This window comes from Amblyomma maculatum, chromosome 1, assembly GCF_055883805.1.
Source record: "Amblyomma maculatum isolate TAMU_Amacu chromosome 1, ASM5588380v1, whole genome shotgun sequence".
Lineage (NCBI taxonomy): Eukaryota > Metazoa > Arthropoda > Arachnida > Ixodida > Ixodidae > Amblyomma > Amblyomma maculatum.
In genome coordinates this window covers 400,189,874-400,313,357 of record NC_139344.1, presented here as the reverse complement: position 1 = coordinate 400,313,357, position 123,484 = coordinate 400,189,874, and the positions used below count along the sequence as shown (strand labels likewise).

General features: G+C 44.6%; 3 protein-coding genes across 3 annotated transcripts; all 3 read right to left on the bottom strand.

Moving 5' to 3' along the window:
- Positions 1-9,290: 9,290 nt before the first annotated feature.
- LOC146208685 (disintegrin and metalloproteinase domain-containing protein 10-like) lies at positions 9,291-50,570 on the bottom strand. The gene is made up of 9 exons (XM_084579128.1): positions 50,331-50,570; positions 38,383-38,575; positions 36,185-36,366; positions 34,627-34,804; positions 32,468-32,627; positions 26,629-26,727; positions 24,848-25,038; positions 14,358-14,563; positions 9,291-13,865 (listed from the first exon to the last, which is right to left on the bottom strand). The coding sequence occupies exons 1-9, from the start codon at positions 50,568-50,570 to the stop codon at positions 13,701-13,703; spliced, it is 1,614 nt and encodes a 537-aa protein (XP_084435254.1). The 3' UTR covers positions 9,291-13,700.
- A 2,664-nt stretch (positions 50,571-53,234) lies between these two features.
- Positions 53,235-64,247, bottom strand: LOC146208684 (disintegrin and metalloproteinase domain-containing protein 10-like). The gene is made up of 4 exons (XM_084579116.1): positions 64,163-64,247; positions 62,158-62,308; positions 56,210-56,328; positions 53,235-53,524 (listed from the first exon to the last, which is right to left on the bottom strand). The coding sequence occupies exons 1-4, from the start codon at positions 64,245-64,247 to the stop codon at positions 53,235-53,237; spliced, it is 645 nt and encodes a 214-aa protein (XP_084435242.1).
- Positions 64,248-67,844: 3,597 nt separating this feature from the next.
- On the bottom strand, positions 67,845-109,608 carry LOC146208683 (uncharacterized). Its single transcript, XM_084579104.1, has 5 exons — positions 109,507-109,608; positions 95,851-96,002; positions 91,324-91,394; positions 72,344-72,430; positions 67,845-67,963 (listed from the first exon to the last, which is right to left on the bottom strand). The coding sequence occupies exons 1-5, from the start codon at positions 109,606-109,608 to the stop codon at positions 67,845-67,847; spliced, it is 531 nt and encodes a 176-aa protein (XP_084435230.1).
- Between the last annotated feature and the right edge of the window lie 13,876 nt (positions 109,609-123,484).

Here is a 123,484-nt window from a genome sequence, read left to right as displayed (position 1 = left end):
AATTTTCGAAGGAATTACTGACTACAACATTAGATCGCATCACGATTAGCCTTACTACACTCACGGAGTGTAAACGCCCTCCCCATATCACTGCGACTAAGATATTCAAGAGCCAGCTGTATCCACGCCGTCCCAGCAAGCTACCTAAATCATCCACCCAACTAAATTCTTGCCTCCCCCCAGCTACGCTTACCTTCACTTGCAATCCAGTATCTCACATTTAGCGACAATTATATATATATTCTTTAATTAGATGTTCTGTCAAAGCTCCTTGATTATAAATAGAAAGCCTATAGATCGCGTATCCTGACCGATTCTGCAGGATTATTGCCTCCTAACGTTAACTATATATGGTTCAGTACAACAATTTTCTGCGTATTTCTCATTTTTAGTTAGTCTCCACGTTTCTGCCCCATAGATGTGTACCCGTGACACAAACTTGTTACATAACCTCATGTGAGGTACTGGTACCATTCTAATTAAGATCTGAAATTTGTGTGCAAAAACGCTGTACCCAATATGATTCATATAGCTAGTTTCGTTTTGTAATCACATCCGCGGCCGCTACCAGTGCTAAGTAAGTGATTGTTATTTTCATTTAGGAGTGCGTGATTAATTGCTAAACTCTTTGGCCAAATGCTGTTCTGGTAAAGAGCATGTTTCCAGTGGTGGTCACTGAGTAAATTGTATATGTGTGCGTACATTCTACTCGGATCCCACTCAGCGGTGGCATAGAGGTAGAACATCTGCCTCTTATGCAAAAGGACCGTGGTTCGAACCGTTGTGCAACGCTAGTCTCCACCGGATTTAAAAGAAAAGTAGACAAATATCTGTGCGTCGATGGAATTGAATATCCAGGTTTAGGGTGCGACCTGAAGCCGGTGAAGACCTCCGGGAACACACTCCTTCACCACACTAGTGTTCGTCCTCTCTGATATAGTAATTGGCTGCCCTTTCATAGGAATACTCTAATAAATCTTTTGCCGTTCGTCCCTAGCGGAACAGGGTTCTTTGTTGTGAATAAGCGTAAATCTGGTGACAAGAATAATTGCATACCAATAAGGAAATAGTGGTAGGTATTGTAATTACCTAACCAAACAGTACAAACTTCAAGTTGTTTAGGCCTACGTACCTACATGTAGTCATGATGTCCAGGCAGTCAAAACTTTCTATGAAGATGTAGAATGATGAATGACAAGAGTAAAAAAGATAGCCTACTGTATTAATGGGCAACTTAGATGCTGTTAGAAAAAGCAAGCTGGAGTCCAGAACGTAATAACTCAATAAAATCATGAGTACTTTTGTCTTCAGCAAGCAAACAACTGAAAGTGGGCTGGGAAAACCCTCGCAGAAAGACTAAAATAAAATTGACCCATACTGGGTCCTAACATGGTATTGTACATTGCTAATCGTAAAGGTGTGATGCAATTACAACCGGGCTGCAATGTCTCGAACAGGTCTAAATTTGTATGGCAAGCGACACATGTTAGTAAAGAAACCCATCAACATAATGGCTATAAGAAAGAAGGTAGGGAGATTCAGGAACTCGCAACAGAATTAATATTCAGATTTAACCAAGGACCTCGACTGTAGTTTTGAAGCAACCAACGGTAACCTCTGAGATATTATTACTAATTGTGCGGTAGAAGCAGGCGGTAGGACAGTTAGAGAGGATATCGCCAAGTTACTTAAGGGGACGAAAGATTAGATAACGAAACGCAAAACATGAAAGCTTCTAATCTAATAGAGCAGAACTAGCCGGGCTATAAAAGAAAATCAATAGCTCTAAAATGGCCTATATAAGGAAGTATAATATGTACAAAGTTAAGCATCTTCTAAAGCAAGTTCGTATCCTTGAAGCAACGAAGTGGAAATCAGGCATATCCAAAAAGCAAATGTAAGCATACGGGACCAATGCGGAGAAATCCAATACTAGAATGAACAATATAGCCAAAGTAGCCAGGGAGTTTATGGTGACCTATATCCAGCCGGTTTAGTCAAGGCGATCATAACTGTCAGGATATCGTCGTACTTTTTTTTGTGTGTTTTTTTATCCCCGTTGTCTCGCACTAGCCTTTTTATGCGCCAATAAAAATTTCAGTTTTGCAGAGCAATCAGAGGCTTTGCAATAACGAAGAGCGAGGTTAAGAAAGCATTAGAAGCTATGAAAAAGCGGGAAAGCACCTGGAGAGTATCAGATAACTACAGATTTGTTGACGGAAGCTGGGGACATCTTGCTAGACAGACTGGCAACACTGTATATGCAATGCTTCATGACATCAACGGTGCCGGATTTTCGGAAGAACGCTAAAATCTTATTCCATAAGAAAGGGAACGCTGTGGAGTTGAAGAATTACAGACCATTGAGCTAACTCGTTACGTACAAGGTTTTCACTAATGAGGCTGAAACGTGCAGGCTAATGAAAAGGTATCTACTTAAGTTTAGGATAACGCAGAGAGCTGTGGGCGAACAAAATAATGGGTGCAGCGTTCATACGTACGAAGCCACCAGAATGGATGAGAGAAATAACTTCAGTTAATGATGGTCTGGTGGGAATCAAGCGCAAATGAGCATGGGCAGGACATCCATTATGAAGAGAGGATGACTGATGGTTGGTAAGTGTAATAAATATGATTAACATGGAAGGCACGCATAGGAGACTGCGGCGCAGATAATTTGTTTGGTGGAGGAGACTAAGACCTTCGCAGGGGTAAAGTAGATTCAACAAGTGCTGGACTGGGTTAATTCGAGGAGAATTGGAGAGGTCTTCGCCGTGCAGCGGGTATAACCTGGATAATTATGAGTGCTTGCTATGATGCATGTTGTGGCTACTGCCGACGTATGTTGATATTTATAGCGCTGAAGAAACACCACAGGAAGAAAGACACAAAAGGAAGCTTCTGTCCTTTTGCGTCTTTCTTCCTGTGGTGTTTCTTCAGCGCTACAAAAATCAAGATCATGTACCAACTAACCCGTCAAAAAGTCCTGCTTCTGACGTATGCGACACCTGATATATTCGTCACCTGCTTTATCCATAATGATCACAGGAATTTCAGTATAGTATGGTGTATTTCTAAAATCTCCCTCCTCCAGGAATCACGTGGTTTGTAATATCAAAAGGTTTTGGCCCCAGACAGCACTCGTGGTGCACTTCCAAACCTCCATGCTGCCTATACAGCGCTAGCCGTGCGCATATCAACTCATGTCATAGACTTCAGCCTAATCTTCCACATTTGCGCTTCCAAAGGCGTCGTGAGGCACAAACCAGCTTTAAGACCGGAACCAGTGAAGCCAATGCTGCAGCGAGAGAAACAAAACGTCAATCATAAAGTACCTGTGCCGGAGCGCTCGCTTCAAGAATAAATCAACTACGGGAAGTTTGACTACCAGCGGTTTTTGACCCTGCAGCGAATGGGCGGAAATAAAAGTTGAAGCCAGCTTAAATATCCGAATATAATAAAATCGACCTTTCCAACTGCTTAGAGGGGCCATGAGAGGGTCGTTCAATGTATTGCCTTTTTATACTTCTGTGAATTACATACAGGTCTATGATCTTACTCTCAAAGTTTAGATGCCTAGCTCGCAGTGCATATTACAAAAAACGCGATAGAAATCTGAATCGGAAAACTTCTCCCACCGAGAGCGACCGCCATTTAGAAATGCTTGTGTGACGTCAGAAGAGAATACGCGGTGAAACGTCGTCTGCAGTGCAGGCTGTAATATTAAATGACACGTCTCTTTAACTTTTGTGGGCGATTGACAGAGGATTCGTCCCTCATGCAGAAGTGCTTGATGAAGATGTTACCCACAAAGCGATATAAAGTGAAAAAATTTTCTTCAGCATAGGGCATGGTCACAGTCAGTGGTCTGCACGATTACGCCATTAGGTTCCTTAGCTTATCGACGCCTGATTTTTCGCATTAGTGCCTTACACCGGCGACGACGCCAGCCCGATCAACTGTCGCCTATCACCGTAATGCGAGGTTATCGGCCCCGCGACGCCGACAGAACTAATCAGCGGACGGTCGCCCGATCTGTTTTCGCCGGATCGGAGGCCGAGTGAGAACTTGACACCCGCTATGACTAACGGCTCGACCAGCTGCGCTTCTCTGTAGCTTAACCGAGTTTAAAAACAATACGTACACTCTATGTTCCCCCTCTTCATCAGCCAATACCTTCGCCAGAAATCTTAGTCGGGGCCGAACTGCCAGCCCGTTCTGCGCCGAGTAGGTCTAGCGCCTGTACGCTGGGTTCAGGTCTAGAGTTTCGGCAATTACAGAGCACGCATTCAGGAGCTTTAGTAGTTGCATGTGGCCATTGAATGTATTTCTGGCAGTATTGACCCCAAATCGACAACTGCTTACAAGCCAAAGCGCGTGCGCATTAAGCGGGAAGCGTCAATGCGACCTGGCGAGCGTAGCCGGCAGCTGTCGGCGTTGCTTGGGTACCCGGGGCAGGAAGGGGACGTAGGATCAACGGCGCATCTTACAGCGCAATTTGTGTTGTGAGCAAATAAATGTGTAACTGGTGTGTAAAAAAGTGGATAGTTTTGGAATTGTTAGCTCAGCTCACATATTATGATCTGCGAACGAGCAGCATACATCATTACAAAAGCTATGTAAACAAACACGCTGGGAGCGCAGTTGCAGTCAGCGAATCGGCGTGTTCCTGTGGGCGTTTGGGGCTCGCACACTAAATAATAAATTGAGTATATTTACGTTCAAGTATTCTCAAGTCATTTGTTTGACAAGCACTAGAAAAACACAACGTATGTTAGGGTCGGGAGTCAGTCGCGCGCAAAGCTGCAGGGGAAGCGAGGCGGAGATGGCGGGGGATGGGAGACTTTGTTCGGTGCGGGCAGTGAAGCGGATTCTAATCGCGTTGGGTTTTTTACCATGACGGGACTGATGCGGCGGCGGCGGCGCATGCTTTCCTGCGCTGGTCGTGGCCAGACTGAACCTAGGTTAACAAAAATGCTTTACCAGCCGAAAATAATTAGGTTTGGCTACACGCGCATATAACAGCAAGTCAAGAGGTATATCGCTTCGTTCGAAAGTTCTGTCTTCTCCTGCAATCTCACAAGGCATGCTTTCGCCTCAGCGTATGCTTGTTTGCCTTTTCCTCTTAGTTCTTGGATCGAAAGAGTGACGGGTAACAGCTCCGCCATAAGCAACACAAGGCTAGCCCTCTCCTATTGTGACTTTATTGTATGTGGAAGTGCTATTTGGTAAAACAAGCTCACTCTCATGGCGTAAGAATATTATGCTTCTGATTGTATGCTTAAATAATACAGCATGAGCCCTTCCATTTCGGTCCCCTCGACAATGTCTAGATGAAGCCAAAACCAAGTCCGAGGATCACTAAGGTCACATATTATAGGGAAGGCTCTCAAAGAAAAAAGAATATGCGCATAAAATACTTTGGCTGTAGAAAAAAAAGTTCTTAGTGGGCAACATCCAGGGCATGCATGCAAGAGTGCAACCCACACCGCGAATAACAGACAACATAGGGATGATATCTTGTTTTGACGTCAGCGGCCAATGGTTGCCATAAGAGAAAGCTGCTTTCCCTCTTAACAATAAAAATTCATTTTAAAGCTATCTACTCCACCGAATGAGCTCAAATTTCGAATATTTAAATTTACCGCGTGTGGAAGAAATACAAAATATCCGAAGAGCTCTGCAGACTACGCTACATTTTACCTTTTAAATTCATGTTTTTAATCTGTAACTCCTTGTTTTGCGCCCAGCCAAGTTACTGTGGGCTCATGTGGGGTTAAACACAAAGAAAGAAACATAAATAAAATTTATTACCTGCAGAAAAAAGCTCTCCACCATGTTGGCAATCGTTATAATGAGGACTGAATACATAAAAACCAATAATAATGCATTTTTGTCTCCATGTACATTTAAAACTCGCTCCAACAAGGAGCATGCATTAAGGGATGTAGAAGCATGAGTAGTGCCATTCTCTTGAATTAAACATGGCTTGATAGCATTTATAATCGCCTTTTGAGACTATTAAATGAATTTATGCATAAGGAAATTGATCCACTAAAAGCAACGAAGGCTAATATGAAGATTAACTTCATCGGCCAATGTTGCACCGTATCGCTCTGTCCGCCATCTTCATGAATAAAGCCCGGCATCTGTAATATGACTATTTTGCCACAAATTCCTGCTTTTCTGGTTGCCATTTGAACGTCCTGCTATCCTTCCACATTTCTCGTTGTGAATATGTTTTATTGCTATCACTTCAGTCTCTGATAATGTTCTACGCATGATTTTGTTATATTCTTTACTTTCAAATGAAACTTGAAGCTTTATCTACTTTCTGCATGAGTACCTGCAAGTGATTCACAAAATGGTTTTTATTTTTGCTGCTGCTGTAGAGCCGTTGTGAATCACTGCTTTGTAAAGGGGGAGGGGACCGAGTAAAGCATGCCTCACAGCAGCTTTCACAGCAGCTCAAATGCTAGTATCGTGACCCCTTAAGCGTCGTCCCATTCGTTGCCACATAAGAGATACTAATGGTACAATAAAATTGACTATAGAGGATGCATTATGACTCGTTACCATTATGCGGCAAAGCTTGCAGGTTGCTCAATGTTTATTCGTATGCGTACACAAAAAGAAGCAAGACTCTCACTTAACCAAATAGTATAGACTACCTTACATTTAAGCCCAAAGCAACGGCTTGCCCGTACAACACGTCTGCATTTAAACGCTGTAATGTTATTGGTATCTTAGTATCGGCGTTTTTACAGATGTAGCAATGAAACTATTTCTAATTTATGCAAGAAATGCAACCAATCTCGGAGTAGTTTTTACATTATTTTCGCTGCTTGGGAAACTGCAGTTTGCGTCTTACATTATATGGTGTTATGCTTGAGTGATTACAGTTCACATGTTCTTAAAGTGATCTCAAGGGCATTAATATTTAAGAAGAAAGTGCAAAAGTTTTGCAGGCCAGAGAGTTTGAAAATGCCCACTTTGTGCAATTATGCGCTTGGTTCTCAGACGCCAAAGTATATGTAAACTAAATCTTAAAATATCCCAAGAAAATAAACTAGACTACTACTTTTGCGAAGTTTATTTGTGAAGTTAATAAGAATTAAATTATTAATGCACCGTTCTCCTCTAAAGAAAACCATACAGAATATTAATGCAATTGGTTACGAAATTCTAAACTGATGAGTTGCGGCAACTTCATGAAAAGTGAAACTTGAGGAAATCAATCTTAATATTTCGTCCTGCGTTTGAAATTTTGACTGTCTCATTTGCTCGTGCTTTTAGCTTGAATTCAATTGTCTGCAATACGATGACAAATCAATCGGGCTCTGTTGCTCTCGCATTTAAGACGCGTTCGAAGAGTCAGAAACGCCCTTCACTCGCAATTTCCGATTATGCATGTAACAAGAATCGGCACATTTAAAGCGCGTACATCATACCCCTTTAACACCAAATTTGATGGTAGAGATAAAGAGGTGAAGGTAGCGGGACAAATTAACTGAGGTATCGAAGAGTTTTACAGAACTATACATTTTTTGTTACGTGACTTTCTAATTTTATTTGCTTTGCTATTGCTCCATGCCTTCGTTCCAGTTGACATCGGTCTAGCGAAGAGTTGAACATGCAGGCGCTGGAATAGGTGTTTTGCCATTTTGCATGCGCAAACTTGAATTACAAATTCTATCACATTCAACGAGAGGCACGTGAGCTACGCACAACCATGGAAACACCGGGATGACTCCCTGATTGGCAGGTGCGAATTCGTACTTGCGAACAGGCAAGCCTCCCGGGTTCCAACTGAATCGCATGCCAACCTTTTCGCCTAACGACCATTTGCAAGCCCCGTGATGAGCCTCAAGGCAGCGTCATACTTGAAGGAAGCATTGGCAAGAGACGTGTCTAAATCTCACCAACCTTGAGACATCGCATCTCCAGTGACGTGAGAACAGAATGGCTTCGCCCCACGGCATAATTAGAGCCGATGATCAGCCCATTCCCTGATTGCACCTCTTGGGCCACCGTCAAGTGCCACCTCCGGATTGATAACTCGAGCGGCAAAAGTTTCCCTGGGTGTATTAGCGGGAGCGCTACCGCTTGCATAAAGAGACCGCCACGAGCATCCGTTCAGTACATGCCGTGCCGCTTGTATGGAGAGGAGGCGACGCAATTTCCCCAGCCGCCACTGTGCGATAACAGTAGAATATGGATAGTAGCCATCCGCCCCTGAGCCGCTTTTTGTTGTGTGCAGTTGCCTGTAAAGTGTATAAAGACGCCTTTTGTTCATTTAGTCGACGTTCGTACGAACTTATCGCTACCTCCAATGAAGCAGGCAGCTCTCGATCATGAAATGGGTGCCAAGCGCCACGAGCGCTACGAGCAAAACACCTTGACACATCATACTGTACTATCATAAACAGCGCAATATAAAACTTTACAATGATATACACAATTTGAGATTCCCCTCACTGAAACCCTTTCAACCATGTATGATTGAAGTATTAGTGTAAACCTCGAATTTTAATCACACCTAATTAGCGGCAATTACTGCAGAAATGCAAATAAAGCAGTTCCATTGTACTTGATATAAGCTATCCAAATATTTATCATTTGAGATCTTCATGCTATAGCATAAAAGTCTTTTTACAACAATTATATAACTATTATAAGTAATTTAAGCTGCAACTAGACTAGAGCAATTATACTCTACATAAGTAATCCAAAAATATGAGTTGATGCTGTAGTGTGAAGAAAATGTTTATTGACAGCTAAAAAAAGGTAATTATTTACCTGTAACTTGTCTAGTACCGTTACACTCAATATACTAAAATATATGTCTTGATTCTTTACCGTGGGTTCATTTAAAATCAGACTTCTTGTGCTTATCGCGCATAATTGCTCAAGCGGACAGTTAATTATTTGGTTATGTCAACATAGCATACTGTAACAAGCGAGAGAGGTCGCTAGCCAGGCTAAGTGCCCATTTGACCTTTGATCTTGGCTGCTCTTGAAGGTCAGTTGGACACACCGAAACAGGCAGTTTTTTGCCTGAAATAATTAAGCTATTTCTGTGAACAGTTAGGTGTGTTTTTGAGAATGAATAGGGAAAAATAGAAACTGGTCGGGGGAAGATATGTAGATCTACTCATTTTTACCGAGAAGTTATCTTGAAAACATTTTTGTCAAGAAGTATTCAAGATTTTTCGATAGGTGCAGGTGGAATGACAGACTATATTAACGCCTATAGGAAAGCGCGTCATAACAAAAGCAGTAAACACCAGCCTGGCTTATAGAAAAAAAAACTGCAACAGGAACCTGACAACATAAATGTGCCTAAAAGCTGACAACTTTATTAAATGAAATATTCTATTCAAGAACTTTTTGTAAAAACAAGCACATGGTAATAGCATAAGAGCTTAACAATATACGCGTTATCAACTCAGAGTTCTATCTACGCATAGTGGTGGAACTACGCATAGCAATCATGGAAGGCAAAACAAAAGATGCACATAACCGGCGTTGACTACCCCAAGCATACGTGCAGCATTGCGGCTGCCAGGTCGCCGGTGCCATGACCGGCGCAAAGCCTCGACACCGCGGCGAAGCAGCCGACCACCCTCGAAACGACAGCAGCTGACGGCGTGCGGAGGATCGTGCAGCCAGCCAGCAATTCCTTCTTTTCTTTCTATGCCGGCTCGATCCACCCCTGCCTGCTCACTGGAGCTGCTAAGTAAGTAAGTAAGTGTGAGGTCCTGATCCCTTTTGACTCAGGGCAGGCGTTTACCAACGCCACAGGGGAAACGGATATTTAAAGGAAAAGAGTAAATCATCACAACATTGCATCACGGTGCACTACATGTGAGTCTTTCGTGGCACTATTGCACTATAAAGGCACCGTCGGTGGAGCAGCCTCATGAAGCCTCCCGAATCCAATCTGGTAGCCACGTTTAGGCGAAGAGTCAACTCAAGTCACAGCTTCTTTCAATGAGAGTCGCAAAATTAGCCAGGCCCAGCCGTTGTGGCTGCTGCCGGCGTGATTGCAGGGTCATTGTCCCCTGCTTTGTCCATGGTAGCACAAAACCTTGGCACTGCGCTGTAGCCGCTGTTGTCGTGCTGTTCCCACGTGGTTCAGTGCTGCTCTGGCAGGGCGGGACCCATTCCAGGTTTCCCTGCTGATATTTTGGCGTGCCAGCTGCCGTTCCCAACGCTGAAGCCGTGCCATCGTGGCCTCGGCGTGTGCTGCTCGGGCCTCGTCGGTCTCGCCTGTCAACGATAAGCATTCGGCCAGGGTGCGTGACTGTGGGCCCGCAGGAACAACTGGACACTGTTGTAGGATGTGTAGGAGGGTCTCTTCCGGTACACCACATTGTCGACACATCGGGTCTACGCCGAACAGCTCGTGACGGCGTTGATTTGTGAGCAAACTGAAACAGAAGGGCGCGCTGCCTCTGTCACCTCGGCAATATGGTGGCGGGGATGGTTCAAGTTTATGTCGCCAGCTCCTGTTACCGTGCGCCATACCATTGTTTCGGCGTCTCTAATTTCTTTAAAGGCCACCTTGCGCCACTCGGCTTCTGACTTAGTCTCGTGTTTTGAGTTTCGGTTGTATTTAGTGTTTAGGGACGTGTATTTCCGCATCCAATCTATCTTCGTGTTCTTGTACCTTAGATATAAGTACATTCTGCGACTGCAGTTTGTGTTTGCCATGAATTCGAGTAGACCAGCGTACTGTAGTTTGAACCTTTTTTGCACTACTAGTAGAGGGCGCTAAAGTCGCACCAAGCAAACGATCCGACTCTGGCAGAACGGTTGCTAACGGCTCACGGAACGACGGCTCTCCAAAAGACCCGCTGCTCACGCTTCTTTACGGCTCACTGAGTGGCAGCTCTCCAAAAGAGCCGCCGCTCATTCTTGCTTTTTTGAAAGAGGGGCTCAAAGCACAGCCGAAGGCGATGGCATGCGAGATGATGTTTGCGAAGCGTGCAGGAGTGATCTCTGAGGCCATATGAGAGGGCAGTTGCTTTCTCGCGTCGCTAATAAATGGCGCCGAAGTCACACGGAGAAGATTGGGCTCCTAGGAACTGTTCGTCAAGAATCAAATTACTGAACCAGAGAGCCGGCTCACCAAAATACCCACCGTTCACGTTTAATAAAGCGCTCTCACTCCCTCTTTTGAGAGCCGCTCAATATATGCGGCTGGTTCCTTCCAGGCCACATTACAGGCATTGGGGGTGTTGTCTGAACCATACTAAAGAAACAATGACGTCATCCAGGTGCACAAGACAAATCTGCAACTTGAAGCCTATGAGTATGGTATCCATCATCCGTTGGAAAGAAGCTGAGGCAAATGACAGGCAAAATGGGAACACTTAAATTCATATAGGCCGCCCGGATTAGCAAAGGCGGTTTTTCGCAGTCTCTTTCGTCTACTTGTATTTGCCAATAGCTGCTCTTCAAATCAATAGATGAAAATTATTTAGCAAGTAGCAATCTGTCCCTTGAATCATTGATGCACGGCAAAAGATAAAACGTGTTTTTTGTCACGTTGTTCAATTTCCGATAGTCAACACAGAATCGGGGAGTGCGGCATTTCTTCATTACAATGACGACTGGCGAAGACAACAAACTTTAGAAAAGTTGCACAACACCGCTATCAAGCTTCACTTAACTTGCATTTGTATCACTTCTCGTTTTTTGTGGTCGTTATCTGCTTTCTTATAGGGGTCGTACCTGATGCAATGTTCCGTTATGGGCGTTTGACGAATGTTCGAGGAAGAATAAAAGTAGTGTTTGAAATTCTAGAAACAGTTGCTAGAAGGCCATCATTTCTTCTTGGATAAGTAGCAATTAATGTTGGAGTCACAAAGCAGTGGTTAGCGAGTTTCGACTACCCCGTATACAACACAGACCGAATCGTCAGTACCAGGGTCAGTGAAACCAATATCAGTTCCTGAAAACAAGCGCTGGTGCTCAGTGCAAGCATTGGTAACAAGGAGTGGAGGCCGGTCATTGTGAAGCAACAGTAAGCTGCGAGCTACGCAGATGCCTTGGCTAGCACGATATAATGGTTCGCCTTTACTATAGCGTCGCCGGCACGGAAGTTGTGACAGGTACCTTCAAACAGAACACTCCTTTGTGGCGGCAGAGAGACGCCCTCGATGAAAACATGAAGTTCGGCATTGCGAGGACTGATACTGTCGGTATCTCAGTCTGTCCCATTGTGAACATGAGTCTATTTTGGAGGTCGATCCTGCACCGTACGTTTGCAGAAAGTCAGTGACTAATATAAGATCACGGCAGCGGTCACTCGAAAGGATGCAATGAACGACGAACCTGCATCTGTTAATCTGAACGTGAGCCGTGTACAAACCCTTTGAGGTAAGATGACCGCGGGTAGTTCGAAGGTTCCCACCTAGCCAAGGTGTAAGCGCTTTTCTTAAAGCTGTCGCAATGTGGCCACTCTAAATCAAATAGTCAGCACTCGTGTCCACTATAGAACTGACTGCAGTACAGTACGACCGGTTAAAATAACAGGGCCGGATGTCAAAAGACTGTTGGATTCCCTAGGCAATGGTAGAAGACGTTCTCGGCGGGATCGAAGCGTCTTCAATTCAGCGGCGATAAGCGGCGTCGCCCCCTAAGGTGGGTGGTTTCAGTTTTCCCGACGAGGTCTAGGCGAGCCACCCTGTTCCTTTCGCGAATAACCGTAAGTGTACTGCGAAACGAGGGTGACGGGGAGCGGTACTGACGCTGAGAACAAGATAAATGCTTCTTAGCCAGATAATCAATAACTCCGGGTCGTTGGCCAAACCGGCTTGGATTCGAGTCTATGCGGAATCCATGAAGATTCAGTCGTTGATACAAACAATCACGCTAGGGATGGTGCGGTTATCCGCAGTCAACACAGAGTGTACGGTGGTCAGGCATTCGCCACAAGATGTCTGAGTTGGAGAAGGTAACAGTCGTCGAAATACTGCACTGCTTGCAAAGAGGGTAACGGGACTGTCGATGGCGCGAGAATAAGCGGCAGCAAAGGTTCTTGTTGCTTGTTTTATATTTCTTTGTCATTTGATCATTTCACTGAATCGCTCATCTTCGAAATCTGGAGGCAGCCGAAAAGTTGCGTTGCTTTCCGCATGGAATGTATACACATACAGCCAATATAGAGACAGTATTAGATGCGCATAATGAAACGACACATTTATGTTAAAATTTAGAATATACGGCGTGACAAAGGAGACAAACAAATATAGCTGGAAGTTTGCTACACAGAACAGTAGAGGTCGGGTATTCACTGTTAAAAAGTAAAAAACAAAGGGTCAGACGGTGCCCACATATGCATAACAGTGACATAAGGGCCACAAAAAAAGGTCGTTACAATCCCATACTACTACGAGTTTTGTCAGCAATAATCATGTATTTGGCTAGTATGAAAAATCTACGTTGTCTTTCAAATATTTAGTGCGCGGGAAGCAAGGGACATTTGTACCCGTTGATAGGAAACGCTAAGAAGTATTGTCTTCATTGAGTCTGCTATAACGTCGAAATGTAACCCACTCAGCCACCCTAAGCCCTCGCTCCTGTATTCCTCCTCATTTGCTGCGTATCGCCCTATCGACGTCACATGTCAAACACAACGTCACAGTCTCAAGTTTGATGTGTCTCAGTCCAGCTGCAACACTGCCTCAAGGTTAGATGCGGAGCCACCGCTTGGGCGAAGGGACGTAGTCTGCAATTTTCCGATGTGGCCTCAAGTGTGGATTGCTGCTGGGAGTGTGGACGGCGCACAGGCGGATGAATAGAGCCGTCAAACCACTCCAGGCTACCACGGCCGCAAGGGTCAAGTACCAGTAGTGCTGCAAGGACCAGGTGCATAGTAAGCCATTTGGCACCGTTCGAAATCTTAAACGAGGTGGTGGCAACTTATTTTACGTAACATCTTACTGCTTTCACACGGTACTAATCAATAGCTTTGCTAGGCTAGCATTGACGTCAATGTCATGTTGCAATGCCTATTTAAAGTCAAGAAATAGGCACGCTAAGGCGTCTGCAAGAGAAGGACAACAGTTGTGTGCCGGACTTCTAAAAAAATGATACGAAAATTTATACACCAAAAAAAACTTGAGATTCGTTTTGATAGGCGCAAGAAGGAAGCGTTTACGAACTAAAAACGCTGATGACATTTTGAATTGCACGGTTGTGGCATTTTCTTCCACAGCGGTAGCGACTGCCTTAAAGTGCAGGCTTACCAGAGAAGACCAGTCCTGTAAAGCGATGCTGCTTTTCATAGACAGGCGCTCTTTACTCCGTGCAAACCGCAACAGCCGGAATAGATAAGCAATGCTCACCACGAGCGCGTTGCGTAGTCCCTTTGCACCAAACACGATCGAGTGGAGGCGGGCCAGTGGCCCCTCGGCGTCGATCAGGCGGCAGCGCTGGAAAACGTCGCAGTAACCTCGCAGGTCGTCACATGGGGCCCCGGGTTCCATCTTCTTATTGCAGAAGTCTTTCATTTTATCGAAGTGGCAGGCCTCCATGCACTCACTGTTCGGAGCTGCGCACAAGGTTGAGAAGACCGTCGGCTACAGATTACAGTGCAAGTTTACATTCATACGGCAAGAACTGCTTATAAGACTTACTTTAACCGGCCGAGCCAGCCGAGCTGGCAAGTCGCTTCGCTTCCTAGGCGGCGCTGCATACATCTTCAGTTTCCCTAGCCCTCGCCACCGATCATACGTTTTTTGCAACGTGGTATGTTTTTCGATTATTTGTAAATTGCTCACTGCTAAGCACAAAGGCATAGTCCGTATGCTTTGATAGGTGAGATATTTCAGCAGTTTCTGGATTTCACTACATGGCGATTTCTGGCATCCATTTTCTGGCATGCAGTGAATGGGCACGTACTTATCCCACCGTTTTTTTTTTAAACAAGTAGACAGACCACAACACATCCCACCTCATAGTGTGTACTACATCATGTCCTTTCTACAGTCATAATTTACTATACTTCCGCTGCGATCACTTGGAGCATGGGTCTGCTTGCCAAAGCAGCAAACATAAATCTGCCTAACAGGTGGTTTCAAAGGGACTCCCACTGTTTGTATTCCCATGCTCTCAAATTTATTCTGCAACGAAAAGCATAATCAGCCCAACAACGCAAGTGATAGACTTCGCTAAATGAGAGGACATGAACGTAACGTTAATTGATTGGATAGCACTATAAGTGGTTATTTTATGTAATCCTTAAAACCCTCTTTTCTCATGGTTAGATCCTCTTTCAAGTTGGGCCATGTAGATCCCGGTTCATGCAGATGAATTTACATAACTATTTTAGTTCGAAAAAGCATTACGTGGTTTGTTTACAGGCTTTTAATACTCTAAAGTTATTGGGGCGTTGAGCAACACCATAACAGAGTACAATAGAAATTGACCCACCTTGGGTTCTTTAACGTTCCCTGACGTTGCGTAGTGCACTGTTTGCCTCCGGGAAAATCGGCCGTAACGGACGCTATTAAACATACGTTCTTATATTTAGGAAAACTGAGCTTTAGCCACTCGGCCAACACGACGAGGCGAAGGACATTTTTTTGCAAATATATATTGAGTTCTTACACGGGAAGCTTTGCGTCACTAAATTCGAACAGCAATAAATGAGGTTAAAAGCTAATTAAAGGGTCTATATGGTACCCACTATCACTTGAAATAGTTAGTATGCAAAAGGTGGTATTCAATAATTTTAAAAACAATATTTATTTACTTCTTTTTTAAGCATACTGGAGGCAGCAACGGTGTCGATGCAGAAAAGGGGTTACATTTTGTTAAATAACAGTTCAGCAAACATATTTTCATTGGACAATTCAAGAATAAATATAGTCAAACAAATCCGCTGATGTGTTGGGAGAAGAAATTATGATTTCTGGTAATTATTGGGTGTGGCGAATTTTTGGCGTACTACTTTGGAGGGATTCAGTCTAATGGATCTCTGAAGGGCGGCAAAAGTATATGTTTCACATGAGGAACCACTTTTATTGTTCTAGAGCGTTATTATATCAGCCTAGAGATCTAATGGCTTTCTTTAAGGGGTTAGCGGACTCAGTATGTTAGTGAAGAAAGATGCTGCACAGTATCAGAAGCAATAGATCTTCTAGAAAGACGTTGCATGCGGTAGGTAACCGTACTTAAATCGTTTAGCCACGCGAAAGCGCGTATTTAGTTTTGTTGGGTCATGATTTCGATTTCTCAGCTCGTTGGTGCGTCTGGCGACAACACTATACTTAGGCTAAGCAGTGATCGATGTCAAGAGTATCCCATCTGTTCGCACCTTAGAAGGACTTTGATGAGGACGACGACGTGCACTGCACGGTGCGAGAGTGCGTTGCAGTTAAAAACGAGCGTGAACGGACCGATGATAGCATGATGCTGTCGTGCAGGGGCATGCTAAGCTGATCGGGGCACCCACCCAAATGTTCCGATAGTTGAGATTTTATTTTCGTGTTTTATTACCAAAGTGCAGACTTCGAAAAGAGTGAAAGAGAGGCGTAAATGTGTGTTAAATTGTGTTTATTGTAGTAAAAACGGGCCTGTAAACAGATCGGCTGTGTTTTGTTTTGCCATTGTAGTTATTAGGGAAGCAGTGACGATGCCGTATGTTATGGAACATCTACCTTTATTAGTTACCTTTTTTTTTATTGTGAATGCGTCTCCTAAAGAAGACCTTGATGTATGGTGCCCAAGTTAACAGAAGCAACATGTATATATATATATATATATATATATATATATATATATATATATATATATATATATATATATATATATATATATATATATATATATATATATACACACATACACATGTCGCCCAGCATATATTGCCCAGCTTTAACGAAACTTCACGAATGTTCCACCTAACAAAATCCAATGGCCCGTGCCACTCGGCACCAGATGCTCCCGTTAACGGCACAAAAAAAAAAAAAACGCCGGCGTTTCCAACGTTCACAGCTTTCGATGCCAGTCCAGAACAAAGGACTCTAACCTCTTTAGCTTGGCCAGTCAAATAGTATAGCGGCCCTAAAACGCGGTAACGGGTATTCTTACTCGCAGACTCTTCGGTGTTAGTTCTTCCCGTTTAAACTCGAAATCGAAATCCTGTTTAGGCTGGAACGCAACTACGTTTGAAGTAACTGAGTGAACTTGAGGTATCTTTGTGACAATGTCTTGATGACTTTTGTACTGTAGTAGTTAAAGTGATCATTTGGTCGTTGAACGTTCGTCTTCTTAGACATTGTATGAAGCGAAACACAGTCAGTGGCCAAGTCGGAAGACGCTCTATACCTTTAAGAACCGTATTGGGGTGTCTTGTGTATTCAGCTGGGCAAGACATTGTCGCCTCGTATATTCGCAGCACGTTACATAACGTACGTGCGTATATGGCTGGCGTAGGCGCTTGCAGTCGGTTCATAGCAGCTGGTGTCGGTTGAATGACAGTGAAAGGAAGCGTCGAGAGTGGGTCAAATTGATTCTCGCGTTGATGAGATTCTACTCAAAGTCAACAGGCAGAAATGGGCATGTGAAAAACACGCAGAACGAAGCGAGGATATACGATGGTCGCTAAGGGTATGAAATTGATATGGAACAGAAAGTGAAACAGTGTGTGGCAGACAATTAGTTGGATGGAGGAGGTTAAGGCGTTTGCAGGAGCCAAGGGAATGCAGCTAGCGCAGAACTAAGGTAATTTGAAAAGCATGAAAGAGACCTTCGCCCTGTAATGGGTATATTCCAGCTGATAATGATGAGTCTAACGGCTGGCAAGATAATACGTACTTTGCCTTGGTTACAATAGTGGCATTGTGCCTATGCGCTTCTTTACCATGCTCGGCCATCGCACCCGTGAGTCTAATCAAGAAGTGCAGATTGAAGCTGGTAACACAGACCAAACTGTCATTAAAGGCATGCGCAACCATTCCTTATGAGTAGGGAATCAGCGAGGCACTGTCTCGAGCGTTTTCTAAATAAGAATTGCGCATTGCTCGCATTCCGAACAGCAAGTTCCGAAACCGGATCATGTACCTTAAAGACAGTTTGACGTTTCATGATACGCAGGCGTCATATACAAGAACTAATGGGATAATTGATCTAACTGTAAATTTACGAAACATGAAATGTTTTCAATACAGCTGCAGTGCTACAGTAACTATTAAACACGCTGCGAACGTTACTGCTGAACGTGCGGACTAAAATACTAACAAAATTGACTAGAAGAACGCCACTGTTGTAGCCAAGGTATGGAATGTTATCATCTCTGCGGCTGCTGGATTGACTAATCTTTTAATCGGCACCAGCAACTATGAAGAAGTAAGTGACTAACCAGCCATTTAGGCCCGATCGCTACGTCATGTGTTGCTTATATAATTTCGAAAATTTCACGTTGGGCTCTCTGAAGAACGAACCTGTGGGCGATTCTCAAGTGGCTGTGAAAAGCCAAAGCCATTAGGGGAAACCCAGTCGGAAGTTTGTGCGCTGCAAAGCGCATGGGCAGCATACTTATTTTCTGCTCTGATAACTTCTACGTTTTCACTTGTGGAAAATTCACTCTCGGAATATGATATCTAGGAGGTCTTACATTGTGCTCGCTGAAACATGTACCGTGAATGCATTGATTACTGCGGTAATTACTATCGCCGAATTCATTGAAGCGTTTAATTTTCAAAAAACCTTCATTTTTGGTTTCCAATAACCTTCACAGCAGTGCTCCCACCGAGTTTCTCTAAGTTAGCTTTTTAAATGTTCGAAGAACAAGTACAGCCGCCCTGATGTTTACCAATATAGCGCGAGCGTCGACCGAAATGCTGGTCAGCGCCTTATAACGGCGATAAGCGTGCAACAAGCTGAGAGTTCGCGCACGCGCACGACGGCTGAGCGTCGTCTGCTGCGCTGCGCCGAGAAAAAGGACGCACGCCCTGCCACAGTATCAGTTCGCAAAATCCCGCCAACCCATAGAGCGCATGCGCATAATTATTATGTGAGACTGCATGAGACGTGATTTCTTTCTCTTTTTTTTTTGCCTATTACGGGATACCAGCCTGGCGATGCAAAGTTATGATAAGAAAAAATAAAAGGAAAGAAATATAGTGGCACATTGAAACTATTGCCTAGATCGCGATAAACAGGCTTCCAACCAGATCTTTAATCAGTCTTGCAGTGTCTCGACGGTATAAAAAGGCACCGCAGCTTTCAAACGCCCTCTTCGGCGGAGAATGCCTTAACGTGTGCCACTGGAACAACGCCATCGCGTCATCGCATTTGCGGCAAGTCTCAAAATGAAATTGCTAATAGCGTTGGAGTCACTCAGGCTACCGTAAGCAGAATAGTTCAGGCTTATCGCGACGAAGGGCGCATTCGTGACGCTCCTCGACATTTGAAGCGCAAGACAACCGAAAAAGAGGGCCATATGTCATTGTTGCTGCGGCTTGTGTAGCGCCCTTCATGGCTGCTGGCCAATTGGAACAGGTTGCTGGAGTGGACGTGAGTGACAATTTGGTGCGTGTCCGACTTCGAGAAGCAGGTCTTCGCAATCGAGTTGCTGCCCAGAAGCCAGAGCTTTGGGCGACTAACAAGGAGAAAAGGCTACAGTTTGCACGCGACCATATTGAATGGACCGTGGAGGACTGGGAAAATATTGTCTTCACAGACGAGTCCACGGTTTGCACAAATAGGAACCAGCAACAGAAAGTTTACCGGCCAGACCTCATGAGGTTAGTGATTTATCATTGTTCATTTTTTTTTTTTGGCTATGTTTGGCTTACATCCACGAAAGTATATGGCATTTTCTTCACGGGGTGACATGTAATTATCAACGCCAGCTGTCACTGTTCAAGAAATAGATGATGCAGCACAGGCGGGTAAAATAGTTCCTAAATGGAATAGAAAAGAACATCTGGAACAACTAGGCATCATGACGTTGTCTTGGCGTCCCCAGGGAGCGGACCTCAATATAATTGAAAATGTTTGGGGTATTCTCAAGTCCAACCTGTCTAAAATGAGACTGCATAATGCATCACAGACGACTTGTGGGAAGACGTGAAGAGTGAATGGGATGTCCTCAAAGGGTCTTCTCATAAATGCTGTGCTGCTTAGTTGTACACGGACAGAGGAACTGGACAAACGCTGAGGTTAAGCGCAATGTTGGATGCGCGTGAGGGGGGGGGGGGGGGTTGAGTGCGATTCATACCGGGCTTAGGTAAGGTGTTTATTTTTCCCATTTTGATTTTCATGGTTTCATTCCTTAGTTGTTCTTGCTGTTACAGTACACTGTTATGATTTATGTGTATTCACGATCCTCAGATTACATCGCAAAAATGAATTGCGCTTAACCTCAGCGTTTGTCCAATTCCTTTGTCCGTGTACAGCTAAGCAGCGCAGCATTTATAAGATGTTCCAACTAGCCCAGTCTCAAGCACTTCTTAGCCCTCAAGGATAACGTGGACCTTGTAAGCGCAATTATCGACTCCCTGCCTAGGCGCATCGGGCTGTTGCTCAGTCCGAAGGAGAATTTCACTGTTATTAACTAGTATGATATGTGAGAGCCTTGAGTCAAGGCCTTGTTTCAGTTATAAAATGCACTTAGCAAATGAAGGTTATTTGTTGAAAATACGCAGAAGTATTCAACTTCCACGGATGCATGCAGTTATGCTTTACTAACCCCTTCTCTCCTAAAAAAACATGGAGAGATTTCGAGGCAAAAAACGTGCTTATTCACCCCCCCCCCCCCCCCAAGGTGGGGGGGGGGGGGGCGCAACCATTCGTGGCTCCGTGTCGTTGCTCTTCAAGTAGTTCAGGAGTGAGCGAGTAAATCTTGCTGAATTAAGACAAGTGGACCTTGGTCCAGAGCCACAAAACCGAAAAACGATAACTCGAAAGGAGGCATTCTCCGCGGAAGGTCACGTTTGAAAGCTGCGGTGGAATTTTTCTACCGTCTAGACACTGAAATACCGATTACACTGCTGGTCGGTGCCTCTTTTATTGTGATCTAGGCAATCGTTTCCATCTACTTACGCGTTTTCTTCTTTTTATTTTTTCTTACCTTCGCTCTGCTTCGCCAGCGCGGCCAACGTGTTAGGCAAAAAAGAGGCTGCATCACGTCTCAGTCACATTTTATTCAAGCGCATGCGCTCTACTGCATGCCCGACGTGTTTCTGCGAAGTGGTATTGTGGCAGGGAGTGTATCCTCATGATGGGAACAGCGTAGTAGACAACGCGCTTTCTTCCTGCGCGCGCGCGAACTCTTGCTGTGTTGCACGCTTGTCGCCGTTATAAGGCTCTGACCAGCAGTTTGGTCCCCGACGCTCGCTATATAATATTAAAAATCAGGGCGGCTGTGCACTAGACGGCAAGATCTTACGCGAATTTAGACGCATCATAGCCAAAGTTGCTTTTGCGCCATAAACCTCCACGTAGCTAACTTACACGAATTTGGACTTGCGAAGTTTTTATTATTTTTATCTTCGACTCTACAGCATCATTTTCGTACTAACATTATTAACTTTTAACACATGAAAACTGAGCACTGTTCACACCATTCCATTAGTTTTCTTTGAGCCCACTTTTTTGCAAACACAGTGTGTGCAAATTACAAGCGAGAAATCGTGCTGTACGATGTTTAATTTCTCTTTGCACATGTACTTAGCTTACATGATTGAAAAAAATATCAAATTTGATTATTCAAGGTAAAATTGAAAACATAAGATTTACTCCCAAAACCGTAATTTCATGAAGACGTTCCCTGCGTTCTCACAGAATAATGAATTGCATCACTCATTAGTTATGAAGCAGAAAATGAAAAAAAAAATACAACGAAGAAAATCAGAAGGAGACACACTCGCATTGATGATGTTCAAGGTAATCAAATAAACAATAAGACGTGCATTGAGCATACGATGTAGAGCAGAAATAACACATCTTTAAGAAAAAGAGAGACTTAGCATTGTCGAGAAGACTAGAACATTCCAAATAATAGTTTGGCCATCAATGTCCAGGACGTGGGTAACTTTTGGTTATAGAAGAAAATATTTGCCCAGTAGTAAATTTAACAAATACTAAAAGTTTCAGCTTCTATTGAGTGGGAGTGACGCTTATGATGTCTCGATGGTGAATGTGATTATATGAAGGTAGCGTATCCCTATTTAGCAAATCTGACCTCATTTGAAATTTTTTTGAAAAGATGTATAGCTGTGTGCGTGATTAATACGGCGTGGCGAAGTTCGCGTTGAGAATTCGATGGCGGAAGCTAAACGCTTTTAAGACATTGTATCTACAAGGCATCGTGTGGCACCTTTCCTCAAACTCGCGTGAGAGTGTAGAAAATTTATCTTCTTCCGACTGACTGAAATGATCGATAAAACGATGCTGTAAACTTGTAAGCCTATAGTGCTCACCGCTTTCTCACCTTTCGGGCACATTTCTTTTTGCCTGCAGCAGCACATTCCCTTTATTTTTAACCAGATTAAGCGAAGAATGCATTGCCTTCCAATTGAAGGAATTATTTCCCCCGCTAACATGTATCGAGCTTTTTTGTTTCCTTAAGCAAACATTTCTCCATTTGATTTTTTTTTTATGCCCAACTCCGAACCTCCGCGTATTCAAATAGTGGGGACAAAGAATGATGATCGCAAGTTTATTGCAATTAAGAAAAACATTTTTATGCTTTCTGTGCATTCAAAAAATAAAAGCATTCACGTTACACCTCCTTGTGCACGGTCGATGTAAGATTAAAAAGTGCGGTATAGAAGGAATGACGTTTTCTAGGACGGCTTACATAGGTTGATACTCCGCACTATAGCCTTGGAAGCAATCCTTGGAGAAGCAGAATTTCTTTAATTGAATTTTGTTTTCGTTCACCTTGTTGATTGTCAGAAAGTCCTAAAGGGCTCTTGTGATCAAGCGATAATAGTGTTAAAAAGGATAGAAGAAACTTATTTGATGTAATGAAGTCAAGAATATAGCGATGATTTGGAACCTGCGTTTACGTTGGTTACTGGTTGTTTGCTGAAGGCTCCCTGTTGAAGGCGCTGCTATATTAGTCTGCACTTCTAATTTGGGAATCCACACAACCCGGGCCAACTGGATTCTCTTTCAGACATGCTACACCTAAACAGACATGTTCTCTCGGTATATTTAATGAGGTGTTTTATGCATTATGCCTAGTTGTGTTTCACCTCACCTCAATTCGTAGATTATGACTTTGTGCTCAGTAGTGTAATACGGCCCCCAAATAAATCCCGAGTGATCAAAGGAATAACAAACTGTATTCACGACAACTAAAATCGCAAGGAGAGTCTGCAAGCGAGACCCACTGAAGCTGTCAACTCTTAACTTTAAAATTCGAGTGCAAGTGTCCGGCAGAGTTTTCTCTTTTTCATTTTTCCGTCAGCTGTAACTCCGGCGAAGAAGGCTAATCATACACATCGTAGTGAGAACCAGTACTGGAGGAATGCGAAAGCATTTTAATCAATAATTTTCTAATCACTAAATTCCTTATCGCTAATATTTTTATTATTTTTGTCCACACTATTCTTCTTAGGCCAATTTTCTTGTCACTGATTTTCTTATGACTAATTTTTTATTGGTAATTTTTTTATTACTAACTACATGATGTCCTTGTCACTCATTTCCATTTCACTAATTTACCTATCCATATATATTCTGATCACTAAGTTTCTAATCAGTAAATCATTTCACTAATCATTAATAACTTGTGATGCTCTCATTACATGTATTTCCATTTTCAAGAATTATCTTATCAAAGTACTTTCCAGCAACACATTTTGTTTTCAATTTTTGCTACCAGATTTAGGCCTCGAGTCTTGAACACACAACATAGCCTAGCTATTAGTGCTTATTTCTTGCTGTGTTACAAAATAGCCCATGGTCCTATGCTCTTGGGCACGAGATTTCTCTTTGGACGGCGTGCGCGTTACGCAAAAACGGCAGCACACATGGTGGTGTGATTGGCTCATCATGCGTCACTACGCGTGCGGCTCCGCCTGCAAACAGACTTTTGGCCCTTCGCGACACGCGCGGTCTTCGCCCCCTTTGGGACACATAAAAGGTCGTTTAGGCCCCAGGGGGTAAGCAAGTTTGCGCATAAAATCCTGCTTATTTTAGCACCTATTCTTTCTCTCAACACTGCTGCACAATGTCACTGCTTGATGTCAAGTTTTGCTGAAACAATTTCATATCTAACTAACTACAAGAAAGGGCCGTCATGTCGAACTGTCAAAAGTATTATATTATTTAAATTTCCAGACAGTGATCGCCGGTAATGACTTTATGAAATTGATTCCCGGTTTTAGTAGTTCGCGGCATTAGGTTTTTTCGATGCGCGAATGCAACACCATCATCATTTAAGATGCCAACCTCTTAATAACTGTTGCTGAATCATATGTGAAGCGAGCCAGATCAGCAGGCTGTTGAATGGTGGTCCCAGTTTGAAATGGTCACTCTTGAAAGGGAGCGCCTTTACAGCGATCTCAATGAAAGTGCCAGCATAGTTTGAAATGTCTTTGAGTCGGCTCCTATAGATCTGATTCTAACGTTCTTGTTTAGCGCTGACGTATCACACAAATAATAAAAAAAAATGGTATCTCGAGTTCGCTCCGGGATAGTGCTCCTGAAATTTGGTTGCTTGAAATATCCTGAAAGTGTGTGATGTAGCATAAAGAGATTGCCGTTGCCATAATACCTATTCCGTGTACTGCACTATACTCATTTCTTCTCTTAGGACTACCTAAAGGCTGGATCTGTAATATAGTGTAACGTGAAGTAAGGACGTTTTGCGTACCATCTTCCTTGCAGGCAATGAGGCACATCTCGTCGGGAGTGCGGTAGGGCCCCGTCAGGTAGCACTCGACCAAATTGTACAGGCGGCACACTGAGCGCACACACTCGCCGGATTCGCACGCCTGGGTTCCGTGGTTGCACAAGACGCCGTCCTGTTTCACGGACGACACCGGACATATGCCGGTCGTGCCACTGACGTAGACGATACAGCCGATTAGTCAAGGGCACCACATATATAGTAAGAACCACCCGACTCCTATCTCCCGCATGGATGTAAATGAGACATCAAGCCGTTCGGAGCAAGAGGGGTGTTAATTGCAATTTGTGAAGTCTTAGTACTCCTCAAAGCTGTGCATAGCAGAGCCAGTGTACGCAAGAATACCATTGCTATTAGAAACAAGAGCTTAACAGCTGTGGGAGGAAACTCGTCTACACACACAAACACTACATTAAGATTATTCCGAAAATAATATCATACCTTTGTTCTCTATAACCATTTAGCGCGCAATTCTGATGATGTCATGTGAGTTGGGCAGACAGACAATGAATCTACCAAACTTCCTGTTGGGCGAATTGGTTGCTCATCTTGATGTAGGGATTTAAGCGTGCTAGCTATTGAATGACTTTATTGGCTAAAGGCAACTCCTTAGAGGCAGAAGAGTGGGAGAGGATGAAAGTAAAGCGAATAACAATGAAAGAAGAAAGCAAGGAGATCAGTGGTTAAAAAAAAGAGCAAAACAAGTTGCATGCGCGAGTGGGCATATGTAACTCACGAACAGACACTTTTGCAAAAGAATCAACAGACAGTTGCGTTAGAGAAGTCAATCTCAGCCGCGAACATAAACGAAGAGGGTTCGCTGATTGACTCGCTGACAAGTTTTTTTTATTTAATAGGCTTCTAGGCTAATAAACGACATCCTGTCTTTACTTTTCGCAAGACTCTTCGTCTCTTCAAACGGGTCCACATATGCATCACATTTAATTACGTGAGCAAATAGATGCTTGTAACTGCCATATCTATTTTTTATAATTTTCATGTTCCCCAGACGGTCAGTGACACAGTTTGGCCGATGTAATATTTTTCACAAGACATATGGGAATGGAATAAACCCCTCGAATGGAGCACTTTACTAAAGGCTTATGCTTTTTCAGGCACACGTTTTTTTTTCGCATTACAAATGCGTGGGGACAGCTTTCCCAACATTGTGTGTGCCAAGAATAACACCGTGCCTGCCAGCTACTGTTTTGAGGTTGTGCGAGCCTGTGCGCGTTAGTTGTGCGCAAGAACTGTGATATTACGCGAGATTCCAAGAGATGTGTTTTTGTCTAGCGTTCCTGCTAACTGCATTCCCCCACTTGAACGCGCGCAAATGAACGCCACCCTTGGCGGAAAAATTGTGAGACTACGCCTTTGCTTTTCTGTAAACCAATTTTCAATGTATGTAGCACTGCAACCAACGCCGGTAAGTCAAACGATGAGAGACAGGTGACAGGAGAAGAAGGGTAGATTTTCGCAGTTGTGCTCTTAAGGGACATCTAAGAGACCCTCTAACGTTTATTGCGAAAGCAATACTACGCCAGGTTTCGGCCCGTCACGTAGTACAGGGCCGCAGTCACGAATGACATTGAACAGCCTCGAAGAAGACGAAGACGAAGAAGAAGAACACTCGGTAACCCAGCAGCGTTTAACCTTTCTCCTTTTTTTTTCTACACTTTTTGCTATTATGAGATCATACAGATGAACAGATATCACACACATTTCGGTTTGGCAAGGAAGGATACTCGCAATAGGCTTCAAAGCGACAGTCGTCGTCGGGCCGGCAGATATGCGTCGTGTTGAGGAACTGACAAGTCGTGCTGCAACAGGCGCTGTTGGAAGGGCTGCACAGAAGAGCGGCATCTGATATGTGGCATGGTTGCACCAAATGACGGTATGTAAACCAATGCGCCTCATACATTAACCCTATAACGTTGAACTCTTGCGAACTCTTCTTGTTTTGTTTGTAAAAGTATGTCTCCTCCTGGTTAGAAGATTATCGGCACCTATGATTTGGGAGCTTTCGATGTTATAACATGAAAAATGGAGTAGAATACATTAATTACGACGTCCACGGACTTGGCTATGATCGCTCATTTTTTTTTATAATTTAACTCCTCTGTCGTGTTTTGTTTTCATCTTGGTTTCAACAGTCGAACGTGCCAGTGATATGAAAGATGCGCCAAGATCAAATGTAGGCCTGAAAGAACTATTAGCTGCTAAGGCTGCTTCTTTATTTTAATTTGCAGAAGCATTGAGACCACCTCACCTTGAAATATGTTAAACCCTTCCTCACGCACAGAACTGCTACTATAGGAATCACAAATATCCCGTGTCAAAAGCAAGGGTAAATCATATCCCCATTACTATTCTACACCGCCATAATCTCACTGGTGGAAAAACTAGGCAAGATCCATGACGTAGTTCACACCATATACGCGTACGATATCACGGTATAGACTACTAAATTAAGGGTCCACCGGAGAGAAAGAACAAAACTTACATGAGGCAGCAGAAAGCATCGTAGGTTTCGCAAGGAACAGCGGCATGGATTGCTCACAGGAGAACTCGGAATTTATCCAAATACACTCAAAAACATTGAAGCTTAAAAATATAGCTTTAATATTGAACGGGCAACCAATATGGGAAACGGAAAAACTCCGGGTCCTACTAATGTGGTTCCAAAAATAGGAGAAAAGAGACCACACGATCGAAACATTAACCAAAACAACGAACCAAATATGCGGAATGATCCACAGGATAACGAATAAAAGAAACGGGATAAATGAGGCCGACGCAATCAGGATAGACACTGCCTTGTTGACGAACTAAAACAAGAGGAAATCAATCACATTGGCGCCCAAATTAGGCAACCATATAGGATCGCGCTAAGACTCCCTCCCTCCCCCCCCCTCCCCCCCCTTAGAGCATCGACGCAAAAGCTCATGGAACTAGGAGTATTCAACACCAAAAACGAACACAGCGCAGCGGCCATATTTTTTCAGAAAGTCAGGCTATGAACAATCCAAGGTAGGAAGGCACCTACTAACGAGACTTGGTCACCGAGACGCAATAAGAAAGATCGAAAATTCGACTTCCATATCACGAAAGATTAGAGAAACGTTCTTGGTGCGCCCTATACCAAAAACATGAGCCCTCGGCACAACACAGGGAGGAGAGAGGCTGGGGCAAGAGCTCTAGGCCGAACCTTGCAAAGAAATCAAATGTCCTCTACGTGGATGCTGCCAAGTACAAAGACAGAAAAGCGGCGGTCATAGCCGTCGTCAACAACCAGGGAAAAGAAATATCTACCATGTCAATTACGACCGGGGATATAGTCATGGTGGTGGAGGTGGCAATAGCTTTAGCTATAGCGGAAGCAAACAGAAACTAGATCTATACTATAGTAACAGACCCACAGACCGCATGCAGAAGCTTCGCTAAGGGGAAGGATAAGCAGTCAGGCCGGCACCCTCTTCAGGGAGGCCACAAAACTCAAGAACAAGCAGAATGTGGCACGAGCACCTGGGCACGGAGGAGTGGAGGGAAACCTAAAAGTTGACGCAATAGTTCGAGGTTACACAAACCGAGCGAGCGAGCGACAAGGAGGAAACAAACACTACTCCGAACAGCTACGGAGAGCTCACCATGTTTATGAAGTTAGGATGCCGTAAATACCCGCTTCCCTACTAGACACTCACAAGACATCAGGCAAAACTACCTGGAGACGGCTACAAACAAACTCATACCCAAGTCGCTACATATACATTAAGATTTGGCCTACGCAATACACTACACAATGCGTGTAGTGCCGAGATATAGCCACGCTCTACCCCTGCACATGGGGCTGTAGGGCAAGCCCGATAGAGCCCAAAATAACAAACTCGTCAGTCGAGCAGTGACTTCTCGTACTTCGGAGCGAGACTTCTGTCCAGGTCCGATCCGCAAGATCAGCTAGCGCTGGTTGAGCGGGCCGAAGAGGCAGTAAGAACAAATGGAATCCTGTACCTAGGAACACCAAATGCAGCTCAAGACCCAACCCCTAAACGCCTTCCCATTTTGTGGAATAAAGTTTTCTACTACTACTACTTTCGCACGCACCCCAGACACGTGCGCTTAGATAAGATGTCATATATAGACGCCATTTTCCTCTTCTTTTTCCAGTTACAGGAGGCCGCGCTGGTGAGACAGAGTTTAAAAAAAAAAGTAAGAAAATATAGCTGCACGTGGAAAGCATTACCTGGAATGCGAACCTTCTTATATGAGAAGCTGTTTTTGAGGAAGGAACGCTATAAAAGAGCTCCCAAGCAAAACACGTGTGCTTGACTGCCCACCATATATATTTTTTCGGCTAACAAATATTGCATAAGGGCGTGTGTCTTCGTGATCAGAATAGCGTAGCTGACGACGACCTACCTTAGTTTGCGTAACTCCCATCGTGATGCACGCTTACAGCGGTTAAAGACGCTGGCCAGAAGTTTTGTCGACGCTCATACTATATTATTAATGCGTAAGCATTAAATGGGTACCTTTTCAAGGTCGTGTCACTAGAAGTTTGTGGGCAGAGTCAGGTTCCAAAAGGGAGTGATAAGAAAACAAAAAATTGCGTAAGATAGAGGATGAGAGCCTCTCGCCGGTTAAAAAATTTGCGTATGTGGGTTAATTAGGTAAATAATTGGAGTCAGTTACGTCAATAAGACATCAGGTATGTCTCGTCCCCAGCGGCCTGATTATGTTTCAACGAAACGAGTTAGAATAAAATCAATAGTTGTACTACATATATAAAATGAAAAAAATCTCGCTGGGGAAAACATTTGGTGCATTTAGATTAAGCAGGCAAATAATTGGTGCCAATTAAGACAATCAGACGTCGAAATAGCCAAGGAGTTCAATATCGAAGTTCAAGGGAAGTCATGTTGTACCCAAATTTCATGGCTTCTTACGTCATTGGGCAACTTCACAAACCGGAAGCTGTGTCACTTGTTTCTTCCGCAAAAGATGATAACGCATTGCCCCAATACGGGCGCTGCAAAGATCTAAAACGTTTTTAAATATCAGGACGGCTCTCTGTTTCGCCATCTGGTCAATGAAGAGATTTTTATTTTACTTTTGGAAGCCTCCCCCTGCCATAACGATTTCGGCACAAAAGCAGTGAAAGACTTCAAATTAAGAACAGAGCACCCACTGCTTTTATTTTATTCACCAAAATACGCGCTTTAAGAAAACTAATATTCATCTATGGTGGGCTACACGCGCGAAATGTTTACACGGTGGTATTGCCTGAAAGAGGCCAGGAATGCATTTAGATTTCGCTCTCTTGAAGCCTATCGCCCATTTTGTGGGGTGCACATGACACCCCAACTAAAATTCAATTAAACGGTAAGCAAAACGTTATTCTTTGAAGTAACAATTGTCATGAAAATGTCGGCGTTGTTCTGGCCGGCCATAATTTATGTATTGTTTTTCAAATGGGCACAAAAGGCATCCTGGCGATATTTGATCATCGCACTTAAATATAGTAAGATATGCGCACATTATTTGAGGAAGTTTGAAGGATACTGTGATTTATAATTATGCAGCACTTTCTGCACTTCGTTGTTTTTAGGAGATAGATGGGAGTTCCTTATCGCTCCGCTGCTGCTTTTAAAAATATTTGCGTTATCGGTGTGAGATATTTCTCAGGCTTTTAATTGAATGCATGTCTGTAACAGAGTGTCTGCAGCGTTATATCATATTCTTTCTGTATGGTGATCAAGTTATATAGCTTGTAAGATTTGATTTAGCAGCCACTGCAAATGGCATCTACTATGAAGCTGAATATGCACCAGCTCTGAATTCAAACTCATTTCGAAAACAATCATATGCAAATTTCGCTACCAATTTTACTTTTCCCTTCTTTCTGATTCCTGAGAATCAAACTAATATTTTGCTTTTGACCTAAGTCTTGGCCCTTGAGAACAATTTCGGGCTTCGTTATAGCAATATGGATTAACAATTTTACAGATAATACGCACTTAAAGAAAACTGTAGCATTAAGCACGCATTCGCACAAATATAGCCGAGGTTAAAATTGATCGTTAATACTCTGAAGCAACCTTAAGGCAACAGTTTGCGTCTCCGTTAGAGTTCTCAAACTAATTAGGAGCAGCCATAACTATTTGTTGTGATCATAACTTGCAACCTCCTTACAATGAACACGACTGCACGAGCCATAGATACGTTCCCAGAGGAAATTATGCTTCGCCAAAAAAAACGAATGGAAATATTTTGGTGCAGAAATGTTTTCTTCAGCAGTGCAAAATTTTAAACCCAGCACTTGGATTACCTTCACGACGCTTGCGAGCTCATTGTATTATGCATTACATGCATGCTTCCCCCCTATGTAATGCCCAGCTGGGACGTTAGGGTATTTAAATAAAAAAAACATAACGTACTGGCACTTAGGTTTTTCTAATGTCGCAAAAACCAACTTTGGTATCTATAATACTTTGGGTACTTAGGAACAAATATGACGTCGACAATGATTGTTCACGTAAACGCACAGAGTAAAAACTGCACTCGGTAAAAAACATCGGCAAAATAATGTACGCGGCAATTTCTATCTGCTATATGTTTAATATGTTTAACTTCCAAAAATCAATTCAAGTACAAGCCGCAGTGGAGGAATTCGGCCAATTTCGACCATATGGTGTTAACTTGCACTGACACATGGCACTGTACACAGGCATTGCGTTCGCCTGCATCTAAACTCAACCGTCGAAGCAGGAATCTATCGGGACTGTCTACACTGATGCTTCCCTAAGGAAAATACGATTCTCCGGCCAGAACACGGCATTTGAAAACGTTCTTGATGCTAGAACCAAACCACCGACAATTCTAAAGAAAAGAAGCTTTTGAAACTCACAGCACACACACACACAAAGAACTAGTCGGGAAGTCTAATGTTAATGTACACTCGGGAAGGGTTGACGCAAATTATAATGTTATCTATTGTTTTCTGGATGATATAGTATTGTAACTTCGTGGTGAAAAAGTTCTCTTCTCATCAAGTTTCTATTCAACAATAAATCAATGTTAAAGAGAAATTTATGCTTATTCACATTGCATAGAGAAATTTATGCTCATTAACATTGCATATTATGCGAACCCTTTGCGAATCCACGAATAGAATTCTTTATTTCACTTGACCTTTACGTTGATTTTTCGCGAGCTGTATGTACGTTTCTATACATAATATCTATACTACATTCATTTTGACATCACTGCAAATAACTGCTTTATAATTCTCTTCATTAATTGGTCTATTAGGCTCACTTCAATCCAATTTTTAACCGGTTCCCCTACCTACATAACCAGGTACAAAGTGTACAGTCCTAACGACGTGGCTGGCAGCGCGTATTGGCGAGGTGACATTCGACAGGCGTTCGTATCCAGGCTAGCAGAGCAGGGCGACACAAACGATTTGGCTAGAATTATGTCAATCGGCAGAGTAATGAGTCCAAATGAGTCGGCCACTTAAATGAACTCCATGTTTAGAGAGAAATCTGCACGTGCTAGACTCGTGCCTGTTTTATGTTGGCGCACCTGCACCTGGCGTATGGTCGCAGGGTACACCCTCTGCGATTGAGCTGGCCATGCTCGCGTGGGTAGCAGCAGAGCTCGCGGCAGTCTTGCCAATCGTAGCCGCAGTCGCACTCTTCGTTCTCCTCCTGGATCGAATTGCCACAGAAGGGGCCGACTGTCCCTGCATGGAAGGAGCTCGATGACCAGAAAAACTCTTGCGCGGCAACGCATTCGGGCACTTCTCCCGTGTCTGGTGCAGGAGCATACCAGTCACGATCATCGTGAGACCGCAGACAACACCGTTAGAAAGCTACGGTGAACCTTAGCCGCAGGTCCTACGTAAATGCAAATCGGGCCTCTTGAAATAGAAAGAGAAACCGACTTGTAGCTGATAGCTCTTTCATACAGTACGCAGATTTCAGCTATGAACATTTTCACAGCCCTCAGAGAAACTGGTTTCACTGGACTCTGGAGAGGGATTTTGAGAAATAATCCTCACCCCTTCATTGAGCTACGAGCGCAATCCTGTGACAATACGTCAGCGCCCTCCGATCATTTTTTGCAAAGGTCTATATGCATCAGTAGTGCTGAAACAAGCGCTAGGTTGGCATAACACTACCGCTACCCCTATATAGGCTTCGTATCAGTTTCTCGTATGAAACGTTTTGTAATGAAGCCCTTCGCAATACTTTTTTCCAGAAGCTTCTTTTGTTTCGCCTTTGTGTGTTCGCCGCTTCAGAACTCCTGGCTGCACTAGAGCTGCCTTCGTGGCAGCGGAATCAAGCCAGATATTTAAAAGTTCGCACGACTACCCTCTGTTATCAAGCGCACATTCATGCTATTCTAAAGAAAGACAAATTCAAACCCAAGTACTTCTTATCTTCGCTTTATACAATGCTTCGCTATATACAACCATGGTTCCAGCTAAGTACAATCAATGCTTTAAACAATGTGGTGTGTTCTAGCAGTGTCAAATCAGCTGAGTGCTGCTCAGAATAGCGCATCTAAGCAGGCGATATTGGTTGCGCATTTCAAAGTTATTTGCTAATACATAAGCATCGGAAATTTTAGGTACGGCTTCGCGAACAAAGTTACAATACCGAGGACGTAGACAGCGGCGAGGAAAAGTTTATTTAAATGTGTGAGCTAAACTATCATTTTTGCTCAGGAAAAGCTACAGAAGTGCAACGTAAGGACGCGGATAATATGAGTTGATGAAACGAGCTCATGCCATCAACAAGCTTTATTTGATGAAGGTCATCTACATACCCGCATACTGGCCTAGAGCAACGGAGCCTACTACAAGAGTTAACGTGGTTAAGAACATGAAAGCAGAGTCATGCATTCATCACCACGTAGATCAATAATGGGTCACGGCATCAGCCGTCGCCTCTTTTTCAGGATAACAAGGGGATTGAATAAGTTCAAATAGTGTTATATCTACTCTTGAAAGCTGTACGCAATCTGAGAGCCGTACCTCATAGGCGAGCTGCGTCCACTTTTAGCAAAATGTTACTCAAATGGGTTTGATTCGTCAAATTTCGCTCATGCTTAAACAGGCGCTTATTATGAAATCGTCAGATTTGCCCACCGTACATTTTGCAACCTAAGTGGAGCTTCCTACAAAAGTCATTTATTGGAGTCACGGAAGCGCATTTTGCGTTTCATATGACACTCGTGCTACGGTTTCATTTTTATGGATGAGCACATGAAAACGATCTTTCTGGGAGAAGCAAATGCTAGACCTACTCCGCAGAATACGCCACCATTTTTGGTAGCCCTAACACGCCTTAAAAGGGGTGGCTCTGGCGATCATGAACGGTTTTCCTTGTTCCAAGAAACATATAAACATTTGGGTTTCAAAGCGGCAATGCAGTAATTATTCATCTTGTCGCTTTCCTCCCTAACCACTGCATCAAAAAAATTACGTCCATTTCTCGACAGGGTACAGAAGGTGACTTCTATGGTTGATGGTTTAAACTGAGATCCTCCCATTTTTCTAACTGCTTGACGGACTCGCGAGGGTATGCAAACCACTCTCGGAGCTCGTAAAGAACCGTTGATGTTGCTGCAAAATCTGTTTTTAGTTTCAATTCAAATAATTTTGGTCACATTTATCAGCTGCCTTCCAGCAAGCTAGTTTGTCACAATCCAGTGGAATTCCCACAACAGTTTCTCACCCTGAAAGCAGTTGGCGCGAGTGCCCTGGTTGGCGAACATCTGCTGCAGAATGCCCGAGATGGCTCGGACGCTGCACACAGAGAATCGCCTGTTGTTGGCCAAAGTGCCGCGCGAAGCGCTGGCGAACATCACGAAGTTGCCCACGCTGCCGCCTGGTATGCACTCTGGAGGGTCGTGCTGAGACCGAGGAAATAGCAATCAATTCAAGAAAGTCAAACAAGCCACCTAAGATCAGCCGCGACAGTAAAAGACTACCCGTTTTCACTCTGTGCCATTCAATAACTGCGCGTTTGTACTCCGTGTCAGTCCAAAACTAGCCGTTTGTACTTCATTAAAGTCAAAAACTAGCCAGTTGTACTCCGTGCCAGTCCAAAACTAGCCGTTTGTACTTCATTAAAGTAAAAAACTAGCCAGATTGTTCTCCGTGCCAGTCCAAAACTGGCCGTTTGTACTTCATTAAAGTCAAAAACTAGCCAGTTGTACTTCGTGCCAGTCCAAAACTGGCCGTTTGTACTTCATTAAAGTAAAAAACTAGCCAGTTGTACTCCGTGTCAGTCCAAAACTAGCCGTTTGTACTTCATTAAAGTCAAAAACTAGCCAGTTGTACTCCGTGCCAGTCCAAAACTAGCCGTTTGTACTTCATTAAAGTCAAAAACTAGCCAGTTGTACTCCGTGCCAGTCCAAAACTAGCCGTTCGTACTTCATTAAAGTCAAAAACTAGCCAGTTGTACTCCGTGCCAGTCCAAAACTAGCCGTTCGTACTTCATTAAAGTCAAAAACTAGCCAGTCGTACTCTATGCCAGCCCAAAACTAGCTGTTTATACTCCGCATCAGTCTAAAACCACCCCGCCGGGGTGGCGCAGTGGTTACGGCGCTCGACTACTGTTCCCAAGGACGCGGGATCGAATCCCGGCCTCGGCGGCCGCTTTTCGATGGAGGCGAAAAGCAAGGCGCCCGTGTGCTGTGCGATGTCAGTGCACGTTAAAGAACCCCAGGTGGTCGAAATTTCCGGAGTCCTCCACTACGGCGTCTCTCATAGCCTGAGTCGCTTTGGGACGTTAAACCTCACAAACCAACCAACCAACCAGTCTAAAACCAGCCGTTTCTACAAGGTGTAAAAAGCACTCTAAAGCCTCCTTACTTATAAAAGCTCGTTGCATAAGAACATACATCTACTTTTTCTCTCAAAATCAAGAATTCGTCCGTGTTCAGCACTTGGAATTGAGCAGCGATGCAGTCTGGGCCTCACAATATCTCTGGCAGACCTACTATATTTTGCCTTTTATTTTTCTAAATCGGCCCAGTATTGGAGAAAGCTATTCTTGTCTGAATCTTGATTTCTAGTTTTTTAAATTATCGGTTTATTTAAAACGTTCACATTTTACAAAACGTGTAAAGAGTCGACCAGATACGAATAAACTTACGCTCAGCGTAAATTTGGGAGCTTTTGTCAAGACGTCAAGCGCAGAATTTGTCCACACATAATTCAAGCACAAACAAACAAACAGCAGCGCAATCAATAGCGGTAACCTCAAGGTTCCCCTGCAGGGGGCTCACCTGAGCCCCAAAGTTATGTCCCAGCTCATGGGTGAATGTGACTTCGGAGATCAGCAGCGGCAGGCGACTATTCTTGTGAAGGAATGTGACGATCCCCGTGTTGAGGCTGACGCCGCCCGTGTATTCGGCCACCTGCAGACCCACGTCCGCCTTGTACTTCTCGCAGATTCCGCCCGCGTTTCCTGCGGCAAACAGCGGTTTTTGAGTAAGGCGACAGGTAGGGATTTAATGCGCAATGCTTGCACAAGTAGCGATGATACTTTATTGCTAAATTCTGAACACGGAGAAGGTGTAGCCTGTCGATGATTTTGAGAACATAAAAGGGGATCTCATTTTACTCCTGCGGTTCTATGGACACAGTCTCGAGGGTAAGAATAAGCAGAAGGCTCCTCGTCAAAAACGTTCGTAAGCTCACACGGGTTCATCAAATGATGGCAACCTCGTGGAAAAAAACCGATGCTTCTTTATAATAACGGCAGTGAATACAACAAGGGCACCTTTTGACCCTTGGGGAGGAGGGCGAAAGGGCAAATGTGCAATTTGCAAAATAAATTAGATTACTTGTTATATTCCGGGCGCTAGAAATCCGGCTGCGCTAGGTGGTTTAAAAAAAGTAATTACATTATATTACGTGTGCAACACGTGCTTCTCTGTAATATACTGAGCATATATGGAATCGATGTAAAAACACTAAGAATTAAAGACCAAGCGCCTGGCGTATTTAAAAAACAACATATGCACGAGAGCTAGGATTTGATTTCTGTCGGCTCTAAATGTCATCAATCAGAATTCAATGAATAAAATAAAAACCGCAAGCCAGCGCGATCAAAAGTCTTGCAGTCTTGTTCTATTGAGAATTCTCCCTCCCAATTCAAGTCACAGGGGTACTTTAATAATCGGTTTTTGAATAAATTGGACTTTGCTTCATCTTTAAGGCAGTTACTAGTCCAAGTATGGAAACCTCCATGTTGCTTTGTTGCAGTAGTTAATGTCGCAAACAAATGGCGGTGGCCACAGAAATAACGTTTGCGAACGGCACCACTAATCAACTTTTATGTGGCATCAAATTTATGCTCATTTGTATCAACATCGTGCGTAACCTTTCATTTTGGAACGCCCCGAGCGGTGTCAATGTATTTGGCTTCCTGTTAGAATGCTTCTGCTAATCAGGATAGAAGCTAGTTTGCAAGAGGCACTCAAACCGATGACATATTGTCATCTAGTGATGACAGTGCCGTTGGCGACAAATGAGGAGAGGGAAGTTGCGCTCAAATGAACTATTTATTGAGCTCACTTGACCTGCCAAAAAAAAAAGAAAAGAAGCTAAGCAATCGGAGATGGCGATAGCAGCTAGCATGCACAGCCATCGCCGATCTACCACTGTCCGCCGCAACTGTCAATGCTCAATTTAAAGCCGGCGAAAAAATATCTAGATAAAGCCACACACGATGACTAGCATAACCAGGAACGTTGTAGAAATACAAGCGAGTGGCTGGATTCTTCGAGATAATTGTCTTACATCTTGCGCGACAATTAAACTGAAATGCTGCTTCTCGCGGCAACGAGCATGAAAAATCAAAGAATACAGAAGTGCTCCATGCTATAGAATAAGAGTGATAATGCTGCATGCGGGTGGCTGTTGAAACGGAATAAATAAAGATTTGAATTGTTCGCAGCAATATGAGCCTGCGATCAAATGCCTTAATTACCTAAACACACCACTTCACCACCTAGCGGGTGCGATCAGAGAAGTGGAGACGTAGTATTTAGAGAAGCGGAAAAGAGCAAAATAGGCATCGAGCAACTGATCACGTGAAAGCACCAGCTAGAAGAGGAAGCGTCGGGAGCCCTCGCCTTCATACACGCAGGTGGATATCAGTGTTCCTGTCCGACATTTTTAATTTCCCATCAGTATACATTTTACCCGTTGTTAGTTCTACTGTAATTGTGTGAACTATATAAACGAGGTACTTTGCTTCTATTTAGTAGGTTGGCTTTTGTGTTACCTTGCTCGCAATATGGAATCAGGGCGAGGTGATTCTCGTGAGCTGCGCATTTAATCACACACAGATCAAATGTATGTTGAGGCAAGTCTGTGCTCTGTAGTGAAGGACAGAATCAGTGACGCTTTTTCATGGACAATCAATTCCACTGCCCCTCCCGCATCCTCCGAACGCATGAAGAGCGATGAGACGTACCATTAAGCTCGGCGACGTAAGCGAGGCCCAGCGTACCGCCGTGGAAACTTCGATATGTCCACAGGTACGAGACGCAGAAGCTGTCGTGGTTTTGTTTGGACAGCTCGACCAGTGTGTGCGATGCGTCCAGCGTGTCACTGCAAAAGGGGTTCGACAGGCGTGCAGCCTCTTGGCACGCACTTGAGTCGTTAATCTGTAAAGACACGACAGCAGGACACAGCAGAACATCGGCATGCTTTGCTGTGGTTCGAACATAAACACCTTTCTCGTCAATCCTTTCAACTGTATAAATCTGAATTTGACATTGATTCTAAGGTAACTTCACTCAATGTGATAATCAACGCTTGGAGCCTGAATGGAGTGATGGGGTAAATGACCCTACGTATATTAAACTATTGTTCCCAGCATTCAATGTTGGGAAGCAGTTGTGGATACAATACTGGTCATATGTAGAACAGGAAGGTCAAAAGAACAAGATGTCGAGAGAGTTGGTTTTCCATCAAATTGAACAGCGTGCAGCTGGACGAGGACAAAGCACAGAAGAACATAGGCCAACAAGCACCGAAGAGCTTGTTTGTTCTGTGTTCCTCTGATACTCTATCCTCGTTCCGCTACGCTCTGCTGAAATCAAATATCGCTGCCGTATTACTGCAGGTGGGGAAATTATTTTTTTGAGCGTTATTTAACAGGTTGAAGGTTTTGTACGGCGTATGGCTATTTATCTGCTCATATTCGTTTACATATTTTGTGGACATGGCGTTACAAATGGTTATGTACACATTATTCTTCAAATAGGTCACATTTCGATTCCGATATATGGCAAGGGATATAATTACGTCCCAGCTACCAAATATTCCATATTAGAGATCAACACCTGAAATATTTTTTCTGCTGTGTGCATTCAACAGCACGAATACTCAGGGAGGCATATTTGAAGAATTAATTGATCACACCTTGAGCCGATAGAAATCTGAATTCAGGCCGTTATGCTTCACAGCACATGTGTTAGATGCTTGATTTTTATTTCTCAGTGTTTTTGCCATTAATTCTCTATATAATCAGTATAGTACAGAAAAGCATACGTTGCAAATATTGATCGGTGCTTTTTAGTGCACCACACATTTATGGAGGCAAGTGATGGAAGCCTTGTTAAAGGATTATTAAACTAGAACGAACTTACAGGTGAAGTAAAATTTTCTGAGCGTTTACAGTTAATAACTCATAGCAGCTGCTGAGCAGCAGAATTCTCAGGGAACTACAGAGCGAGAAAGCTGGGCGAATAAAATCAATTTTACTGCGCTTTAATACACTCACGTAACATTAACAAGAAAAAACTTGATTTTTAAGTACAAGTAGAAGTTAGAGTACTATCTAAGCAATATTTCCACTATATCTTGGCTTAATCGCACAGCATTACTCTAATCATAACAGTTTTCGGTATGCTATGCATATAGGTCTTCTTTAGTTGCGATGTTGTAGTATTCATCATCGTTTACTCGCAGCCGCTGTACGACGAACGAGATGTCGGTGATGCCGTTGAAGTTTGTGCGGCTGAAGGTTTCCGTGGCAGCGGCGATGTGGGTAGCTACCATGCTCGTAATGGCCGCTTGCACTTTCGCCGTCTCGCCATTCAGGTCTGCCGCCACCATCTGTGTTTTAATACGCCGTGAGATAGCGCTCGAGAGCTTTGCTCTTCTGCTGACAAGTTAGTGAATTTCTAGACCACGCTAAAATTAAACTGGATGGTATTTGGGTGTCATGTTTTTTTTTTCACAGCATAAGACGTCTTGAAGTTAAAACACACATCACGACGCTTCTCGCCGCACTGAAGAAAAAGACCCTACTCCAAAAGCCAGTCTTATGAGGCAACTGAATTAGAACATCCGAATGTTACTCTTGAGAAAGCAGCTCAGCCTGTGTATATACTTCAGCGTGTAACACACTAACGCGAGGAAGTGTTACCGCTTTCAGTCTAACAAGGAAAAACGGCGATTCGAGGGGCCACATATCTAAGCTTGTATGGTCGCATTACTACATCCGAGCGCCAGCTTCAGTTTCATGAATTGTGGCAAGAGTTTTGAAAAACCCAGCCTCATTATGGCGCCAGCCAATAATTTTGCTGTCTGATAGAGCTCATGCAAATTTCTCATACCGGCTGAAGCACAAAGAAGGACTGACAAGGCTAATAATAAAAAAATCATAACCTAGACAGTTTACAGCCACGGACTTCAATGGGTGAACTGTTGATAGTGAGAACAGGCTTAGTTTCGTATTTAATTTTACGTGTAATTTAAGAATTACTGATATATGCCAGCTGTATGAAGCGATTTTATGTGTCCAGAGTCAAAACACGGTTGCTACAAAACTATAGTTTCTGCGGCAAGGCGCTATACCTATTTTATTTATTGCAAAAGCAATGCTACTCTAGGTTTCGAGTTTTCAGCGTCGCGCGGCCGGTAGCCACGTCTTACCCACGTGACGCTGTAACGTCACACCCCACGTAACGCTAGGGTGAGAGCTGGGCTACCACCTTAAGCGGTCGGCAGGAGCTGCCAACTTGGGTTTGTCGTTTCACATGGGACGGTTATGTCACAACCAGCCTGCTAGGACCCAGGTATTCACGTTACTCCTATAGTCCACTAAGGCACGTTTATATGGCTTGGTTAAAGCGGGGATTTATATGTGAGCTGAGGAAGAAGAAAACGAGAAGAAGAAGAACGCTCGCTCAACCGTAGCTAATGCTTTCACTCAATATTTGGTTCAGCAGCGTTGAACCCTTGTAAATTTTTGCTGTAGAGCATATTAGGCTTAAAATTTTTAACAGCCAATTGTACTACTCTAAATTTCTGCAACACCTCATTGCTTATTACATCGCTTCTTTTGCTGGCAGCATTTAATTTGATTGCACAGGTTTCTGAAACAGTAAATATAATTTTGTCGCAGCACAAAAACAGGTCAAGTGAATTAAAAGTTTTCCGCTGTTCTAGGGAGATCTACGTGCGGTTTAACGTCGCGTAGTGGACACAGGGCTACAAGGCACGCCGTTCCAAAGTACTTCAAATTGATTATACGATTGTCGCATTTGTTTCATTATTAGGGACACATGTCTCGCACCACAACGCAGTTTTCTCTCTTCACATCCACCAAATGCAGGGGCCGCGGCCGCCAGTCATACCATTACTAAAAGGCCTAGCAGCTTTGCTACCGCAGTGCCATGTCCGATATCAAGATACGTCACATATGATACATCTGGATCAAATTTTTATGAGCATGCATCGGATACAAGGAGCGGCGTTAGATTTTTTAAACAAACATGCACATATTCATGGTAGCTCGCTAGTGGAAGCTGTCGAATTCATAAAAAGAAAAAGAATCCCAGCGCACAGCACCGGTAGTTGTGCATTTCGCCGCTCGCATTCCGACTCGGCCTGAATTAAACTTTAAATTTGCCTTCATATTTGATACATTTGCTGAACACGCCACATCGAATGAGAGCGGCTAAGCTCTAACATGGCCTTTCTTTCGAACTATGCGAGCGCTGTTTATTTACACTCTAGAATCTAAATATTTCCAGCTGAATTTTAGCTTCTTAACGGATCTTGTTTCAAACTTTAAAACAGGAGGTGAAACGCCTCGCATGCCGTTGATATTGCCTTCGCGACAATAAATAGATCACGCAGGCACATTTCTTGTCGCTTATAGGGTGTTGTGCTTGATTACTTTCACAAGGGCTTGAATATTACTTTAATAATGAACTCGGCTAGATGGTTAATATAGCTAAACACCGTCCAATAACGTAACTGTCTTCATGTTTCGTGTGCAATCCGATCACACCTGTCGTTTGAGTGACAAACAGGAGACTTCACTTTGCGCCAGAATTACCAAACGTACACCGACTGATAGTTTCAAGGCAAAATAGAATTATAATATAGCACAGAAGTAAGGTATAAATGTATTCAATATGTGGACATCACAAACTTTACGTCGAAGAGAATTACTAAACAGCGGGTCGGAGACGTGGGCGCGTTTAGGGAATCGACTAAAAATTCGGAAATAGTTACATATATTACCCAAAACGATACTATTACAGAGTGACCTCCTCGGTTTTGCACCACAATAGTGAACTATTACCTCGGGGTACAAATGCGTTGAGGCCGCCTGGTATGGATATCACATAGGCAATAAATGCTGACATCACGGTTTTGATGAATGTAAAACAACTTGGGTGACAATTGCGACAATGTGTCCAAAAATGCTTCTGATAAATTGTACAAATTCGAAAATGCACTGTAAAAGCAGGCGCCGGAACTGCTTATTTCATAAGGTATTTTGCGTGGTGTTTGATAAGGTGCTGTTAAAATGATACTCATTAGATTTTCTCATTTGGCGCATACAATAACCAGCTGTGTCAAATTCTTCGAACCGGAAGTTACATGGGGCTCAGTCTCAGCGTTTGCTGACGTAAAAGTGCTCGATAAAATGTGTCCTCAGTCATGACACTATTACAGCGACAGCGATAAATATGCTCGTATATTGGAACTCGGTCATGTAACATAGTCTTGTGACATCCCAAAATAAGCCGGTCAGTCAGTGTCCAGCCATGGTAGGAACTGCCATTTCACGTAGCCCTTTTTAGAGAGGACGATGAGACTGAAATCTAAATCGTTGTTGTTGGATCCCCATTCTAAGATACAGTCCCTAGGCCCCACGGGCATGTTCATACGGCGGAGTTAAAGCGAGATTTATACATTCGTCGGGTGGTATTTAAATAATAACGGGAAAGCACTTATACTCTGCTCGTCAGAGCGATAGGGAACTACAATAGCATCTTGTTCACTTTAATCAGAACTGAGAAACGACCTTGACTGTGCCTGACTCCTGACTGGCCCCCATATCGTGACGTCGCTGTATGGTCCAGACTATGGTGATAGAAGGAGTGGATTAACGTAATATCGTTTCAACCAGCTGAATATGTTTAAGTTTAGCCCGAAATCAGTACTTCACACAGTTAAACTTAACCAATAAGAAAGATGTTTACCCTCTTCAGCGAATTGACGACGCGCTTGACTGCTTGCATGGTGCCAGCTATTTTTCTTCCATCGACATGCGTTCAGGCTACTGACAAATTGCTGTCGACGAACGGGATCGCGAGAAAACCGCATTTGTTACCCGCGACGGACTCTATCAATTCAAGGTAATGCCATTTGGACTCTGTAATGCTCCTGCGACATTCGAGCGCATGATTGATTCGCTCCTCCGTGGCTTCAAGTGGACAACATGTTTATGCTACTTAGATGACGTCGTCGTTTTTTCTTCCACGTTCGCAACCCACCTTGATCGACTTTCTACAGTCCTGGCCGTTTAGGTCGCTAGGCCTTGCGAATACAAGAGTAGAATTTACGTGTGGTATACAAGCCGGGCCACTTACACCAAGACGCTGACTGCTTGTCCCGCCATCCCGTAGATCCTCCCGATTTGTCCGCCCATACTGCTGACGACTACATTTTGTCCATCTCGGACTTTATAAATATCGCCTCCGAACAGCATCGTGATCCTGCCCTTCAACCAATTATAGACTAGTTGCACAACTACCCCGATTCTTCCGCCAGCATGTTTGTGCTCCATAACGAGACATTATACAGACGCAATATGCGTCCAGATGGCGCGGACCTTTTACTGGTGTTTCCGGCTCATCTCGGGCGTCCTCGCCCAACTTCACGACGCCCCTACAGCAGGACACTTGGGAGTATCACGCACGTACGACCGTGTGCGACGCCGAATTTTCTGGCCTGGTCTCTACCGCTCTGTCCGTCGTTACGTCGCCGCTTGTGAGCTAAGTCAGCGCCGCAAGACACCCTCGCTTCAACCTAGCGAGCCCCTGCAACCAATCTCAGTGCCGACTGAGCCATTTTCTCGTGTCGGCCTCGATCTTCTTGGACCTTTTCCGACGTCGACTTCTGGAAACAAATGGATTGCTGTGGCGACTGATTATACTACCCGATAGGCTGTAACCAGGACCATCCCCACCAGCTGCTACAAAACTATAGTTTCTGCGGCAAGGCGCTATACCTATTTTATTTATTGCAAAAGCAATGCTACTCTAGGTTTCGAGTTTTCAGCGTCGCGCGGCCGGTAGCCACGTCTTACCCACGTAACGCTGCAACGTCACACCCCACGCAACGCTAGGGTGAGAGCTGGGCTACCACCTTAAGCGGTCGGCAGGAGCTGCCAACTTGGGTTTGTCGTTTCACATGGGACGATTATGTCACAACCAGCCTGCTAGGACCCAGGTATTCACGTTACTCCTATAGTCCACTAAGGCACGTTTATATGGCTTGGTTAAAGCGGGGATTTATATGTGAGCTGATGAAGAAGAAAACTAGAAGAAGAAGAACGCTCGCTCAACCGTAGCTAATGCTTTCACTCAATATTTGGTTCAGCAGCGTTGAACCCTTGTAAATTTTTGCTGTAGAGCATATTAGGCTTAAAATTTTTAACAGCCAATTGTACTACTCTAAATTTCTGCAACAACTCATTGCTTATTACATCGCTTCTTTTGCTGGCAGCATTTAATTTGATTGCACAGGTTTCTGAAACAGTAAATATAATTTTGTCGCAGCACAAAAACAGGTCAAGTGAATTAAAAGTTTTCCGCTGTTCTAGGGAGATCTACGTGCGGTTTAACGTCGCGTAGTGGACACAGGGCTACAAGGCACGCCGTTCCAAAGTACTTCAAATTGATTATACGATTGTCGCATTTGTTTCATTATTAGGGACACATGTCTCGCACCACAACGCAGTTTTCTCTGTTCACATCCACCAAATGCAGGGGCCGCGGCCGCCAGTCATACCATTACTAAAAGGCCTAGCAGCTTTGCTACCGCAGTGCCATGTCCGATATCAAGATACGTCACATATGATACATCTGGATCAAATTTTTATGGGCATGCATCGGATACAAGGAGCGGCGTTTGATTTTTTAAACAAACATGCACATATTCATGGTAGCTCGCTAGTGGAAGCTGTCGAATTCATAAAAAGAAAAAGAATCCCAGCGCACAGCACCGGTAGTTGTGCATTTCGCCGCTCGCATTCCGACTCGGCCTGAATTAAACTTTAAATTTGCCTTCATATTTGATACATTTGCTGAACACGCCACATCGAATGAGAGCGGCTAAGCTCTAACATGGCCTTTCTTTCGAACTATGCGAGCGCTGTTTATTTACAGTCTAGAATCTAAATATTTCCAGCTGAATTTTTAGCTTCTTAACGGATCTTGTTTCAAACTTTAAAACAGGAGGTGAAACGCCTCGCATGCCGTTGATATTGCCTTCGCGACAATAAATAGATCACGCAGGCACATTTCTTGTCGCTTATAGGGTGTTGTGCTTGATTACTTTCACAAGGGCTTGAATATTACTTTAATAATGAACTCGGCTAGATGGTTAATATAGCTAAACACCGTCCAATAACGTAACTGTCTTCATGTTTCGTGTGCAAACCGATCACACCTGTCGTTTGAGTGACAAACAGGAGACTTCATTTTGCGCCAGAATTACCAAACGTACACCGACTGATAGTTTCAAGGCAAAATAGAATTATAATATAGCACAGAAGTAAGGTATATAGCTAAACACCGTCCAATAACGTAACTGTCTTCATGTTTCGTGTGCAAACCGATCACACCTGTCGTTTGAGTGACAAACAGGAGACTTCACTTTGCGCCAGAATTACCAAACGTACACCGACTGATAGTTTCAAGGCAAAATAGAATTATAATATAGCACAGAAGTAAGGTATAAATGTATTCAATATGTGGACATCACAAACTTTACGTCGAAGAGAATTACTAAACAGCGGGTCGGAGACGTGGGCGCGTTTAGGGAATCGACTAAAAATTCGGAAATAGTTACATATATTACCCAAAACGATACTATTACAGAGTGACCTCCTCGGTTTTGCACCACAATACTGAACTATTACCTCGGGGTACAAATGCGTTGAGGCCGCCTGGTATGGATATCACATAGGCAATAAATGCTGACATCACGGTTTTGATGAATGTAAAACAACTTGGGTGACAATTGCGACAATGTGTCCAAAAATGCTTCTGATAAATTGTACAAATTCGAAAATGCACTGTAAAAGCAGGCGCCGGAACTGCTTATTTCATAAGGTATTTTGCGTGGTGTTTGATAAGGTGCTGTTAAAATGATACTCATTAGATTTTCTCATTTGGCGCATACAAAAACCAGCTATGTCAAATTCTTCGAACCGGAAGTTACATGGGGCTCAGTCTCAGCGTTTGCTGACGTAAAAGTGCTCGATAAAATGTGTCCTCAGTCATGACACTATTACAGCGACAGCGATAAATATGCTCGTATATTGGAACTCGGTCATGTAACATAGTCTTGTGACATCACAAAATAAGCCGGTCAGTCAGTGTCCAGCCATGGTAGGAACTGCCATTTCACGTAGCCCTTTTTAGAGAGGACAATGAGACTGAAATCTAAATCGTTGTTGTTGGATCTCCATTCTAAGATACAGTCCCTAGGCCCCACGGGCATGTTCATACGGCGGAGTTAAAGCGAGATTTATACATTCGTCGGGTGGTATTTAAATAATAACGGGAAAGCACTTATACTCTGCTCGTCAGAGCGATAGGGAACTACAATAGCATCTTGTTCACTTTAATCAGAACTGAGAAACGACCTTGACTGTGCCTGACTCCTGACTGGCCCCCATATCGTGACGTCGCTGTATGGTCCAGACTATGGTGATAGAAGGAGTGGATTAACGTAATATCGTTTCAACCAGCTGAATATGTTTAAGTTTAGCCCGAAATCAGTACTTCACACAGTTAAACTTAACCAATAAGAAAGATGTTTACCCTCTTCAGCGAATTGACGACGCGCTTGACTGCTTGCATGGTGCCAGCTATTTTTCTTCCATCGACATGCGTTCAGGCTACTGGCAAATTGCTGTCGACGAACGGGATCGCGAGAAAACCGCATTTGTTACCCGCGACGGACTCTATCAATTCAAGGTAATGCCATTTGGACTCTGTAATGCTCCTGCGACATTCGAGCGCATGATCGATTCGCTCCTCCGTGGCTTCAAGTGGACAACATGTTTATGCTACTTAGGTGACGTCGTCGTTTTTTCTTCCACGTTCGCAACCCACCTTGATCGACTTTCTACAGTCCTGGCCGTTTAGGTCGCTAGGCCTTGCGAATACAAGAGTAGAATTTACGTGTGGTATACAAGCCGGGCCACTTACACCAAGACGCTGACTGCTTGTCCCGCCATCCCGTAGATCCTCCCGATTTGTCCGCCCATACTGCTGACGACTACATTTTGTCCATCTCGGACTTTATAAATATCGCCTCCGAACAGCGTCGTGATCCTGCCCTGCAACCAATTATAGACTAGTTGCACAACTACCCCGATTCTTCCGCCAGCATGTTTGTGCTCCATAACGAGACATTATACAGACGCAATATGCGTCCAGATGGCGCGGACCTTTTACTGGTTGTTCCGGCTCATCTCCGGCTTCCTCGCCCAACTTCACGACGCCCCTACAGCAGGACACTTGGGAGTATCACGCGCGTACGACCGTGTGCGACGCCGAATTTTCTGGCCTGGTCTCTACCGCTCTGTCCGTCGTTACGTCGCCGCTTGTGAGCTAAGTCAGCGCCGCAAGACACCCTCGCTTCAACCTAGCGAGCCCCTGCAACCAATCTCAGTGCCGACTGAGCCATTTTCTCGTGTCGGCCTCGATCTTCTTGGACCTTTTCCGACGTCGACTTCTGGAAACAAATGGATTGCTGTGGCGACTGATTATACTACCCGATAGGCTGTAACCAGGGCCATCCCCACCAGCTGCGCCTCCGACATTGCCGACTTTCTTTTGCAATGACGTAATCTTGAGTCATGGCGCTCCGCGTCAACTGCTCACAGATCGTTGCCGCTGTTTCCTTTCTAAGGTAGTTCATGACCTTATCCGCTTATGCGCTACTCATCACCAATTCACCACGGCCTACCATCCGCAAACGAACGGTCTTACTGAGCGGCTGAATCACGCACTAACCGACATGCTATCTATGTGTGTGTCCGATCACCATCATGACTGGGATATCTCCTTACCTTTCGTCATGTTCGCCTATAACTCCTCACGCAATGATACCGCCGGATACTCTCCCTTTTATCTACTTTTCGGCCGCGACCCTTTACTCCCCTTGGACACCTTGCTGCCTCTTGAGGACTCTTCCTGTAGTTAAGCTTCGGATGCCATCGCCCGCGCTGATGCCGCCCGCCACATTGCTCGAGACCGGCTTGGCGCGTCTCAGTGCTCACAAAAGCGTCGTTATGACCTACATCACCCAGACGTCCACTACCCTCCTGGTTCCCTCGTGCTTCTTTGGCTTCCGGCCCGCCATGTGGGGATGTGCGAGAAACTTCTGCCTCGCTACGTGGGTCCTTACTGCGTCCTGCGGCAAGTCACCGATGTGACCTATGAGATCGCCCCTCTACAGCCCAAGTATCCTTCCACAAACAATCATCCAGAAATCGTGCACGTCGCCCGTCTGAAACCATACCATTCTAATTTTCCTGTGTAGGCAGCACCTGGATGGTGCTTCTCCCGCGCGGGGAGTACTGTTACGGAGTACAGTATCGAGACGACGACGCGCTGGTGTGATGTTGTGAGGAAGACGACGCTCAGGTTAAGCTGGGTTCGTTCTGGTGACGAGTGCTTCTGACAGTCAACTAGCGGTTACCACTGTGTACATTTTCCTTAACAATATTGTAACTTCCATGTGCCGAGCTCGCTCGAAAAAGAGCAGCTTCGTGCGAAGACAATAGGGAAGGTATCAGCTATCTCTGCAGCTGAGCATCCAGTGGGCACACTGCAACACTCTCGTGCTCTGCAATGCACGTCAGCTCCATCAACTTCCATCCGTCAGTAAATGCGTTAGCACGTGCTACACTGTTTAACTACGTTAATACTCTGCTATTTGGCAGCTGGCGATTATGTGGAAATGAGCACAGGTCAGGTGAGGCAATAGGCTCATACTAGTACCAAAATGCATGTACACCAAACACGATCCGTGAAGCGAGCTGCAGACGCCAGTCATTCAACCTTTTCTGTTGCAGACATCGATTCAAAAGTGTGTTCCGTACTGTTTTCATACTTTATTTCAAAATTAGAGTGCAAACCTTATGTGAGTCAACTTCAATATTAGGTTAAATATGAATTTATTAAGACTTCAGCAATTAGTGAAACCAGCTAGCTTTCGATATTTGGCTGTTCTTAAAGTTCGACACATGCCCCTCGCAAACATTACGGGGTATACGGGTCATGTTTAAGGGCGACATTTTAAGAGCGGTACCTCAAAAGCCTAATACAAAGCTAGGTATACCATTATCTGCATACTTGACAAATGTTTTGCGCAAAGAACGGGATGAGAGCAAAGAGCTCCAGAATTCATTAAATTCACTCAACGCTCATCCCCCGGCACTAAAGGCTTCCGTGTGAATTGTCATATTCCTTCCAATTGTATCGATCTGTTGTACATTCTCCAGTACATGACGTCATAGCACATTTTAAGGAATAGTTAGAGCTAACTGATAATCCATAGGACAAGTACGTGCTTGTCACAAATTTAAAAAAGGCGGCAGTTTTGGCTAGTTTACTGTAAGCAACGAAGCATTTAAAGAGCTACCAATATGTACCTGGAGGGCAAACAAGAATTTTCCAAGACAAGAGCATTTGGCTCTAGACCTTCAATTTTTCTCTTTCCAGTATATTGGTGCTAGCATGTTAAATTGTCTACTACAGCGGAAATGTCTTACGCAAGACTTTCTTCTCAGATTTTTCTGAAGCGGCTATAAGGAGACAGAAAAATGGAAGATGTAGGGGAGCACTGGAGGGTGAGAGTAATGCTCACCTCGTAGAAAGTGTGATCAATGTTGAGCTCAACATTGCAGACCCGCTGCACGTTGGTATTTCGCACTGCTTCCCTGCGGTCACCGCCTTCGAGGCGTTGAAGAGCCAACTGGCTGAGTGAGGACGGTACAATCGGCTCCACCTTGGCGCTGATGTTGGCTATGGCGGTCTTCAGCGGCTTGATGTTTACCAGGGAACGCCGATTGCGCCTGCGCTTCCTGGCCTGGTGAGCACAGATCATAATTTGTGAGCCCGAATAGCTTTTTGCTTTAGGAATTATTTGAACTCTTTATTAGAGGGTTTACGCTCATAACTCTGAAGGCTATATTTCTCTTAGAGTGTTTAACTGCTGTATAGACATGAGTTATTCATGCCAACACAAGATTGTTACTTCTCTCTGCTGAACCTGCATGTCTTACATCGATCTGTTGAACTCAATACTGAACTCGCAGTGACATGCGTCGCCGATATAAATTTTGGCGCTGCTTAAACTACAGGAGCCGAGCAATTTTATTGGGTAAGGGCTACGCGTGAAATCAACGACCTTAGTCCCGTCAATATTACTCTTCGCTACCCAACACTCCAATTTTTTCGCAAGAACGATGGCTCACTCATGAGCCGTTTGAAGTGGCATAGTATTAGGGAGAGCGACTAACTTTGCGTACGCTCTCAGTACATGTTAACCTGGAACAACATTCTCTCAAATTCCATCTTCTAGCACAATCTATCATCCTAGGTTTCAAACTTAGCACGATTATGATGAAGAGTTCTGGGCGCCCGGGAGCTCTCTGTTGGGCTTTGTCTCTGACAAGACATTTGCTAAATTATTTAGCGGTCATCTCGTGCGCTTCATGACTCGCGTCCTTCCTCCACTAGCTATTTTACATTTATAATAAAGCGCTCTGTATTAGAGCGATGAGATAGGTTGATGACCAAAGTTGGCCATTTCTGGAAGGTATTTTTCATTCGCACTGGGCGAATTTCCTTGTCGAGTGGTGGCTGTTACAAATTTTCCTGATTTAGATTGGATAGATAAGACGATATTAAGGTTACAAAACTCAGCAATAATTCAGTCAACCTTTATGTGCACAAATAGAAATCTTATTGAGTGGTATCTGCCTGTTTGCCTTGGGGATTTTACACATTATCACTAAGCAGTAGTAAGCTAACATATTTGCGAAAGGTCAGCTTAAGTCACACCGCCCGAAGATTCCAGCGTGGCCTAGGAGCAACGTGTCTGACTCGAGGTTGAATGATCCTGCAGGGTTTATTTTCACCTCATCCCCTGTCCACACGAAAAGCGCATAGCATACTCGCCTTGTCAAGAGTTGAGACATAAACAATCCGCCAACCAATCACTGCCAGGTCATGTAACCTTCCACCTGTCGCCTGTTAGTGTTACACTCGTTATTTGAACGAGACAGCGTTAAAGGCCCGGCTATGCAGAACCTCTGGTGTCTTATTTGCGAGCGAAACATACAGGGTGTGGAGGTGGCAGATGATAGTCGCCAGGCTATCTGGCCAAGCAGTAAATCCTCAATAATTTGTGTTAGGTAACAACCTTGTTCGGGGGAACTGCCAACTCGGGCTGGTCATTTGAGATGGAAAGCTAAGATAGCAATCAATCTTACCAAGAATCTGGACACGCACTTGGACACGAGTTTGCCCGCTAGCCGAGGGCTCGCAAGCAGGTATATTAGGCTACGCTGAAGCGAGGTTTTATATCAATGTCTGATGGTAGCTTAAGACGGCCAGCTGGGTGACGTGGGGGATAAGAACTCTATGCTAATAGAAATAAATTAAATATCAGAGGCACGACATAAGGGATTAGTAATTACGCGAGCAGAGACTAAATGTACGTGAACGAGTAAGTGCGAGAAGAGCAGCCGACGGAAACTAATAAACATATTTTGTCATAGCAGAACTTAACAGTACACTATAATATTTGCGCACACCTCCGGCGCCGACAATTTGAGGACGACGATTTCACGTTATCGAACAAACTTTTCGTTGTATGCTTAAAGCCTCTATCCTTCTCTCTGCGGCCACGTTGGGCAGGTTACAATGGCGGCATGGGTAGCTTAGTGAATAGGATGGATAGAAAAAGTGGCTGGGGACCAGAGAAAGGCGAGGAGGTGACGAGGCTCCTGTACGTCGGTTATGTAGTAGATGATGACAGTAGCAAAAGCCGAGATTCAAAAAAGCTGAAAAAGCGTTCTTCGATTATGGTACCATTGAGATTTATAAGCGAACTCACAAAATGGTTACGCTTATGGTATTTTAGCCGGATTATTTTTAGTCACCACCACTCAACTTCTCTTATTCTAATTTTCTTCACCATGATAAAAAGAGAGGGAGGGGTGGGCTGATGGAAGTGAAAACAAAGCTTCGCCTATTCAACTCTGTCTTTAAAAATTGAACGTTGGTTTGGTTTTGTGGGGTTTAACGTTCCAAAGCAACTCAGACTATGAGAGACGCCGTAGTGGAGGACTCCGGAAATTTCGACCACCTGGGGTTCTTTAACGTACACTCACATCGCACAGCACACCGGCGCCTTGCTTTTCGCCTCCATCGAAAAGCTGCCGCCGAGGCCGGGATTAAAAATTGAACGTATTAAAGGTTTTTCACATATTTACTGATCCTCCGCATGGGCAGTGCGTCCAGCTCCCCCGAAATGGCTTTGCGCAAATTGCGAGCTGCCAACTTCTAGCGCTCAAAACTCTTTTATTTAAGGCGCAAACGTTCACTCGCAGAGTGAGAGGGAATACAACTCCTGCTCTTCCTTTTGCAGTTTACGCTTGATGCACGGTGTGTGTTAACAAAGGCCTCGGCCTATGTACCGTATTATTGGACAGGTGAATTTCTACTGAATTCAGGGGCATATATCGCGAGCGGACGGAGACAGCTAGCCCAGTGCATGACAGTGGTCATTTGGACCGGGAACAATACTCGACACAAGCAGATAGCTTACAGCGGTCGGTGTCCGAACTCGGGGTTGGCGCATGTGATCGAGGCCGCATCCGGTATTGTCAAAGCTGACGTCGTGCGCCGAATAGATGAGCGAGTGGAAGGGCGCAGACAGGTAGCGGCCAGCGGGCTCCACATAAAAGTCACCGTCACTGTCAGGCGACAGAGAAATCCGACCGATGAACACACCGTCTAACATGGCCCCCACCACACGGCTGCCCGGAGCGCCTGCAAGATAGACATCAGTTAGGTGTGTGCGCCTGAATAAATGTACACTGTTAGAACCATATGACTGTCTGAGAAAACATGCATGGGCCGAAGTGAATGATTATCGGGCTCGAGCATTGTACGACTAGTTCTATCGACATTTTATAATAAAGCTCCCATGACGCCGACAACGAAGGAATACTCCGCATCTCATGAAACTGATGAAACAAAATGGGGCGACCTAGAGGACTTGCAAGAGCGCGTTTTGAACGTCCACTGAAAATTTTCCGCTAACAATCATTGCAGGGATCTTTCTAGCAAGGTTGATGTTTGTTGGAATATGAAAGACGCTGTGTTTGCTAGCAAATCGGGATCCAAAATATTTCTCGACCAGTTGGATTAAATCCATGGCGCGAAGACAAAATTCGACATGGTCCCAGTTATGGATTTAAAACCTGTTTACCAGCGTTTCTCGTGTTTACTGGCTCTCTAGCGGCGGTGTTTCCGTTATGTTTAGAGAGATTGTCTAGCTTGTTCTAGTGAATCTTTGTATTATCGAAGGCCCCTTGCTCATTTGCGTTTAGAGTGTAGTCATCTGTCTGTGTATGGTAACGTCAATTTAAACGTCAATTTACATTGAGTGTAACCTATAAGCCTAATGGCTCAGTAAAATGGTCATTCTAAGTCAACGTTTTTCAGAGACCCACTCCATCGCAAATACTACCGCATAAGCTTGATACACTTGTTCCCCCCTCAGCCTGCAGCGACTTCTGCGAGAGGAGACTCGTTCCACCAATGGAATAACTACAGTAAGCAATTATGCAGATCCTAACACAACATGTCCATAGTCGCTTGAATAAGAAGTAAGGAAGAGACAACTACAGTGAGGGATTGCGTTTGAGAAATACGTTTAGAAAAACGCCTTCGACTCATGACCTCTATTTTTTCCGCTCCTTTGCGCCATCCATTCCGTTGCAGCTCCGAATTGTCAACACTCCATAATTTATTCAACTATGGTTCCCTTTAGATTTATTGTCACCAAACGTCTGCCCATATTGGAGCGTCCATTGTTCACTATTTTCTTAACCCAACTGCTCTCTAAGACTTTTAAGGAACGATTCCATCGATGCGTTCATATACGAGTCGTTCGTGTGGCCACACGGGCATATCACACCGAAACATCGGCGCAGCAACACCTCGAAAAGACATACGGTATACGTATACATACGAGATTGCGCTATTCGACGCTATCCGAACCTCATATCGCACTTCCATACCCCATGCCCCTTGTGCATACTCTTTGTGGGTGCGCCTACCAAAATAGAGGCCCGTTGTAATTTTAGGTTAGTTAGAGCGTACGCAGCGGCACGCGGATCCCACAAAGGTGTTAATCATACCTAACCGAAACCCTTAAATATTGTCTGAAAATCCTTAAAATATTTAACGCATTTCATCACCGTAACTACCACCTTCATTTTTATCAGCAAGGCAATATTCCGGGGTTTTAAGATGAAAGCCTTAGATCTGTGTCCCAAGGTAGGGTTGTGAGGTAAATAAAACAAAACCCATTCATAAAGCGACAGAGAAGCACAGACGACGGTTCTAAGAAATTGAGACAGAGCGCTGTTAGTGAGTTAACAGAAATGACAGCGGCGCCACCGGTGGGCTTCAGGGGAAAGGGAAACATGAGCTGGGAAGGAGAAGCGTACCCCAATGTCATCAGCGATCGCAATGGAGGATGCTGCCCCCGGCGGGAAATGTCCATGGCGCAATGTGTACACAATTCTGGAAACTGCGGCATCAAGCTGGCTGGTCTTGTTTATGTTGCTGCATATACTAAGAGCTTCATTCAGGTCGCTCTGGGTGAAGAAGCGCCAGGCGTTAGTCGCAGAGGGGGAACACCGAGAAACTACGTCAAAGCTGAAGAGGCTAGAGATGAGCAAAATGCCGATCAGTAAAGGAAAAAAGTGTAACTGGGGAGAGGAAGGGCACCTCCATTGCTGTCAGCGATGGCACTGGAGGGTGCTATCTCTCGCGGGGAAGTGTCAACGGCGCTACCTGTACACCATTCTGCTAACCGCGGGCGCATACTCTCAGCGCGCTCGCTGGTGTCATATACTTCGCAGCCTATGCTCAGGGCTTCATAGAGATCGCTGAGTTTGTAGAAACACCAGGCACTAGTCGTGGAAGGGGAAGATGGAGAAAGTTCAAGGCTGAACTGACTAAACTGCTCAAATGCCGCTCCTGATACCCGCCGTTAGGAAGAAGCGCATAAGGATAAGGCGGCGTCACGACGAGAGCAGCATACGGCACATTAATACTTGCAGTCCAGCAGCACGTGCAGAAAATGCCCTTCACTTTACATTATTAGAAAGTTATAAGCATTCCTAATTACTGTTTTCTTCTGATATTAAACATCCTAAACCCCCAGCTTGCTTTCCCTCCTTTAAACTCTTCGCAAGTCTTCAAACAAAAATATGCTTGTTCTTAGTGCTCTGCGAGCCATATTTATAATTGTTGACAATACTTTGTTCTTGCAGGAAGACTGAAATAAACAGCTTAAGGAATGTTCTATTTTTATATGTTCAACATCACAGAACTGCTACGCCTTACCCCATATCATTTAAGTATGCGTTTCCCCAGTAATATTCACTGCACTCTAACAGCGTTGTAACTTCCGTGATACCCTATAGAGTAAGGGCACACCTGCCACGTGGCCCGAATAGAGGTGGTCGAGGCTGGCACGAACACGTCCTCGGTTTGTCACTACGGTGAAATCCTCGGAGAACGCGGATCGGTCCTGCACCAGCTGTAGCCGGAATTCCCTGCGAACAGAGGAAAACCAGCATTTATCACGTACTCGCCTTCAGCAAGGCACTGTATATCGGCCCGCGATGCGTGCAAGCTCTGCAGGGTAATGCACGAATAACAAGGTCAGGTACATTCTAGACAAAGAACAGCGTACACGGGCTATAAGCACTGAAGACGAAGTAGACAGCATCGTCTCTAAGCCGCAGCCAAATGCTGAGGTGAAATAAAAGATGCAGGAAATTCTAAAACGCCATAAAAAAAAGGACCACAGAGTTTTACAAGGCACGCGCTTATGCGCTGGTTCTTAACACTAGTCTAAGAATGCGCGCTGAAATTTTTGCGCACGAACTTCGGGTTTCAGCCCCTGACCACTTATGTCGGACAGTTGCTGAGGCCTATGACGTATTTAAGAGTAGTTCCATGTGAGCAAAGTAGGCGTCGGATTCACTACACGACAGCCAAAATTGACATGTAGATAGGGATATATTTCGACCCAATTCATACATCACAATTCTTTCTCACTCCTAAAAATTCCTCACTCCATTCTGCCTTAGCTGAAAAGATATACAATAGTTCGGTTCTTCTAATTGTATTTAGCGCTTACACCTGATGCGATTTCGACCATTCGCCACACGTCTTAGCATGCAATAGGCTTTTAAACTACCAAACAAACACAAGACCAATGAAAGTACAACCTGATGCAATTGATGAATATCAGCAAGATTTGACTCTGTTCGCATATATTGTATTGTTGACACGAAACCTCTACTGTGCTGCACAAGCAGCTACTATGTGGTCGGCTGAGGTATATATGCAATTCTCAGCTTTTCGGGCTCGATCGCCCTCCCCTATTGTAGTAGAGCGAAACAGCCTTTGAAACTAAGAATATTTGCTGAGGGACTTTATGCTTCCTAATTTACAGGTATTTTGCTGCTTGTCGATTTCGACAAGCATTCAGCAGAGCAGACATGTAAGCTTGTGATGTGAACAAGTCACTGTACGACTCTAACCTGCGGCGGCATATCTCATTTACTTTGGGAATGCCCTGCTTTTTCTACTGGACGCCCCGAGATCGAACCCTACCGCCTGAACTACCGTTCCCTTCTAGAAACTGATGCAAACACACAGATGATATTTGCCAAGTATGGCTCGCTTAGTGGCCTGGTTAGAGCAATGCGATTCGAGTGACGACCTAAATAAACAATGAAGATTATGTCTACTCCCCTTAATCCCCATCCATGGCCATGAGCCTTCCCATTCAATAAAGGACATTCAATCAATCAATCAACAAGTCATTAAGTCATGTGCCACAAAATACGGGAACGCCAGCAGGAGACTCAAGCAGGACAAGCCTGGACTGGTCCAGCTTTGTTTTGGCTTCGTGTTGCCAAAGAGCTTATAGCTGATCTCTTCATCTTTCATGAAGCTTTCAGTCTCAAACTTAGTCTAATATTTCATGCGCTGCAAAATGCACAAGAAATAACGGAAAAAGCTGTTTGTTAAAAATTATACGAGCCGCTATCAACGTTCGCGACGCAATATGCGCTGCAAGTATAAAACGCAATCTTGGCTCAGGTTGAACCAAATATCGCATCTCTTTTCTAAATATTTCCTCATATTAAAAGAAACATTCTTTTTGTGAACACAGATTATGTTTTCGTGAAGTATTTTAGCTGTATAAATATAAAATATATCTCAGCATAACTATTTTGCAACGTTCAACGTATCATTTTTATTGCTGGCTGTTACGCAGCCACCAATATTCATCTCCTCCTATGCAATATATTTATGTAATTATTACCAATATATATATATATATATATATATATATATATATATATATATATATATATATATATCGTTTGAATATATTGTTATGTATTATGTCTATTTTATTATCTAGTTTTCCAGACACCAATAACAGCGATTAACTTGTTCTGGTGGGGGGAGAGGGGATTTTAATCTTCCGGATATTGAGTGGTCGGCTAACGAACCAAGAGAAACAGCGCGAGGGAGTGTATATCAATGGAGGAGTTGATATAATGGACCAAAATAGCTTCCTCTGTATGTTTGTGAGCCATCGTGAACTGATGGCACTGGCCATGGACTTGACTGACCTCTTGCTTTGTAAATTGCCTGGTGTCGTATTAAAAATGTTTGGGTGCTAGCAGGCCTAAGCGACCACAATATGATTCTCGCATGTTTAACGGCTGTATATGCGAAGGTTACAAAAGCACCTGGTAGAAAGCTTCATGCCTAGAGCAGGACGGACTACGAGGTGATCAATGCTGCTTTCTAGGCGTAGTTCCCAATTTTTGATGCCCTTGTGGTTAAACTAAATACAGAACAACTATGGAATATTTTAAAACAAGAACTTTTTTATCTTCGCGCAGATTTTCTACCGTCCAGAATTATATCATCCTGGAGAGCTCGATAAGAACCATAGTTTAACGCTGAGTTACTTGTATTAATTCTAAAGCAGCACCGATTTCATCAGGGGTGCAGGAATCTAGCTCGTCGCAGTGTTTGGCCGTGCTGAAAGTAATAGAAATTGAATTCAGCCGAAAGTCATGCAATTCAAAAGACTTGGATTTTTTTAATCTAAGCGAAAGGCTTGTCAGGAACACCAAATATTTTGGTGTTTTGTGAAACGTAATGGCAAGGAACACTACTCTGTACCAGCTTTAATATAGTGTGGATATCATTCATCCCAATGAGGAGGAAGCTGAATGTTTTAGCAGTTCTTTCTCATCTGTATTTATGCCGTCTAGTTCACGTGACGTCTCTCTTCCTTTGTCTGTGGAAATTGACCGTATGCCGCAAGTCACTTTCTGTGCTAGTGGAGTCTGTAAATTGTTGCAAGATGTGAACCAGGCCAATGCGTGTGTTCCTGATGACATTCCTGCGGATTCGTTATGCTTTTAGCTCACACGGTTTTTTCAGAAGTCTCTCGATGAAATTGTCTTGCCATGTGATTGGAATTTAGCGCGAGTTGTTTGTATTTATAAGGGTAGTATGAAAACCTTCGTTCCGTACTACAGATCCGTTTCCTTGACCAGTATCTCCTGTGAACCTATGCATCATGTGATATTGTAACGGGTATTACACCGAAAGTTCAGGAAACACGCCCTGATCCTAGAAAGCTTCCGACGTCTGAGGTAAAACAGCGATACGAGCGCGATGATAACCAACCAGCTTCGTTGTCTGCGCTAACTGTCTACTGATTGGCTCACCTTCGTCGTCTACTACTGCTTGTAACACTGCCCCCGTCCTCTGTAGCGTCAACTCGACGCGGCGCTGTACTAGAAGGAACAAGTTAGCGAAAGGGTACTCAGAAGCGTCACAAGGACCGAGCGGCGGTCGGCTAAAAGTGCAGTCATGCACCATCGTGAAAGGGCTTCAGCTGAACAACATGCACAACTTCAAGAGGCTTTGACTTTCGGAATGGAGCTCGGGCTACGGGAACAACGGCATAGGTGACGTCACTGATGCGGCGGACAACCTCGTAAGGGCCGAAGTTTCGGCGCAGTAACTTTTCAGGTAGGTCGCGATGACGAACAGGTGTTCACACCCGCATGAAGTCGCCCGGCTCGTGACGATTCTTCGGCCGAGGTTTTACCGAGCAGCGTTATTCGTCTGTTGTCGGTTGATTCGGAGGCGTGCTAGTTGGCTCGATTCATCAGCATGCTGAACAAAGGGGTCGATGTCAAGTTCGGCGTCAGGTCCGCAAGAAGGATCAATTGGCATCATGGTGTCCAGCGGCGTGCTCAGTTTGTGACCGAAGACAATCTGGAACGGGGCAGTCGCGTCGTCTCCCGAGTGGCAGTATTATACGCGAACAGTATACATATGGCAAAATCTCATTCCAGGTGCGATGTTCTACGTCCACGTACATGCATACGATTCAGTGGGTATTTGGCGTGGACGACTAAACTGGTGGCTATCACTATGCAGCTGCGTGATGACTCATTTAACCAAACATAATCTCCTAAGTTCCAACCAACATGGATTCAAGAAAGGCTTAGCGTCCTATACAAAGTTGGTAGAGTTTAACCATGATTTGGCCTTGAGCAACAGGTTGTTGACTGCGTTTTCCTTGATTTCCGCAAAGCATTCGATGTAGTTGCGCACAACCTCCTTCTTAACAAATTAGAAGCTTATAAGCCTTGGTATAATATTGTCAATTAGATTGCCGATTAAATTTCATTGCGGAAACGGGATTATCCGGACGGCGTTTTTCCCAATATCAACCAGTGACCTCGGCTGTACCCCGAGGCTCCATGTTGGGTCCACTTTTGTTTTTGTTATTTTTTAATGAGATTGAAATCTGTATACGGTCTTCATTTAGAAGGGTCGCTAATGATTTTGTTTTTTACAGAGTAATTAGTGTCAGTTGTGATTCACAAGCCTTGCCAGGTGAATAAGATACCATAGCAGCTTGGTGCACACGTAGGAACATGTCATTAAATATAAATAAAACTGTTCACGTCACCTGTGAAAGAAAACGCACTTTCGATGCGTATAGGCATAGAATTGGTGACATTTACTTAGGCAGAAATAAAAAATTTTAATATCTGGTAGTCTTTTTTTATATTTGTATTATAGTGGACCATTCATGTCAATTATATTGAAAATAGGGCAGCATCACCTAGTTTGGGATTTATGAAGAGGAATTTCAGTCATCTTACAAGTAATTTGAAAAGCCAGCCCTACTTCAATCATATTCGACCAATTTTTGGGACCCTCACACAGCTGTGCGTATAGGCAAATAATAAAAATGCAGAACAGGGCAGTTAGATTTGTTCTTGAAAATTACAGCTGGAAACTAAGCATGACAAAAAGCAAAATTAATTTTTTGTGGCAAGGAGCTTAAGGACCGCAGAGGAAATGATAGATAAAAACTTTTGTATAAAACAGGCGTCAACCACGAAACCTATATCCAGGCAACAGATTACATATCGCAACGACTGGACCACGAAATGAAGGTCAGCGGATTTGCTTAAGGGGTAACCCTTTAAGAAAATCCGCTGACCTTCGATTTGAAAGAAGGAGTAACGCAAGATGCAACATCATGCGTTACTCTTTCTTTTGTTAGAATTGTGCGAGACCGGAGCAGTTTGCTATTAAGCATTACTTTTCTTGCTTTTACTTAAACTTGCTTCCACACCGTGCTGTGCTTTTCCTCCCATAAACATCAAGGTGGCGTTTACAACTGTAGCGGCTCCGCTTTTTCCGCAGAAAAACCTCGGCCCCCGAAACAAATGGTCAGTGTCTTAAAACAGCTATGCCAGGATATACGTAGAGATAGCGAGAGGTATGCTTCTCTGAGCTTCTGGCCCTTCATGTGTAGCAATGTGAGACACCTCTATTTATACGATATTGGGCACTTTGGATCACTAAAGTGTGAGGAGGCGAAAGCATCGGTTGCGCTGTGTTCTTTAGCTCTCCACTACGGCCCCTCTTTTGAAGCGAAAAGCTTCACTACGAGGGTCGGAGCCGAGCTTCAGGTGAGTCGGTGCATATATTTGCCAGTTTTGCGTATGCGCCAAACCGAGTGACGTATGCCGCGACCGAATGACGTCACAGCGAAGGCCAGCTGCGCAGCCCCCTCGCCAAGCTCTCCCGGCAATGCCTAGCATTGCTTAAGAGTTGTGCGACTCCTCCTCGTTAAAACAAAAAGGTAGAATGCAGCCTTTAGTACCATGTACGCACGCGAACTGCAAGTGACAAGTGTGCCAATATTACTGCCTCAGTACGTCGCGTAAACTGCAGTTGAAACCCGCAGAATTCACTAACTTGATCATGCGAAGCCAAGGTTTAAAAACTGCAGCATTATAACTTGCCTGCCGTGAGCCTTGAATGCGACCTGAACGGTGCGCGGTGTGTGGTGGCGTTCCGCGGTGGTGGAGCGTTTCCAGCGTCCAGGAGTATGCGTAGGCACAGGCTCGTACGACAGCGGCTCGTAATGGCGCACGAACCGATTCAGTACACGTGCTGTGTAAATCACGGCAAATAAAAGCATAAAAAAGTCGGCACGGTTGAATATTGCCTCTTTTTCAATTTATGTAACACACATACTGCACGAATTATTACTCCAATAGCTTACATCTTGTTAAGGAAGCATTTCGGCCGAAACATGTTATATCGCGCGGTATAAAAACGAAACTGCCCAATAGGTTTATATGAATGTATGACTAAAGTTTATCAGTGCAAGTTTTGTTTTAGATGTGTGCTATAAAATAAAATCCTGATTAGTTATCTTATTTTTTTGCTAAGCGTGCCATTATTCCGCACTTAAAGCCTCGGCAAAGAAACGATTGCATACGTCGGGGGGGGGGGGGGGGGGGGGGGGGCGACTGCGTTTCGATGGCGGCGAAATGAAGTGGTGTCCGTGTGCTGTGCGATGTCAGCGCACGTTAAAGATCCCTGGGTGCTCGAAATTACCCCGTAGCCCTCCACTACGGCTCCCCTTTCTCTCTTTCCACTTTCACTCCCCCTTCCTCCCTTCCCTTACGGCGCGGTTCAGGTGTCCACTGAGCAAGTGTGACAGATACTGCGCCTTTCCCTTCCTGTCAACCAATTATTATTATTAGAGGGGCAAGGCTCAGCCTGCATGTGCAACTAATATGGCAGCACAATGTTAGCATCAAAAGAAAAATGGTCAAACTAAAACTGAACGAGCAGAAAACGGGACAAGTCGGCTTTCGAGGTGCAATAAAGGCCGCAACAGTGCAACACATAAACGCCAAAACATTTGTGGGAAGGCACACATCACCGACTATCTTTAGCACTTCCCCTCCTGGCTGCGCAGCAGCAGCGAAGGACAATCCCGCGGCCTCTTCTCTCCAGATCACGTGGACAACTTCCTTCTCTCCTCTCTTGTTTGCTCCGGCGGCGGCGCGTAATGGGTGTGGGGGTGGAGGACGAGTGTGAGTGAGTGAGTGCGCGTGCGCGTGCACCGAGAAGCGAGTGCGGACCAGGACGAGCGAAAGGGAGGAAGCGTCCACAACGCCGACGGACTGATATGGTGAACTCCGCATGTTGGAGATCGCGCGCTCGGCGGAAGAAGACCGACGGAGTACCTCTCCAATAAAGAGTAACCCTTTGGTTCTCGGTGTTCGTATTGTTCATTGGGGCCACCGGTGTGATCTGAGCTGGCGAATGGCTTTTGGCATTGAGAGCGGAGTCATAGCCCCGTAGAGAACCCCGCCAATTGCATGGCTACACAGGCATGATACCTGCCTAGTGTAAACACACACACACACACACATTCTCAAGCGTGCGGTCAAGTACTTGATATATATTTGGAACTTGGAAGGGCAACTGATTGATCACTCATAAATAACAATGCTTTGAAATAGCCTAAGGTTCGGTACACACTAGGTGGGACACCTCCATAGCACGCAGAAAGTTAGCGCCGATGTTCTGACAGCGGTTTCTATTGTCTTTAAGGTTGACACAATGTTCTCTATGCTACAAGTTAGACAAGATCTGTTCAGAGAGATCAGGCTGCATTTAAGTCGATGGTATTAAAGGCTTTTATGAAGCCTTATGCCGGCACGCCACACCGTAGATAACTCACTATAGACAAACACATATTCACCACCAAAAGCTATTTTATTATTCTACGTTGCTCGTCGAGACTCTCTGCTTCCCTGAAGATTACCAAAGCTGATACCCTTTGTTGTTGACAAACTAAGTGATATTTAGGATGCAAGAAACATTCAGTTATGTGCGAGATATTCTAGGCTTATAAACGCCGCACGAGGTGGCTGCGCTTGCAAATGGCGTACGCTCAATTCCAGTGATATTTCCCCATGTAGCTGATCCACAACGTAGGCCACTTACCTGCCCGTATTTCTTGGTTGAGCAGAAACATCAAGGTGACGATGGAGGCAGCTGTGTCCTTTGGTTTCCACTTCGGCAATATCATCGTATGTCCCACCTCGGATCAATTTACATCTTCTTTTGTCATCCGACCTTATACCACGCGCTTTTTCGAATACGGCAAACATTTCCAGCCATATGGCCGACACTTTTACCATCGCTTGGTATGATGGTCGAAGGTATATGCATTTTTATTCACGCTCCTATTCTTGTGCCGGCATTTTTACATGATGCTTTTGAGTCACAGTTTTAGTGCTTTATTTCGGCGCTCGCACAAAAATGCGTTTAGAGAGACGAGGAAGACATTCATACTTTGCAAGGTCACATGAACAGAAAAATTTGTCAGAAGTCCTCCTTTTTAGGGATGTTTAATCTTAGCAAGAGAAATTAAATGGTTGCTGATTATACTACATCACTGCGCAAAGACAGTAGCACCTCAAGCAAAATGTTATGAGCGCTATTCCTTCCAAGGCATTACTCTCAGCCACTGTAGCCAGGTCCGCTTGTGATGCGTTGATGACAAAGACGTTTAAAGTGCTTAGTGAAAATTTAAGAAGTATAAGATATTTATTTGGGAAAATACGTTGTGGGCTAAGGGCAGCCAACCCCTCCCTCAACCCATATCCAACAGAAGTGTATCCTACTCCTGTGGAGCAGCGTGTCATCCACAAGGGACCACATCAATTTTCTTCCCTATTCCAGCCTTTGGAGTACAGAAATGAGAAATCGATGGTTGTAGTTGAACCAATATGATGCGAAAATGAAAACCTCGTATGTGATAAATACTTGTTCTTGCCTACCCCAACAAATGTGTGATATTGTTACGGGGCCACAAGACGATGAACAAAAAGAACAGAGAACAGGGAGATGACTTCCGATGATTGTGAGGTGAATATATTGAATCACGGCGGACATAGCGGGAGCACTCCTGCCCGCGCCACTGTCCGCTTCTTCATTTCTAACATTAACCAGGGCCGCTAAACGATCATCCCAATCGTGGAAAAGGAGGTTTGTCAATGTCGATAAGATTCATGGCATGATGATGGATGTGACTGGATGGCTGAAGAAGTGGAAGAAGAGAACAGCTTGACGCATTCATATATATCTGAATACTCCAGTCCTTGAACATATATACTTACAATCTATAATGCACCCTGGCCAATCCTCCGCCGTGGGTATGTGCCATTTTGTCTAAGGTCATCATCATCATCACAATGATTCTCGGATGAAGCCTGGCCCAGGACGCTTTCTGGCCGCAGGTCGCCAACATCTGATGGCCAATACGAAGGCACACACCGCATGGCGCATGGGCGGGAGGATGGCTGCATATGTAGTGTCGTTTTTGGTCGCCCGTTATATTATTTGCTGGCTGTCTATACTTCTCGCCTTTACCGCCTGGAGTCCCTGTCACAAATGCATGAGTAGTGAATAATATAAAAATGCGTAAGAATGCGGAAGCAAGTTACCTAAGAGCGAGTACATCTACGCTAAAAATTTCTCGAAATGTGCCCTCGAATGTCTACTGTTGTAAAAAACCTCAGCCAGCGAAGTGAAGTTTACAACTCCGCATTGTTATTGGGGTATTTCTTGTGTTTATGAAAAACTTGACAGCAGTCTATATTTATTACCTTAAAATTAAGCTTATGTTAGGAGATTAATCTGGCTTCTTTATTGTTACTAAGTACGTAGGGCGTTTTTTTTTTCTACCTTCAAAAAGCAGTTATGACGCCACTTCATAAATTATTCAGCAGTTGAGAGCGTAATTGAGTTTCAACAGTGCTATAGAACAATAAAGCTCCAATGATATTTCCATCAGTCACATGCGCTCGTGGTTACCTTCTAAATAGGCAATAAATAATCGAAAGTAAATTTAGATGTGTACTCCGCTCCCTCTTCTGTAGCTAGCTTGAACGCGTCAAACCTTTCTGGCGTCCTTGCTGCGACAACCTCATCTATTTCGTCAAAAAAAAAACTGCAATTTATTATTCGCAACTTTAATTACATTGCTTGCGGCCCCTCAGTAAAAGCTCATAGCAAATTACATCTCTGGCATACCTTTGAGAATTCTCTTGACTCCATTTATTCTAGATCATTTTTTAGAGAACAGTTTGCCATTTTTCTTCCACCCTTTTTGCTTGTAGGTGCTCCCGCTTTGACGCGCCCAAAAAGGTAGTGTTGCTTTTTTCCCACGAACGCTTCATTTCAGTCTGTCTTTCTAAATTACCTACCCCTATTTTTGATCACTGAGGTTTTCGAAGAACCTTATATGATATTGTCTAACCAGGAATCCGCTATTATTGTAACATATATTTAAAACCGAAAACATTTACGCCGACTAGTCAAATTATTCTCTAACCGCTTCCCGTCTTCAGTGCCTTTCGACTTCAGGATAATGCAAATAAAAACAACGGAATCTACTTCGCCCCTTTTCAAATAACAAAAATCAATAAGTGTTGCTACACATTGATCCTAATTTCTTTTTACTTTAGTTACATAATCAATGATGAGGCACTACCTGGCTATACAGGTTCATCAATTACGACTCAGGACCCTTTATCAGTGACTAGGAAATATCTTACATTTTACCTTACTATTCTTAATGACGGCTGAGACCATCTGCCGCCTCTTGACATACTGGGGGCAGAGAGGTTTAATTTCAATATACTTTGGAGCAATTTCAGGCCAGCTTTCTGCAATTCTTTCTATCAAAAAGGGGGTTTTAAGACTTAATTGATACGACATTTGAAAGCTGTAAAATGAGGCAGGCGTGAGAAATTAGGAGATTTGCGTGGATCTTATAAATACAGATGGTGCATAACCGAGTAATTGAAGAATAAGGACGTAGAATTTGCCTTTCAGTAGGTGTAGTCAGGGGGGCGATGATGATGAAGATGTAACACAAAACATATATCAGATTTTCCGGACCCCTAAGCGGAACTTCTTTGTGGCGTATTCCACTGAGCTCTAGAACTCTTTCACAATTCTAAGATAATGAGATACCTGAAATTATTCCGTGTTGTGTCTCCTCGTTTGCTTTAGTCCTGTTGTATCGCGCTGCCGAGTATGACTTATCTGAAATAGTTTTAATCGTTTTTTGGCAGAGGATCGATGCTTTGAAGGATTAAGGAAGAAAAAGTTTTCACGGCTTTTGCTAGCGTTCAAAGCCTATAAAACCTTCTAAGGATAAGTAGGCTCCGTTTGTAGGCAATGGAGCAAAACAAACTGTTTTCATCACAATCACAGGTGGTTCTCAGGTACGCCGCCCTTAGATGTGTGGCTTACGGCCACCTGAAGCACCCGTGGTGCCGCGTTTTGTTGCGTTGCATGGCATACAAAATACTTTGAACTATGCTTAGTTGGCTTGGTTTCTCTCTCTCTCTAATAAATATACCTTTGTGATACCTGGAGAAGTAAAGCATACAGTGGTGCTAACAGTAAATGGATGCCCAATAGAAGTAAGAAGCTGCTGCTTGAAAGGCTTATAAAAAAAGCCTAACCTCTTGACCTCCATAACCTTGCAGTGGGTTATCGAGGGAAAACGTGAAAAATGAATATGTTGGCTTCGGTGCTCTTTTATTTTCGTTTTGCGAGGGAAATCATTCGGAACCGCATCTCTACAGCTCTTTCATGGTTGGTCCATGTATCATTTGCAGAAATCATCTTTGTAGACCCGAACGCCGCTCCCACACTTCTCTCTGAAAGCAGTAATGCAGTCTTCAGGAGGAGCAGTTATTGTTTCTTTGGATTGCCAGTGGAAGCATACTGGAACAAAAGTAAATTTTTTTTAATAAAACCACAGATTGTTTATGACATTATATAATGTAGGTTTTAGTTGCGTCGGATTATGAAGACTTAATAACTCTAATGTGGCTTATATCCATCAGCAGCTAGGTACCATTTAGCTTTTGATGACAAGAACCACAAGACAACGATAAATTAATTGTTACTGTCCAATGAAGTCGGTAAGAGTATGTGCTAAATTTAAGTTTATCGCACCTAGCGTTTCTATGTTTCGGATCAAAAATGCATTCTGCTCTTCCTTTCAAAGGCATATTAAGAAGCTACATTCTTCATTAGGCGAAATTCCATTCTATGCAAATTTCAGCACTTCATTTCTGCACTTTTGGCATGGAATGGCGAAAGTTTTTTTTTCTGGAATGTTAAGCGACAGACAATGTGAAATACATTCCCAACCTCCTCCCACGAGCTACATTTTTGGGGGACAAAGGAAGGCACAAAAATATTAGTGGTCATTTAACCTTCGCTTCTAAGAGTTATGATTTGACGATATTTGATTATGCGAATTCTCTCGTGCATCACCGACAGCGTACATGCACTTTATCTCTCAGACAATAATATTTTAATGATCGTCTCTGTTTCTTGTGCAGACTCATTAGCATAGCACCTGACATAAACCTACAATATCCTAAGACCCAGAAATGTGGCGCAACAAACACAAACACAAGCGAACAGACACAACACGCGCGCACTACCAACTGTAATAAGGATCTGAAAACACTTCCTGTTCACCGCTCCTCTGGGTATTATGCAGCACCAACTAGCCCCTCAAGCCGGTATTTTGATATAATATCCTACCAAACCATAAGAGCGTGCCTGTGTGACCTAGGATCCACCTATGTGACTGTAGATCCATGGGATATGGATGCGTTTATTCCTATCTCCTATATACACTTCAAACAAGTAGCCCCATCTGGCAGCGTCTGCGACCTATGACACATAATGTGCCGATATGATGTCACACACCCCGCCGATAAATCAATGCCCATGCATATCATCACACAACTATACATAGACGAGTCATGCTCGTTGTCAATCGCGGACTAGGCCTACACCAATAACGCCACGCCTTGATTTCTGAAGACCTGGCCTTTATTCATGGACAATAAAAAAGAACAATTATGCTTTTGTGTGTTTGTGAAGTGCCTTGGACATTAGAAGCAATGCGCGTAGCACCGGATAAGAGAGGCAACAACATCGGTACGCGCGTATTCCAATTAGTAATGTCAAAGTGAAACATTCTGAAAATTTAGAGTTTTCTGAAGCCAGGTAATTTAGTTAGTTGTTCAAACTGACCTATAGCAAGCACGTGTTCTTTTTAAGTTTTAGACTCGCTAACCGCGATATTCTAATCATCATTCATATAGGAATACGCACTTCTTGGCGCATTAACATCTTTAGGTCTGCGGCATTTATTTATTATAAAACAAAATGGCATTACGGTGCTCTAAGCTTAAAATTGTTTACAAATATTATTTTGTCCACATCAATTAACATATATAAAAATTAACGACTACAGTTTAGAACAATAGCTCCACTGAGCCCAAAAGCCGAAGTCCACATCCAACCCGGCATATGAACTTTTGCCAACTTCAAGTTCAGAGATTCAAAGTCAGACCACAGTAGCATCAGGGTTCACCCATGATTTGGGCTCTATGTAAACTCGTCTAGGCAGACACTACCCCATATAATCACGTAGTTTATGAGGACACGGCCCGAAGTGGTCGCTTTGTATAGCGAGGCTGCGAGCACTGCATTGCAATTCATGGATCAGGAAACGGCCACATCTGATCGTGAAGGTCTCAATACTGCTAAGCGTTCGATTCGTAAACTAATGGCGAAATAATATCACCCAGCGGACAGCCTATCAAGAAAACGTACTGGCAAATCAATAACGGCGAAAGAAAATCAATAAAGACAGGGAGGCTCCAGAAAAACGAGAAGCACGACTCGTAGGTATGCGGAAATGAAGCCGTGAACTACGTTACTTGAAACGTTCTGCAGAGGCCGTCGCTCAGGATAGCGCCAAAACATTTTTGCCGACAAGGAAGAGGTTATGGACTGCACCATTCGCCTAGCGGTATCCGCACCACCTACCACATGGCGCAAGCGGAATTGCGCTATTGAAAGATGCGCAGCATATCTACGAACAGCTATGACTCGACTTTCAGTTTAAACAAATTTAACCACTTTTGATTTTTATCAGGTCACAGGGTGCGTTGAACTTTAGAGGCACTGCATTTGGGCGGCACCCAAAGAGCGAGATCAAAGAAAGTGGGAAGCATTCTTTTTTAGGCGACGGCGTCGGCGTTTTGAGGCAAACAATGACGAGTCCCTCTCTAAAACCCACTGGCATTGCCGGGCACTGATATATAGTAAGGTTGGGTGACGTCACACGAATACATGGCAACCGATTTGGCAGGAGGCACCAAATCTGCTTTCGTATTTCAGATAAAGGGCTGAGTGGAATCAAACTTTTTAAGACCACCTCCTTCCGAGTCAAATACGCTCCTCCTATACCATGCTGACACATTTTGTGCGGCTTGGTTACATGTGGAATGAGCTTGCCCGAGATAAGAGAGACAAACAATAAGGCACTATTAATTAAGCGTGTTGCAAAATCCATGGAAACCTAGGATGATCCGGTGGTGAGGCTGTGGACGTGAGTCGTTTATGCTTACATGCCATGCCGTTAAAGACATATTTTAAGTGTCCGCCTCACCACAATTTTGTCTCTCCCCGAAGCAGCCATATACCTCTCTGTTGCGCATTCTTCCGCTCTTGCCATTCTTTTTCTTCCCATTTTTCCTTCTAGCACTTTCGAACTCCTTGGTGCCCCATCAAAGTGGAGGAAATGATGCTTCTCTCTCCACTATGCAACCAGTCAACCACCGCTTGCCTCGCGGACGCCGACACTGACGATGTGAACTGACGAAAGCGTTAATAAGTGTGTACGCTCTAAAGGCAGAAAAAAAGGCGTGTAGAAAATTTCAGTCGTTCACCGTGCTAATGATTGGGGGTACACCTTACGTAATCCTAACATTGATTCTAATTTTTGCTCCATATTTTTTCACTTTACCTATGAAACACGTGTTCTATGAACAGCGACAGTGCGTGCCGGGCACTTGGAGCAAGTATTGCTATCCCTGATCGTGTTTTAACCCCATTGTATTGTAGTCGACACAGTCGTCAAAAACAAAACAACGGAACAGATTTATTGTCCCTTCGTATATAACACTCGCTCGCACGGCGTACAGAACACACACTGCCCGACAAGGGTCCGTTTCGGTGGCGGCACGGTCCACTCGGTCCCTCTCCGCACACCCTCTCCCACCAGATGTCCGGGGTCGGAAAGGCCGAGTAACCTGAGAGCTACTTCGCAGCGCAGCAGAGCACCCCCCGTCGAGTCCGAGGCGGGACCCCGGAGAGGGTCTGCGCGAATTCCGTCCGTGGGCCGAAAGTGCGTGGCGTCTGGTCGACAACAGTATTTCGTAGGAAGCGCATCATTCCTCATGCCCGTTTTGCTAGGCTTCACAGTGGTGACTCATAGCTTGACCGGATTTGAACACAACACTGTTGGTAATTTTTTTAAATACAACCTTCTGCTTCCCCTGTCCGGTGAAAAATGAAGTATGTTATCCTCATTGCGCAAGAACTCCTACTGGAAGATTTCAGTTTTTCACTCTAAGATAACGCTCAAACGTATTCCGGAGGATACGGGCGGAAGGATACTGATGTGTTCTTTTAGGATAAGTTCGAGGAAATAAAGTGCTCGATAATGAAATACATATGAAAGAAGCAAATATGGTGAAACAAACTTAACTATTCAGGTATTGTATTTTAGTAAGCTAAATGGAATAATTTCAAAAAATGACACACCAAGTATGCCCCAGTGCTTCAACTGGTTACTCTGAAGGTTGACGTTGGGGAGATGAACAACAGACACACTCGTCGTCAGGTCTAAACAAATATATTTTGGCAGGACCCACTGTGCCCGGCTGGAACGGGACAGTGAACCATCGACATTCAAACCTGCTGCCGCGTAGAACTAACTGCGCGTGCTGGCAGGCGTGCTGAGGCTGTCGTCTTCTTCGCCGAGACGACGATGGCATTCCACAACCTCTTTCAAATTTGTTTTTAGTTTAAAGTGCTGGACTGTGCGCTCTGCGACGTCCTTACATCCTTAGCGTATTTATTTGGTTTTCTGTGGCAACTTCAGTCACCGGAGAGGCTCCGACAGATCTATATTTAAATTTCAAATCCCTCTAGCATACATCGATTCTTATCAAAATTGAAAAGGTTTAAATGGCAAAGAATCTTGAAAAGCAGCGACCAATCACTCACTTTCCTGATGGCCCCAAAATATTTTGTAGATCATGCAGGTCTTGGAATCGCTGTAAAGTGCCTGTGCCGGTATTGGATTAGACGTATCTGCAGAAACAGAGATAGTTTAAACATCTATAATGCATTCATGCTGAGCAAACGAAAAGAAGAAAGCAAATTTCAATAGCTATGCCCTTACAGGAATCGACCGATGTTTCACATAAAAAAACTGCTCTCATCTCTGTTCGTAACTCAAGCAATGGAATTTATTCGTTTCCTTGCATCTTACACGCATGGCATCCTTTTCGGTGAAAGTTAAATGTCACGCCACAAGAGTAGGAAAGTTATTTACAGAGCCAGTAACTGCAAACATTTCCTACTTTCGCTGAGGAGGACCGCCCGGAAGCACAACGTACGCATAAATCGGAGCACGATGCAATTACATATATTTTAGATGAAAACGAGTTTGGTCTTTCTTTTACGTTGGATTTGCGCGGCTGCCTTATGTCGAAGGGTGAACTTGCACAATAAAAAAAAAAAAACATTGCGCGGCTGTACATTGACAAGCGGTAGCACTAGCGTTCAGACTACTCAACGTTGCATATTGGCAATCTATGAGATTGAGAGAGAGAGCTTTTTGCAGCGCATAGTTTGGGATTGCGACACTTCGGATGTACCAAGTTTAAAATTAAAAGCTCCTGAAGTTGCGCGCGAAACCTCGTCTATATGAGCTTCGGGTTTCAAAGGAGCTTTTTCTCAGCGCACGCCCTCCGAAACATTATGGGAATTCCAGTTAACTTTGGGTATTTAACTTTGAACGCTACTTAGCCGCCTAAGACCTGATCATCAGAATTAGGAAATTGAAATCTTAGCTTAAACCGGTCGAAGTTTATGGAATGTGAGTAAAAAAAAAACTGGGACAGAATTAACGGCCCTTACTTCCCGGAAACAACAGCCGTATGATGTAACATGATGTGGAAGACTACCAGAGATATAAATAAATCGTCGCTTTAACGAAGACGTACTAACATGCTTGTGTGGCTGTGGGATAGATTGTCTAAATCGGGATTTAAGGGGCCTGAAAGGCTGGGCTCCTATCTCACCCTTTCACCTCAAAGGCGAAGCCCGATTTTCCATCTCTAGTCAACTCGGCACTGTCATGCGGCCTCCACCTGTCACGCAACCCGTGGGCCAAACAATGCATAGTCATACAAACCCTCCAAGTATCATCTGCCAGAGACATGCCTGTAAATTGTCACCTACAACGGCAATGCTGGCAACGTCGGAAACACCCTCGCTGGCTTTACTGCAGAACACAACCTTTAAAATTCTCGCGTTAATATCGCGGTAATAATTCACTATAACTTAGTGTACATTTGCACATTTTTAAAGCGATGTTTATACGCATGCCCCTGTGTCAGGGTTGTTGGGTCTGTCGTCTTTAGATTTCTGCGCCAAAACTTACGGGAATGTCCCAGGCAGATGTTAGCATGTACAGGGTCATCCGCTTCTAGTTATAACATAGTCACTGCTTTCAAAGCAACATTACGTCCAATTTAGGTGCATATCGATGCAAAGCGGTGCAAGCACAGAGAGACCCGGAAGTGCTGCTTCACAATCACTTCCAGTTATTCTTACTGTGCGGGCAGTTCGGACGTAATGGTGCTTTGAAAGCACCATGTTATAGCTAGACGTGGTCGAGGCTGTACTTGATATGGCCGAACACTAATTGGATTTGAGCTTGAGATTGCAGAAAACGATATGACACGGGCGCGTCCAGCTCCAGCTTTTAGTTGGAGATTAGAGGGTGAGGAAAATCGTAATTTTAAACCTGCGCAATCGTTGTACACTCAGGGAGGTCACGCTGACACTAGGATTAGCTATGGTTAAGTGGGCTTTATTTCCATGCCATGTTCTCATCATACAAATTCACACCACTCTTTGGAGATTTTGTGCGCAATAATAAAGGCACTACGTAAGGAATTCATGACAGAGCGAGTAGCGATGGGTACGTAGACGCGAACCAGCCTACGCAAGAAAAGCGGCAGACGAAAGCATTCAACAGTGTCGCGCAATATTCTTAAGGGCGCAGATTAAGTGTCCCCCCGAATTTTTGTTCATTTACTTTTAGGTTATTTCTTCAAAGTAAAACATAGCGCTCACCAAATGCAGCAGCTAGGATGGCATTTTGCAGATTGAGCAGTTTTTGAATGTTCTGTGAAAACAATAAGCCACTACTGGGGCGGTGCTTGTTGATGTTAACATTTAGCTAGTGTCATTCATTTAGCACATCAGTAGCAGTGCGTTCACATTACATCATGGTGACATAAAAGCAGTTCTTGTAGTCTTCTTCCCAACTGTGACAAATTTAGGGTCGTAAAGGCTATATCTGAAGAGTATGTATTCCATGTTTGTTTTCGAAAATGTCCGACCGCTTCGCTTCTTCTGAAACTCACAATAATCGATGGAGAGTACCACTACCGTCTCAGCAGTGTGGAGGATAAGCATCCCAAGAGAATGTTCTATCCTAGGCCTTTTAGCCTTTTACTTCAGCGTTTTTGATGTCTTGTTGCCTACCACCCAAAAAAATCCGTCACAAACCTTATCGCTTGCATAATCTTTAAAGTCAGAAAGAATAGGCGCGCTTGTAACATCTTGTCCGCATTTTGACACGCACGCACGCACGCACGCACGCACGCACGCACGCACGCACACACACACACACACACACACACACACACACACACACACACACACACACACACACACACACACACACACACACACGCGTACATACATACATACATACATACATACATGCATACATACATACATACATACATACATACATACATACATACATACATACATACATACATACATACATACATACATACATACATACATACATACATACATACATACATACATACATACATACATACATACATACATACATACATACATATATAAATATATTTGAGAATAGTAATTGAGAATCTATATATATATTGTAAGGGTGCGTTGAAGCTCAGGTCGGTGTTCGGGTCGACCGTTTAACTAGCGCGTCAGTCTCTTGCGTCTTCGTCTTTTGTCTGCCGTCTTCTTTTTTCAGCACGCGCCTTCCGACATACGCTCGTCGTCTTTGTCACTGTCGACAATCACCGAGCGTTGGTGTGACACTACAATTATCCCCGGGAGAAAAAAGAGGCATCCTGCCGACTCATGGTGTGGACACAACAGGCGGGTCGTAACAGGGCTTGAGGCGGTCAACGTGCACTGTTTCACGCCCGCGGCGATGCATATCCGGTGTCGGTACAAGCGGTTCTATAACGTAGTTCACCGGAGAGGTCTGGCAAATAACCCGATATGGGCCATGGAATTTGGACGCTAGTTTGGTAGAGAGGCCGGAAGGGGTAGCAGGAACCCAAAGCCACACGAGGGAGTCTGTGCTGTATGAAGGAGCTGGACAAGACGGTGCGCGAAGGAACTGCTGGTGACCTTGGTTCTGGGTTGTAAATGAGCGGGCCAACTGGTGACATTCTTCTGCATATGCTGCTGCTTGAGAGACGGTGGTCGCTTCGGAGGTGTCAGGGCGATAAGGAAGTATCGTGTCCATAGTTGAGGTGGGTTCACGGCCGTATAGAAGGAAAAAGGGGGAGAAGCCGGTCGTGCTTTGTATGGCAGTATTATAAGCGTACGTGACGAATGGGAGAAGCCGGTCCCAGTTTGAGTGGTCGGAGGCGACATACATGGCCAGCATGTCACTTAAGGTACGGTTAAAACGTTCCGTCATGCCATTTGTCTGCGGATGGTAGGCCGAGGTAGAACGGTGGACAATGCGGCACTGCTGAAGAAGGGCTTCAATGGTCTCGGAAAGAAAAACACGGCCACGGTCACTGGGCAATTCTTTAGGTGAACCGTGGCGCAGAACGAGATGGTGCAGGACGAAAGACGCAACGTCTGGCGCCGACGCAGAAGGTAAGGAAGATGTTTCTGCGTAGCGGGTAAGGTGGTCAACAGCGACGATGACCCAACGGTTACCAGCTGGAGTGACTGGTAGTGGCCCGTAAAGATCAATACCAACACGATCGAATGGTCGGCTGGGGCAGGGCAAGGGCTGCATCGGAACGCTGGAGTGGTGTGGAGGGCTTTTGCGGCGTTGGCATTGCTGGCATGCGCGAACGTAATGACGCACGAAGCGGTACATACCCTGCCAGTAATATCGGAGGCGAAGACGAGTGTAAGTTTTCAACACTCCGGCGTGGGCACACTGAGGATCGGCGTGAAAAGCGGCGCATATTTCCGAACGGAGATGCCGAGGAATGACAAGCAGCCACTTTCGTCCGTCGGAGAGGTAATTTCGGCGGTAAAGCATGCCGTCGCGGATGGAAAAATGACGAGCTTGGCGGTGAAGCGTTCGTGAAGCTGGGCGCAGAGAAGGTGTAGATAAAAGCGTGAGAAGAGGAGCGATCCAAGGGTCTTGCCTTTGTTCATTGGGCATGTCGGCAATTTCTAGCGAAAATGAGTCACTTATGGTGATAGCTGTCGAGTCAGAGCCACATTTAAGAGGTGACCTAGACAGGGCGTCGGCATCAGAATGCTTACGGCCAGACCGGTAGGTGACCTGAATGTCGTACTCTTGTAAGCGGAGGGCCCAACGAGCAAGACGGCCGGATGGGTCTTTAAGGGTGGACAACCAGCAGAGTGCGTGATGGTCCGTAACAACAGAAAAGGGACGACCGTAGAGATATGGGCGGAACTTCCCAATGGCCCAAATGATGGCCAAGCACTCCTTTTCGGTTACAAAATAATTCTTTTCGGCCTTTGTTAAGGTACGGCTGGCATAAGCAACAACGTACTCTGGGTTGCCGGGCTTTCGTTGTGCAAGGACAGCGCCGAGACCTACACCGCTGGCATCAGTGTGAATTTCGGTAGGCGCCGTAGGGTCAAAATGGCGGAGAATCGGAGGCGACACTAGAAGGCGCCCAAGTGTCGAAAAGGCCTCATCACAGTCGGATGCCCAAGACGAAAGAATGGCGTCACCGGCAATAAGATCAGTCAGCGGCAAGATGATCGAAGCGAAATTGCGGACAAAGCGACGAAAATACGAACACAGCCCGATAAAACTACGCAGCTCCTTTAGAGAAGTTGGGCGTGGAAACTCAGCTACTGCACGGAGTTTCGCAGGATCTGGACGAACACCGTCTTTCGAAACAACGTGTCCCAATATAGGAAGCTGGCGAGCCCCGAAGCAGCACTTTTTCAAATTTAGTTGCAGGCCGGCATCAGTCAAACACTGTAGCACACGCTCGAGACGGTCCAAATGTGACGCAAAATCTTTTGAAAACACGACAACATCGTCCAGGTAACAAAGACAGTCATGCCACTTGAGTCCGCAAAGAATTGTGTCCATCATGCGCTTAAAGGTGGCCGGCGCGTTGCACAATCCAAACGGCATGACGTTAAATTCATAGAGACCATCAGGTGTCACAAAGGCGGTTTTTGGGCGATCGTCAGCTGCCATGGGTACCTGCCAGTAGCCCGAGCGAAGATCCAGAGATGAAAAGAATTCGGCACCTTGAAGGCAATCGAGAGCGTCATCAATACGTGGCAGGGGGTATACGTCTTTTCGCGTTATCTTGTTCAAACGCCTGTAATCGACACAGAACCGTATAGAGCCATCCTTTTTCCTCACGAGAACAACTGGAGAAGCCCAAGGGCTGTGCGAAGGCTGGATGACGCCACGGTGAAGCATGTCATTAACGTGCTCAGTGATAACTTTACGTTCAGCAGCCGATACCCGATAAGGGCGCTGGCGTACCGGGGCGTGCGTACCGGTGTCGATGCAGTGAGTGACTACGGATGTGCGCCCCAAAGATGTCCGAGGAAGGTCGAATGAGGAACGGAAGCGCTGCAGCAAGCTGACGAGCTGGTCGCGTTGATCTGCTGAAAGGCTGGCATCCAGACAGCCAGAAAAAGCTGCAGTGGAGTCGTTGTTCTGTACCGAAGCGGGCAAGTCAATAGCATCGAGTTGCAGTGGGGTTGGGTCTTCTGAGACGGCAGATGTCGTGGCGTCATCAAAGGACTCGACATGACCAAGACGTTCTCCACGAAGAAGCGTTGACGGACAAGGCGACGGGTTAGAGACGTATATGGCGCTGTAGCCACCACAGAAAGTGAGAAGGGCGAAAGGCAGGACTAAGCAATGGCGACGATTAGCGGCGTGCGTCGGAGTGAACAGAACTGTCGAATCAGAAAAGCCGGCGCAGGAAACGGGCACGAGGACGGTAGAGCAGGCGGGGATGTCAGTATCTTCGGCCACAGTTATCTTATCGACGTGGAGCAGTGTGTCAGATGAGGCGGCCGGCGAAAGCGGAGACAATTCGATGCTGGCTCGGGCACAATCAATAATCGCATGATGGCTGGTGAGAAAGTCGCAACCCAGAATCAGTTCATGAGAGCAGTGAGGCAGCACAAGAAATTCGGCGACGTACAAAACACCCTGAATGACAATTCGAGCTGTGCACGCCGCAAGCGGTTGAATGCGATGTGAGCTGGCAGTTCGGAGAAAAAATTTCGAAACAGGCGTCGTAACTTTGCGAAGTCGGCGGCAAAGGTTGGCACTTATAACAGACACAGCGGCGCCAGTGTCCACAAGAGCGAGAACTGCGACGCCATCAACAAACACTTCGAGAACGTTGGTAGGGGAAGACGGAGGACTTGCACAAGTAGAGGAAAACGCAGTTCTTGCCTCCGGAACTGCGGCTGTTAGTTTTCCTCCGGGCCAGCAGGAGAGCGACGGCGCAGCGGCGAAAGGGAACGACGGCGGGGAGACGGCGATCGACGGGAGGAGTGAGAGGAGCGGTCAGGATAATTTGAGTCCGTAGAAGTGCCAGCAGGGACAGGGGGAGGGGAAGGTTCAAAGTTTGCACTGTAGTTATAACTGTACAGGCGGGGGCCATTGCAGTATGACCGTGCGCTGGCGACAAAGCCGGGCGACGTGGCCAGGAACGCCACATGAATAACAGATCGGGCGGTTGTCGGAGGTCCGCCATGGATTGTTGACCGGACGTCGAGGAGGCAGGTAAGGGCGGGGCGGAGGTGGTGGCGGTGGTAACGGCGCAGCATACGCGACAGGGCAGGGTGGTGGTCTGGCGGCGACAGCGGCGTATGTTAATGGGGCTGTCACAGGCGTAATTTGAGAGCTTGGCGGTAAAACTTCTGCAACTTGCTCCTGGATGGTGCGTCGAAGTGCAGAATCTATCGATGGGGTGGTTGCGGCAGAAGCAGGGAGGAGCGATAGTTGGCGAGCCACTTCCTCCCGTATAAAGGCCTTGATCCCAGGAAGGAGGGAAGGTGGTTCAGAAGTGAGACCGCATGCTGTCGGAGGTACGAATAACCGATCGTTCACGAGAGAACGCCGGGTAGAAGCTCGTTGCCTTTTGAGGACGTCGTAACTCTGACAGAGCTGAACCACTTCGACGACTGTTTGGGGGTTTCTGGCCGTCAACATGTGAAATGCATCGTCGGAGATTCCCTTCAGGATTTTGGTGATCTTGTCAGTTTCGGACATACAAGGATCAAAACGTCTACAAAGGTCCACAATGTCCTCTATGTAGCTGGTGAACGTTTCACCGGGATTCTGAGCGCGGGCTTCGAGGGGTTGTTCGGCGCGCAGTTTGCGCACAGCGGGGCGGCCGAACACCTCGGAAAAGCTCGTTTTGAAGGCCGACCAGGTGGGTAGGTCGGGTTCGTGGTTGCGGAACCATAAATTTGCTACATCGGTCAGGCAAAAGAGGACGTTGGCTAACTTCGTGGTGTCGTCCCACTTGTTGTAGGCGCTTACGCGTTCGTAGGAGGATAGCCAATCGTCTACATCTTGGTCGTCGGCGCCACTGAAAAAGCTGGGGTCACGCTGGCGAAGCCCACCAGAGCACAGGATGGTAGGGGAAGCGGTGGGATCAGCCGAGTGTGAAGTGGCGGTCTGGCTTGTTGCCTCAGGCATAGCGGATGGCGGAGTGAGTGTGCGGCTGCGAAGCTCTAGCGTGAGAGGAGGGAACGAAGAGCAGCCTCCACCAAATGTAAGGGTGCGTTGAAGCTCTAGGCGGGCACAGCGTCCCACAACATTTTGGTGTCAGAAGTGGGATCATGCCGCTCACCCACTCACAAAGTCAAGGACCCGACGTGCCAGACGACAGACCTCTGCCACCAGGCGATGGCGCCGACGACGCAGCGGCTGGCGCAGCTAGACCTAGACGCACGGAGGGGCTCGGTCCTTCGCAGCAGCTGGATGGTAGTATTGAGCGCCTCATTGATATAGTTACTCAGCGGATGGACGCATGGGAGGCCCGTCTGACTGCCCAGGCTGTGGAGTTGGAAGATCTCCGGCGCTACTTCCGTCGCCTTGTGCCAGCCGAGCCGAACACAGGTAATGAGTCTTTAGGCGTCACTGCCACCGCTGCCTCCAGCTCTGCCGTCGCTGGGTCTGCTGTCGTAGCCGCCAATAACGTGCTCGGCGCGGGTACATCATTGGACGTAGTGGAATTACCCACGTTTGACGGCACTATCTCGTGGGATGCTTACTACATCCAACTGGAAGGTATTGCGACGGCGAGAGGCTGGGACGAGCAAATGAAGGTATGGGTGCTCGTCTCCAAACTGAGAGGCCGCGCAACTGAGCTGCTGCAGAACGTACCGCCCGACCAGCTGGGCTCTTACACTGTCCTGGTGGGCCTCCTGTCCGACCACTACAGTGCTTCAGGTCAACCCCGTGCGCAGTACCACCGCCTGCGAGCCCGCCGTCAAGAGCCCGGGGAGACATACCAGGACTTCGCCGCCGCCATTGAGCGCCTGGTTCTGCAGTCGCTGCCGGGGGCACCTCAGAACGTCGTGGCCCTGGTCGGCACCGATGCGTTTGTCGACGCCATCCGACTCCCTGAGGTGCTGCCCTTGGTCCGTTTTGGTCGTCCTGAGTCCGTCCGCGCCGCCATGGCGCTCGCCATCGAGGCGGAATTGACTTTGTTGGCCACGCGGGGGTCGCCACCGTCTGCCGGCGCTTCGTCTCGGTGCGGACTCCTCGATTGGCAGTCCCTACAGTGGCCTCTAACCGACGCGGGCGTAACGACACCCGCACGACCTGCTTCCGCTGCGGCCTGAGGGGGCACCACGTGAGGGACTGTGCTAGCCTTCCGACGTCGGAAAACGATTTGGCGGAACTCAGGGGGCACAGTTCCGTCATCCCATCACTCCTTCGCTCTCCTTGTCCCCTCCGTTCGTCGGCTTCGATAACCACTGATGCTCCCTACGTACTCGTCGACGTACTCTGCTTGACCTTGCTGTAGAGGCCTTGGTCGACAGCGGAGCGGCTGTCAATGTGCTGGACAAATCGTTTATTGTTAACAAGCCCCACCGGCTTCTTCCAGCCGCCAAAACCCGGCTCTTAGCTTTTAACGACGCCCCGGCGGAGCAAGTCGGACGTGTCATCGTCAATCTGACGCCATTGGTCCTCGTGTGCGGGTGGTGCCAGCAAGTCGGAGTCGTCCATAATTTTACCACAACAGAACTACAGGCGAGCCGAACTCTACGTGGGCCGGGTTGGCTTAGCCGGATTTCCAGTCTCGGTGTTGCCCTGTGGCAGTCCCTGGTGTCGGCGACCAAGCGTGCATCAGAATCTGTGCGTTACCTCGCAACGAAGTGGCCACGTCGAGTCAAGCCGATCGACGTCACTACCGTGACTGTAGCGTCCGCCGTGACTCTGCCACCGGGTGCGGCAATGTGGGTGTATGCCAAGCTTGACAGTCCGATCACAGCGGACGTGCTTTTCGAAACCATCCGGTGCTCAGCTCCAGCCCGTGAGATGACGTCCCCTCGAAGTATTTCTGCCTGTGCTCAAAGGAGAGGCCCACGTATTTATGCTTAACATCTGCCGCGCACCTCTCGTGCTGATTCCAGGCACTCAATTGGGTACAGCCTCAATCCTGAACTCCGGATGACCGGTTGCGTCTCTGCAACCTGAAGCACCGCCTCAGCACCTTCCAGTGCGGCGGTCCTACCGTGGGAAACATTTAACTTTGGCCCCACCCTCACCGACGCGGAGCTTGCCTCTCTCAAGGCCTTGCTGTTCGAACATCGCAGTTGCTTTGCTCTAAGCGCCGGTGAACTTGGGTGCACTGCCTGGGCCCAACGCCGAATCAACACCGAAAACCGCGGGCCCATTCATCACCATCCTCGCCGTGTAGCGCCAGCCGAACGGAGAGTCATCCAACAGCACGTATGCGACATGCTTGACCAGGGAACCATTGCCCCGTCTTGTAGCCCTTGGTCCTCCCCTGTAGTCCTTGTGCGTAAGAAAGATGGAACACTCTGCTTCTGCGTTGATTATCGCAAGTTAAATACTATTACTCACCTCGACGTGTACCCTCTTCCCCGCCTCGACGATGCACTTGATCGCCTGAAGGGGGCCCGTTATTTTTTCCCCCTATATCTGCTCTCGGACTACTGGCAGGTGCCTGTTCACCCCAATGATGCAGAAAAGCCGGCTTTCGTGACTCCCGACGGCCTTTACCAGTTCAACCGTATGCCCTTCGGTATCTCAAATGCTCCAGCTACTTTTCAGCGCCTCATGGACAGCGTCTTAGGCAATATGAAGTGGACTATAGCGTTGGTCTGCCTGGACGGTGTAATTGTCTACGCGGCTACGTTTGAAGAACACCAAACGCGACTAAAACTCGTCCTCGAAGCCCTTACCTCTGCTGGGCTTCGCTTAAAACCAAAGAAATGTTTCTTCGGTTTTGCAGCGGTGACGTACTTGGGTCATGTTGTGAGCCGGCATGGCATCCGTATCGACCCTCAAAAACTAAAAGCGCTTACGGATTACGAAGCTCCCACCACCGCCAAGGAGCTCAAAAGTTTCTTTGGATTTGCTTCGTATTTCCGTCGTTTCATTCCGTACTTTGCCAAGCGAAGCGCTCCGTTGACCGCCCTGCTGAAGAAGAATGCATTGTGGAGTTGGACGCCGGTCCAACAGCTCGCGTTCCTTGACGTCAAGCACGCCCTCCTCAAGCCTCCCACATTGGCCCACTACGGCGAATCGGCCCCCATCGTCCTCCACACGGATGCCAGCCAAGATGGGCTCGGCGCTGTCCTTCTGCAGGAAGACAAGTCTGGTGACCACAAAGTTTTAGCTTATGCCAGCCGCCAGCTTTCCCACATAGAGCGCCGCCGCCACTCTTCGAAACTCAAGTGCCTCGCCGTTCTCTGGGCCGTCGAGAAGTTCCGTCCCTACCTGTACGGCCGTCATTTTACCATAGTCACGGACAACAGCGCTCTCAGTTGGCTGCAGTCTGCCAAACACTGAAATGCCAAGATTGCACGCTGGTCACTGCAACTTTAAAAGTACGATTTCACCATAGTGCTTCGGCGCGGTTCTGCTCAACAAGATGCCGATTTCCTTTCACGCCACCTTTGTCCCGTGACGGCTTTGACGAATTTCAGGAGTGCACAAGCGCAAGATCGCGACATTGCGGCCATAGTCCAATCCTTTAGCACCACCGCCGGCGCAGGTCACCGTAAACTGCGCCGGGTCTATCGAATTAAAGACCATCTCTTGTGTCATGTGAGGCGGCTCCGTGATCGACCACCCGTGTGGTTGCCAGTGGTGCCAGCAACACTGCGGTCGCAAGTCTTGATCGGCCTACACGACGCTCCCACAGCTCGTCACCTTGGTCGCAGCAAGACCTACGCACGAGTGTCGGAGCGCTTTTGGTGGCCTAATATGTCCAGAGACTTCAAGGAACACGTTGCGTCCTGCCAGACGTGCCAATACCGGAAATGGTCCACACGAATAACCAAGCCACCCCCGCAGGCTTTTTCGCCGCCAAGTTCCCCTTTCGAACTGGTTGGACTGGACCATTTTGGCCCATTGCCGAAGACGCCCGCCGGAAACAGGTATATTCTGGTTGCGATCGACTACTTTTCCAAGTGGGTCGAAGCACTGCCCGTTCCAGACACCTCTTCCGCTCATGCCGTTTTGTTTGTGGAACAGCATCTCGTTCTTCGGCATGGTGTGCTCCGACGCCTCATCACGGACCTTGGGAGCTGCTTTATGTCCCATGAATTTGAGCAAGCCCCCCACTCCTTCGGCATTGCGCATTCCACTACATCCGTCAATCATCCCCAGTACAATGGCCTCGTGGAGCGTGTTAACCGCACTCTCACGGATATACTCGCCTCCTACGTGGCTCCGTCCCACAGAAACTGGGATCGTTTTGTTTCTGCGGCAGCTTTTGCCCTCAACACTGCGAGGCAAGAAACAACGCATGTCACACCGTTCTCAGTCGCCTATGGCAGAACACCCTCTATCCCTCTCGACGCGCAGTTGGGCCTTCCCATCAGACGGCGTCACCAACTTACTCCGCCCAACGACTTCGTTACGCCCGCTTCGACGCTCAGTGCAACCTTCTCACGTCTCATGCGCGTGTGCAAGTGGCCAATGCGGCAGCACCACCACTTCCCTCTTTCTGGTCCGGTGACTTGGTCCGCGTTCGCCTCGCCATCCGCGCGACTAGCCGTGCCACGAAGCTCATGCCCCGATAACGCGGCCCTTACCGTGTCGTTGAACGGCTCGGCCCCGTGACACACCGCCTCGAAGAACTCCCCGAGCATCGACCATGCGGTGTGCACCACATTTTCCCGGAGCATGTGTCAAACATGAAGAGATATGTCAACAGCGCCAGCATTCACTCCGACTTAGATACCGGGTCATCACCACTACTATCATCGCCTGCTGTCTCATTGCCTTCCCCACGAAAAATGCCGCCCTATAACTGGAGCGAATGCAGCAGCTCACCAACACTTTCTTTCCCCCCCCCCCCCCCCGGTGGAAAGATGTTACGGCGCGCGCCGAGGAGCGCTGCGCCAGAAAAAGAAGAGGCGCGGGACGAGCGCGAGACGAGCGCGCGGCGTCAGCGCGAGGGTTACAGAACAAAAGAAGAGCGCCGGGGCAAGTGGTTTTTGCCTGGTGTCCTCCGTTCTTCTGTGTCTATCTCTAAGCGGGCACAGCGTCCCACAACAATATATATATATATATATATATATATATATATATATATATATATATATATATATATATATATATACATATACACACACTTTGTCATCAAACTTGCCGATAAAGGAGGGAGTGAAGCAATTTTACACAAAGGCGAGTACATTAACAAGGAATATCGCCAATTCAAGATCTCAAATTTCTATTAATCACTCCCGTCAGATCCCACGGCCGAACACCAGGAAATATAACACAAACTCGAAAACAGCTCACCGAGATAGGAGAAATACCACCACGAGTAAGGCAATAGAGGCAATATCTCCATCCCCAGGGCGTTTCCATGTGCTGCCGGCTCCCGAAAGTCCACAAAGAAAATCATCCCGGTCGACTAATCGTATCCGGCATTGACACAACTACAGACCCAATATCTAGCTACATCTATTCCCTCATCAAACATATCCCTCCCAAACCTACATCGTACATACGCGACGCTATTCATTTTCTGAAAGAGTTATTTTCATTTCATTTTATTACTCTTAAGGCCGGTGAGGCCTTACAGAGAGGAGTGGGGGAAAAAAGAAATCAAAAGATACAAACAAATAAACAGTTACAATTCATAAGCATTAACAGTATCCTTGAATTTTTCAGAATCCTTGATGACGACGACGGTGGAGGGCAGGTGATTCCAGTCCGAGGCAGTTCTGGGGACGAATGAATTAAGATATTGTACAGTCGTGCACTCTGGGATGTGCACCTTTAGGTGGTGATCTCTGCGGGACGATATGTGCACCGGAAGAGTAAACAGGGATTGCTTTAAGTTTTCGTTGCCGTAACATATTTTATGAAATGTGCAGAGGCACGAAATGCGGCGCCGTATGGCAAGATCTGGAAGATTAAGCGTTCTTTCATTTCTGTAACACTGGCTCGGCGGGAGTAATTAGACATTATGAACCTCGCAGAGCGACTTTGGATGAATTCAAGCAACACAATGAGAGAGTTAGTGTATGGGTCCCACACTGGAGCAGCGTACTCAATTTGTGAGCGGACGAGTGTTTTGTAGAGCACTAGTTTCACAGAGATAGGGGCAAGGGAAAAGTTACGACGGATGAAGCCGAGCATGCAGCTGGCATTGTTAGTAATATATTCAATGTGAGCCTTCCAGGACAGATCATCAGTTATTTGAACACCAAGATACTTATACTTGTTAACTTGGGTCAGTGGGATATATGTTAACATTTAGTTTCATAAGCTAGGTATTACACGAAGTTCCAATTATGTTCAGATCATTTTGAGGAATGCATGCATCATCTTGGTTAGTAACTTCTCTGTATAAAACACAATCATCAGCGAAAAGTCTTAATTTGAAAGTAACTGAGGAAGGAAGATCATCAATATAGATAAGGAAAAGAGGAGGTCCTAGAACTGATCCTTGCGGAACGCCAGGATCTAAATTTACTGTCCAAAAAGGTGCCCTTTTAATTACCCTTGACGTGGTGTCCCTTTACACGAACATTCCGCCCGATGACGGGATCCAAGCTCTGATTACATCATATAAAAAACACAAAGCCCCAAACTCCCCTAGCCCAACCGCCATCGTGTCACTCGCTAATGTTGTTCTAAACTCAATTCCTTAGAATTCAATAACTCGCATTACCTACAAACCAGTGGTACAGCCATGGGAACAAAAATGGCGCCAGACTATGCCAATATATTCATGAACCACAATAAATCGGGTTTTCTACGCTCGTATTCAGAAAAAGAGTTCTATAAACGCTTTCTAGACGATATATTTATCATACGGACAGAAAACGAGCACAAACTCAACCAATTCATCAGCTCATTTAACACCATACATCCCAACATCTCATTCACACATATCTACTCCTTCACACAAATTAACTTCCTGGACGTATTAATTCAATTTCAAGAGGGTGCACTAATCACCAATGTCTGACAACAATACCTTTTTTTTTTTTAAAGCTGCCACCCGCGCCACTGCAAAACCCCAATTCTTTACTCTCAAGCAATAAGATTCAAACGAATATGCTCACGCTCAGAAGATTTTGCTGAAAATTCCAACCGCATGCGGGAGGTTCTGAAACACCAATATTGACCGCCCCTTATTATTGATAATGCAATTCGAAAAGCGGGAATAATTGATCGCAATGAAACATGTGCGGAGGCCCGACCGGCAGCACAAAATGAACACCGCTTAAATCCGATCCTAACTTTCGCAAACTACCTTCCGAACATCAACCAAATACTAAAAAAACAATTTACCATGATCGAACAAAGTGATCGCCTCTCCAAAATTTTTCCTGTGGTTCAGCGGGTTACAGACGACCAAAAAATTTACAAAATTATGTAGTCCACTCTATTCCGATAAAGCAGATCCGGTGGGTTGCTTGCCATGCGAAAAGAATAGATATCAAGTATGCAAACACATGCAAACAACGACCACGGCAAAGAGCACACACTCTGATTTTAAACGCTCCATTCAGGGAAACTTTGATTGTGACTCCAGGAACGTGGTATACATGCTCGAGTGTGGCAATTGTCAAATACAATACATAGGGCAAACCGAGAACCCTTTCCTAATTCGATTCAACAACCATCGCGCACACACTAAATCTCTCCACCACCTTCCCCTGTCCAAACACCTTCAACAGAAAAGTCACGGATTCGACAAACTCAAAGTTACCCTGCTCCAGAGCGGCTTCCATAGCAACCTCGAACGGGAACAGCGAGATTCGTACTTTATATTTAAATTTAATGCCCTGCAGGCAAGTATAAACGAGAGCCCCGGTATCCTTTCTCCCCTTCAAAGCTCAGTTACCCCTCCCCCGCTAAATTCAAAGCTAAATTCCTCCCGCTAACTCACCCAAACTGCCACATCAAGCATGCTGCCGGTAGCACGAAGGAATGTCAGCCTACCCCACAATACACTGAGTGAAGGCCACAGAACTCCTGCTTTCGTCTCCTGTGGTCATTCCTATTACCGTGCTTCCTTCCATGTGCCGTCTTTCATTCTCTCTCTCTCCTTCTTTTTTTTATACTCCCCACCTGCATCTTCTTTATACCACAACCACCACTACAATAACATTGTACTTCCCTCCTACTAAGCCCTATTTCCCTCTTTGTCTCTCCGCCACCTGCTTCTTTACCGCACTTCGCCTTTAAATCTACCCGCATCGTTTACATTCGTATTCCTGATGAAGGCCAGCTTCTGGTCGAAACGTCGTGTCCAAAAAATGTTTATTTAAATGAAGCGTACACTTCGCTTTAATATATATATATATATATATATATATATATATATATATATATATATATATATATATATATATATATATATATATATATATATATACCAGGCCGACCAGGCCGATTTTATTTATTGCCCAAAATTCATAAACCTAACAACCCTGGACGACCCATCATTTCCGGTATAGGAACCGTAACTGAAAACCTGTCACGCTATGTTGACACTCTAATCAATAAGATTCCAGCCACATTTCAGTCCTACATAAAGGATACAACTGATTTCCTAGCTGATATAGCTGATATCACCATCCCTCAAGGCGTCTTGCTCGTAACTCTGGATGTTGCGTCACTTTATACCAATATTCCCCACTCCGATGGTATCCGGTCAGTTGTAAAGGCTTTTGAAGATCGAAACTTATGCAGTAACATTGACGGTTCTACATTGGCTATCCTTCTTAAATTAATACTTGAACTTAACAACTTTGAATTTGATGGCAGACATTATGTCCAGATTAACGGAACATCGATGGGTACACGTATTGGTCCCAACTACGCCAACATATTCATGGGCTTATTAGAAGACCGGTTTCTCGAAGAATACCCGCTAAAGCCTTTTTACTACAAGAGATTTATAGACGACATTTTTTTTATTTGGCAACATAGTGAGGCAGAACTTCTATCATTCATCTCTAGTTTTAATAATGTGCATGAGGCCATAAACTTTTCTCATTCTTATTCTCCAACCACTATTGCTTTTCTAGACGTGACAGTGTCAATAAAGAATGGCAAACTAATCACTGATCTATACCGGAAACCCAGTGACAGACCTCAGTACCTGCACTTCAACAGCAGCCATCTTAAATACTGGAAGACTAGCATCCCATATGGACAAGCCGTCCGCTTTAAACGGATATGTTCAGACGATCACGACTTTGAATTTCACTGTGCCAACCTTCGTAACACCCTAATGGAACGCAAATATCCAGAGCGCCTAATAAATGATGCAGTGGAACGAGCAAGCCTTCTTGATCGCAAAGCTCTCTTCAAAGCGGAAAAGGAACCATCCGGCCAATCACGAATCAATCTCGTGCTAACGCATTCAGCCTCGGTCCCCAACGTTGCAGGCATTTTAAAGAAACATCATAGTATTCTCATGCAAAGTGATCGTCTAAAAGAAATTTATGAGCAAGCCCCCCGTGTTGTCTATCGCCGTAACAAGAACCTCAGTGATATTTTAACTTCGTCTAAAGCTAGCCCCACTGCACCAATCGGCTGCCATCCTTGCAACAAGTCACGGTGCAAAGTTTGTGCACAAATGACTACATCACTGAAAGCTTTGAGCACTGCATCGAACTTTAATGTAAAGATTCGAGGCAACTTCTCATGCGATACGGACAACGTGATTTATATGCTGGAATGTTCTATCTGCAAAATTCAGTACATTGGCCAAACCGAAACACCCTTCAGATACCGATTTAATAACCATAAAGCTCATTGTAATACACTTCCTAACCTTCCTATCTCTAAGCATGTAAACGTTACCAAGCACCCCTTTGAAAAAATGCAAGTAACTTTATTGGAATCAGGTTTCAGAACCCACCATGAACGCGAAGTTCGCGAATCATTTTTAATACACAAGTTTAACACGGTTTCTTGTGGTCTGAATGAAAACATTGGCAAGCTAACTTGTCTCTCGTCGTAGCATTTTAACTAAATGATAGCACCTTTGGCAGCATCTCAAAAGATATTATGTTTAATCGACATTGCCTCCATTTTGCACTGTTTGCCTCTCCGCTTGCGCTGTTACGGTCACAGCCCAAAGCCCCTCACAGGATGTCATGCTTTACTTGCACTGATCGTTTTCATGTTTGCCAGTTTCTCACGATCATATTGCTTCCTGCCGTAACATGCACTGATCATTACAACTTATCCAATAACCTTGCACATGATTCCTTGTGTAATCAACACTGTTACGAACAATTAACTTCTTTAACTTCTTCTCTTTGTCCCCATAGCATTGAGCACAAAATCGAGTTTTGTCACCATGCCGCGATTTCAGTGACTGTTTACTTTTTTGTGTGTGTGTACCGCGCTAAATCACAGTTATATTTCACTGTTAAATTCTACTGACGTGTTATCTGCTACTGTCGCCTATCAATGAGAATGATATTTCAGTAGATGAACCCCCCCCCCCTCCTGAATATTGCAGAATTAAGTGTTGCATGTATTCCACCCATCCTAACCTCGTGATATTTTGTTTTGTGCGCTGATAGTGACAACAATCTTTTAAGCGATATATCTTCCTTTCTTTGTGCTGCATATTAAGATGCATGACCTAAGCGCAACACGTGTCATTCTGTCTATATACCTTGCACCGCCATTACATCACGCGTGTGAAATCTTGTTTTTGATATTTTGATGTTTATTTGTTGATATTAGCTGGTCACGTGTTCTTCGATTGTGCATGTATATAAGAAATGGGAACCGACAGCTTCTTTCTACATTCCTTGACAAAGGCCGGACCCCGGCCGAAACGTCGGAATAAAGTGTGGTTTTTTCTACCGTGTGTCACCTACCTTAAGTCTATGCCCTACCGGACCCATTCGAGCTTCAACCCCCTTCCTATATATATATATATATATATATATATATATATATTACAAACACACGCATTGATAACGCAGCTTACCAGAATTCACATACGCAAGAGCCATGTCAGGGCCTTCTTCGGTGATTTGATAGTCAATGACGATGTCGCTACTGTAAGAAAATATTGACATTTGTAATTAGTCCTTCCGGTAAGGCGGAAATTATTTACCCTCCGTCCATCGTGCTGAGCAATCTGTACTGCTCATTAGGCACGACAGACTCCGAGAACACGTGGGTGTGCTGCTTACTAAAGCACTACTCTCGTCTCGAAAGTATTTTCTCGGTCGTCTAGTGACAAGTCATATTAGAAAGCCTATAATATATTCCGTCTTCGACTATTCGCAGTACCTTCCAGTCTTCTTGGTTTATTCGAAAAATGGATGTTTTTTGAGCAAAACATAAATGCGGCCCAGCAGTAAAATGCTGGCTATTTTGGCGATAAGCAGTCGACATGTTCCACTCTTTTCACATTTTTCTACACTCTCTTTTTGTGATCATTGCTATTCGCAAAAAAAAACAAAAATAGAACGCATTCCTTTTGCTGAAAGATTGGTTTACATGCTTACAACCTTGTGGGAAAATGCGAGAGAGTTAAAATTTTTACTTGAACTAGCATCAATTTGCTTCATTATATATAACCACCTAACATGTACTACTGGCGCCCGTCGCAAGCAGTATGTCTCTTCAACTCCTATTAACCTGAAACTACTGCCGCATCATCCGCCGTGCAACAAGGATCCATGCTGGGGCCACTGCGATTCCTATTACACATCAACAATTTGCCGCAAAATATTTCAATAAAATACGCTTGAATGCTGACGATTGTGTTGTATACCGATCAATTGACTCACCAGATGATTACGAGCAACTGAATGCTTCATTCTCATCCTTCGGCTCATGGTGCAAAACATAGCAAATGCAAATAAAGTTTCGTAAATCTGTCCTCGTTAAATCCAGTAATAATGCAACCTCATCCACTTATTGTTATTCATTCAACGGCGAATATTTGCAAGGTGTTTCTCATTACAAATATTTGGGCGTTTTTATTTCACCTAATTTGTAGTGGTCCAAACACATTAACAAAATGTGCAACAATGCATTCCGGAGGCTAGGGTGCCTAAAACGCTCTGTTTGTTGCCTCTCTGGAAACTCCATTGGTCTCTTACAAAGCTCTAATTCTTCCACATTTAAAGTGTAAGAGAAGGTTTAATCTATACGTCGAGGACGGCGTCGAGGTCGGCAAGGAAGCGCACGATGATCAAACCAGCACGATGATCTGCGCGATCACAATTCCACCGACTGCTTCCTCTTCATCAGCGTCCAGCAAAAAGGGCTCATCTTCTTCTTCACAAAAGTATGGGTCAATAATTTGAAGCCCCCATAAACAAAGCGGCACTAATAAGCTTGAGTCGGTTAAAAGAAAATCAGGGATTTTTAAATGCCGAAGATATGATAGGAACTTTTCACCATCATCCGCTATTCCTCACTGAAGTCTTTCCCGTTTTAGTATTCGCTGCGGCAATCAGTGTTTAAAGTATTTTCACAATACTGTTTATTCATCTCATTTTGCTCTATTGAATGAATACCTGTAGTTTTCAAAACCTTCTTCTACAATTAACTGTCATTCGAACAGTGTGTTGCCTATTAACGCACTCACTGTTACTTTCTAATTTAGCTTCTTCCCTTATTTCATTGAGCGCTGGAATTGTCTGTCCGGTGATGACGCTCGTTGCCGTTAGAACCCTTCATGAGCATTGTTGGAAATCCCTGATTAAATTGCTTATTGTTAACCCTGTATGGTTTTAGCGGTTCATCCTTTCATTGCTGCCAACTCCTCACTCTGTCGCTCATTCCTTATACTCTATGATTGCTATTGACTGTCGATTATCCTGTACCTTTCCACCACTCCTGCAATAGCCCTTTAGGGACTGCAGTATATGGAAATAAATAAATAAATTATTTAATTAATAAAATCCGCTGGGGTTAACTGAATTCTCGAAAAACTCTTGTTGTACTAAAGTAAATGTGTTCACAAGTATCTTGTAAACTGCTGCTGGGATTTCAGCTGCAGGAAACTATCTTCCTTGTATTAAATACGTAGAAGGAACCTATCGTTCTTGTTTTTAGTGTGGGCTAAAACTACTGTCGCGACTTTCCAGAGTTCGGCATTTGATCACTACTTCGCTTGATTTACTAATTTTCTAAATATCGAAAACCAACTGAAGTGTTTTTTTTTTTTTCATGTTGGAATTAAGGATGCATGTGGGCTATAATTACGGCTAGCATCCCTCAAATCACACTTTGAAAGTGATGCGTGTTCAATTGCTGAAATACGGTTTGCAGTATAATTACTCTTTGCATCCAATAACAGATTTGACAGTGACGCATGCTAATATGGGGAGTTACACAGGAATTAAAACAATTATAAAAACTAACAGATACACTTGCGAATCACGTTTAACACTGTGTATTTAGCAGTGGTCATTGGTAAATTTTCAAGGTTGTATTTAATTGTGGCCTAAAACTTTAAACTACATAAACAAGCAAAACTGCATCCGAAATGAGCTTACCAATCAGCTACAAATTTGAATAAAAATATACATGGTGTTCAAATTTTGCGCCTTTATTCTTACCCGTATTACTCAATTACTAAGAAGTATTTACCATAAGTAGAACCTCAAGAACTCTAGGATTATACCATCATTAATCCCTGCCTCCTCAGGCAGTGCATCTGGTTGATTTTTCACGGATTGTGAGAATAATGGAGTATATAAGCGGCACAGAAACCTCGGCAGTCCAGGCACTCGCTTTAAGCACTTTCTCAGATAGCGTATTAGACTCCTGCGGCTGGAAATGTTAAGCGCATTTGTGTTGCACGTAACAGTCGAGCTGAATTGTCGCACGTACGAACAGTACTGCCTTAATTAGCTATTCCATCTTCAGAAGCATCACCTTTTAGAGCCGACTATAGAACATTATAAGATATTGTTAATAATATAATAATGCAATGGTGTATTCATGTGGCGCGCATCGAAACCTTGCTTTTAATGCTTGTCCTGGGCAAGAGCTGAATAGTTTTTATGTCATGGAAACTAAAGGGGCGCAGTTTTCACGGTGAGTTTGAGAGAAAGTCAGAATATTGAAAGGAATATTAATGGAACCTTCCTCTCCGTAAAAATATTGCTTTTAAACTCACTCTCAAGGCTGCTACTTGATATTAAATATGAAAAGAGAAGCCCAGATGAGATTATCTTCGGAAGTATAGACTAATAATCAAGGTGCAATTTTACCCTTTGCAAAAATAGTGGCAATAACGCCCTCTAGTTCGAAACGAGCCTTGTCGAGAATTGATGGGTATGAGAATGCAGTTTTGGAACCGTCCGCATAATTTTGTTTACAAAAGAATCTTACTCCACCGAAGTCAGGTTCAAATGTTATTTTTTTATATCCATGCCTAGCGCATTTAACAGTTGGAGCATGATGTTTCTGTCGTTTATTATGCATGTTGTGCACTAGATCAAGATAAATTCGAAGCCACGTGTGTGATGACGCCAAAAAACCCACGCCACGTGAAAGTAAGTTAAAGGTGATTGTCAAGCGAACCGTGTTGAATATATTGAAGGTAGAAGACAACGGCTTGCTGCCAGGATGATTCCCCGTTGAAGCCTGGCCCAGGACGCTTTCGGTTCACAGGTCACCAAGACCCGATGGCCGTGGCCAAAGCACGCACTCATGGCATGAGCAGGGGTGATGTGTTCATTCGTGGCGGTGACATGGGTTGTTGGGAACTTTGGTCGGCATATTGGATAACTGGGGTCAAATGGTCGCTAAGCTGTCTCCTTGTGTCTTGTGGTCGCGTGGGTGGCGTCTCAGGTAAGTCTCGCCGTCGCGTCATGTGGACGGGGCGGGGAACAGCACGGTAGAACGTAGAGGTTGTGTCGGGTCTAGCAGGCTGGGGACCAGCCATGGGATGCCTCCTAGACCTTCGGCCTCGATACGTGGGCCGTAACCGCGTCTTGCGGCAACTCACTGATGTGGCATATGCGATCACCCCTCTCCAACCAAGCATCCTGCCCGCGCTACTGCCCGAGTCTTCCTCGTTCTCAACAATATTATGACTTGGGCATAAAACACGAAATACCTCCTCAGTCTTCAGAGCTCTCATTATATGTCTGCTTTCATCTGGAGAATTTACATTATAAGCATTTATGTAAAAGCCAGGGTAGCTTCTGAAGCGTAGAACATCGTAGTTCTTTGAAATTTCGCAGCTGTTGGAACAATATAGAATACGAGCCATCCAGGCCAACTTTCTTCATAGGCAAAATAACATTTGCTGATAATTGTGCACTTTCAAGAGGAGAAGCTCTAGAGGTTACATTAGAAGTGGGGATAACTTAAGTCATTAAAACCACTCAGAACTGTTCCGCAGGCTTCACTCAGAATACTGAAAGCAAAACTGCTGAAACAAAATTCCCCAGGTGAAGCCCATTACTTTCAATTTTGACTCACTTCCCCTGCTTCACGCTTAGAGTTGCCCAGGAAGATATGTACCTAATTCAACACTCACCCTGCTTTTCCATCTCTTCCAATGACGTGCCATGTGTAGGTTAATGTTCCAGCAGCTACGTCTAATGCGGTGAGATCAGCCGTCAAGCATTTGAACATTGGTAAATTTTCCGTAGCTTCGAGTAGCGCTGCTTGTGATAATAGCGCAACGGTCTGAAAAGGAGGACCAATACACAGGGGAGATTCATGTGACTGTTAATTCATTCCAGCCAACCTCCGGAAACACGGCAGAAGGCGATGCGTTCATAACATCCTTACCACGAAAAAACGATAAATAAGCCATACTTTATGAATAGTTATGTGCAACGAAGGGCGCAAAAACGTGGCAAAAAACTATCGCGGAAGAATAACGCGAAGCATAGATTTCCGCACACACCGCATAAAGTTAATGTGCTTTGATTACCTGTGTCTGGATTCTAAGGGAAGGAAAGCGTAGCAGGGGGCGGCAGAAAGTTAGGTGGGCGGATGAGATTAAGAAGTTCGCAGGGGTCAAGTGGATGCAGCTAGCACAGAACCGGGTTAAATGGAGAAATATGGGAGAGGCCTTCGCCCTGCAGAGAGTATAATCAGGCTGATGATGATGATGATTACCTGTAGGCCCTGCGTGCGCTCGGTTTTTGCCCATTGTTATCCCCCCACTTAACTAGCGTCTCATCTTTGCAAAGTACAAATTTTAGCTCATGAGCAGCACGAGAAATGACTTTCGTGCGGGACCAGATTTTTGGTTCTCAAAAAGTATCGTCACAAACTTTGTGCGGCCTTGCCTTGAGCAAGGGTAACCAACGTGATCGACTGGAAGCCCAGTTTGATAATCAGCCGAAAGAGCTCACCTTCCATCAGTTAGAATACTGCTGCTAAGGGAGAGCGTTAAGCAGAACCAAGAGGGTTCTGCTTAAGTTGAGGACAACTCGGAGGGCTATGGAACGAAAAACGGTAGGTGTAACAGTAAGAGATAGGAAGCGTGCAGAGTGGGTCAGAGAAATAACTCAAGTTACTGACATTCTAGTGGAAATTAAGAAGAAGAAATGGGCATGGGCAAGACATGTAGTGCGAAGAGAGGATAACGGATGTTCGCTTAGGGTAAGAAACTGGATTCCAAGGAAAGGAAAGCGTAGTAGGGGACGGCAGAAAGTTAGGTCGGCGGATGAGGTTAAGACGTTCGCAGGGGTCAAGTGGATGCAGCTAGCACAGAACCGGGTTAAGTGAAGTATGGGAGAGGCCTTCGCCCTGTAGTGGGTATAGTCAGGCTGATGATGATGATGAAAGGAGAGCGACACAAAGAATCAGCTGCACGCATAACCTGGAAAAGAAATTGAAACGCGTATGCAACTTCTCTTTTGTCAGAACTAGACTACCCAAGTAATAAAGATTTCTTAAGCTGAAACGAGAAGCACTACCCTTCATCAGTGAAAAAAGTTGCTTCTTTAAAAAAAGAAGATCAAACTCTTGGCGCTTACACTAGTAAACATTCGTTATGGGTTAGAACCATCAGTTAAATTGCCGATTCAAGATAATCCTGCACGCTTTTTCCTCCTAACCTTCCGGACTTGCTTGCTACTGGAAAATGGCCGCCGTGGCATGTGTAGTCCGGTAGCAGACCCCAGTGCCCGTTCCTTCGGACAAATAATATTTTCCTGTGTCTGATATCTAGGCGTTATTAAAATTACAGCGAAATGGTTTGCTCCGTTTGCTTATGTACGTGTGTATACGTTCTCTGAGTGGTGAGAATCCTTGAAAATGTTGTTTGCTGAATATACCTGTCCTCCAAATTTTTATATTCTGAAAGCAAGTATTTCTAGCATTCCTGATTTTTGAAAACCTCACGATTCTTTGTCGATTGAGTGAAGGCCAGGGCAGCCATCCTACGCTGAAGACAAAAACTGAAACGAATGAAAAAAAAAAAATTAGGAACAGGATGGTGTGCTCAAACAATAACTGACAAAAAAATGTCGGAAAAACTAAAGCAGCAGATTGCACACGTCGAGGAAGCATCCTTTTCTTTTCTGCTGCCGTCCTTCTTTAAAATATTCAGTGAGAAATTCTGAGGAACATACCTCCCGCCTCTCGATCACCAGGTATATTTAGAGTAAATATCATGCGGAAGCGTGATAATCTTTGGTGTGCACGGCTTTCAACGGTAATTCAAATCAATATTTTCGCAGAATGATGGCTCTCGTCCTTTCTATTCAACGAATTTCTTTATTTTCAGACGTGATTTTCGACTGAGGCTCTCGAAATATATTGTTCAAAAGTTAAGTAAAACTATCTCTCTGCGCATATTACATTCATAAAGCTTTATGAAGCGTTATACAGAGTGGTAATAAACGTATTTATGCATTTTGTTTAGCAAATCATTAAACGCAGGTTCATTAAAAGATGACTGGAGAACGGCCAGAAATAAAACCTGTCCACAAAACTTTAATTCATTATCTATTCTGAATTGCAGCCGGATATCATGAACACTTATACCACATGACGTTTGAAAAACAATATTCATAAATACGCTGCAGATATTTTGAGCAAAAAAATGCACGAGGATTTTTCACCGCTACTCATCTAGCACAAAGTACATGATTGCAAGTAGGCAATCAAGGAGCCAATTGTTTCTGGACCTATATTTATCCACTTTAAAAAGTCGTTGAAAACATTTTAGTATAACAAGCTCCTTTACACACTAGGTAACGATTTCAAATTGTCAAATTCCTCGCGCAGGTTGCCGCTTGTTTGAGAAACCGTCATCAAAATGTGGCTGTAAATACTTCCCGCCAGTTCCTGTTGTATCCAGCGTTCTCCATTGGTTTGTTCGTGGGGCACCTTTTGTTTTGTTTTTATTGACTACATTTTTGTCAACCTCACAATTTCTGCTAAACTGTACGCCGACGTTTGTGTGTTGCATAAGAAGATTAGTACCGCTAAGGAGAAACCGCGGCTAAATAAATAATAAGTACAGCCGTGGCCTAGAGGCAGAACATCCGCTTCGCGTGCAAGAGGACCTCGGTTAAAACCCCGGTGGCCCGCACTTCTCCACCAGATTAAAAAAGAAATATCCACGTGTCGATGAAATTGCATAAACAGGTTTTGGGTCAGACCTGATCCCGGCGAACACCTCAAGAAACGCACTCCTTCACCAGAACAGGATGTGGCCACCTTGGTGTAGTAATTGGCCACTACCTCCTATGAATATTCCAACAAACTCCCGGGCCTCAGTCCTTAGGAGCTGCAGAGCACCTGACCACGGCGGCGGTCGGATGGGTAACGCAGCGGAGGGTGCTAAGAATGCCTTGTTGCGGACAAGCCAGCAATTGAAACCGTCCTTAGAAATGTTTAAAGCTGGAACCATAGCTAATGAGACTAGTCTAGAAGCCCTCTTCGAGGAACTAGAAGGCATAAAATAGAATGTAATAGAGCTTAGTGAGGTTAGGAGGCGAAATGAGGCATATAGAGTAGTGGGGGTGGGTATCTGTTTTGTTATCAATGTTCACATGAGAGACGAGACCTAGTAGTAGGATTACTTGTCAGTAAGCACAGGTATCGTAATCAAGTTTAATAAGAGTACAAACTTAAGATTGTGTATGCTAACGCACATACGTGTAGCTATGATGACATGACCAGGCAGTCGAAAACTTCTACGAAGATATAGAATCGGCAATGGGGAAAGTAAAAGCATAGTATACTGTACTGATAGGCGACTTCAATGCCAAGGTAGGCAAAAGGAAAGTTGGAGACTAGGCAGTGGGTGACTGTGGCATTCGTTCTAGGAATAGCATTAGGAAGCTTTGAGTTCGCAGAGCGCAATAACTTATGAAATCCTCAATACCTTCTTCAGCCAAAGAAATAACAGGAAATTGACATGGAAAAGCTCCAACGGGGAGACTAAAATGGAAATTGACTTGATGCTGTGTTCTAGCCCTGGCAATATGCAAGATCTAGAGATAATCGGAAAGATACGATGCAGTGACCATCTAACAGTAAGATCCAGAATCAGTCTAAATTTGAAGAGGGACCGAAACAAATTACTAATGGTGAAGTCCGTAAACCAATTAGCGGTGAGGGGGAAGATAGAAAAATTCCGGATCTCGCTACAGAACAGATATTTAGCTTTAAGCGAGGAAGACAACCTTAGTGTGGAAGCAATGAAGATCTTCAGGGATATTCGTACTGAGAGAGCGGCAGAAGTAGCCGGAAGGATAGTAAGTGAGAATGCATGTAAATTATCTAAGCAGCCGAAAAATTCGATTAAGAAGCGCCAAAGCCTGAAAGCCTCAAACCCAAATGACAGGATAAAACTTGCAGAGCTATCACAGGTAATGGATAGGTGTGAAGTGTCCGACATAAGGAATTAGAACATGGAGACAATTAAGCATGCACTTAAGAATTGTGGCAGCTTTAAGCTGTTAAAGAGGAAATTATGCATACGCAAGAATCAGATTATGCCCTAAGGGATAAGTCGGGTCATGTCATCACTAATAGGAACAAGGTGTTCGAAGTAGCCGAGTTGCTCTATACTGATAGTATCCAAAGTAGTCAAGAGAATAAGGAGATTGACAGCAGTGAAGAAGAATCAGGCGTATTGCCACTAAGCAATGACGAGGTTGAGAAACTTTAAGAGTTATGTAAAGGGGGGAGGCAGCTGGATTGGTTCAAGTGAGTACAGATTTTTTGAAGGACGGGGTGATATCGTGCTAGAAAGGCTAGCCACCCTGTATAAGCAAAAAAAAGCTTGAAAAATTATGGACCAAATAGCGTACTATCCGTTGCGTACAAGGTTTTAACCGAACTAATCGCTAGTAGAATCAGAGTAACCATAGTCTTCAGTCAACAAAAGGATCACTCTGGCTTTCGGAAAAAATACTGTACTATCGATCCTATTCATAATATTGATTAGGCGATAGATAAATGCTCGCATTATAACTAAATTTATTACATAGCATACATAGAAGAGTTGAAGGGACATTGAGAAATCAAGGTGTAGAGGAGCCATATATATAAAAGTACTGGAAGATATATCTACTGTTAATGCACAATAACTGTTGTTCTGCATAAAGAAAGTAAATAAATTACATATTAAAAGGCATTAGGCACTGTTGTATTGGGGACTTAGGATGGGAGCACTTAAAGAGAATGTTTGATGCAGAATACGTCAGTAATCTGTGACTCGCTGATGACATTGTCTTGTCAAGTAACTCAGGGGATGAACTGAAGAAAATGACTGACGGTTTAGACAGGAAAAGTGGAAAGATGGGCCTAAAATTTAATATGAAGAAGACTAAGTCAATGTTCAACAGCCTAAGAAAGGAGCAGAAGATTACAATAGGTAGCAAAAGATTGGTTGTGGTAGGCTGATGTGTATTCTTAGGACAGGTATTACCCGAAGAAACGGCGCATTAAAGTGAAAAAGCAAGCAGACTAAGATTGGGGTAGAGCCCCATGCGGCAAGCACTCGGAGATTATGACTAGCAGCTTACCGGTATCGCTCAAGAGGAAAGTATACAACAGTTCCAGAAATTGCCTGTACCCACCTACGGGGATGACACGTGGAAGCTAAAGAAAAACTTTGTACTTGAGGTGAGGACAACACATAGAGTTATAGATAGAAAAAATGGTAGGTGTAACGTTAAGAGATAGGAAGCGTGCTGAGTGGGTCAGAGAAATAACCCTAGTTCAGACGTGCTAGTGGAAATCAAAAGAAATGGGCATGGGCTGAGCGTGTAGTGCGAAGAGTGGATAACCGATGGTCGCGAAGGCTAACAAATTGGATCCCAAGGGAAGGAAAGCATAACAGCAGGTGGCAGAAAGTGTGGTGATGGATGTGGTTAAGTTCGCCGGGGTAAAGTGGATGCAGCTGGCACCGAACCGGGTTAATTGGAGAAATATGGGAAAGGCTTTCGCCCTGCAGTGGGTTTAGTCAAGCTGATGATGATGATGACAATGATGATGACATAAAAGGTTGTGTAATGTTAGAGAGAACTTCGCCCTGCAGTGGGGATAATCCGGTTTATAGTGATGACGATAATAAAATACCAATTTTATTAAGGTAATAATTGAACATGACTAATGAAAAGTGTGTGCTAAATATGATCAGACACTGATCCTGCGTATAACTTGAAAAAGGAAGCCTTCATGCTTAATTATGCTGATAAATTTAAATTTCCTTCTGAAGTGTATACCTATAAATACATTGGTCTTTAGCTCTGCGATGAAGTTTCCTGGACATTGTCCACACCGCAGCCGGTGTGGTCAAATTTGTTTCAGAGCACGTTGACCATACTATAGCCAATGTAATACCCAAAGAAATTTTACGCCGAAGTGTTTTGATCGATCACAGCATAGTAAAGTAAGGAGGCTTCTCTTTTTGAATTATACACATGAATACTGTTTTATCGTAATTAACACACTTTTATCAATGGTATCATCTAGGTATTACCTTAACTAAATCGTAACTTAGCCAGAATTTATTCTCGTTGATACTAATCTTTTTATGCAGCACACAAATGTTGCCGTAGAGTGCTGAAACATTAGTTGCGGTTTAGCTCTGGTTAACCCTAGCTGAATTGCGAAAGCAACGGCGGAAGCTTCTTTTGCCTGCTGCATTATTCCCCTATGACGCCCTATAAGTGTAAGGTGCTACGTTATTGGGGACACTTAAGCTCATCCTTTAAAGGTATGACACCAGAGCGTAGGCTATCAGCCCACATATAAAGTCACGCTTTGACCAAGCCGTATGGATGAGCCAGCGTTTCGTAAGGATAACGGGAATGCAAACGGTTGTGGCAGGCTGATTCTGATATCACCCTCCCATATGAAAGGAGTGACCCGAGTTGGCAGTTCCTGCCCGTTGAAGCGCCGGCTCGGGGACCACGGACACGGCACACAGCGACGAGCGGTTAGAACTGGAGCAGCATTGCTTTCGCAATAAAATTCTTCCGTATGTATTTTATTGGGAACATAAGTTGCGGATTGGGCTGTTCAATTATAGAACATATTTTAACCGGTTCAGTTCCTCTGTCAAAAGCTGCTGGACGTCCTGAGATCGTCCGACAACGGCGTGTATGGTCAGGCTATTATTCGTACTGTTGTGCAGCCGAACAATTTTGCCCTATGAGATCTTTATGAACGGTTCTCCCCTGCTTTTTTTGTTTTGAAGAGGCAATTGATGTTCGTTGATCAAGTAGAGAAGAAAACGTTATTAATGTACCTGGGACGGTACTGTCTAAAAACAGTGATAAATAAATTACAGAATCAAATGTATTTAATTACAAGCAACACATTACAAGTAATCAATCAAGTACATTTTACCTAATAAAGATTGCAAATTTGATGCCAGCAATTACCGTAATATACTCTTGCCTAGCAGCGGTTGAGGCTACTCTACATTCTAATGGGCGCCCGCTTTTCCGTTTCGCATAGATAACCTTGATCTTATTTTTGTTCGCCTGTTCTTGCCAATTAAACCACTTTTCGAGCAAGCGTCATATGTTTTAGTTATTAAACTCTAGGAGACCTCGGTTTATCAGTGCCAAACGACAGCGATAGCTTTCTGATTTCACTGTACTTGCGAAGCCCACCACTTAACTTCCAACTTATACACTTCACGTTTCTTGGCAGTACAAGACGTAGAGCCACCCAGCTTCGGCGCAAGAAATATTAATGTAGCTGCAACGAACATTGGTTGTTTTTAGGAAGATTAGGCTCTTTTCGATACAGCCCCGAATTCGTTGTTGAAAACTCTGATAAAGCGAGTCAATAGAACCTGGTTTTGATATGTAAAATAATTGATGAATTCGTTAAGTCACGTGCCTGCATCAAGAATGTTTAAACATCTTCTGTGTTTGTAGTAAGGGGTCTTCCAAGCAATGGCGACCATTGTGATCAAAACTTCAGTTTCAGGGCTGGGGACGTATACTATCTGTGGGACAAAGTTAATAGAATGCTCAAAAAGCAATAGAGGCGCATAGATTCCCCTCGCCCAGTACTTTAGGATCAAGTTCAGAACAGTTTCAGATCATCACTTTGTCGTTGAGTGTTTGCATCCCTTTATTCGCCGTACAGTTGCCCCAATTCGATGTATGTTTTTCATCCTGCATTATCACTTGTATCGTGTTATTTCATCATCATCATCAGCCTGATTATACCCACTGCAGGGCGAAGGCCTCTCCCATATTTCTCCACTTAACCCGGTTCTGTGCTAGCTGCATCCACTTGACACTTGCGAACTTCTTAATCTCATCCGCCCACCTAACTTTCTGCCGCCCCCTGCTACGCTTTCCTTCCCTTGGAATCCAGTTTGTTACCCTCAGCGACCATCGGTTATCCTCTCTTCGCACTAAATGTCCTGCCCATGTCCATTTCTTCTCCCTAATTTCTACTAGAATGTCGGTAACTTGAGTTATTTTTCTGACCCACTCTGCACGCTTTCTATCTCTTAATGTTACCCCTACCATTTTTCGTTCCATATCCCTCTGGGTTGTCCTAAACTTAAGTAGAACTCTCTTGGATAGCCTCCACGTTTCAGCCCCATAAGTGAGTACAGGCAAGATGCAAGTGTTTTATACTTTCCTCTTGAGCGATACCGGTAAGCTGCTAGTCATAATCTTCGAGTGCTTGCAAAATGCGCTCCATCCCAATCTTATTCTTCTTGTTATTTTCTTTTCATGGTCCGGATCTGCGGTCACTACCTGTCCTAAGTAGACATATTCGCCTACTACTTCCAGTATTTCGCTACCTAATGTAAACTGCTGTTGCTTCCCGAAGCTGTTGAACATTACTTTAGTCTTCTGCATATTGATTTTAAAGCCTACCTTTCTACTTTTCCTGTCTAGGTCATCAATCATTATTTGCAGTTCATCCCCCGAGTTGCTTAGCAAGGCAATGTCATCAGCAAATCGCAGATTACTGAGGTATTCTCCATCTACCCTTATCCCTAACTGCTCCCATTCCAAGTCTCTGAATACTTCCTCTAGGCAAGCTGTGAATAGTACTGGGGAGATTGTGTCTCCTTGCCTAACACCTTTCTTTATGGGAATTTTGTTACTTTCTTTATGCAGAACTATGGTTGCTGTGCAGCGACTATATATATCTTCCAGCACTTCAACGTACGGCTCGTCTACCCCCTGATTTCGCAATGCCTGCATCACCGCCGAGGTTTCAACTTAGTCAAATGCTTTTTAGTAATCAATGAATGCTATGTATAAGGGTTGGTTATATCCCGAGCATTTTTCTATCACCTGATTGATGGTATGGATATGATCGATAGTAGAGTACCGTTTGCAAAACCCTGCTTGATCGTTTGCTTGATTGCAGTCTAAGGTTGTCCTGATTCTATTAGCGATTACCTTAGTAAATACCTTATACGTAACTAACAGTAATCTGATTGGTCTGTAATTTTTAAGGTCCTTAGAGTCCCCTTTCCTGTGAATGAGGATAATGTTTGCATTCTTCCATGGCTCCGGTACCGTCGATGGCACCAGGCACTGCGTATACAGGGTGGCCAGTTTTTCTAGCACGATATCCCCCCCCCCCGTCCTTCAGGAAATCTGTAGTTATCTGATCCTCTCCAGCTGATTTCCCCCTTTTTATAGATTATAGTGCTTTCTTGACCTCGTCCTTCGTCACTGGTGGAACGTCTGACTGTTTTTCCCTACCACCAATCTCATTACGGTCCTGACTACTTTGGCTACTGTAGAGATCTGTATAGAACTCCTCGGCTACTTTGACTATCTTTTCCATATTAGTGATGACGTTGCCCGCCTTGTCCCATATCGCATGCATCTGGTTTTTGCCTATGCCGAATTTCTTCTTTACCGCTTTAAGGCTTCCCACGTTCTTTACAGCATGCTCAATTTTCTCTATGTTATACTTCCTTATATCGGCCACCTTGCGCTTATTGATTAGCTTTGATATCTCGGCAATTCGATCTGGTCTGTTGGATTGGAAGCTTTCATACTCTGGCGTTTCTTAATCAAATCTTTCGTCTCCTTAGACAGCTTAGCGGTATCCTCTCTAACTATCCTACCGCCTACTTCTACCGCACACTCAGTAATGATATCTCTGAAATTATTGTTCCTTGCCTCTAGGGTAATGTCGCCATCCTCAGTTAGAGCTGAATATCTATTGTGTAGCGAGATCCTGAACTCTTCTGCCCTCCCCTTCACCGCTAATTCGTTGATGGGCTTCTTTCTTACTAATCTGTTGAGTTCCTTCTTCAGATTTAGGCTAATTCGGAACCTCAACATCCTGTGGTCACTGCATCGCACTTTCCCGATTACCTCTACATCTTGCGTAATCACGGGGGTTGAACACATTATGATGTTGATTTCATTTTTAGTCTCTCCATTAGGACTTTTCCATGTCAATTTCCGGTTTTTCCGTTTGCTGAAGAAGGTATTCATGATTCGTAAGTTATTGCACTCTGCAAAGTCAACTAATAACTCCCCCTGCTGTTCCTAGAACCAATGCCATAGTCACCTACTGCCTAGTCTCCTGCCTGCTTTTTCCCTACCTTGGCATTGAAGTCGCCCATTAGTACACTGAGTCTTTACTTTTCGCATTACCTATTCTACATCTTCATAGAAGCTTTCAACTGCCTGATCATCATAACTACATATAGGTGCATAGGCCTGTACAACCTTCAGTTTATACCGCTTATTAAGCCTATTTACGATGCCTGCAACCCTCTCATTAATACTATAGAATTATTCTATATTACCCGCTATATACTTATTGACAAGGAAACCTACTCCTAGTTGTCGCCTCTCTGGTAAACCTCGATAACACAGTACATGCCCATCCTTCAATACAGTATATGCCTCATTCGGCCTCCTAACCTCACTAAGCCCTATGACATCCCATTTCATGCCGTCTAGTTCCTCTAACAGCACTGCTAAACTAGGCTTCACTAGCTAGGGTCCTAGCGTTAAACGTTGCCAGGGTCAGTTTCCAATGGCGGCCTGTCCAGCGGATCCAGGCTTTCTTAGCACCCCCTGTTGCGTCACAGGTCTGACCGCCGCCGTGGTCAGTTTGTTCCGCAGCCGCTGGTGACTGAGGGCCGGAGTTTTATGGAGCTTATCATAGGAGGTTGCGGCCAATTACTGCACCAGGGTGGCCAACTCCTGTTCTGGTGAGGGAGTGCGTTGCCAGAGGTGTTCACCGGCATCAGGTCGCACCCCAAACCTTTGTATGCAATGCCATCGACACGCGGATTTTTTTTTTTTTTTTTTGCATCCGGTGGAGATTTGCGCGGCACCGGGATTTGAGCCCCGGTCCTTTTGCATGCGAGGCGGATGTTCTGCCGCTAAGCCACCGCTGCCGCTCTCCGTGTTATTTACTTTATTTTATATATTTTCATTTTACTTCTGGCATTTCTAGTTATGGTTTTTTTAATCCCCCCCCCCCCCCGGAAACAATGCCTTGGGCGCTGCAGAACTCTGTGATAAAGAATATATATATATATATATATATATGTATATATATATATATATATATATATATATATATATATATATATATATATATATATATATATATATATATATATATATATATATATATGTATATATATATATATATATATATATATATATATATATATATATATATATATATATATATATATATATATATATATATATATATAAGCAGATAAATGAAGGGGAAATAAGGGTACTCGTTATAATACATGAAGGAAAACAGCCGACAGTCGGCGAGGCCAAGGAAAAAAAAAGACAAAGTAAAATCCCCAATGCTTTCCTTGGCCTCGCCGACTGTTGGCTTCTTGCCTTCATATTTATATATATATATATATATATATATATATATATATATATATATATATATATATATATATATATATATATATATATATATATATATATATATATATATATATATATATATATATGTATATGTATATTCACCTTTGCTTTTGGCAAAGTAAATGTTCACCATCATTTCTTTTGTCGGCTCAGTGAACATACGGAAACTGCCTCTTCATTCGATTGGCAAGTGCAGCCCGATTTGTGCACCACCCGTCTCACAGCCGCCTTTGTCGCGTCCTGTTAGTGCGCTTGAAGCAAAGTGACCAGCCAATTGAGCGCAAGTGTAGCTCATGGGTTCGGGTTCTTAGGAGCTGTCGAAAGAGAGTTGCTCATATTTACTATTGACGGAATCAAGTGTCAGCGCTGTAGAGCACATTAGCTGAGAAGTTTTTAACGTTATATTTCGTTTTCGCTCCATTTTTGGTCCTTGTTCGTGACTCTTCCGGTTTTGCAAGCGCTGTTTATGACACGGTACCTTCTTTTCTAGTGCATGGAGTAGTTTGCCGTAAGTATAAAAACCGCATATTCCTGTATGTATGGAAACTGTCAGTATGTGGTGTGAGCTTAAATCAATATTGAGTTAATATTACGTGATGAAAATATTTTGTTACAGTTCTCACGACATGTAACTCCCTCTGTGACTATGTGTACTCACTAGCACCCCAACACTGCGGATCTACGTGCGCACAAAATGCACAGACGCCTCGCAGACGTGCGAACAGCTACACAATGGGGCCACAACACGCGGTCCGTACTCTCAAACGCGTGGCCGTGGGCTAGTTTTTCCGGCTGCCTAGATATAAGCGCAACGAAACAGCAGCTCTGGCTGCCTTGACACAGGCTGTCGACGCATCAACGATGCCTTCGCATCCGCCCTTGCAGCTGGTAAAGCAAGCACAAAGCAAGAGTCCGAAACTAGAGCGCAAGGACAACACATTTTTTTCTATCGCGTGTACCTAGTCTACAGCCATTTTGAGTCCAACGGCTAACGTTAGATGTCACTGACTGTATATGAATCATTTTATATTGCAACATCGGAAAGCTCGATAAAATGTTTTTTATTTAAATTCATCTTTTCCGTACACTAATGTGGCACAGTTCGCGGGCGCCTTGGCTTTCTTCTTTATCAGAAAGCGGTCGCTGCAGCCTGTACCGAAGCCGTGTCCTCGGGAAAAATAGCCTAGCCCTACAACCAATGGAACACCGCGGCGGCTCGACTAATCAAGGCATCTAACTTTTACGATTTAGTGATAAAACTCTATGAAATGCGTGTCTGGCTATGGGACCTTAAAACCAGCAATCTCTCGCTTTCAATGGCAGATACAAGAGAATTCTATTTCGAATTTTACATGCACGAACTTTATCTTAAACTACTGGGCGAGGGAAAAACTATGCGCCCCTTTTGTGTTTTGAGAGTTCTATGAACTTTTTTTCCCAGATAGTATACGTCCCCCGGCCCGAAACTAAAGTTTTGGTCACAATGGTCGCCCTTTGCTTGGACGATCCCATGCTACAAACACTGTCGATGTTTAACCATTCTTAATGCAGGCACTTGGCTTAACGAATTCACCAAATATTTTACATCTCAAAGCCGTTCCATTAAGAGCTCTATTTATCAGAGTTTCCCACCACGAATTCGGGGCCGTATCGACTAAAAATCCGAGATACCTTCTAGGTAGTTGCTCGCAGCAGAATGAATGCTATACCTGCAAACAAGAACAGCGATATCAAGAAACAGCGTGAGAACTGGTCTTCTGGAAGATACAGGTGTTCCAGTCAAATTTAGTGCCATTTTGTTCCTAAGCGCTGCTACATAATCAGATAATTTATATAGAGTTCCTTACTTTGATGACATCCACTCGAACATCTGTAGCAGTTTTGTTCTCGGAGGATAAACAGGGTGAAAATGCTCCCAAGAACAACAGCACGGCACTGAAGTTGGTCATGTCCATCTGTCCTTTGTCCGTCTTCGCTCAGTGCTCTTCTCGCTATAACCAACAAAATGAACTTCAGAATAATTTTTGCGTTTTAAGAGAAGAAAATGGGATCAAAATAAGGTGCATGTTTTAAGCCAGTAAAAGCTCCAACAAATATTCGCTTTTCCAAAGGAAACCAGAATAAGCTACATCTGCCAGCGTTTGGCGCCACAGTGCACATATGGTCGCTCTTACAATGCAATTGATTGTGGTGAAATAGGTAAAAATAAAAAAAGGAAGGCGGTGCGATGAACGCATCACAAAAGAGAGCACAGACAGCATTCTAACAGCTGCTATGTTTGCGGGGTTTTAGCCACATTTTGATGCGGGAAAAAAAAGGCTCGAAGATATTTGGCTGAACTTTCAATGTGCAAAAACTAGGTAATTTTATAATCGAATGGGTATTCTATTGGTTTATGAATAATGCCACTTGCATGCAGTTTCCGTTCGCAGGCAAGTATGACCAATAAAATTGGGATTTTCACGTCTGCTTCCATTACGCGTGTTGCAAATCAAAATAATTCGTACACTAATGTTTTTTCTCGCTTGGGAGCACACATATTATAAAATACAGTATTCCATTTTCCTCTAATTTAAATATCACTTTATGACTGATTTGATAAGATTGGAATACTCGGAATTACACAATAAAGGACACTAACATCCGTAGATATTCTAATAATTTCCATTGATAAAAGATCGGGTGGGTCCGAACACTCATAGAAAAGTGCTTTGTTTGTACGTCCCACTTTGAAAAAATTGAATAAACTGTGCCATAATTTCATTTATTCGAGAAAGGTAAATAGCAGATAAGATTCCAAAATACAGATGTCAATAAAGCAAGTAGTAATTATATTAGGGGACGAGTGCATCTACAGAAGCCGATGATGGAAAGAACTCTTGAAGCATCTAAAGTTGGAACTGGGTCACGAAAAAAAATACATAATGAGACATGTGGCTTGAAGTAGTCAATATCTCGGCCAATGATTTCGCGGAAATACTCTCTTGACAAGATAAGATATATGACTTCATATTTTTGTGACACTGTTACGAATTCATCTGATTGTACGAGTGTAGGAACTTCTTCAGTCCTTCACTAAGTGCGGCTGCATACTTCACCTTTGATGGCATTCATTATTTTGTGAAAAGCCAAATAAATCACTTCTGGACTCGCTGTCCAGTCTCGCTACTCGACTTATGCAAAAGACGAGGTATAGCTTCGCGCTGCTCTCGCAAAGCCCATATATGAGTGTACTCAGCTCTAGAAAGCCAACCGGGTGCTTTAGATGCTGCGTTAGAACTCTTTACTCGCAATCCAATTTGCTGGCTCTGCGCTGCGGAGCTCCAGCGGAGGCCAACTTAACCCTCTGTGCTAAATGTCTGTAATTTTGGAGACGCCATTCTTGGGGGAATGAATGAAAAAAAGCTTTATATTACAACAGTAGGAATGGCTCTCGGTCGGAGATTTTGAAACTAAACACCAAGCAAGAAAACATCATTTTTACTCGTACGTCATACAGTTTGCATATTCTACGTCACATCATGTCTACAATAATAAACAAAATACGGTCTTACGCCGAAACACAACATGCTACGGCGGCATGCTGCACTGGAACCGACGTTCTTCAAGGTAGGTCAGAAAGGGCAAATAAGCACGCGCAGCTCTGAAGAAGTATTTTTAGCCTCTTTCAAAAAAACAACGAGCTTTCCGGTGCCCCGCTCAATAAGGGGAAAGAGCAAAGCTCTTCGTTTCGACGCTTTTGCGCCAGACCTGCAGGGCGACTTGGAGTAAGGCTGGACAGCGAACGTGTTAAGCGTGTTTTTTCTATCTTCAGGAGAAATGGTGCACTACGCTTACCCGCAGCTAAAGCAACTACACAGGCACGCCTGATAGTGGCAGCGGGTTTTGTCTCCCTCTGTCAGATCTCGAGTTTATAATACGATCTTCCATGCGTGCGTCGCTTTTCTACGTGTAGCGTACAGTTGGTCTTGAATCAAGCGATATGGTACCAAGGCCGCATCGCATTACCTCGCCACTGAAAAACAAAGCAAGGCCGTTTTTAGTTGCCTGAACAAAAGTTGTTGGAGCCCTTGATGTCATCCTTCACTGGACAACTATTTGGCATTAAGTCGAGAATTACAACAGATGCAGGGCGAAGCTGCACATAGAACGAAGGCCGCACGGAGAGCGACATGCCAGGCAGCCAAACGCACCGTCGTGAATCCTAACAATTCGATGCAATAACGTCGTCATAGACGATTCGTCTTTGCAGTCTTTTCCCCACTGAAGTAATTGATAGCTGGTAATGGATGACCCGAAATATTAATTAATTTACCGAAAACGTTGCTGTTCAAAAAGTAATCAGTTCACTGGAATATTTATTAAACTTGTATTTATTAAGAAGTATTCGACTACAAGTAACGATTTACCGGGTATTATTGTGATTGTTAATACTTATTAATAATTAACACTGCAAACTGGCCAATATTTAGGATCATTACTTAGCAGCAATTTATAATTGTCGTACATCAATATTATAGCATCACCTTTAGGAATTATTTAGCATTACGTATATTTATTACCCGCCATGGTTGATTACTTATTACAGTGCTCGACCACTAAGCCAGGAGATCAGGGCCTTATTCCGGCAGCAGTGGCCACGTTTCCGCTGAGGCAAAACGAAAGGTGCCCTTGTACCCTGCGAAGCAAGCGCATGTTAATGATCGTCAGATGATAGTAAACATCCCGTGCCTGCCACTACATTCTTCATCATAGGCACAATGACTTTCAAGAGCTAAACACCGCGAAAAAAAAAGACGAAATACTGACGTTAACTGTTTGTTTTCAACGGAAATATCTCCAGACTACGCAAGAAAAAAGCATTACATCCGACGAAGCAGAACGTGTTACGCGTGCCCGTTAGTGCTTCGCAGTTTATTAGCAGTAACGTTTTTTGTTTAAATTTGTTTCGTCGTGCACTATTGTGGAGGTTTCAGGCACCCTTGCCAATTATTCAATTTTAATCAATTGTTCTTTCCAATGGACTAACTGTGCTGATTATTAAAAGCTCGCGAACTTTATAGGCACAATGTTCGTTTCGGCAAATTTAGAATGTGGGCAAAGGTAGACTGACGCTGCATGAAAAACTGCTCCCACAAGCATAACCTAATTCTTAGCCGTAACCTATTCACTTGCGTAAGTATTTTGCAAACTGCGCATTTCGGATGAGCACAGCATTTCTCAATTCACTGGAACATACCGGCGCCTGGTTTCTTGAAAAACAATATTTTATTAGCAGCGCGATCCTGCAATAAATTTTGTTCAATGGAGCCTTAGCTGTGAATTCTTACAAACATAGAACAAAATTCTGTTTTATGACAAGGTGGTTCATTGTTCCAACGGCAGCTGGGTTTTTGAGCACAAAGCTCGCTGTTTCGGTCCAATGCCGACATCAGCGCCGTCAACAAGCATCTGGTCTGAGCGTAATATTTCACTAGATGTGCGGATGCAGGAAATGTTTTTGCCATAACTGTACCTGCTCATTTTTAAAAAAGCAAATGCAGACACATCCGCTGTATCTTGATCGTACCTGGGTGCCTCAGAAAGCCGTCGATCACGTTTGGACATTTGGCTTAATCACAAATTTTCTCTGCCCCTTTTCTTGTGCGAGGGGCTCGTATATTCGATCATGGTACCTTCTACTGTTTTTCAGCTCACGTGAGCAACACCAGGGTAAACCTTTCTTCCTGCAACCGTGACTAATAAGCCAACAGAGGTATATAAAATTTTACTGAAGACCTGCTGAGGGAGATAGACATAAAAACCCCACTTTTGATAGGGTGCTTTGGAGTGCTTTCGTGGACGATAGAGGCAGTGTGTAAATGTCGTTGTCTAAGGTTCCTGTAGTACTATTCTGATCTCACCTATCACCTCGATGGCGAAGCTCATGTCGTCAGGGCCTCCAAATTCGGTTATGTCATGTGGTCTCGTGATGTCAGGCAAAGCGGCAATTAGTTATGTCAGCGCAAGTGATCTGCCGACAATCAGCCGCCACAAACACGCACCGAGTTTTCGCTCAAAATGCCAATACCACAAAACTAACCCCCGATTTTCTGGAAAATGAGGCCTTTAATAGTATTGCATAAAAAACGTATTTGCCTGTTCTTAAACGGGTGCTAAAACGCCTGTGAAATAACCACGGCTCAACGTTTTTCTTTAAAAAGTTAACCCTTATACTTTTCTTACCCATGTTGATATTTTACTATGCTATACGCCTTATATGTCAGTTGTATTTGACAGAAACAAGACAATGAAAAGGATTACTCAAAAATACTTTTCTTCCATACTACAGTATCTTTCGGATGAAGCACACGGTATTTATATGCGCAGATAAGCATTGTGGATTTCATACTAATAAATGACGTTTTCCTTTTTCCTATTTTCAAATATAATTAACGCACCTGAACTCAACATACACGTTGCTGACGTATATGTGGCGGTTCTATATAAAAAGCGAAACCAAAAAGTTCAGATGAGCTTGATTTGAGCCCGTCTGTACTCTGTATTCAAAGAAACAATACAGGAATGTCAAAGGGAATATCGGCCTCTTGGCAAACTTGTTACAATCAGAAAAAATTTTGAATTTCTGAAACAAGAGGTTTTTGGCCAAGACAACCCACAAAACTGTCCTGCCCAAATGAACGATAAATGAAGCGATTGCTCACGCCCTCAGACAAGAACACGTGCAAAAAATAGAGAACGTTTGACAAAAAGATTTAGAACACACCTTTTTCACGTATTAAGTAACTCCCCATAAACATACCCATGGATATTTTTCCATCAGTGTTCTATTTTTTTTTACTTATTTTAAAAATGGCCCCCATTTCTTTTTATGGAAGTGTAACTTTTCTTTCTTATCGGAATACGCTTTTTAATAATCATTGTTTTGGTACAGATATCAAGCTTAAGTAATTTATTTCATTGGTGTCATACCGGCGTGATTCAGAATTATTCAGTTTCTCATCCGTTATTTAAAAAATACGCCCCACATGTTCTCGCGGAAAGTCTTAATTACTCATAGTGAGCGAAAGGCAAGCTTCATAAGCGAAATTCTTCTATGCACCAGATATCTACAACTTTTACAAAAATATGCCAATAAAAGTATCTAACAAAAGTCGACGCTTGCTTCATAACTATTTTCATATTCACATGCCCTTGGTTTTCAATGCTTCATTACAAAGCGACCATTATCTAGATTCCTCAGGCTTTTGTTCGTCACCCCGTCGGGCGCCGGGATTGATGTGACCAAGTCCTAAAAGATCCGCACTGACCTCTGCTTCTTTGATAGGCGCGTCAAGTTCCTCGTTACAGGCTCCACACTGCTCTTATACCCTCTTTACACGGCCGGCTTACGCTTGACCGAGGTTACCGAACTTAACCACGGTTAACCGCCGATCGCGGTTAGCTGTGCTTACACAGCTCGCCGCCGTTCTCGGTTACGGCCGCCATTTCCCATAAAGTACAACCGAAGCGACGCGGTGATCTGCCGAACGAAGCAGCATTTACAAATATTTTATTTATAATGTAGTTTCCGGAGTGCCGTCCGGCAAGACGTCAACAACGCTGTGAAGCCCCGCACGATGGCAGCACCTCATCGACCATCGTAAACACCGCTGCGTTGGCCCCTCCTCCCGCAGACCGTACGCGAACGACACGGCGGTTCGCTAGCGCCGACGTCAGAAACAAAACGCGCTAAATTTATTGGCATCTGGAATACTGAGCCGAATATCAGAAATGAATCACTCCTGATCACTGACCAGCGGCAAATTGCTGGCAAGACCGATAACCGTGATACTATCAAGTTTCTATTCAAGACAGCTGCCGCCGGTATACATTGCGGCTCACCGTTCTGCTTATACTAGCTCCCTGCGATTAATTTATCGCCAAAAATTATCATATCGATATTTTACGGCGGCAGAATAGGATTCACAATAAAGATGTTTCATGAGTACACCATTTCGACAGCGTTGATCAGTTCCAAAGCGCCGATCGCCGCGGCTTCGAAGAGAAATAATTTAGGCCTATCGACGACTAGGGGGTTACGCACCCCGCCGTAGTTCGCCGCGCTCGGTCGCTTCACAGCCTGCTCGCAGCATCCCGCACTGCAAGCGTTGCGAACTTGTGCACTTTCATTATAAAGCTAAGGCCGCGCATTTTTTGACGTTCCGCGCTCAGCACCAAGCCGCACAAACGATACTGCAAACACAGGAAGGGATTTCAGTACGCAGACGCTTGGCTGTAGGCCGTAACCGAAGATGCCGGGTGGTACAGTAGGCACCGGATATTCAATACGGGCAAACGAGTACACTGCTGAAGCAGACGTACACGCTCGTACTCTTCGCGCACTCGAGTGCCGACGAGCAGCCTCCGTCAAGAGACGCCGCCATAACCTCGGTTAACGACGCAAACCGAGGTCGCCAAACTCGGTTTGGGATGACCACGGTTAGGGGTGTAACTGTGGCTCGGTATGCCGTGTAAACGGGCTCAGCACGATTTCGCGTAACTACAGTTGAGCTAACCGTGGTTAACTCTGCCCGTGCAAAGAGGGTATTAGAGGGCGATCCTATTGGGGTCGCACATGCACGTGTTTGCTAATTTTCCCAGGAAATCCTCGTCGGTCCCCTCGAAACCATGTCTGCCTTTCGATAGTCTGTTTCCTCAGCGGGGTTTTGATTTATTTGTGTCTAGCAGGTGCCTCAATAGACTGCACGTGAATCGCCTGAACTGTCACAATCGGGCGGTATGCCACGGAATCTCGCGAAGATGTGTGACACTTCTCGCACACGGACACTCATGTCTATAAAGCCTTTCTCTTTAATAATTAAAAACATAAAAAAAAACGAAGCTTCACAAATACATGATGAATAAAGTACGCTTGCATGGATCTTTAAAAATTAGGTTGAGGAAGCTTCTTGACATCCGCCTTTAGAAATAATTTTGGTGGCCAGGGAGACAAAGTGAGGTATTAGATGTCCCCGTGTAGTACCTTTTTAATAAAAACAGTTCAATAATAACTTTCTGCAGTCGAGCATGTTTTCTTTGAAAAAATATCTGTCATATCCATACAAACTTGTTTGGCCGAAGCCTCCTGCTGTGCGGGCGTTCCAAAATATTCCTTATGAAATGTGAATAGCCATGCAATATAACGCCAACTAAAGTTCTACGTGCTCTGGTATTGCTCAGGGCACAGACACATTGTTTTTTACCGCTGTTAAAGCAGCCACCGCGGCCGAGATTTTATTCCACGTCCTTGCGATAATTTATTTATCTTGTTGGAAACTATGAGAGGATATCAAGAAGACGTGGATGAGAAAGAGGAAGTGCCGCTGCGCTGCTCGAGCTCACTTGTGGGCTTATGTGTTCTTGTGTTGTTCGCGGCGCAGCTTACGGAGGGCAATATTCTCTCTTTAAGTACTGAGTCAGCCAACTTTCATTTCATTTATTTATTTATTACTCCCAACTGACTCTTGGTAGTTCAGGCAGGAGTGAGTGCATGAAAATCATTGCACTACATATCAAAATTAAATAGAATACATTTCAGGGTCAGTAGTCCAGCGCAGTTAGAACTCAGCTATTGTGTCGTGGTCCGAACGTTTAGCTGAATTTGCGCATTCAGTCTGCAGTGCGATAATCGCCCCAGCGTCGTGTAGAGTTTTTGGTGCCAACGGCTTGGAGCAGGTCGCGATGCTCACATTGTTTGGTTTTAATTTTTGACTATCAAAATGGATGAAACGCTCGACGCGACAGCCACATCACAATACAACAAAAGCAAGCTTCGCGTCCTTTGCTCTTGCATTACCAGCGTCATAACGTCAAACAGTGGACGAATTAGTAGCGAGCCCTCGAAACACTTGCTCTCTATACTTATAATAAATGTAGTAGTGCAGAAAGTTGACCGCCCCTCTGTTACCATTATACATATTCGCGGTTCCCGCTGTAGCAGTGAAATCTATTGTTATATTTGTGTTAGTTATGTGCCTAAAGACTAATTTTCTCCTCACTCTGTGTAATGCCGGCCACATGGCTTAAGCGCAGAGCTGGATTTATCGTTCTTATTAGGGTCTACACTACAAAAAATGGCAGACTTTAATATTTATCATCCAGTATAAAGTCAATGAGCTGTCCAAGAGAGCTGAAAAGATAAACAAACAGCCTGTAGAAGCAGCACTGTTCGTCTTACTTTTCATCTCAATAAGTACGGTCGCGCACAGACGTAACACGAATCACGGAAAGCGGTGCTTGGACTGCCACCAGTACCGAGAAGCGATAATCATTGGACGCGAGATAGTGCTCTCGGTACGTTCACGGCGGCAGATAGCTGAAGTGTAGCCTGCTTGAACGTCTTCTTCGACTGTACCCTACCACCGCGTAGACAGCGGGCTGGTTATGGAAGCATTTCTGCGCGTTCCCATTATGCGGCTTCGTACTCAGGGCAGCTTGTTTGTTCTTTTACTGCTCGTACTTGCAAATCTGCTCCAAGTATATATGAAACCTTACATGCTGATCTATATAGCAATCGGTATAGAACAGCCAGCTGAAAGACGCTATAGCTTGCTTTTGGCTCACTGCTTGATCTTTCCCTTTTTCAATACGCGACAGTACCTGTGATTTTCTGTATAATTCACATGAAACCACATCCCACCGTCGACAGAATTTCTTTCCTTAAATCTGCAGCCTTTGGACGGCTCTTGCGACGTGCACTAGCCTCAAAATTTAGCGCGGTGTTCTGAGTTGCCGCGATACGGACACTGCAATGCTCTGCCAAAGCAAACGACGGCACAACAACCAGCGCGACGCAGAAAAACGCCTGCAGCGTGCGCGCTATTTGTGCCGCGACCGGGCCCAGTCAAAGCGATTTGCATACCAGCTGTCGACAGCCGCCGTAAATGTAAAGAGCGAACTATCTCGCACCCAATGAATATCGCTTCACGAGCCACGCTTCCCGGCATTCGTACTGTTGACGGCTATACATGCCGTGTTATAAAATAAGAGAGATAAATAATGCAAATGGTTATAGATCAAAACAGGCCAGCGAAACGCAAGACTGGTACCAGCTTGAAGCAAGCCGAGAACGAAAGGTGCTAAAAACTGCAGAAAATACTTTACCAACGTTTGAACAAGGGATGCGGGGAGCCTCAGATCGCAAGCCGAGCCACTGAGATTTCCTTTCAGCCTTTGTTCACTGCTCTTTCTTACTGCAAAGAACATGGCTATGTTGTTTCACTCGTTCTACTTTTACCCATTGTTGTGTCTGAAAGCACCCCGAATTGCTGCCGGGTACCGACCATAATTTTTAAATGCCCGTATTATTGCTGAAACAGCTAGCGCCCGTTGATAGGGGTACGTACCTATGTGTAACGCTGTGTTGAAATGGTGGCATGAAATTACTACAATGATGTTATAAAGTCATCGTTTTGGCGAACACCTCCTTATTGTGTTTTAGTGCTATCTACTCATATCGCAGGATTAAATCCAGCATGTAGCGTGGATTGCGATCATGTGCATTAAATAACAATACTAGCTGCTGTTCTACATCTCCAAAAGAAAACAATGTCTAACACATTACGTGGGCATCATTTGACAGCTGTGAATGTTCAGGAATTGGACTTACCAGCCTGAGTTTTGATGCACTGAAATATGTACAATGGTCATCGCTTTCCTACTGCAAGGTATGCATTTTCTCCGCTATTTAGGGAAGAACAAGGTATTAATAATTTATGTCCCCTTTTTCATTATAATCTCCTCTCACATACCTCCAGTGTGGGCTTGGAAAGGAAAGGTTCTCTAATACAATATGCAGGATATTGAAGAAAAGTAGCATGAAAAAGGCGATCGTAAATTTATATAACTTTCTTTTTGTGAGCTTTAGAGCAATGCGAAGCATGGTTGCCTTCGCGCTTGCTACCCCTAATTAAAGAGATACACAAAATGTTACAGTAAAGAGAGGCGTTTAGTGAACAGACAATGTCTGTCAGGTATAGACCGTCTGCCGAGAGCAAGCAGGAGAGGAGAAAAATACTCTATAACAAGATTAATTGCGCCGTCCCATTGTTGCCAGTACCGAGTGGGCTGTGCATTCGCGCGCTTCAGCAGAGCGGCTTTGCACCTCGGTATATTGTCGTTTGAGAGATTTAAATGCTTTTATTAGCGCCCCTTTTAGTGGTAATGTAATCGCACAGCAATGCGTGTTCGTGGAGGAAATATAATCGTAATTTATTTGGATGCTGCGAAATTAAATAATTACAAAAATAAAAAAGTGGACATACAGGAAGTGAACACATCTCTTACAATCAAGTACGTGGAGTGAGTCAATTGTGCCACAGAAGCCTTTTTTTTTTCCTTTATTACAGTGCGCCACAGACAGGTAGTGCGGTCTTTAAATGCGCTCTTATTCGCTTGGATTCAACCTACTAAAGATGGCGCGGCGGACGCAACTGGCATGATCAGATGTTTACTGCAAGCAATTTTTATCCAGCAAACTATTTTATTGAGTATGCAGTTTAGTTTATGCACTTCAATGCATACTAAAAAAACATATAGCTTTATGGACTTCCTTTTTGATACGTTTTAGTTTTTATTGATGCCATCAGGCACTTCCGTTGCTGCAATTTTCAGGGAATGACAATATGCATTCTGAGCAGCTGTATCTATCTAGGACGGCTGAAAAAACAAACCCCTACAACACACACACACACACACACACACACACACACACACACACACACACACACACACACACACACACACACACACACACACACACACACACACACACACACACACATATATATATATATATATATATATATATATATATATATATATATATATATATATATATATATATATTGTTACGATGAAATAAGAAGGGGTGTTTATTTACAGTGCTGATGTAGCGGAACAAGATGAAGCCGACTAGCGCCCACAAACCAACGCTTCTTCTGCCTCTTCTGTCACACCATCACCATCGTTCATCGTCGTCATTAGCGTGACATTTCCCCCCTAGTCAGACGAAGCCCTCTGGGCGTGTTCGTGAGTCGTGCGGGGCTGACACGGCTTCAAGCGGGCAACATGACATAGTTCGGTTTTGGCAGACCGGCGACCCGATGCTGTCAGGCGGGCTATTCCATAAGTTAAATCCCTAATGGGCCGTCATAATGGGCCGTCATAATGGGCCGTCATAATGGGCCAATAGTTTTTGATGTAGGCCACGGCGCCGAATTGGACGCCATAGCCAGACTAAATCACCTACAGAGTACGTGACCCGCCGGTGACGCATCGTATCGCACTTATGAACGTTCTTGTGAAGCACCAGACCGTAATCGGGCGATTCTCCGAGCTTCTTCGACGAGACAGAGGGTCTCAGCCAGGCAGGGGTCCTCACGGCTTGTGAAGGGCAGGATAGTATCCAGAGAGTAGCGTGGTGGTCTGGCATAGAGCAGAAAAAATGGACTGTACCCAGTCGTCTCATGCGTGGCGGTATTAAACGCATACGTGATGAAGGGCAGTATGGTGTCCCAGTTCTTATGCCCTGCGTCCACATACATGGCTAGCATGTTGATAAGCGTTCTGTCGACGCGCTCAGTCAAGCCATTTGTCTGGGGATGGTATGGCGTCGAGTGTCGGAAAGTTACGGCGCATAAACGCATGAGCTCTTCAACAACATCAGCAGTGAATTGTCGGCCCCGATCAGTGATGACAATTCGTGTCGGCCCGTGTCGTAAGATGAGTGAGTGCAGCAAGAAAAGCGACACCTGATGCGCCGTAGTAGATGGAAGAGCGGCGGTTTCACAGTAACGTGTGAGATAGTCCACGCAGATTACAATCCAGCGATTTCCATCCACGGACTTCGGAAACGGACCTACGAGGTCAGTGCCTACTTGATCAAACGGTGCTGTCGGGGTCTTCACAGGGTGCAGCAAGCCAGACGGAGTTGCAGTTGGACGTTTCTGGCGTTGACATTGCTTGCAACTGGCAACGCATTGTTCAATCGTCGAGCGCATTCTGGGCCAGTAAAATCTTTCTTGAGCATGGTGGAGTGTTCGAACCGATCCCAAATGCCCAGAAGTTGGATCGTCATGCATAACACGCAATACGTCCGCGCACAACGTCTTGGGAACTACGAGTAGGTATCGCTGGCCGACAGGCGATTAACTTTTTTTCCATAGGAGGCCATCATGCACACAAAAACGGCTTGTAGGTACGTTGGCTTGGGCAAAGAGAGGCTGCAGACTGGTATCATTTTGCTGTTCCTTTTTGAAAACATTCGTGTCGGGGAACGCTGGCTCGAGGGTCAATATATAATGGTCGAAATCGTCGCTTTCAGGTCCGGTCGTGGCCATTTGCATCCTAGAAAGACAATCTGCGTCTGCATGACGCCTCCCGCTTTTGTACACCACGGCAAAGTCATTCCTGTAACCGGAGGGCCCAGCGTGCCAGGCGACCACATGGGTCTCGAAGGTTCCGCAGCCAACAGAGTGAATGATGGTCTGTTACGATAGTAAACGAACCTCCGTACAAATATAAACGGAAACGCTGCACAGCGAAAACTACAGCCTAGGCATTCCTGTTTGGTGACTGTGTAGTTTCGCTCCGGCTTGCTCAGGGTACGACTTGCGTACGCGATAACATGCTCTCGTTCATCGTGCCGTTGGACAAGGACTGCACCAAGACCGATTCCACTAGCATCCGTTTGTACTTCTGTCATTGCAGTAGGTTCCAAGTGACGTAGGATGGGTTTCGATATTAAAAGCAACTTCAGTTGACGGAACGACGCGTCGCAGTCTGGCGTCCAGCCAAAAGTAGAGTTTTTGTGGAGAAGGCACGTCAATGGGTAAGAAACGTCATCAAAGCGATGTATAAAGCGTCTAAAATACGAACACAACCCTAGAAAACTGCGCAACTCCTTCACTGTCTGCGGGGGTTTAAAAGACTCAACAGCGGCAGTTTTCTGGGGATCCGGCATTACACCATCGCCATTGACAAGGTGTCCTAGCACCAGCGCTTGGCGCTCTCCAAAGCGGCACTTTTTGGAGTTAAGAATTAGGGCGGCGTTGTGCAGACAATTCAATACACGTACTAGACGGTCATTGTGTTCTTGGAAGGATTTCCCGAATACGACGACATCGTCCAGATAGCAAAGACAAATGTCCCATTTTAAGCTGCGCAAAACTGTGTCCATAAAGCGTTCAAATGTGGCTGGCGCATTACAAAAACAGAATGGCATAACATTAAACTCAAAAAGGCCATCTGGCGTTACGAAGGCTGTTTTTTTTCTTATCCGCAGGGTCCATTAGAATTTGCCAGTAGCCAGATCTGAGATCAAGACAAGAAAAATAGGACGCACCAGAGAGGCAGTCGAGGGCATCGTCTATGCGAGGAAGAGGATAGACGTCCTTTTTCGTAACAGAATTTAGACGCCGATAATCGACGCAGAATCGCCACGAACCGTCTTTCTTGCGTACAAGAATAACAGGGGCAGCCCAGGGGCTAGATGACTTCTGTATCACCTTCTTCCGTAGAATGTCCTCCACTTGCTCATGAATGACTTTGCGCTCATGTGGGGATACGCGATATGGCTTTTGACGAATGGTACGAGCCGAACCAGTGTCGATGCCATGATGGGTCCGATGTGCAGGGCGAGAGGTTGGTCCATCTGTTTGAGAAAAGTCAAACATAGGCGAAAAAGGTAGAAGAATAACCACAAGAGTACGGCGTTGAGGTGAGCTGAGATCGGCCCTGATCATGCGGAAGATCGAATTTTCATCAGCAGGCAGAGGTACGGTG

What these genes read in the sequence shown, in the direction of transcription:
- LOC146208684 (XM_084579116.1), bottom strand. Translation starts at nt 64,247, where the DNA reads ATGATATTGCCGAAGTGGAAACCAAAGGACACAGCTGCCTCCATCGTC. An exon ending in GCATTCAAGGCTCACGGCAG is followed by an intron (nt 56,329 to 62,157) that starts GCAAGTTATAAT and finishes CTCTGTTCGCAG; the next exon opens with GGAATTCCGGCTACAGCTGG. An exon ending in CTATTCGGGCCACGTGGCAG is followed by an intron (nt 53,525 to 56,209) that starts GTGTGCCCTTAC and finishes TCTATCTTGCAG; the next exon opens with GCGCTCCGGGCAGCCGTGTG.
- LOC146208683 (XM_084579104.1), bottom strand. Translation starts at nt 109,608, where the DNA reads ATGACCAACTTCAGTGCCGTGCTGTTGTTCTTGGGAGCATTTTCACCC. An exon ending in TTCGAGTGGATGTCATCAAA is followed by an intron (nt 96,003 to 109,506) that starts GTAAGGAACTCT and finishes CCTCCTTTTCAG; the next exon opens with ACCGTTGCGCTATTATCACA. An exon ending in ATTTTGGGGCCATCAGGAAA is followed by an intron (nt 67,964 to 72,343) that starts GTGAGTGATTGG and finishes CTTTTGTTCCAG; the next exon opens with TATGCTTCCACTGGCAATCC.
- LOC146208685 (XM_084579128.1), bottom strand. Translation starts at nt 50,570, where the DNA reads ATGATCTGTGCTCACCAGGCCAGGAAGCGCAGGCGCAATCGGCGTTCC. An exon ending in CGCTTTGAAGCCTATTGCGA is followed by an intron (nt 25,039 to 26,628) that starts GTATCCTTCCTT and finishes CGTCTACGTCAG; the next exon opens with TGGCACGACCGGCATATGTC. An exon ending in GACTACGCAACGCGCTCGTG is followed by an intron (nt 13,866 to 14,357) that starts GTGAGCATTGCT and finishes TGGTCCTTGCAG; the next exon opens with CACTACTGGTACTTGACCCT.